This window comes from Micromys minutus (genome assembly GCF_963924665.1).
Source record: "Micromys minutus genome assembly, chromosome: 30".
Classification (NCBI taxonomy): domain Eukaryota; kingdom Metazoa; phylum Chordata; class Mammalia; order Rodentia; family Muridae; genus Micromys; species Micromys minutus.
In genome coordinates, this window is record NC_137965.1 from 16,398,358 (window position 1) to 16,542,536 (window position 144,179).

Sequence of the window (144,179 nt, forward strand, 5' to 3'; positions counted from 1 at the left end):
CCCCTTCTCTCTTTTCTTTTTAATGTTAAATTTTGTGAAATGCGAAAGCTCTCTGGAACAGCTTGCTGCTGTTTTACCTCAGATGGCAGCCTACTTTTCCTACAGACTCTCTGTTTATCCTCAAACATATCCTGGCTCTTGGTGAACCTACAAAACTCTTCCTTCGATCCTCTTGTCTGCATAGTCAAATGCTAGAAATTCTCTTATCTCGAAAATCTGCCATAGAAATTATTTTACGGTTTAGACTGATGTCACTTTTCTTATCTCTTGACTTCCAAACCTAATATAAAGCTAGTCTCTATTAATGATTTATCTTCTCTGGAATTAATTATCTGTTGGACACAGGTCATCATGGCTGTTGTGATAGACAATTCGGCACATAGAAGATCTGCACCATGATGGAATGCTTGATCTAATACAGTTTTTCTCTATGCAGTATCACAACTCACCTTGCAGAAATTTAAATAGGGCAAGATGGTTCTGGCAGCATCTTAGGAGTTGGATTCCAGATGGAGACTACTTCCTGTTTGCACAGTTCAGGTATTTTTCTTTGTTGAGATAAAAATAACATTGAAATGAATGAGAAGAGGTGTGGGTTTTCTGGAGCTGGTCTTCCAGTCTCTGTCAATAACATTTCTAGTCAGTACTAGACAATGACTATGTATTTGAAGCAATGGTAAGTCGAAGTGTTCTAATAAATCACCTTGCAGAAATTTATATATAGTTCAGCTCATTAATTTCATCCTATACAAGCACAGGGACCCGAGTTCAAGCCCTGGCACCCTCACAAAAAAACTGGACATGATAGTACCTGCTTACCCAGTGCTGGAGTAGCAGATTTAGGGGGCTTTCTGGAACTCGATAAAAGGGGACATAGAAAAGATACCCTTTGAGATGACATGATTCGTTCATGGAAAGCCAAGTCTTTTTGTGGTTTGAATGTCACTTTCTCCAAACTTCTTTCAACATATAGCTGGCACTATAATGACTTTAAAAGGTGAACATTTAGAAAACAAATTGGTCATGAAAGCCTTATCCTCCTGGAAGAGATTGGAGACATTCTAAGAGGAGTTTGTCGGCCTCTTGCTTTCTTGTCTTCTGCTGTGGGATGACATAGCAAGAAAGCCCTTGAGAGGGTTTAGTACCTGGTCTTGGAATTCCAAGCTTCTAGAACCAGGAGACCATGGATTTCTGTTATCATAAGTTAGCCAGTCTGTAACAGAATTTACAGTGGTGAGACTCAAGTTTAAGTCTTTGCATGTGTGCACTCATGTGTGTGTATGGGACAGATGTCTGTGCAGGAGGCCAGAGGACAGTTGAGGTGTCATTGTGCAGCTATCACTGACTTTGTTTTTAAAGGGAGTTTTCACTGGGATGGGGTTTACTGCGACTTGTAGGGAGCCCCTATCTTTGCACACCTCAGCACTGGGTAAGCAGGTACTACCAAATCCAGCTTTTTGGGAGGGTGTCGAGGCTTGAACTTGGGCCCCCATGCTTATTTAGCATTCAGTTAGTAAACTGAGTTATCTTTCCAGCCACTTAAGTCTTTAAATGATAATGGAAACTACTGTAAACTCCAGGACCTCAAGGGACAGAAAATTCCTACCCTGACTATGCAGAGAAAGATTCAGGGGGCACAGAAAAGGCGACCTCTTTAAGAAAGTATTTTTTTATTGGATATTTTATTTCATTTACATTTCAAATGTTATCCCCTTTTCTGGTTTCCCCTCTGCAACCCCCCCATTCCATCTCCCCTCCCCCTGCTTCTATAAGTGTGCTCTCCCCAACTCCTTCCTCACTGACCTGGCATTTCCCTACACTGGGCCATCGAGTCTTCACAGGACCAAGGGCTTCTCCTCCCATTGATGCCCAACAAGGCCATCCTCTGCTACATATGCAGCTGGAGCCATGGGTCCATCCATGTGTACTTTTTGGATGGTTGTTTAGTCCTTGAAAACTCTGGGGGGTGGGTCTAATTGGTTGATATTGTTGTTCTTTCTATGGGGTTGCAAACCCCTTTACCTTCTTCAGTCCTTTCTCTAACTCCTCCACTGGGGGTCCCCATGCTCAGATAACCATTTTTAAAAGAGGAGAATAGTGCTACGTCCCCAAATCAATGACCAATCAGCATATCTAGTAGTGTTGCTTTGAGCAATTCATCACTGAACATGATTGTTAATGGCTGTTTTATGAAGCCCACCACTGGTAGTTTCAGGTCTCGAATCCAAGATGGGTTGACTTGTGATTTTTCAAGATAATATCATGTAAGAGTTGTGACTGTGCCTGATGATTGCTTTCATTTGGGTCCTCATAGGCATGTTCACACATCTATTTTCATTGTCATTCATTCTTAAATTCACACTCGTTTTCTCTATGTCTCTGTCTCTCTCTCTCCTTTTCTAAAATAAAGTAAACTGATTATGCAGAACAAATAACACTTGAATTGAGATTCTATTAAGAGTCTGTGTTGATATCTCTTCTGAGATATATGGCTTAAAATTTGTGTTTTAATATTGAATAGTAAGTGTGGGATATGTGGAATATTTTTCTAGGCTTCCCGAGCTAGCATATTTTAAGGCAAGATTTATTTAGCTATTATTTTTAATATGTAAATGGGAGTGCATGATTTTATGTGTACTACATTTGTCTGGTCCTCATGGAGACCTGAAGATGCTATCAGAACTCCTGGAACTGGATTTAACAGGCAGTTGTGAGCTACCACATGAATACAAGAACCAGACTGATATCCTCTGAAAAAATAGTAAGTGCTTTTAGTCAATGATTCCTCTTTGAAGTCCCTAACGAGAGGCCCATCTCAGTCACATGTGGTGACTTGCTGTATTCCAGTGGTACTTTCTAAAGGCTTCTATGTTGACTGGCTTGTGAAGTTGGCTACTGATACTCCCTTTGTTCAGGGGCCTTGCCTTTAGACTCTTGATAGGTATTTTAACTCTTGAAATTTAGATATTTGATTCCATCGTCTTTTGGCATCTGCTTACATCAAGCTGTAAGAAGCTACAGAAGTAGGGTATACACACAATTTCATGTTTTATGCAAGATTGGAAATGTTCTGACATTGAGATTTTAATGTCAGTGAGAATATGCCATGCCTTGGTATATAATTTACCACAGTAACTGTTAAAGTGATAAAATCAAGTAGAAAGATGTAATCTTCTGAATGGGAAAGCCTGACATTTTGTTGCTGTTCCTAGGTTCCTTTATCAGGGAAAATCAACTCTTGGCAAGACAAATGCAACCAATGGGCAAAGATAGCAAGGAAGGCACTTAATACGATTGTCTTTAATCCTCCGAAGACAAATGCTGCGTGGCCCCATACATAGGAAGTGCCTGGAGCATTCAAATCTATAAATCAAAACCTGGGATGATGGTAACAGGAGGCCTGGCAGAAGAAGGAGTAGAGATTAATGTTTATTGGGAATGGGGTTTCCATTTTGGAAGATAAAATCTTCAGGAGGCGGAGTTGACAATGACTGTGCACATGTGGCTTCTCCGTTTGTGTCATTGAAACGTACCTTTAAAGCTATTGGATTAGTCAGTTTTAAGTTGTATGTAGTTTTGCACAATGTGCATGTTTTGTATAATGCTATAAACCACTAGAAAATGGTTAAAACTATAATTTTTTTCAATAAATATATAACCACATTAAAAACATATGCACTGATTGTCTTTTGTTGGCTTATGTGTAGGTTCAGAAACATACTTTTGCCCCATGTACTTAGCAATGTCTGTATACAGAAGATACATATTATGAAAGTTGAAATTGAGGCAAGGAAGCATTTACCATGGATGTGAGGTGGACTTTTTCCATATAGCATACAGAGGCAGTTCATATGTATATGTATATTTGTATGTGTATGTGTATGTGTATGTGTAAGTGTATGTGTGCATATGATGTATATTACTTTTCAACACGTGTGTGTGTGTGTGTGTGTGTGTGTGTTTAGTTGAGAAAATGAGAATGCCTAGGAGACCTGGTGGCAATTTTATCTTTCTTTTCTTGGAATGTTCTACCACTTGAATATTTCTTAACGGCAAGACTCATGTAAAATCCAATTCCAATTTATTGGACTTAAAAAAGAAAACTATATAGAATAGAAGTCACAAATTAATGTCCACCCCCAAAATTCAGGCCTGTCCAAGAGCATGGTTTTTACAGGACAGATCATGTGGCTGCTCTCTGAAAGACCTGGGGAAGTCTCACCACAGAAGCAAGGTTAGACACTTCTAATGTTGGGGTTCTGAGGAAATGGATATGTTATGTCTTTTTCTTTCCCCCTAAGTTGTAAACCAAAAGAAAAAGCACCACGGGAGAGATGAAAAATTATATTATTTTTATTATGATTTATTAGAATGTTGGTTTGGAGATGATAACATGGATTTCTACTCTAAATTTCAGAATCGGACAAATTGACCCACCAATTGTAGGTGCAACACAGGCTCTTGCCGCAGAGATAGAGCATTTCTTTAAAAAAAATCACTATAATGTTTTTACTTATTTACTTTACATCCTACTCACTGCCCTCTCCTCGGTCGTCCCATCCCATAATCCTTTCTTCATCGCCACTTCCCTTCTCTGAGCAGGTGGGTGGCCCCTGGGTATCCTCCCAACCTGGCATTTCAGGTCACTTCAGGCTAGGTGCTTTCTCTCCCATGGTGGCCAGACAAAGCAGCCCAGTTAGCAGAACATATCCCAGGTACAGGCAACAGCTTTATTATAGTTTATGGAAGCTAGAAGCAGAGTCTGAGCTGGCTGGCCTGGTATTTGCTCGAAGTCACCTATCTGGATCAAGTGGTCCCTCGGGATGTCAGTGGTCTCTTCCTACACCTCACTAGTCAGCACCTGAGCAACTGTGTTCTAAGACTAGCATAGCATTTGTCACTCTGGTCTAGATGCTATAGAAGAGTCTGGGTTCAGACCAAACAAACAAACAAACAAACAAATGCCAAACAACCGACCAAATAACATTAAAGAAAGATAGAAACCCATATTGTCAAGAGTATCAGATACAGAGACATAGCCTTGTCAGTTTAGAAGGAAATCTGAGGGGACGTTCCAGATCTACCTCTCTGGACTCTGGGTAGTAGCAGCCTGCGAAGCAATGCCAATAGGTAAGAGAGACAGTGACAGCAACTGAGAAATGACAAAACAAAAGTAATGATGGAACCCGACAGTAATAATCATTTACTGTACGCCAGAAAATTTGATGACAATTCACAGGCACATCTCATTCTCTAAGACTGTATTCTGGTTGGAAAGCAGTCTTCTAAGTCACATCTGCTGTTACCCATATTCTGTTATACCTGTTATTTTTGGTGGAAAAATTAGAGATCATGGCATGTATGTGAGCCATGATATTTTACCCTTATGTATTTCAATTTGCACCTCCTTGTGAGAAACAAGAGCACTTACTGCATAATCATGTCGTTTTGATCATTTTGGAAAAAAAAAATAACAGCTCTCTGATATCAGCTAAGACCCAGCTACATTCCAAAGTTCCAGTGTTTCCCTAAGGAACATCTCTCATAGCCCATTCGCTGTTCTTAAAGATTTGTTTATTTATTTTACGTATATGAGTACACTGTAGCTCTCTTCAGACACACCAGAAGAGAGCATCAGATCTCATCACAGATGGTTGTGAGCCACCATTGTGGTTTCTGGGAATTGAACTCAGGACCTCTGGAAGAGCAGTCAGTGCTCCTTACCACTGAGCCATCTCTCCAGCCCCATAGCTCATTTTCTTAAGCCAGGATCAAATTAAGTATCGTATTTGATTACAATACTCCTTCAATGTCTTTTAATATAGAAAAATATTCTCTTATAAAAGTTGTATTAAAAAAAACACTTGTGACATTGGCCTCCTTTAAGATGCAGAGTTGGGATTAATTAAGAGAGTTCTTTAGCATGGGTCTAAGCAGATGACTGGGGGAGCAGTCATTTGGAAAAGGAGGGCACACATTCAAGAGCCTGTGAGAGTCTCAGAACATTTCAGGATTACTCTGGGAACTAGGCTAACACTTAAGATCATATAATCCTAGGCTCAATATTCCACTTCTGGGCATATACCCCAGAGAAGCTCCAACATACAACAAAGACACATGCACCACAATGTTCAGAGCAGCCCTATTTATAATAGCCAGAAGCTGGAAAGAACCCAGATGTCCTTCAGTAGATGAATGGATACAAAAATTGTGGTATATTTATACAATGGAGTACCACTCAGCTATCAGAAACAATGACTTTATGCAATTCTTAAGAAAATGGATGCATCTAGAGAATATCATCCTGAGTGAGATAACCCAGTCACAAAAGAACAGACATAATGTGCAGTCACTGATAATGGGATACTAACCCCAGAAAGCTCTGAATACCCAAGAAACAACTCACAGACCATATGAAGTTCAAGAGAAAACAAAGGCCAAAAAAAAAAAAAAAAAAAGAAAGAAAATGAAAAACCATTATGCTTAATCTTTACACACCAAGAAAACTTCGACTATTTCCAGGTTCCATGTTGTTTTACATGTACTTTATGCTCATTGTAAGATCTTAACACATACTATCAAACCTTTAAAAAAAAAATCAAGTACTGACAAAAATGTGTTCGTATACTTTTATATAAAAATGCTAAAAATCTGTACATTTATCTTTGTTCTTTAAAATAAAGTTGTCAATTAAAAAAAAAAAGAATACCTCATTTGCTAGTTTAGCCTTCACGGAGGCAAAGCTCTGCATTATGAGAACACACACATGCTGTATGCTGTGTTTGCTCTATGCATGTCCTCCGTGTGTTTGTGTAAGTACCTGTATGAACCTAGAGAAAACTTTCCATATTGTCTTCATCTTACCTGAGACAGTCTCACTGAACCAGAAACCTGGGATCTTTGCTAGTCTGGCTGGCCAGTGAGCTCCCAGGGTCTGCTTGTTTCTTCACCTTCCACAGTGTTTGGTAGTCACAAGCGTGTGCAGCCGTAGCTGGCTTTTTGTGGGGGTGCCGGGGATTTGAACTCAGGTCCTCGCGATTGCACAGTAGCGACTCTTAGAGTCTCCTCCGTACCCTCTGTGTTTCCAATGGCCTGTCTTTGCCTGCCCATGTTGGTCTGGAAGCTCCTTGGAGACAGTGCTCCTGTTTCCTGCAACACTGTACTTCACACAGTGGTGAGGTCCTAAGTTTAGCTCAGGCCAGCAACACAACAGCGGTCCAGATCTTGAATGTTCGGAGGGCAGAGGTCTGGTCAGCATTTCACTGTTTCCACATCAGAAAAGCCAGCAGGGTTCTTCCGTGCTCTGTATTTTGGTCACATGTTACTATTCCTCACCTCCAAGCGTTTTTTTCCGCTAAAGGAGCTGACTGAGCAGGACCCATGAAGGTATTTTTCATTTCCGTTGATGGAGCCTAATGCTTTTGAATACAAACACAATAACACAGTCATTACATATGCACTTACATTATTGTAGCAACTGTGTGCTCAGCGACACTCCCCAGCCAGGCAGGAAGCCCACTAGTTCTCTTCCATTCTGCTCTAAATTATGTTCATAATAAAAGAGTTTTCAATCAAGGTAAATACAATTTCATCCTGGCATAACATCTATATCCCTGCGCTGGGTTTTTTTCTTTTCTTTTTTTTTTTTTAATTCTTTTTATTCTGGGTCACTCATGATACACGTGAGATTTTCCTCTGGTAGGGATAACGGCTTTGCTCCTCAATGAACTATAACAATGGCTCTGAACGCATGCCCTGTAACATACCTCTGTGATTTACAAAAGCAGGAATAAATCAAAGCTGGGAAGAGATGCCACGTTAAGCCAGAAGCTAAATGTTACATCGTGTCGCGAAAGGCTGGGGGAAAGAGAGGGGCCGCTTGGTCCTGGTAGCGCAATATCTTTGCGCTCGTTACCTTCGCCACAGCCCCATTAAAACAATCATTCTGAATCAGTGTGACATTGTCTCTTCCTTCCTTCCTGCTGTGGAGGCTGAAGACATTGCTCATGCCTTTCAGGGTTCTTAACGCGCAGGAAAAAAAAAAAAAAGCAGCTTAATTTATTTATTTATTTTTTTAAAGTGTCAGCTTACCCTCAGGCTCGGTGCGGGCACCAGGGGGAACAGTAAGATAAATGCTTCTAGGTGAACTGGCCCTGGCTGCAATTCTCCGCTCTCTCTGCTGTTGCGCTGTATGCATAGCATTAATCATGAGGATGGGGAGGCATTTCAAAAACTTCAAGCAGTCTAGAGACAAAGATGCACCGTTTTAAAAGCACAGCAACAGAGCTCTCTGTTTTGTGAGTCCAGGCCGGATGGATCTGGAGAACATGTTGCAGATGTGAACTTAAAAAAAAAAAAAAAAAACCAACCAACCAACCAACCAAACAAACAAACAAAAAAAAAAACCAAACCAAAAATCAATCAATCAATCAAAAAAAAAAAAAAAAAAAAAAAAAAAAAAAAAAAAAAAAAAACAAAAAAAAAAAAACAAAAAAAAACAAAAACAAAACAAAAACAAAAAAAAACCGATGCTCGAGGGTCTGTCTGGGACAGTTGGGAGAAGCAAGAGGAGATACACTGTTGCTACTGGTGTGCTTTCTCTGACCCTCAGTGACCTTCTTGAGATCACAGAGGAGCCTAGGCTGCCTTCACGGTCACTGAAAAGCTTACCTACCAGGCTCCTGGGAAGATTCCCTGTAAAAGATGGACAGGCCTTGATTTTTTTATTTTTTATTTTTTTATTTTTTATTTTTTTTTGCCATGGATTGAGGACGCCAGTCTCTCAGACCAGAGAGCCCAGCCACATGCTCTGCGCCTAAGAACTGACTCTTGGAGTTCTGTTCCCTTGCCATTCGGTTCAGAGAACCGTCCAGCCTTGTGGAAATGAACTGGCTCTTGTGCTGGCTGGTTTTCCTGATGAAGACTCTTGTCCCCTTTAACCCAGTGTACCACCTGCTGGGCAGGGCCTCTACATGGTGGGACGCGTCTGTCTCCTCTGGAAATCCTAAAGCTTACTCTGCAGACCTCAGCTCTACCGCCCCTGTGCTTGGATTGCGGTTCTCGAAGCTTGTGCACCCTCACTGGGCCTGCCTCCCAGGCTTGTCGGAGGAGGTCTGGGAGGTTGTCTTTCCTTTTTGTTTTTAGTGCTGTGAGTTTCTCCCATATCCTGACCTTCACTCCCAAGTCTGAAGGAAACGAACAGACATTGGGCAAAGGCTTAAGGGCTCTGCAGTGTGATGGTGGCGAAGGATACCCATCACTAGAAGAGGATGCGGGAGCATGGGGTACCTTGGAGTACGCTCTAAAATGCATGAGTCCTAAATGAGGGAGACGAGTGTATAGGGCGGTGGATCTTAACCCTTCTAACGCTGTGTGTGACCCTTTGAAGCAGTTTCTCCTGTTGTGGTGAACCTCAACCATACGATGATTTGATTGTGACTTCATAACTGTAGTTTTTGCTGTGGTTAAGAATCATAATGCAAATGTGTGATACCCAGGGTATCCGCTATGCGCTCTCAGGGGGTCGTGACCCACAGGTTGAGAACCACTGGTCTAGATGTTCAGAAAAGATCATTTTCAACTACAGTCTCTCGGCAAAGTTTTAAAGGGAGCCATCTTTGACAACAAACCACACTTCTTTTTCACGCATAGAACAGTGAACTGGACACAAATGTTTGGACATTTTCCTTTAAGTCGTAGGGTAGGAGCAGAATTTCAGCACGGATGAGCTTGGAAATAACATTTCTCCCTGTTCTAGTTTAGAGAATCATCCCATTCTTAAGAGAGTAAAAGTCAAACAATAATTATTTGCTTACATTTTCTTGGTGTTTTTAGAAAACATAACTTATTTTTAATCAACAAATGACAATATCCTATATCTTTATGGGTTATAACATGATGTTTTGAACAATGTATAAATATACATTCCTGAAATGTCAGTCAAGCTAATTATGAGAGCTAGCACCCTGCCAACTTTTCTATTTTTTTTTTTTTTGTGATGAGAATTTTCAAAATATATTTCTTATTAAGTTTGAGATATATAATAGATATTATAACTGTAATCACTGTGCAGTACCATAGATAACTAAAATATAGTTTTAGATAGATCGATGGTCATGCTATCTAACTAAAACTTGCTGCCCTTTGGATCAGCATTGTAACTTTTTCTCACAGCAGTAGCCTTGGTTACGAACATTTCTACTTCTGTAGTTGGAGTTTTTTTTTTTTTATATATTTTGTAAAGGTACTCCCGCAATATCGATTTTTCCGAGTTTAGCTTGTTTCACTTGGCATGATGCCTTTCTAGTACTTCCATGTTGTTTCAAATAAAAAAATGTCTTTCCTTTCTGTGTACTATGGAAGCTGTGCATGTGTGTACAGCACCGAGATCACACATGTGTCAGATCTTAGCACACTGCCACAATTCTTTATTATGGGTGCCTGGGATCTGAATTGAGGCATTCATTCTTGTACAATGAGCACATTATTTAGATATATTCCTACCTCCCAATCTCTTCTCTTTAAAGGCATGGTATTCCATTGTGTGTGTACATGTCTATCTGTCATCTGTCTCACTTTTCTGTAATCTTTAATAGGTTGACATACACTTAAGTTGCTTTCATATTTAGTGCCATAGTTAGCCTTAGCTGTCACCTGAGAGGAAAGCCTCTAATTCGGCAATGGAGTCGCCTAGATAAGATTAGTCTCTGAATGGACCTGTCTCTTGGGGACTGCCTTGCTTAGTAACTGATGCAGGAGCAGCTAGCCCACTGTGGGCAGCACCATTCTTAGGCAGGTGGAGCTGGGCTGTAGGAGAAAGCAAGTTAAGTGTGCACTTGTGGGTGAGCAAGTGAACAAGTCAGAACACAGGGTTTCTCCATGGTTTGTGCTTTGGAAGTATAAGCCAAGTAAACCCTTTCCTGCCCTAAGTTGCTATTGCACAAAAACAGCAGAAATCTAGAATACTTGTCGCCTGTGACTACTAAGGAGATGAATACATGGTTCGAACAATAGTTTAGCACACCAATTTCGATTAATTTTAATTTTTACCTGGGGATGGTGTTGCGGAACCAAACTGTAACTCTATTTTTAGTTCTTGAAGAATGCTAGTGGTGTTTTCTATAGTGATGATGCCACTGTAGATTGTGATCAGAAATGTACAAGCTTTTCGTTTCTCTACACACCCATCAACTGCTTCTCTGATTTTTCTGTAATAGCTTTCTCACAGGTGTGAGGTGATATTGCATTATTATCTGACTTCTGCTTTTCCGAAGATTAGAGGAGTTTATCATTTTTCAGGTATGTATTAGTCAACCATATTTTTTTTTTTCTTGTGAGAAATGCTTGCTCAGGTTCTTTGCCCATTTTAAAAGAAGGTTATTTTCTTTCAATTCTCTTGTCTCCGTTCCTTCTGGACTTTGATGTTGGTCTTTTATCGTACATAGGATTTTCAAATTGTTTCTCCCAATCCCTGGATTGCATCTCAGCTCTTATTTTGAGTGTGATACAATCTCCTTTGTCTGTTTTTGTTGTTGGTGTTGCCTGTGATAATGGAGTCTTGTCTAAAAAAATTTCTCAGGTCAGTTTGCGAGACTCAACATACAACTTTACCAATATTTTTTTCAGTATATCTTCCAGTTTCAGGCCTTGCATGTAAGTCATTTTTATCAACTTTGAGGTTTATTCTTGTACTGGAGGTAAGACAGGGTTGTGGAGACTGAACACACACAAGCACATGGAATATTCTATAGTAGAGTTCCATATATATATATTACATAATATATATAATATATATAATTTTTGGAACATACACACATATGCAAATATAATTTTTGGAACATCCTTGCCTGGTTTTTGTAATTCTGGTCTTGTAAAATGAATTTGGGAGTGTTCATTCATCTTTGTTATTTCGAGACGAACTTGAGAAGGATGAGAAAGATTAGTGTAATAGTCTTTATAGATGTTGGGTAGAATTTGACAGCATTTGACAGTTAGTTCATCTGGTCATTAAGTTGCTTTACTGAGATTATTTTTATTATCAATAATCCATTCTCAGATTTCCCACCCCCTCCTGATTTAGTAACTTCTATTTTTTTAGGAATCTGTCAAGTTCTTCATTTTCCCTAATTTGTTTATGTAGTTGTCCAAAGTAATTTCTCATGATCCTTGGTATCGATAGAGGAAATCATATTTCAACTACTCTTTTCCCACTTTTGTTTAAAGATCTGTTCATTTTTTAAAAACCTAATGTGTATATGTGAGTTTCTGCATGTGTGTTTTCTCTCTGTCTCTCTGCCTCTTTCTCCGTGTGTGTGTATGTGTGTGTGTGTGTGTGTGTGTGTGCCACATGCATGCCCTGTGCCAGAGGAGGCCAGAAGACAGCAGCATTGCTTCCCCTGGAACTGGAGTTTCGGGCAGTTGTGAGCCACCATGCGGGTACTGAGCACTGAACCTGGGTTTCCAGCAAGAGTATCAAGGGCTCTTAACTGGTAAGTCATGTCTCCAGCCCTTTGATTTTGTTTGTTTGAACATTCTGTTTCAGTGTCAATCTGGCTAAGGGTTTGATGATTTTGTTTATTTATTCCCCTCCTCCTTCAGAAACAAGTTTTAGTGTCCTTGACCTCTACTGGTATTTTCTACCTTCTCCTCCCCTTCATCCCCTCTCTTCCCCAACCCCATCTGTTCTGATGGTTTTTATTTCCTTCTTTCTCTACATCTTGGCATACAACCCCGAGAGAGTTGGTTATTTGAGAACATTCCCCCTCAGCTGCTTTGCTGGAGCTTATAACCTGAGTTTGCTGGGCTTCCACTTCTTTTATTTTCTTTCTTTCCTTCCTTTCTTTTCTTTTTCCTTTATTTTGCTTTCAAAGCATTTGAACTTTGTTTTCCTTTGTGCCACTTTCAACATTCTGAAACCTATTGTTTATTTTACACACATTTGAAAATTGCTCAGATATATTCTTTTGATATTTAACAAATATTTAAAAGATATTTAACAACATCTCAGTTTTCTTAAATCTATTAGACTTGCTCTGGGATCTAATGTCCTGAAGAATCCAAGACTATTGTAAAATTATAAAATAAAACATGTTTATATAAATGTATAACTCACGGAACACCAATTCTGATGTTAATTTGGGAAATAGGTATCACAGACACTATTAAAACCCTCCTTTTTATTTTCTTCGTTTCTATCCTCTCTTCTTACCAGAGCTCATTGACATTATGAAATCATGGCTTTTTATTTAACTTATGTATCATTCCTGTTATTCACAGTCTGCGTTTGGTTATGTGTGCACACATGCTTATATGTGGCATAGTTTTACTTGTCATGATCTAATTGGATGGTTCCTTTAGATATGAGCTTCTCTGCAATGCCTTCTTTTCTCTTTTCAGGATAGTGCAGGGAATCCATATTGTTCTCATTCTAGGACAGGCAAAGTATGGCCCGTGGGCTCAACCCATCTGCTGGCTATATATAGCCTTGAAGCTAAGGATGATTTACATTCTTTAAGAATGCAATAATAAACAAAATCAAAGTAGTGCATATGACAAAGACCATATGTGGCCAATACAGCTCAGAATATTTATAATACAACCTTCCATAGAAAACTTGAAGTCTCTCTTCTTGAGTTTTTTTTTTTTTTTTTTTTTTTTTTTTTAATTTGCTCATCTTATCTGTTTGTTTTATACAAAAAGTTAGCTTGTCACATTTTATGAAAAAACTTTTGGGGACTTGATTGGAATTTATAGGTGGCTTGAAAGAGAATTGATGTATTTATTATATCTTACTTTTGCTCTATAAGTTACTCACTGTTATTGTAATAAAATTTGTTTTTGTAAATTTTACTAGTACCTGGTCTTTTTCATTTGTTTTAGGTCAACATGAATGTCATTGGGCTAGATCAGCATCCTTTAGAGGAGAGCATATGGCTTTTCCTTTATGACTTCCAAAGGTTCCCCACATGCTTTATCCCCTTTTATCTCTATAATCAACCTCTATTTCTCCTTCTTGGACTCTGATCTATCTCTCTCTCTTGCCATTTGTAACAGTGCAGTGATAACATTGGGCCAGCTAGTTAATCAAGGTTAATCTCCAAACCCAGGGAACAATCTCAAAAAAGTCATAATTTTATCTAGAATCTTAATTCCATTTTGTAACATGACATCACCTATCATTGGTTCCAGGGATCAGGTTAAAGACATCTTTTAAAAGGACATCCTTCTTCCTAATCACCAATCTAGTGAATCTTTCAGTTGGTGTAAATTCTAACACTTGCATTTTTGGTCCTTTCTTTGATGAGACTGGTTTTCCTTGTTATTCAGTGACTTTAACTGCTGGTTGGATTATTTTAATGACAGTAGTTCTACAACTCTTTTTCTCCTATTTGTAACATGTCCCTGTTGACTTTCTTACCTGAGATGAGCTTCCTTACATCTTTAGATGCTAAAAATATTGGGTTCCCCCCATACATACTTTTGAGAACAGTATTGTGACACTGTTATTTAGACCGTCTAGTAGAGATGGCAGTTATTGGGTTTAGGTTAGGTTTACACAATCTGGCCCACTTGGGAGTTTCATGGCTTAAATGTCAACTTAGTTTCAAGGGTGTTGTAATGTCATTTTGATATGCCCCACTGTTTGCCACCAAGGGGCTGACCTAAAACCCAGGCAGTGATGCTAATTAGAGTTCAAGTCTAATGTTTGGTTGTGTTGTCTCTAACTGGTTTATCAGACTGCTCTCCTGGGAACACTCCCAAACCTCATAAATATACTGAAGATTCTTTTCTCTGTTTTCTTTCATTTTAAATACAAACTCAACCCCAAACAACTCAATCTTTAGCTTCTGCACACATCTCTTAAGTGCAGGGCAGAAATTATTGACAGAGTGGAAGTGGAGTTTGGGATAGTAACTGAGTAATGCCTCTCTATTCAAAGTAGCAAGGACAGACAGGGTGGGCTAATAGTTTCATCCTTTATGTCGTAAAGTTTAATATATTTTGATAATTATATATATCGATGTCTTACAGAGTTAGACTTGTTCTTACCCTTCTAAGTATTTTTTTAAAAGCAAATTTGACTCCCGAGTAAATTTGTTTGGAGATTTGAAAAGAATGTCAGAAAGTAATTATAAAGGATGCAGCAACACATGTTTCCGTAGTTGGCAGTTGGTGCAATTTAATGACTAATCTGATCCCTTGAGCTGATTATTGAGCTGATGCCTTGAAGACCAATAAGGAGTTTTTATAGTAATTTGAAAGTGTTTAAAACTGATTGGGGGGGCCCTCTTGAGAGAGTATCTTTTTTTTTTTTCTGGTTTGGGGAGAAGAAGGAGCCATTTTGTGGAGCTCTGGAGTTTCTCTTAAAAATCATTAGAACAACATTGTAAGAGTTGACAGGAAAGAGAAGGAGATAAAATGCTCATGCACTAATAGCTAGTAGATGTAAAAGAAAATATTTTAGATTATTTGGGAATGAGGTGGCTTAAACAGAAGAAAACATACTCAGCCACGACCTATCGATCTGAAGAAGAAGAAGTAGAAGAAGAAGAAGAAGATGATGATGAAGAAGATAATGAAGAAGAGGAAAAAAGGTTGGTCAGCTCGGAAACCAGGGCTTTGCACCAATACAGTGGGTGGATTTTACTTGTATATACTCTTTGCTCGGGGTTGGATGAGGAACATAAATAGTGTTCACGTAGAGGTTTGGATTATACATATTGCAGGCCATGCATGCCTAACCCTCTGCAATAGTTACTGGAAACAAGAAATAAATAACACGTTAAGATAATGACCTCAGACAAGGCTCAGAGTCAGAATTCAGGAATCAAGGGGAGACAAAGTGGACTTGGAAGTTTTTCATGTTTATTACTGATGGTGTCTGCAGGTGATGGTTGCTGTAACTAAAAAAATAAAACTTGGAGGAAGAGCAGAACTGTAAGTGTAAAAAAAAAGTTTGCATTTTCATATACAAACATGAGATGATCCTTCTTGTCAGTGAGGATGTCATGTTTTCTTGTCAGTTGGGATGTCATGGAGAATCAAGGGAAGTGTCTACATTGGAGTTTTAGTTTGGGGTCTCATCAGCAAACAGATGAACACCAGATGCATCCGAGGTGGACGAAAAGCATTGCTTATGCCACAGAAGCCAATAGAACTGTTTCTCAAAGTAACTTTGCCACTGGTTTCATCTGCTGATAAAAATAGAGTTGCATTTTATTTCTTGGGCGTAGGGCACCAGAGGCCTCGAAACTGGCCACAGTTGTGGAGATAATAAGCCAGTTAGTGTGCAATAAAGAAGATGCTGTGGGCATTCACCCTCCGAGTGTTGCACGCATTGGCCAATAAAGAAGAAGGATAAAGGACAAATGTGATCACATACGGCTTAAAAACTTGATTGATGCACAGTGGTTTGGATCTGAAATGTCACCCACAGGGAAGTGTTTCGAATTCTGTTTCCCAGCCTGGAGTGCTATTTTGTGGGTGTGGGGTATTTAGAATAGGAACTGGCTAGTAGACATAGCTCCAACGGGAGGGGCATCGGAGAGTATATCAGCTTCTGGTTTCATGATGCTCTTTCTGCTTTCTGCTCTGCTCATGGGAAGACTTGCTGCCAATAGCCCCCCTGTCCTGAAGAAGCTAGTTTTACCACTAAGCCTTCCCTGCTGTGATGGATGGAGAACCTGTGGAGCCATGAGCCAATGAAAATGTTGACTCTGTGTGGGGATTCTGTTGGGTATTTTGGTCACAGTGCAATGAAAATTTACTAATATAAGAACTGAGGTATAGGCATGAGGACATAAGTCTGAATCTCTAAATCCAGTATAAAAATCTATGGTGATGGAAACCCGTTAATCCAGTGCTGGGGAGATGGATCGAGGGGGATTCCTTGGAGCTGGTGGGCCAGGCAGTTTGATGGAACAGATGAACACCAGGGTCAAAACTTGTCTCAGAAAGGAAGGTAGAAAGCCATGAAGGAGGGGGACACCTTAAGCCAAGCTCCCACATGCTCAGGCACATGTGCATGAACCTATGAACACACACACACATGAACACACACATACACACACACACACACATGATCACACACACACACACACACACACACACACACACACACACACACACACCAAATGAAGGAGAGAGGACAGGGCCCCAGGAGCAACGTGGGAGCAGAAGTGTGACTTGGCTTCTATGCCCCCTTTCTTTCTTTCTTTCTTTCTTTCTTTCTTTCTTTCTTTCTTTCTTTCTTTCTTTCTTTTTCTTTCTTTTTCTTTTTTTTCTTTCTTTCTTTTTTTTTTGCTATTTTCTTGGTGAGCCAAAAACTCCTAGTGAGAAATTGTGTTGAAATTTTTACTTCTGGGAAGTAAACTTTCCCTTTTCTGCTGTGCAGATGTGGATGTGTGAGGAGAAGATGAAGAGAGTTGAGTTCCTTTTCTGGGGAAGGGAGCCCCTGAGAGCTCTCCACATGGAGATGCACTGTAGACACGCCGCCCCCCTGCACAGAGGCAGAAAAACTCACACTAGACTCCAGAGTGTAGAATGGGGCTAGAAAATCTGGTGCAGTCTAAGTCTTAGTAAAAAAGACAATGGAGGGAGGGAAGAGGAAAAGAAATAGATAAATGGATGGATAGATAGATGGATGAACCATTGGATGGATTGATTTGATAGATGACAGATTTGATAGATTGATAGATGATAGATGATTTGATAGACAGTTGGTAGATGATTTTATATATATATATATATATATATATATATATATATATATATATATATATGGTAACTGAATCTATAGAGAGGTAGATGTAGAGATACATAGATGAGTTATTTTACTTGGTGTTAGATACGGTAAGTGAGGAAAATAATCCACAGTCTATTTACAATATGGAAGAATCAATTAAGCATCTGTAACATGACCGGGTAGAAACTGTGACCAAAGTAATGTGTCGCCAGTCATGCTTTGCAGAGTTCAATGAGAGTGTCACCTGAATAAGAGAGAGAGAAAAATTAGAAAGAAACAAAATGAACACATCAGAATGAGCATGCATTGAATGTTGAGGCCCAAAGCTGAAAGCAACATCGCTACCCAGCTGACTTGGCCATCTGCAACCTGTACAGGCAGAGTAGACATCACTGAAACATCAACTATACCTCCAAGTCTGAAGTCCCCACATGTAAAAAACGAGGAAAACAGAGGTTGTGTTAGTTCATTTTAGTTTTGTGGCAAAATGTGTCCTGAACAGCAGGAAGAAGTTGATTTATAATTTTTGTTTATCCAAGTTAACCTGAGTCCTAAGATTTAAGGTTTACATTGAAAAAAAAAACCACCTTTGAATACTGCCCAGGTAATATTAGATAGTACATCATATATTTACTTCTTCTTTTTTTAATTTATTTTATGTATATGAGTGCTTTATCTGTATGTACACCTCCAAGCCAGAAGAGGGCATCAGATTCCATTACAGATGGTTGTGAGCCACCATGTGGTTGCTGGGATTTGAACTCAGGACCTCTGAAAGAGCAGCCAGTGCTCTTAACCACTGAGCCATCTCTCCAGCCCCGTACTTCTTCTTTTTTAAGAGTAGAAATTGGTTTGAATTCCAACAGGAATAATCTAGTCCAGTAAAAATGTAGAGAAATTAATGTAAATAAAATATACAAAGAGATTATAACCATTAGAATCATTAGGGCAGGAAAGGACCCATTATTAAAACAATTGGTGCCTCTAAAAGGGAGAAACAACATACAAATGCATCCAAACACCTAACATAAGAAAACGTCCTTGACGTGGAGGAAAGCCCCCAAGGCTTCGAATAGAAAAAAAAATTATGTGAAATGTTTGTCAAAATGTTCTGAGCCTGAAAGATAAAAGAACTATTTAACCATGTAAACCAAAAATTAAAAGAAAAGCAACTTATAAAGTAGAGAGAAAGGAGTTTGCTCCATACTTCCCCACAGTGGTAGAAATATCAGAAAATGCCAGAGTGTTGTCCACAGAGACCTGAAGGGCAAAGAATATAGTTCAAGAACAGTAGAGCCAGAGAAGATCGGCTGAATGGAAACAGAACAGGATAGCCTCAGACTAAAGCAGAAAAAACAGCTCACTGGAAATCTTCACAATTCTTGATCATCCCCCAAATTAGTTAACAGTTTAGGTTCAACCAAAACCCATGAATGGAGTCACCATTGCTAAAAGGAATGGTGTGCGCAATGGACCATAAGAAATCAACTTCATTTGTTTACTTATAGAACTTAACAACTCTGCACAGTAGTTCCTCTGTTTTGCCAAACAATATAAAAACTGCAGGATGCTGGATTCCAGTGTCCTGTTGATTTGTAGCATTTCACTTTTACATTCTAAAAATACTCTTTCAGGAGCTGGGGAGATGGTTCGGTCAGTAAAATGCTTGCTTCGAGCTGTTCCGGTGGCACCCATGTGAAAAAGCTGAGCTGTGTGCAATTGTAGTGCAATGCTAGAGAGGGAGAAAGAGTGGGGTCCTCAAAGAAAATTTGATGAGCAAGCAGCCAACCTAGCCACACTGTCAGGATCAGGGAAACATTCTTTCTCAAAAAACATGTGGTGAGTCTCCACACATCCCTACTCCTGCCCTACTCTGACACAATTATTCATAACCAATCTTTTATTGTTTTTTTTTTTTTTTTTTTTTTTTTTTTTGCAGTTGTTATTTAGAGATTCTGACAAATCAATTTTTTTTTAGCTTGTTCTTGGTTCATTGTTGATCATTGTGTTTTGGTAAACTGAGCTTCCTCCCTCCATGAGTAGGGATATCTTTTGGCAGTTACTCCAGAGACAAACGATGTGTCCCGTTTGGCTCTGCTTGGGCAGCCTGTACTTTGCTTTCATTTTTTGTAAAGTTAATTTAAGAAGGCCCAAGCAATTCCACCGATAGCCAGAGAGGTTGATGAGAAGTCTGTATTCACACTTACTGATGTTCACTAGCAGCTAATGCAGGCTTCCTCTTTGGTTGCTTTAGACAAGACAATTCCCTTTCAAGATGGTTTCTTCTACACACAGGAAGTTTCTCCTTCCTTCCTTCTGTCTCCTGTTCTTCCTTCTGTTTCTTTCCCCCCTCTCCTCCTTTCCACCTCCTCCCTCTATCTCATCCCTTCTCCTTTTCATTTCCTCTCTCTCTTTCTTCCCCTCATTAGTTTTTTTCTTTTTCCTAAAATCAAGAAAATTTTAATTTAATTGGGGTTTCACCTAGTGGAGACATTCAGAACAAATTGACTATCTTCAGAATGTTTAACATTCAAATTCAGTTAATACCACTTGTACCCATTTTCAAATGTCTTCCTGTTTATGTTTATTGATGTATCAAATTACCTTGAATAATTTTTGTGGAAGGCTTCTCTTTTGAATAAATTGCTTCCATTTTAATTTGTTTATTTTAACATTATGAAACTCAAATTTTTATATATTTTTTCTTGTTTGGATAGGCGAGAATCTCATAGCATATATATTTTAAAATGTTGCACAGTATATCCAGAAATAAAAAAAAATGTAGTTTTGATATTCTACCAGAAAAAGTTTTTTTTATTAGACAAAATTGCATGATCAAACAATACATTTTATTTTCACATAGTCAAAGAAAGAAAAGTATAACTGAATATGATTGAAAGGAACAAGTTAATGTATTTAATTTTCTGGCTAAAGGTTAGATTTGGCTATAGAAACTGCTAGCAATAATGATTAAATTAAGTTTAAATGGGAAAATAATTGAGTAGTATATCTGGATATCTTCCAATTGGAGTTTGAATGACTATCTCTATCTATTTATCTATGTATCTATTCTATGTACATATGTATGTATGTATCTGACTATCTATCATCTATCTATCTATCTATCTATCATCTATCTGATATTTTTATACACTGAGAAATTAATAAGCAGAACAGTAGAAATCATGCATGAGATATTATTGAATACACCCTGTAGACTATAAGAGTAAAATTCATACTTGAAATTAAAAAATAATCTAATGATAATAAAAAGTAAACAATCAATTTGTATTCTAGAAACACACGGAAAAGCTTAAGTAGCTGACTGATTTATAAAGTTAAAACCTATCAGATCAATTTACTTTTTTTATGATCGTCCACAATGATAAGAAGCATTTGTAAAGCACAGTTTATCTTAATTTTAGCAAATGCTTTTGTTCTATTATGTATGATGTATCATCTAGACACCCCAAAAATATGATGTGGTGTATAGTTCCCAATAATGGTCATTAGGCATTTTCAGCTGGACACTGATATTAACAGGCATAGGAATGTCAGAAGAATCCCCTGAAGTTAATCATTTGATATGAAGCCTAAATAAAAAATTGAAAAACCACTAATGACGTTCTGTCGACATTACCTAAAGAACCCACTTGTTGCTATCTGTGGCTCATTAATTTTCAAGTCGCTCTTGATCTATTTGATGAAATGATTTTAAAACATGAATGCTGGTGGAGAGAAGTGTAAGAAAAGACTAAATTGATGGAAATTTCCAAAATCATTTCAAGATGTCTTGAGGGACAGACTTTGGCTTGAGTTGCAACTGTTTGTTAAAAGAGAGGGAGAAGAGAATCAGGAATGAATGAATGGAGGAAGGAACAAAGGAAAGAAGGAAGCAGAAAGGAAGAAGGAAGGAAGAAAAGAAGGAAGGTAAATATGGAATTTAGTTTTTGTGTATATGTCATACAGGGTGGAAAGATGTCAGCATTCTAGGCATGTTCTAAGCATGTTCAAAGCATGCTTAACATTACCTACATATGCTTAACATTGTCCACATATGCTTAACATTGTCTACATATGATTAACATTGTCTACATATGCTTAACATTGTCTACATATGATTAACATTGTCTACATATGCTTAACATTGTCTTCATATGATTAACATTGTCTTCATATGATTAACATTGTCTACATATGATTAACATTGTCTACATATGATTAACATCGTCTACATATCACTGGCCCCATTTGGCTTATGGCCTAAGTTTATAATCTCATGATTTCTACATTTTAGTTAAGTGCCCAACCCTGGCTTTTACATATTTAAATTGTCAAAAAATATAAACTCCATGACATAAAAGACGATATGAGGTTCACCTTTAGTGCCCATAAGTAAATTCCTATGACAGCAGAACTTAGCTAGCCCATTCTGACGTGATCTCATTTACGGCTACTTAAGCTTCTTGGAATCATAGTGTGGAGTAGACGAGGCTACAGTTGCCCTCTGCATAAAGTCTAAAATGCTGCCTATTTGGTTCTTTGTAGGAAAAAAATCCTTACCCTTGGCCTATTCGATTTTAGCTTCTTCGACAGTGCATTAACGGTACCTCCAACATCTAGAAGTTTTCCTTGTTGTAATAAAAATGAACACCCCTAGGATCCGAGGATGAGTGCAAACGGCACATCTTTTGAAGAGTCTTTGACATGGCTTTGGGTCCACAGAAGAACACACCAATGCTGCTGCTGCAGGTGGGGTAAGAAAAGGAGAGAGTGTTATATGAAGCAGGCCAGCAGGAAGTGTTATATGTTCCTTTCCTACTGGCAAGGCCAGTAGGAAACCATGGCAGGCCTAGGAGATTAGAAAGCAGACACTGCGGTCAGGCTATTTATTTTATTATCTGTCCACTTCTTTTGTAAGAGTCCTTCCTGCTTGTAGTCAAACTTCCCAGAGCCCTGTGATTCCCAGAATTGCAGGAGCTAGAGACCCAAGGAGATAGAGGCTGGATGGGGGTCTTGATAATAGCACAGGGGGGTTGGGATACAGTAGGTTTCTAGTCAGGTGAAGTTGGTCAACATCTTCTTGGATCTGTGGCTAGAGCGTAAATCAGGACTTCCAACTCATCATCTTCTACCCCAGCACCATGGCTAGTGTCTCGCTTAAGAGACAAAGACCACAGGTTTGCTGAAGGAGCGAGTAAACAATAATGTTGATTGTTACCAGCATGATTTTGGGCCGGGCTGGAGGTCTTACATATGCAATCTAACAATGACATTGTGTATTCTACTGAAAGCAAAGTTAGACAGTTTATTCAAAAGGTATCATAAAAGGGTTGGTTATGACTAATAACTTGTTCAACCTTGCCATTCTTATAGATAATAAAGTGTATATTAAAGTCTGCGAAGGAGGCTTAAAGGAAGAGATGGAAGAGACAAGCATCTCTTCCAAACAGTGTGACCCTTGCTCCTTGTACTTCCAAAAATAGTGTGGAAGATGATGCTTTGCTTCACATCACAAGAGCACCCCAGACTCCTGTATAAGCAGAATATTGGTTTAAGGGTTCAAGGTATGCCAGCCCCTATTGAAAGCCTCCCCATTGTTTATGTCATTGTGCCCTGTGGTGTTTCCTTGTCCTAATTTCCAGCATAACCTAAAGTACTTACTCTAGCCTAGATCAAAAGTCCCCACATCACCGTGCATAAAATCATTAGACATCTTGTTATAATTGAGATTCTTTGGCTGGGATCCAAGGAAAAATATGTTTGGTATGAAGCCAGGTAATATTGAGGCAGATGGCCCTATGAGCCATACTGCCTCAGAGAATTTCTTCAGATCCAGAGCCAGCTTGCTCTACTGCCTGTCTTCCTTTTACCTGGTTTTTGTTAGTAAGTGTGTGTATTGCTTTGCTCTCTGGCTTATACGGATGGTAGCATGGTTCTCTGCCACACATCGGAGTCCTATTTTTAACAATGTGTTCTGGGACCATGATGCCCATGGTAGAAGGTGATGGTTTAAACAACCTTCAAAAGAATTCACCAAATGGCTTCCTCTGCAAATGAGACCATATTTAAATGTCTAAGTGTCACTTTCAAAGACATCTGGGATTGAGTTTGTGAAAGTATTCCCCCCCCCAAAAAATTTTTTTTATACTATATAATTTGACTTTAGGTATTTTCCAGGTGTTTATGGAAGTACAAATGGCAAAGGAGGCTGCTGTTTTTCCATCATTTGGCTGCCATGATCTTTGGCACATTAATTATCTTCTCAAAGTTTTATTGCTTCATGTAAAGCAGACCAGAAGCATTGGAGATCTTTTCTCTCAAGCTCTCCTCTGTGTTCCCAGCTTCTCTCTGAGGATGAAGGGAGGCATGGCCAGCCCTGCCCTGGCCCTGCTCTCAGTATACAGGAGCCACACCTTTGCTGTGGGTATGGTGCCCAGAGGCATCCCTGCACTCGGTCTCAAAGGTGCTCCTATGGGTGACGTTTTCCCATCAGTGAGCGTCACTGGCCTCCTCCCACAGATTGGCACTGGCCTTTCGTTTATAGCCAGTGTCGCTGTTGGAGAAGCAGATGGTGTTCTTTGATGCCCTGCCTTTAAGAGCCCCTCTCAAAGCATTCTGATTGTGGGCCGTCAGGTGTACCACTGCTATTTCCAGGGGCTCGCAGCTCCCCTGCTCCTCTGAGGCTGTGGCTTTTGCGCTGGCCAGCGAAGTCCAAACCTTTCCATACTCAGGGCCCCTAGCAGCCATGGTTATGCGGTCACCAGAAAGCCTCGCGAAGGCCATTTGATACCCGCTCAGTCATGACCCAGCGGTCATCGCTTACTCCATCTCTCGCCCCACAGTCTCCCTCAAGTAAGGCATCCTGTTGCTCGCCTTCTTTTACCAGCCTTGGCATTTACGGCGCCAATATAGGGTTTCCCGGTCATGAATGCATCCCATAAACTATGGCGCTGTGAGAATCTGCACAAAATGGTTAAGGCACAAATGTGACAGGTTTCTTCTTCTCTTCTTCTTCTTCTTCTTCTTCTTCTTCTTCTTCTTCTTCTTCTTCTTCTTCTTCTTCTTCTTCTTCTTCTTCTTCTTCTTCTTCTTCTTCTTCTTCTTCTTCTTCTTCTTCTTCTTCTTCTTCTTCTTCTTCTTCTTCTTCTTCTTCTCCTTCTCCTTCTCCTTCTCCTTCTCCTTCTCCTTCTCCTTCTCCTTCTCCTTCTCCTTCTCCTTCTCCTTCTCGTCCTCCTCCTCCTCCTCCTCCTCCTCCTCCTCCTCCTCCTCCTCCTCCTCCTCCTCCTCACCCCCCCCTCCTCCTCCTTCTTTTTCTTCTTTCTTCTTTTTCCTTTATGAGGCTATGGGCAACAGAGTCCTAACGGGATTGCTGAAGAAAAAAAAATTTCTTCCATAAAAATTTAATTATCCACAATTGCTTAGAGTGAAAAAAGAAGATTCTGTGCAAAAGATGTATAAACACACGAGACGCCATTTATCCCTCGGTTTAGAGCCTGCAAGCTGTAGAGCTTGCGCACGCGGGCAGAGCTGGATCACAGAACACAGGAATGAGTGGCTGACTTTGATGAGAAAAGGGCAGATTTCACAGAGGGTGAAAAAAAATGGTTAAAAACATCCACAGAGTGATTCTGAGCTCCGATAAACAGAAAAGAAGACTCGTTCTTTTCACCCCCCCCCATGTTTGTTAAATAACCGCTATGCTCTTCTCTGTGGGATTTGTTTATTTATTTTTCTCTCAAAAAAAAAAAAAAAAAAAAAAAAAAAAGGTTGAGCATCACCATGCATGAAAAGCATCCAAAATATCACCCACCAGGAGATTTCAGCCAAGCAGTTAGATAGGCATGGGGGTGTGCCTGGGAGTAATCTCAGCACCTTCAACCCCAGATTCCCAGACAGAGATGGGTGTGTGGATATGCCTGGGGGTAATCTCACCGCCCCCTCCCCACCAATTCCGCAAGCAAGAGTCCTTTTCTCTTTAAATTGTATGCTTGTTTTTATGTGTTGGCTTTTATGCTTGGTAAGTTATAACCCTGTTGGGGCAGACCCTAAACCCTGTTAAAAAAATCAAATTACTTTATACCCTGAGTGTGTTCTGCAAATAAAATCGATAACAGAAGCTTCCTGCGGATTTATGAAAGCTCAGGACGAAGGCACCGAGAGCTACAAACTTGGTTTCAGACAGTGGACACACAAGTTCTGGTTAATCTTTCCCAGTGAATGTTTTCCATTAGAAATGCCTCCACAATGATATATCACGTAATTACACTTTATACAACACCATCTTTTTCATAACCACAGCTGATAGCTGCGCTGGCCGGCCGGCTCTCTCTGTTGTAACCCATATCGCAGCGATGCCTGGCAGTCGGCGGTACTGGCTTTCTCAGAGTATATGGTGGTCAACCTTGACTGTCAACTTGATTTAGAATCACCTAGGAGACGAGCCTTAGGGGGAGGACTGAAGGCATTTTCAGAGAAAGCTAAGGAGGGAAGACTGACCACATGGGCTGGGGTCTCAGACTGAAAACAAAGGAGAAAGCTAGTTGAGCAGAGGCATCCGTCACTGCCTTCTGCGTCCCGACGGTGGATACACTATGAGTAAGCCTCTCTTGCTCCTTCAGCCATGCTTCTGCAAACCATGGGCCCAGATAAACCCGTCCTCTCTGAGCTGCTTCTTGTCAGGTATTTGGTAATGGCATCAAGGCAAGTAACTAAGGCAGTGTCCTCCTTACTGAGTTGTTCACCTGGGGCTGAAGATGTTACTAATAAAGCGCACGTGAGCCTCTTCTTTCCTCACTTTCCAGCAGGCCATCTCTTCTGACAGAGAAGACCGCCACTGCGCACTCAGGAGTCTCGTGTCTGTTCTCTCGGCGTCATCCCTTCACATGTTCATTCTGAGACGTCGATATGAGTGGGTAAAGCTGTTGCTCTTATGGAGTAGGGATGGGAAGGAAGTCGAGGATGAGGAGGAAGGGGAGGAGAAAGGAAGAGAAGGAGGCGGGGGAGGGGGAAGAAGAATGGGAGGAGGAGGAAGGGGAGGGAGAGGAAGAAGATGAGGAAGAGGAGGAGGAGAAAGAAGAGGAGGAAACTAGTAGATTCATACCATTGGATCTTAGAAATTCAGAATTCTACTAGTTCTTAGAAACTCAGAATTTCTCCATTACCAGAATTTCCCTTACCCTCATTCTACTAAGACATGTAAACATATCAACAACCAAAGGATTCTCTACAACTCCTAATTTCCTGGAATAATGCCATCAAAGTAAGTTAACAGAGTAATAACTCTACCCACTATTTACTTACTATCTTAGTCCCTCTATGACAAGCAAAGCTAGTAATTTTTGTGGAATTTTTACTCCACTGGAACCAGAGTGCTGGATGCTCTCTGGTAGAAAAGGTATCATTTAGCTACAGGGACAATATTTCCACCATCCAATATGGTGGTTCTACTTTTCTTTCAAAGCTATTATCGATCACATGTTAGTTTACATTTAAATCTATTTCTTTGAGTGTTCTGAGCATTTTAGTCATATAATGAATGTTTAGGATACCCTGTTAGATAAAGGGCCTGGTATGCTATAATCAGAATGCTAATTTCCTAAGAATATCACTTAACAACGTTTTTGCACATATGCACGTACAAATGAGAACTGAAGGGTGTGCACACAAGCAAATGTAACTCCAGATGGACACATTTACTCAATTTAGTAAGAAGGTATTTTTTTAAAACAATTTTGAAAACAATGGGGGTCTAAAATACATCCATGTCATACGAATTAGAGGCGCCTCCCACTTCTATAGTCGGTTGACACCATCTTCATGTCTGAGTTGGATGGTTCTGTACTGACAAATGCTGACATTCCTCTCTGTCTTTGCCCCTCATTATTAAGAATAGCTCTTACTGAAGTTATAAACACTGGGGGGAAAATCTCGAAAGTTTTTATGCTAATTAATTACATAAAGTTCACACCTACAAGGCACAGTGAAGATATCAGCAGATAAGTCAAGAGCAGAAAATTATAAATACTTTCCAAAGTGTAAGATCAAAGACTGAAGCCCTACAGACCAACCTCTTAGTCAATTAACTCACCAGAGCTGAGCCACAGGTCCACAGGCGTGAGTGGATGTACAATGTGTGTTTGTCAAAAAAAAAACATAGCTAGATATGACAAAGCTATATTTATTACTCTGCCTGTCATCTTGAAAATGATTTTCTGATTCTGAACACTTGTCTAAAGGTTGGCAGCATCACGAGAGTTTACAGAAAACGAGACAGAGCTTCCATTCTTGTATAAGACACATTCCTAGAGACTCATAAGTCCTAGGGGTCAATGCAAGAATTAATTAGGCGATTGGACTTTAATGGGAGGGTGGCTCGAATTCTGTGCACAGGATACTTGTCTGTGTTCGTATAACTGAAGTTACTGGCAATTGTCACATACAGGAGAGTTTGGGCAGAGCGAGAAATGACCTCTTTAAACATGTACTCATTTGCTATTTGCTGATTGTCTTTTAGTACCATACTCATGTTTCTGTACATCAGCTGATATAATTACCGAAATTAATTACAGATAAAAACAGCGGAACATACTTTCCTGTTTTCTGCTTCCAGTCTTTGATCTATTTTAAGATCATCTCTCCTGGTCCTCATTTGTATTCATTTTGATGCCAACAATTTGTTTCTCTATCACTGTTATTTTTGCAATTTTCTGGTTCCTTTAGAACTTGCTCAATCCGCTTTGATCTGCTTCCCTCCGAGCTTTATTTTTGGTGGTGTTTTTCATGTTCTATAAAATTTGTTTTTTTTTTTTTTTTTTTTTTGCACTCCTTTCTCCCCTGTTCTTTTGATTGAACTTTTTCTTAGGACAGGAACGAACTCTGGCTTTGAGTGAACAGGTAAATGTGATTACAGGACTTAGAGCTAAGAATGCCTAGCTTTGTGCCAATGGTGGAGAGCCTACTTCAAAGGCTTTGGGGAACAAAGGATCTTTTCTGAGGCCACTAACAAATCCAGCAATTCTTCCTGACCCACCTTTGCCAAAAGATACCAGCTAATGGCAGGAGAAGCCGGTCCTGTGAGAGAAGTCAAGTGGGCTTGGGAACAAACATCTTCTTGACATAATAAGGGGAGAACATACTGTTTATCTCTCTAATAACCGTCTTGAAGAAAATTAATGTTACTTTGTCCTTTGTGCGGAACGGTGATTGGATTGTGTTTCATTTCTATCTGGACAAAGGCCAGCATATTGCAATACTTCTCAATATTAGATTTTCTTGTTTAAAAATTAGATTTTATTGGCATTCTCCTTCTGTAATTTCTTCATTAAAAGCTTCATTAAGCATAAATCTCCTTTTACACAGAAGAAAAACAAAAAAAATTATTTTATGGAGGTCATTTTAAAAGTCTCCTAGTAGGGCGGTGCTAAGCTTGATGCTGGAGATTTGCAGGGTTCCAGGGACCTGGCATTCCAGGGATGATATAATGATTGATTTTGCATGGATTTATCTAATATTAATTATATTGATGCTTGAAGCAATTTAATAAGCCAGTGTGTTCTGGAGTCTCAAGCTTTTACAAATCTGATATTAATTTTTTTTTTTCAGGTAGGAAGTAGTCAGTAGTGTCTTGGTTCTGAAATGACTTAACTGCAGGATTCTTTTCTCCCCTGGATGACATGAGATTATGTACCAGAGGAAGAGTTTGCACAGCTACCATACTGAGAAACATAGCTAGCCATTTTGTGCAATTGTGTTCTCTGATGCAAATTCTAGTATGGGGTGACCATGTTTTACAGCTTAGATAAAACTGTCCTCGAGTCCTCGGTCACTACCAACATGGAACAGGCTTGCCTGAAATAGCACTTTTTTTTCTTTGAGCCAGGATTGCACAAGGCTGGTTTTGTCTTTGACTTCTTAACACCATGTGCTTCTGACTCATTGCCTCCAAGTGAAGAAAGATGGGTAAATGAAGTGGTTTGAAGGGCCTTCTGCATTGGGCCGTCAACTTTATATTATGATAAAGGCAAACGCGACACAATGTCAATGCAGGGACATTACTCTGAAGACTGAAGCTGTCCACATGAATTTAAAGCCTGCAGTTTGAGGCTGGGCTAGGGCGACATCTCATAGAGAAAACGCTTGCCTTGAAACAGCAGAGACCTAAGCTTGCTCCTCAGAGCTGATGGAAGTATCTACTCACTTCTCCCGCTCGGCTACATGATCAAGGAGGCTTGAGACCGTCACAAAACATTCTCGGAATGCAGGCTTTCCCACGGAAGCTGTACTTCCGGCTTGCGGGGGTGTGTCTCTCAGCACTTGGGGCAATGCAAGCCCAGTGACTACACATGGACCAAGGATACTGCAATTGGAGGCTTATGAACCTTGAATGCTACTCCGTCCCTCCTTCTTCCCTTCCTCACCCAACACGTCTGTCAAAAGAGCTGGTTCCGTGAACACAGACAGACACCCAGGCAGCTAAGAGAGATAGATAGTTCTAGCGGTAAGAAAATATAAGGAAAAATATGAAAAGGAGCTGAATTGATCAAAAGATGAATTATACTCACCATAAAAGAATTCTACAGAGCAGAAAAAGGTACCAGGGAACTACAGAGAGATTAATAAAGGAAGACCAATGAGAAAATACACAGGCAATCGTGGAGAATGGAGAAGTCATCCGAGACACAGTGGTAGATTTTAATTTAGTGATAGAGGGAACAGATAGAAAGCCAGAATGCCTCAAATGGCTTGATTGCTAAGGTAGATATGAGTAATGTCTATTAAACTTCGTAACACACACATAGAGATTATGGTTTCTTGCTTCCTGAACATATCTTGGAACTTTCGAGCACTTATCCTGGCGTTGCGCCTCCGCACACAGTTTACATGCAGATACCTTCAGCTGAGGTTCTCACCCAAATCCTGCTGCAGGCACCACCTGCTGGATGTATGAAGGCTTGGGAAGTATCTTAAGCTAAACATCAAAAATGAAACTGTCCATATCTTGTGTTTTCGATACAATTCTCAAGTTCATGTCCATGCTAATGAGTGGGAGTTCATCCCGGCTTGGGTCATGTCCCATTCCGTAACAACTCATGCCCGCTCAGCCTCTGGGACATGTTCGAAACTGCTCTTCACAACCTCCTCCTACCAAACTACTACCCCCACCTGTTCCTCATCGGCCTCTGACCTCTGATCCAGGCAGTCTGTTCGGAGATGTGGCCTTGTTGGAGTGGGTGTGGCCTTGCTGGAGTAGGTGTGGTCTTGTTGGAGTGGGTGGGGCCTTATTGGAGTATGTGTATCTCTGTGAATGTGGGCTTTAAGACCCTCACCCTAGCTGCCTGGAAGCCAGTCTTCTATTTGCCTTCGGAAGGAGAGGTAGAACTCTCAGCTCCTCTTGCATCACACTTGCCTGGATGCTGCCATGTTCCCACCTTGATGGTGCTGGATTGAACCGCTGAACCTGTAAGCCAGCCCCAATTAAATGTTGTCCTTATAAGAGTTGCCTTGGTCATGGTGTCTGTTCACTGCAGTAAAACCCTAACTGCCTCAGACACTTTAGATCTTTATTCTGAATCCTGGGAGGCAAGCAGTATTATTTACAGGCTTTAGAGGAGGAGGAGACTAGTTGACGAAGGTATATCCGTGGGAATGGCAGAGCCTGGAGAGATGCTTAAACACCCCAGCTCCAAATCTGGGTTCTTTAGCACCACGCCAAATCCCCCTCTGTCTGAGAACACTTTTTTCTCTTTGCTTTTTTGCTAGACGTGCTAGACACACTGTGGAGCTGGGTAGAATTGAATTCTCTAGTTGGGTAATTAGAGACTAACTCTGAGGAAAAGATTTTTTTTTTTGAAGGCATATGCTGTTTAAGAAATACCAACTTTAAATTGAGGTTAAGTGTGAAGATTTTCAACATAATCGATAATTGTCTGAATCTGTCAGCCAGTTAAACAGAGGTTTGTGGTTCCTGAAATATAAGACAGTCAAGGCTATATTTTCTAAGGTGGATAGTTTTTAAAATCTTGGACCAAAATTCTCAGTTCTGACTGCAGATTAACATCCTTCCCCCACCCCCAGTGACAGCTTGTCTGGACTTCAGGGAGGATCCTGGCAGGCAGAGGAAGAAAGCTTGCTTTGCTCACCTGGGGTGATTGTAGGCAATCTGCTTGAATTCATCATTCCAGTTGGGTCGCCCATAGAAGGTCTTCTGCTTTAAGCCTGTAATTACATCCAGACGTTCGTCCCGGTGCAAAGCTATGTGAATTGCCTAGGTTAGAAATTGTATTATCAGATGACATTAGAAAACCATGAGAACGATCTATAAATAAAAGATGAACTTGCTACCATCATTTATGGGTTTAAAATATTTTAAACATGGCTTGAGATGCTTTATTAACAGACACCTCCAATGCCGTGCTTTAGGACAAGTACAGATCTCATCTGTCTTTGTACTGATTCTTGTTGGGACAACACTTTCTTGTACATAGTATATATGCAAAGCTTGGAAAGCCTTTTTTTTTTTTGCAAGAATAATGCTAATACAGCAAATATGATTAAAGGAATACACTGAACAAGTTAGTTTTATTACTGCAAAACTTCTCAAAAAAACAATCTCTCCCTCCTGTCCCTATTCATTTAATCCAGGGGATTTGGAAAAACCATTTCCAGACTAAGTGCCATAAAGTACCTAGGAGGAAGCTGGGTCTTACAATCAGATCTGCTTATTGAGTTGACATGGTTTGATGAACAGTCATCCTCAAATATTAGGACTGGATACCCTTTCCCTGGATATCGAAGTCTTCAGAGGTTCAAACGTGTTTGTGTATTAGCTACTTACATCCTCTTATACACTTTAAACTGTCTCAGTGGTCTAGAAAACCTTAGTGCCAAATGACAACCAGGAAAAGAATTGTCCTGCATTGTTTAGGGAATAATGGAAAGAAAAAAGATGGGCACATGCCTTCAGCACAGATGTATTTTTCCCCCCAATATTTTCAGTACTCGGTTGAACACACAGATGTGGAACTCAACAATATAGAGAGCCAAGTGCATACAGCATTAGGTTTTAAGTGCTGGGGGCTACACTTGAAGGTGGTGATGTGCTACTGGGGAAAGAGAACATTACAGGTCTGGTTGGAGCTCTGCAAGTGTCTGGCTTCAAACCCAGTGAGTTCATCCAGTCACCATGCAATTAGAGGCTCATATATAAGAGCCTGGGGCGCAATTCTCATTATAAGCATATATGCAAGCTCTGCCATTGACTTCAGCTGCTGTGAGTTCTAGAAGCTACCTTAATTTTCCTGCCTCGGGTATGTGTGCTCCGCACTGTTCCTGAGAACCATCAGCTCTGGAAGCTCACACGTCAGTTTTTCTCCAGTCATCTAAGCCTTGCTAGTTTTGACAATTCGAATGTCAATCTTGCTGTGCTGCTTTGAATATGACTTGCCAGAATGGTTCTTTTCCTAGTCCAAGAAGGCATTCAGTGACGGAGGTTCACATCCAAGTTATGGTGGCTGTTCTAACAGACCAGTAGACAGGGGCAGACTGGCCTTCAGAATGTCAGGCTGCAGATACTGCTGTCAAGCAGGTCTGACCTTAGGTAATGGTGTTCATATTGCAAAAGAGTTTGGGACCAGCACTCCATGCTGAGCGAGGAGAGGAAAATGGACGAGAGTCTGGATTGCCATGTCAGAGAGTGGAAACGCCAGGAGCAAACGACTTGAAAGTCTGAATGCACATAGTAGGATGCATAAGCACCCATTTGTCAACAGCTCTGGGACTATGGGAAAGCAGTGAATGCACACAGTAGGATGCATAAGCATTTATTTGTCAAGAGCCCTAGGACCACAGGAAAGCAGTGAAGGTCCCTAAATGCTTGTTAAGACATTATGGTATTATCTCATGGGGGTGGGGCTGGAGGCCTTCCCTGCTTATGACCGTGAAACACCCAGTCTCTGGTGTTCCGACATTTGGAATTCTATCTGCTCCATATTTCTCAGCCCACTCTTCAATTAATCTCCAACTCTTTCGGAGTTGCCCTTCATGATCCCTCCCCCATCTGTCCCTTCTGTTCTTGTCAATTTGCCACTTTGAGGTTGTTGGATTCAGTTTAAGAATGGGCTATTTCTAACACAGCCCCTCCGTGCTCGAGTTAACTGACAGAAACACACCAACTCCTTCTTCTCCTTAAATGTTGAGATTAGCAAGTTCCTGCTTGAAATCTGGAAGTGTGAAGAATTTCTGACATGCCATGGGAAAACTTAAGAAGCTATCAACTTTAATTTGCTTTCATTTAAGGTGGGGGGGATATTTTATATCTCAGTCTCAAAAGGGACAAAGATAAGGCAGGGCAGAATTTTGCTGTCACAAAATCCACTTCAGAGTTCCAAGTCTCATAAATCCCAGGCGACAGGGATTGGCTAAGTGAACACTTGGGACCAATTTACTTCAGCGGTGGAGGAACAGGCGGGGACTCAGAAGCAAAGGACAAAAGCCACGTCTGTGCTTCCCCAAATGGACCATCAGTCAACAATCCCGCTTAGCTAGAGAAAATGTTTGTTTGGAACACGTAATTAACACCATATCATTCATTAAGATCCCAAGAAACCTGCAATTTCAAATTATCCCAGAGGGTTAAATATCTAAATAAGGACTGGAATTAAGACCATACAAATTCAAAACATATTTTGCAGAGTCTTGCTTACTTACAGAAGAAGAGAGCCGAGTTATAATAATGTGGGGAGGTAGACAGACTTGGGGGGGGGGAGAGGGAGGGAGGGAAGGGAGGGGACATTTGCAGAACTTGTAATAATCTATAAATTTGGTGAATAAGGCATAGCTCCTTGGTCTAAGCCTATTTTCCTTAAAAGTGTATATCAATGGTACCATCTAAGATCATCTTCAGAATCATGGTTTAAAACACACCATTCACAAGCTAGTGTAATGGCTTTGTGAACTTCAGTGTTTGGAGATTCCAATTGGATTCTGATGTCCTAGTCTTCCCTTATACCCCCAATCATGATAGCTTTATCAGGATTGAAGCTGTACAGTCAATGCACAGACACACTCCACTTCTGTCCAACTCAGTTTTCATACCTCATTACTACAGTGGCTTGCAGAATAGCTACCCAAGCTGGAGGTCATCTCAGCACTGACAAGCTACAGAGCGCATGTTTTCTGAGAACCCCTTAAGAGAAAGAACTCCCTATGCAAACCATGCATCCAGAGTAATCTTCCAATTCACATGCTTTTCAATATGAAAGGCTGCAGAGAAACAACATGGTATCTTTTCTGTTTCCCTCTGAGCCGCACAGAATCAGAAGCAATTAGGAATTCAGCAGATGACACAGCCAATTAATGATAAGACGCTGATTCGGCTCTTCAAATGACAAATTCGAACCTTAAGATTCCTCATATCTGGGTTGGCGTTCATTACCCAACAGTTAGAGATCGTTTTATTCCTACACCTTAAGTAGTTGTTTTCAGTCTGGCTTGATTCCCGTTCCTCTCTCCCCTTTAAGAACTTTAGGATAATTCTATTTTGCTGCCTGCTAAGCCCCCAGCTCATTATGGAAATGGGTTTCTTTTAAGAATGGAAGCAGTAACAGATTCCAGGGTTTACTGATACCTGATTTTCATCCCAGCCAGTGAGGTATATATGGTAACTCAGCAAATGAGCCTTCCCTTGCTCACTCATCTGTGTTTCCAGTGAAAATAACAGATCGGCAAACCATTCAAACGCTCCGGCATCCCGGCAGACCCAATAGAAGTACACCTGTCAGGAGAGAAGATGGGAGAGCATATCTTTCCCTTTTCATAATGTGCTGATAATCACAGGCTACTTTACAGCCATTAAATTATCTGAGTCCAAATGGGCACTTCTGCAAGATCATACGTTTTTCCCTATCAGTGAACAAACCGTCACACTGAGATTTCTTCTGGGGGGAAAAATCCCATTGTGTTTGAAAAGGCCCCGAGTGAATTCAAGGAGTCAGGGTTTCCGTGGACTGTGCCAACCTCTTTGGATGAGGATCAACTTTCCAGGCTTCTGGCCGAGCTTCTTCTGAACAAGATTAATAATCATAACTCGCTGTGCCTTTCATTGCTCCCCAAAGGGGCTAAGCTGCTATACCAGCCCCCTTCATCTTTACTTATGACCTAAGCTTTAGATTTCAACTCTCTTCTCTAGAGGACTCCCCTCCCCAAGGCTCTGGCACTAATCCACTTCATCCTCTTGAAAATGGAGATTATGGTGATTACAGAATGCAATCTCACAAGACAGGAAATTTCCTTTTAGTGAGATACATCAGTGTCCTCCAAAGCAGGTAGGTGGAGGTTGTGCCTATGTGTCAACTGATGTGTCAACTGATGCAGTGAAATGGGAAGGGGTTTCATTTTAGTTTTTTATTTAAATTTTTTTAAACACTCTCTCTGCACTGAGCAAATGGCAGGGGACAAGCAGCCTGGGTTCGCTCAAAGAAAGGCTTACCGTTGAGCTTTGAGTTTCAGATAGTTGTGTCTAAATAGACGAAACCATGGGAGGCAAAATCTGTTAATTCAATTGGTTTTCCCCTCTCACATTTCTTATCTATTCTGTCTACCCAAGGAACATCTGAGGCGCTCAGCAGTGTTTATTGGACCTGGTTTGCACTTCTGGTGCTGTCTGGTGAGTTACCACCTGAAACATGCCCTCTGATAGCCAGTGTTTGCCTTCTCTCTCTCTCTCTCTCTCTCTCTCTCTCTCTCTCTCTCTCTCTCTCTCTCTCTCTCTCTCACACACACACACACACACACATACACACACAGCTTGCAAGCTTACCATCACAGAATCAGATTTATAAATGAGATTTAATTAGTATCACAAGGAAAAGAAAATCACAGAATGTATTTCAAGGCTGAATATCTTGCTGAATATCTCTTCAGATTTATGCAGCGATTTGTAATGTTAGCAGTCAGGAAGAACAGGAGGTGAGAATCTAAGACCTTTATCTCAGAATTGGAGGTTATTTGCTGGACAGCTCCTGCTCAGATGAAAACTCAAAATATTAATCCAAGGAGAAGTCTCTTAAAACAGTGGCTCTAAACCTACAGGTCTGAATCCCTTTGTGTGTGTGTGTGTGTGTGTGTGTGTGTGTGTGTGACATATCACATAGCTTATATATCAAATATTTACACTATAATTCATAACAGTAGCACCATTACAGCTATAAAGTAGCAATGAAGACCATTTTGTGTTGGGGGTCACCACAACATGAGGAACTGTACGAAAGGGTTACAGCATTAGGAAGATCAAGAACCACTCTCGTGGACCTTAAGCTCAATTACTATCCCTACAAGATGTCTCCCATCTTCTCGGCTGTGTGTACATTCTCCTTGGAGTGTATAGCCCATAGTCCTTTCAGGTAGCTTCAAAGCAGAACAGAACCTAAAGCGCCTTATGTTGAATATCCCAAGAGTCCACACTACCAGAAGGCAGCACTACTGATCTACTCACTGGCAAATGCTTACGTGATGCTCACTGTGGGTAGATATCAAATTACACTCTGGAACAATGGTTGTGAACAAGAGAAACAGGCAGACAGATGGACGGACAGACAGACACAGAGACACAGACACAGACTCACAGATAGACAGACAGACAGACAGACAGACAGACAGACACGCACACACACATGCTGCCCATCCTTATGGAGTTTGTGTCTTGGAGAAGGAGATTGATGTATAAATGCATAAAGTATTGACTGCATTAGAGGGTAATTAGGGCAGTGACGAAATGAGACAGTCTGGGAAAGGTCACAGCAAAGGGAGACATCACTTAGATGAAGACACTTGAGCACAGCCATGGGGGAATGGTGGTGTTAGATGTTGTTCTAGTTTTATGCTGGTGCTGTATAAAACACTCAAATCAAAAGAAACATGGTAAAGGGAAGGTTGATCTGTCTTTCTGGATCACCACCCATCACTGAGGAACATCAAGGCAAGGACCCAAGAAGGATCTTGAAGGAGAAACCGGGAGACCCAGTGTTGGCTGGCTTGCTCTCTGGCTCACTCACTGGCTCATGCTGAACTCCCCGTTTTAAATGTAGTCCAGTACCATCTGCCCACAATAGACTGGGCAACTGTGTATCAATTAATAATCAAGGCAATTTCTCACAAACGTGCTCACAGACCAACCTGATCCAGGCAATTTTTCGATTAAGATTTCTCCTTTCAGGTGACTTCAGTCTGTGTCAAGTTGAAAATTAAGCCTAACCAAGACACTTCATCCCTTGTCAACACAAACATATTGTTGTTAAACCGTGATTCTTTCTTGTTCCCAAGATCTCATGTTCATAGTAAAGTCTACATCACAGTCTCCCTTTAAAAGCTCCACAGTCCTTAAAACTTCCAATGCTTTAAAAGTTTAACTTCTCTTTAAAAGCCTACAGTCTCCTAATGGTGGGCTTTTATAAAAACATAAACAAGTTTTATATGTTGTTATTGCAAAAGGGAAGAACTGGGTATAAAAGGATCAGGATATGGAGTAAGGGGGACACTCATTCATTGATTGTGGGGGTACAAATGTGTAAAACCACTATAGAAATCAGTGTGGAGGTTCTCCAGGAAGATGGGAATTGATCAACCTCAAGACGCAGCTATATAACTCTTAGGCATCCTTCATTATCACAAGAACTTGATCAACCATGTTCATTACTCTTCTGGCCATAATATCCAGAAACTGGAAACAAACGAGATGTCCCTCAACAGAAGAATGGATAAAGAAAATGTGGTACATTTACAACAATGGAGCATTACTCAGTCTTCTAAAAACGATGTCATGAAATTTGCAGGCAAATTGATGGAACTAGAAAAAATCCCAAGTGAGTTATTCCAGATCCAGAGAGGCAAATATGGCGTGGATTTGCTTATATGTGCACATTAACTGTTAAGTCAATTATAACCAAGCTAAAATCCATAGAACCAAAGCATAGAATAACATGCTGGTGGGTAAAGATAGAGCTCATTAGGAAAAGATAGCTAATTATGAATGGATGGGTAGGCTGGAAGGACCCAGTGGGGAAGGGGATGGAGGAGGAAGTTGAGGGAGAAAATACAGCAAGATCTAAAATTAAGAAAGCTAAAATTAATGGCCATATGAGGGGTATTGTTACAATAGAATACAGTAGAAAAGTCATAAAATATGTACAGATATGAAGGTTATCTGAATGAAACCACCAAATTTTGGGGGAAACAGAGTCCTAACTTTTGTTTTCAAGTAAACTTCCAATACTAGGATTGGGTAACAAGTAATTGAGTTGTTGGCCAAAGGGGTCTCATGGGAATCTCCAACAACTGAAGCTGTTTCCATGACAAAAGATTGCTCTCTGCTATCTAACAGCTAGGCCCGAGTGCTGAAGACAACATCTACGCAACTCACTGAACATGGAAACGTCACACTATCAAATGCATAGAACCTCCTCCCCTATGTTTCAGCATCTTTGATGCAGAAAGGTATGCTGCCCACTACTAAGAAAGGAGAACTATAAACACCAAGCCACCCAGACTTTCTTTGGCCTATAATGAGTGCGCTGCCTGAAAGATGTTCTAGGGCAATAGTGGCACAAAGCTTACGGTGGTAACCAACCAATAACAGGTTTGACTGAAGGCCCACTCCACAAGATGGAACACATATCAACACTGCTTGGATGACCAGGAATCAGAGTCTAGATCACTCAGGAACCAAACATTAGTGGTTTTAAAACAAAAAACAAAAATATAGTGATAAAACGACACGCTGCCATACTCGGAGATCAGTGACTTGCTCAGCCATCTTCAGAGAAACTTCTTCCTTCAGCTGATGATAACAAATTCAAAAAATCAACACCCCACACACACACATAAGAAGGAGAAAGAGAGAGAGAAAATGAGAGAGAGAGAATGAGAGAGAGAGAGAGAGAGAGAGAGAGAGAGAGAGAGAGAGAGAGAGAGAGACAGAGTGTGTGCAAAAGTCTAAAATCTTGGACTCACAAGCTTACAGGTTCTAGGGGGCTTGGGCAACTGCCATTTCTCTGTCCTCAGCACACAGAGCTTGGCTCAGTCTCAGTTCAGCCTCAGTGTTGGCATCTCCGATATCCTGGGGCCTCCTCTCCACTGCAAGCAAAGCTATAACTTCCCTAATGACCTCTCAGTGTGACTCTGGCAGACACTGCAGGTCTTAGCCAGTTTTCATGGATCCCCAGTCTTGCATCTCTTATGCCTTCAAAATGACTATTAGGTGGGTGACTCTTACCCAGTGCCAGGTTCAGTTATGGGTTTGAGATGCAGCTATGTCCCACAACTTCTGTGGGCTGACCTTGAGGGACCACCTCTAAGACATCACCCAAATGGTGCTCATCTGCTGATCTCTGATTCATTGCAGCTGACTCTGTAGCCCCAGATGGCCAGCATCCACTGCCTTTGTGAAATGTGTTTGGTTTCAGTTTTTGGAACCACAGCGTTTTGAGAATCATGGCTGTTTCTTCAGCTCCAGCCCGACCAGCACTCACAATTCTTAGCCAAAATATCACACCAATGACCCCCTCCGGTCGAGTTATTAATTACAGTCTTGCCATCTTCTAAAACCTCATGAGCAATGCGTCCACAATTCACATTTCCTTCAGCATCATCTTCTAAGCTCTGTGTGATTCATTAAGCTCGGAGCACTCAAGGACTTTTTTAGCCCAGTGTTCCAAAAATAATTAAAACAACAACAACAACAATAAAAACTCATATCAGGGCCTGTTCTGATCTTTGTTATCTGAAAAAATGCCCACATCTTAGCTTTCTACACACTCTAATTTTTTTTTTTCAGATAGAAATTATTCCTGTCCTTGCTTTCTCGGGGGCATAGATGTGTGCCAGTATCCTTAGAGTTTGTGAGGCCTTTCATGCCTTTGCTTCCTTGTTGTTGCCTTGTGAGCTTTCCCCTCCATAATTGACTTGTGGGGACACTGGCCTCTTTGGTGCAAGAGGCAATGGAGAGAAAATGCATTGGCCCCGGAGAAGTGCTTCAGGCAGACAAAGGAACGAGGAAACTTTGAACAGAAGAAAGGGCTATTTACTTGGACTCTCTTTCATGTTTCTGATGCTGGGGACACTCACTGTGAAGAGATATCAGAATTCCACCCCTGTATTTGGCCCAGGAGAAAGGACGCTGTCCCTGGGAGAACAAATGTCCCAAACAATGGGCCGAGGCACTGTGATCTTTGCCTTCTCCATCTTATTCTCCCAAAATAAAACAAACCTAAAATCAGCTCCTTGCACACAGCTTGGCTTTGAGAACTCTCGTCAGATACTAGAGGTCTGAAGTAACCAAGGTTAAAAGATTTTAGTAAGCAGAAAGTCAGTAAAATAAACGTTTGAACTTCCGTTGCAACAAGGGCTACCCCACATTTTTGGAGAGACAGTGTAGGCTCAGGTGTTGCAGGAATTCATTCTGAGGTCAGGCGGCTTTCTGTGCACGTGGCTTGGAATAGGTCTTCACTGTTCTACCCTTTGTGGGCACTTATGGTCTGATCCAACTCATATATATGTCTGTCATGGAAGGCTGGATCTGAGCTGCATAAATAATGGTGTACTCTGTCCTGTTTCAATTCCTTTCCATGTTCCATAACCCAGGCTCCTCTGTAAAGGTTCCTGAGTAAAACTTGAGTAACGATCAGAATGATCCAGAGTCAGTAGGAGATAGATCTTTGCAAAAAATATTTATAAACAAAAATAGAATAAGAAGGGAAAAGCTGCTAATTAATCCATTTGGCCTCATAAATTCCCCAGAGTATAATAATTTTACCATCTCAGAAGTCCACACAAGAGTGCAGCCAGATATAACAATATTTGATTTTTTAGGCCTCAAATTGGTTAACAAAGAATGAATGGGAAAACTATTTATTTACAGCCCACTGCAAAAAAGGGGGTGTCACAGAGAACACAGATGTAGAAATAAAAACAGGACACTGCCACTAAACACCATGGGGCCCTAGGTTTTGTGACCTGCTTCCATCCAGGCATACATGACTGTCTCTACCCTGGGCCTAAGACTCAGAACAAAAAGAAGCTCCATGCCAGTTATGGGATAGAGACTCTGCACAGTAACAGATGTGAAAAAGAACGTTTATCCCTGGAAAGACAGAGACTGCAATGCCATTTAGAAAATGTACTATTTCCCCAGTAAATTGCTGCTATTATATCCCAGGTTCTATCCCGCTGTTGCTACTGTCGGAGTAATCCTGAATGACTACAACAGAGACAAAAAAATTTAACCCCCCCCTTTTTTTAAAAGACCTTCCAACATGTAAAATGTAGCACTTTAAAGCAATAACATTATAAAATTATTTTTATGGTATGTTATAAATAAGACTGAGATCAGCTATTGTAAATCATTTTTCACCCATAAGATTCTTTTCTTCAAAGCCACCATTTCTCATGTTATTCCAGAACTTTATTACTAGTTTGTCATCTGACCCATGACTAGACATCTTTGTGACTGCTGTAATTATAGATTTAATTCTTACTGAAGCATTCACCAGTGATTATCCGGATGGTGGGCTAGTATTCCATGGAGTACTCAAAGCCACCAAACTAAAATGAGATGCAGCTGAGTGTGGTGGCACACACTTTTAGTACAATGGTACAGATGCCTCTCTCTCCTTGGTGTACACACACACACACACACACACACACACACACAGCCATTTCATCCATGTACAGATTCTGCACTTGGCAGGCAGAGGCAGGTAGATCCCTGTGGGTTTGAGGCCAATCTGGTTTACAGATTGAGGCCCTTTCTCAAAGCAAAAATAAAAACAGAAAGCAAAATGAAAGAGATTGTTAGATGGTGACACTTCAGAGCTTCAAGCCATGGTATAATGGAGGCCCAAACCAAATCAAACCACACCTTATGGCTTCCTCTTTCTTCTTGGTACACCTCTTCTTGGTATATCTATATCTATATCTATCTATCTACCTATCTATCTATCTATCTATCTATTTATCTATCTATCTATCTATCTATCATCTATCTATCTACACACACATATATATGTATGTATATGTATATGTGTGTGTGTTTCTCTCTGTGTGTATGCATCTGTGTGTGTGTTTGTGTGTGTGTATGTATCTGTGTCTGTGTGTTTGTGTGTGTGTATGCATCTGTGTGTGTGTGTTAAAAACAAACAAAACCCCCAGCTACTCCATCTACTATGTGAAGGTAATGAAAAACAATGGAGTCGAGACAAGCTTCACAAAGACTCCTTGGGGACTTACTGGGCTATGTTTAATTTGAGAACTGAGATCAATAAAGGGAGGTTTTAAAAGATATATTTAATTTAAATCTTTTCTCATACCAGGAGAATAATCACCAAAGCTTCTGCGCTTAATAAATCAAGGCACTGCAAGGGTTAGGGCTGCCACCTTCCCATAGGACAAGAGTAAGGCCTAGTGGGTCACTGGAGTCTTCTGAGGTCATCTAACGAAAGTGGGGTGCCTACTTATGCTTAGGAGAGGCAACCATGGCCTCATTTGATTGTTGATTTCCGTGGCTGGGCGAGGTGATCAACTCCAGGGGTGGCCAGAGCTCCAGTGTGACGGAGACTGCAAGTAGATAATTTCTCAAAGTAAACGGATGAAATTAAATGCATTTTTCATTCATTAGGAAAGGGAGCAGGCCCCTCTTTGTTTTATTAATATCTTTAAGCAGAGTATGGATTTTTGTCTTTCTTGGCCACCTTGCCTTGCTCCCACTGGCCTGTGCTGTCTTTTTATTTGAATTATCTGTTTATTATATTAGGTTAGGAACCCAAAGGCCATTTTGCACGGGACGCACTATAAATACCTATTATCCGTGTTATCTATGATTGAGCTGATGAAGAGAGACAATTATGAAGGAATTAGATTATCCCAGCTTTTCCATAATCTATTTTATTGTATCCTGAAGATTACATATGCAGTGGAGAAAATGAACCGAGACTCCCAGTTGGCACTTCCCTCGGAGCCGTCTACATGGCCGTGATATTAAGAGAACTAAAATGTGTAAGCCGATATATTTATGTCAGCAGAGCCCCCTCCCCCTCCCCATTCACACACACCTATTTCATTCATCATCTTGACAGTTTGCACAAGCAAACTGTCCTAACTTTTTTCAAGAGTTCTCCTCACAAATTGGGTGTGATGCAGAATTAATCACAGCCATTAGCCAGGCGTCGGAAGACTTTTCCCACCACAGAGCCTTTATACTCTGAGCACAAGGCATCCGCCACGGTGCACCAGAGTCTTCTCGCCGACTCTCATCTCTTCCCTCACCCCACAGGGCCACTGTCTTGTCTCTCTTCAACCCAGAAATGGTTACTCTTCTGTGCTGAAAATGGCTCTTCAAGGCAGAACAACTTTTATTTTTACTCTTTCCAAGCAATATGCCATTTATGCTTATGAGTAGTTTTTTCCTCCTTAGGTAATTTGTCCCTTTTTATTTACCCGCCATCTTTTTATTTTAAATTATCATCATTGCCTCTGCTGCCATCATCATCATGATCATCATCATCATGTGTGTGTGCATGTGCTGGGTGTATGAGTGAAGATGAATGGGTATGTATGTGGAGGTCAGAAATTGTAGCTCAGATTTTAACCTTCCACTTTGTTTACTATCAGGGTCTCTTGTTTGTCTCTCCATATTCCAGGTTAGCTGGCCCTTGAGCTTCCAAGGAATCTGCCCTTTCCACCTCCCATGTCACAGTAGGAACAATTACATACACGCATGACCGGGCTTGGATCTCTGGGGCTCTGGGAGCTCAAACTCAAGTCCTCATACCTGTGTGGCAAACACTTTGTCCCCTGAATCATCTCCATCTCCCCAACCCATTTTATATCTTGAAATACCAAGACGGAAACAAAGACGTAAAAAAAAAAAAAAAAAAAAAAAAAAAAAAAAAAAAAAAAACTGTTTCAAATAGACAATGCTTCTTTATATCAGCCAAAGACACAGCCTCTCTACCTTTTGATTGGGTTACTGCCTTTCCCTAGAAGAATTTTTAGAATTACATGGCAAAGGAGCTACAGTGTATCTGGACAGAGTGAGTTACACCTGGAAATCTTGGCACTTAAGAGGCAGAGGCAAGATGATTGCTAGGTGCTTGGGGCCAGCCTGGGCCATGTAGTGAATTCCAGGCCAGTTTGGACTACAGTGATAAGTCCTGTCTCAAAAAAATCAATTAAAGAAGTAAAAGGAGGAGGAGGAAGAGGAGAAAGAAGAGGAAGAGGAGAGAGAAGAGGATGAGGAAAAGGAGAAGGAAGAGGAGAAGGGGAAGAGGAAGAAAAGGAGGAGGGAGAGGAGGAAGAAGGGGAAGACCAGGAGCAGCAGGAGGAGAAGGTATTGTGTACAACAGTAACACTGGAAAAAAGCTGTAGCTACCTCTGTCTGCTGTGCAGTTACAACTTGAGGCTTGAACATAGAAATGTGTATGCCACCTTTTTTTTTTTTGTATCCAGGGGAGAAAAATCGTACTTAATTGCAGTTGACAATTTTACACTGAAAATTTCAGCTCTGAGTTTCTATGCTATGTTTCTCTCTCCCTGTAATGAACGAGAGCAATCTGGAAGCTGTGGCCTAGACCTAAAATTGTGAAGATGCTGTTAGATAAACACATACCACTTCACTCTGTTGCACTTTCAAAATTATATAGGTGCTGACAGCTCTGCTGAAGGAATAGTATTTATATCTCAAAAGCAGGTAGGCAGCCCTGACGAATATTGGTTGCATAAACCTAATGATAGCTGCACACACACACACACACACACACACACACACACACACACACACACACACACACTCACCCAAAGCTGCTTCAAAGAGCAGAAACATCTTAACCCTGCGACTAGGCAGGCCAACCCTTAGGAGTTAGTCTTAAGCATAATTTTTCAGCCTAATCTTTGACTGGTATGAGAATGCCACTCCTTTTAACAGAGAGTATTGAAGGGGAAAGCAGAATCGCACACTCTGGTGCTGACTCAGTGGTTCACCTGTGCAAACACACACTACTTATTGACTAGCGAAGGGGGTAGGATGGTTTTACGGAGCTCACAGTGCGTTCAGAGCAATAAGATGCTTTATAAATGCTAATTCAAGGAAGGAAGGAAGCTAATGCAAGCTAGAGAGTAGGACAGCACGAAGGAAGGGAGGTAAAAGGCAGACAAGCTATTTTAAACCAGTTGTGGGCTGGCTCCCTATGGCAGATGCTAGAGACTTACATATCAGCCCAAGAGGATCTGGCTCATCGTAGGCATGAGTGGGTAAGTGAAAGTGAGGTTCACATGTTTATACCATCTCTGTGTACAGCTGGATGTGACTCGAGGTTCATGGAAACTGGGAGGCAGCAAGCCCCTATAAAGGTGGATTTTGCTTGGTAGATTGCAAGATCACGATGAGTAAGGCCTCACTCTGAGATTCAAACCTACAGTATAGGGCCTATTCTGTTCCCTTTGCTAAACTGGTCATGATGGAAAGAAAGGCTTGGGGCCCATAGGGTGGTTCCCTGGGTGAAAGTACTTGTAGTGTGGGTCTGATGATCTGGGGTTGATCCTTGATGGATACAAATAACCAGCTCTCAACAGCTGTTTTCTGACTGCCACATGCATACTGTGGCACTACCCCCATCACGATACAGTAATAACAGATAACAATTAAAAGTGAGTGTCTTTGGAAGGACTTGGGTCCAAATTCAAGTTCTACGGTTCATCGGTTCTCTGTGGTTCGTGTCCTCCATTGGTAAAGTGAGGGTATTTGTTATTTTAATCAAGACATTTAATATGACAATCTTGTCATCCCTATTAGCTTTGGCATTGGCCTTTGTTTTGTCTTCTGTAAAATGGAAATAAAGAGCAATTACTTAAAAATTGTCTGATATAAAACAGGTACAATGCCCAGCTTTGTACTGTCTGAGTAGAAAATCCTCAGTAACTCTAGGTTGGTTCTCGTAGTAAGTACTAGGAATCTGTTTAGGTCTTTGGTGGTTGTGCACAGCAGTTCTGCATTTCAAAGTAATCTGCAAATGCTCCCTGTTTGGTATGGATTCTTACTTCCCCTTTGGATGGAATAGAAATTTCAGTCTAAAGAGGTGAATAGAGGCAATACAGATGATGTTCCTTTAGTGCTAACTGTCAGGCAGCATTCTGGGAGAACAGAATTCAGGTACAGATTCCCTGATCAGTAACAGTGGAGCAGAGGAGTTGCTTTAGCCAAGTGATTGTCTTGCAGGTATGAGGGTCTGAGGCCAGTTATCCAAAAAAAAAAAAAAAAAAGCCAGAATGAGAGTGTGCATCTGTAATCTCAGTAAGGCAGATGGATCACTAGAAGCTTATAGGTCAGTTAGCCTGCTAACGACAGATCCGGTCTCAAACAAAAAGTCTGAGGGCTGGTATGTGGGTCTTTACTCTGGCCCCGAGGCATGTGTTGTATACATAGGCACCTGAACTTGAAACTTGAATCTGTAGGTGCACTTACAAGAATGTGTGTATTCACACAAGCATGCATGTGTGCACAAATACACACACACACAGAGCAAGAGAAAAAGTGTGTGTGTGTATGAGAGAGAGAGAGAGAGAGAGAGAGAGAGAGAGGGAAGGAGGGAGGGAGGGAGGGAGGGAGGGACAGAGAGAGAGAGAGAGAGAGAGAGAGAGAGAGAGAGAGAGAGAGAGAGAGAGAGAGAGAGAGAGAGGACACAGCAATAAGCCTTAAGATTCTCCCCAACCCTTCTAGGAAGGTCCAGCACCCTCTTAAAACAGCTAAGGTCCAAGCATTCAAACACATGAGCCTGTGGGAAACATTTTACATTCACGCTGAAACACAGTTCCTGTTCTATGGGATGTTAGTTGTATGAAGTAATCTGCTAAAAAGAATTCTGTAGCCTTGCATACCTGGGTTTCAGAGGCATATAGTATCATTTCTACTCTGTGTTGATTCCATGACATATAAGGAACTACACAGACCTGGATCTGGACTCTGTCCATGTCTGTTTTTGACAGGTGATCCTCTACTCTTTCTAAAGATCAAGTTCTGTATCCAGGACAAAGAACTTTAATTCTTATACTGTGTTGTAGTCTTGAGTGTGAATTGTTGCTCCCAGGCTCTTGTGTCCTGACACCTGGTCCACAGCTATGAAGATCAGCTCCAAGACCAAAGGAAAAACAGATACCCAGCATCTGTCACTTTGGACCCGAGGAAGCAGTTAATTTTACTCTTCTTTCTTAGTGGGGAAGATAGCAATTTTGGCGTCTTTGGGTTACATTTTTCTCAGTGATTCACGGAACACAGTTCTTGAGTTGGGAGCTGATGAAGAAAGGTTTTGTGGCTAAATGGGGTTTGGAAGAATGGGTGGAGCAAGACTTCCTGAGGGTGTTTTTCTGCAGACCCTGTCTGCAAGGGTAGCAGATAACTCGAATCTTCTAGAATGTGATGTAGAAGGAGCATCTAGTGTTATGCTTTTCTTTTTAGCAGGTCACTTCATACAACTAACATCCCATAGAACAGAAACTGTGTTGCAGCGTGAATGTAAAATGTTTCCCACAGGCTCATGTGTCTGAATGCTTGGACCTTGACTGTTTTAAGAAGCTATGGGATCTTTGGGAGGTTGGACCTTCCTAGAAGAGTTGGGTTAGGGGAGGAGCTTATTGTTGGGTCCTACTTCTTGTGTAGCCTCTGCTACCTGGCCTGTTATATATGAGCGATCAGCTCTTGCATCCTTCCACTGCCCCAGGGCCATCCACTGCCACATTCCCTTACCATGATAAACTAAATCCCCAAATCATGATCCAAAATAAGTGTTCCTTCCCTTGTTCCTCGACAGTTACTTGATCGCAGCAATAAGAAAAAGTAATGACTGGACACCAGGATCCACTTACTGACTTCATCATCTTCGTTGCGGCCCAGTAGGAACCCATGACCAAGGGCCATACAGAGTAGATATGGGCAGACCAGGACTAGCTCTAAACTTGGCAAGTGCCCTCCTTCCTCCTGTGTTTTCATACTTTGTGTTCACGATAGTGCTGGCTAGTTTGTTTGTTTTTTTCCAACTTGATCCAAACTAGAGTTAATTTGGCAGAGGAAATCTCAATGGATAAATGGTCCCCCTGGCTTGTCCTATGGGCAAATTCATTGTATAGTTTCTCAATTTGTGATTGATGTGGGAGGGCCCAGAGTCGTTTCTGCTTTAATTCCTGACTCCAGGTTCCACAGACCTCTCCCTACCACCAAAAACTATTACATGGAACTCTAAGATGAAACAAATCTTTTCCTCCCCAAGCTGTTTGCGGTCATATTATTTCGTCACAGCAGTAACAATCTTAAGACACACAGCCTACCTTCCCCTGCTGTTGCTGTACCCCATGCTGGTCTTAAGAGGGTTTAGGTTTAGAGTCTGGCAGATCAGCATGGTGAGTGCTCAGAACCCAGGAGAACCATTCCTGACCGTCCTCAACTGCCCACTTTGTCACTTCTGATGGGAGGGAAGGGTCTTTCTGTGTAACTCTGCTGTTGACTTAGAGGCTGGATTTTTCCAACATACCAAGTTGGAAATTCTCTCATGGAGAATACAGAATTAACAGCATAGGCAGAACATGGGTGAGCTTTGTTCCAAGTATTTGTTCTTTAGGCTCATTCATCTCCCCTAAAAATACTTACTATAAAATTGCCCATAGGAGCCAAAAAAAAAAAAAAAAAAAAAAAAAAAAAAAAATGAAAAGCTATTGAAGCTTCACCCACCTCACTTCTGTTGGAGTGTTTTGGACTTTGTATGGTTCTTATCCACTTACACATCAATAAATTGGTGTATCTTTTCTTCTGTTAACGTGTCTGCTTTTGTTTGCCTTACAGAGCCAATTATCAAACTTTCAGGGGATAGAAAAGAAGGCTCTTTGCACCTTGACAGGGTCCAAGTATGAGATGGTGTCTCATACTGGAGAGGACAGAGGAATGGAGACGCCTAGTCCTGGAACATAGAAGAAATCACAAAGGGGGATTTGGTGCTATGTGGTAACACCGTTGTGAGAAGAATGACAAGGTCTACTTAGTGGGGGCCATGGAAAAGAGATGTGGAGTTGGGTAGCTGCAACCATTCAATGTGGCTAAAGAGGCTAGAGGGAAGCCTGCCTGTTAATATGACTAACTGCAGCCCAGTCAGTCACATGGCCATTTGTAGCCTGTCCACATTTTATCGAGACGAGCAATTACATGTCCTGCAATGGCAACGAAGCAATAAGATTTATGTCTTGTCATCTTTAACAAGATTAGACATAACCCTGCTCATAAATGGAACACTGAAATGGGGATTTTTAAGAACATAAGTATAGTTAAGGATCCTCGAGTTTATCCCTCATAGTTAATTAAAATCCTCCCCAAGAATCCGCAGAGGAGAGATATAAGGGTGTCAAACCTGCTGCTTCATGGAAGGGTGACCAAATGATTATTTTTTTCGTACCTTGCTCAGTCCAGGCAGACTCTGTGATTCACAACACTTATACCACACAGACTTCAGAAGAGAGGCAAAGGGGGTGACTCCGATTCCTGTCGCAATGCACACACTCACAGGGTAGTGGAACACATCTGCCAGAGAGCCTCCAAAGGGCCCATCCACGGCCAGCCTGCAATCACAGAATGACCTTCAGAGTGTCTTGATTTTGGACACAAAGACATCCCAAGTTGGTGGGTTTCACAGGGTGGGCTGAAGGTATTTAGAGATTCTCTCTTTGGGGAGGGGACTAGGATAAATTGGCTAGTTCAGTGCTTGCTACATATGCGGAAGGCAAAGTGTCGCTGACTGTGGCTTGCTCCTTTTAGAGTTTTGGGAGCTCTTGTTAACCGTGAGCACCGTGAAGCCTGCTCAGGAGCCTTGATGATGGGTCTTTCCCTCAGTTGCCAACTGAAGTCAAAGGGGCTACTCCAAGGGGGCTGAGAAAATTTGTCTTTTCTTTCCATGGTGACTCCCCCATTTCCATTTGTTTGTTGGCATATTTTTATATAGTTGTATCATTTTAGCCCAATGGAGGTGATTTGTTTGGAATAAATATAATTTTGAAATAATTTGACAGTCAAGTACAACTTATAAAACTCACTATTTTAGATTATATTTGCTAAAAAAATCTTTATGTTCATCATCCCAGGGGCAGTAAAAACGTTTTATTTTTCCTTAGCATTTTTTTATAATGATAAAACATACTCTGCATAAATAAAATGTTCTTATATAGACTGGCCACTGGGTTCTTCCCAATCCTTTTTTCCCAGTTCCCCATGTTGGCTTTTCTTGTACTACCTAAATATTACACACTATAGTCTTCTGACACACAACATCTTTTCTAGTAGAACACTTAGCTGCAATTTCTCCTCTCTCTTTACTTGCTTAAATGATACCTTTCTTCCTTCAGGTCCTGCCTTATTTCCCCAGGGAAGTCTCCCTGGACCTCTGTGACTGGGAGAAATTCCCTCATCTACCCTTCCTATGTGCTCATGATTTAGTCATGGTTACCGTGACCTCTAAGCTTCCAGGTCTAAGGATGTGGGAAACAGGTCTATTTTTGCTCATTGCTTATTTGGTGCCTTGCTTACAACCCAGTCAGAAGCTGTTCAATAACAATTTGTTGAATCAATTATAAAGGGAATATTTAGAGTATTTAAGTAGGCAGAATGTATTAAATAAGTCCTACTATTCCAAAAGTACACATTTACATACGAACAAAGGTATGCTAATGGAAAGGTTTCTAAGTCATTCATAACCAGTCTCTGAGGAGAACCTGTCACCTGCATGGTGGAGGTGGGGGTTAACTCATTTGGGCTTTAGTATGTGTTCATGAAAGTTCAAATGGATTTATTTAAAAATATTCTATATCCCAGACTTCCTAATAATTCAAATGAACTCTTCTTGAGTTAATCTTAATTAATAAGGCTTAATTACATATTGATATATGGAAATAGAAGAATAAAAATAAAAGGTCATTAACCAGAAAATGCTAGTATCTTAGCCCACTTAGATTATTTTATAAATAATTAGATAAGTAGACAAAGACTTTATCCATCAAGGCATCTTATTGTTGGTTATTTTTATAATTAACAATCACTGATTTAGTTGACACAAATTAAAAAAAATCAATTAAATTCAGAGGAGACCTATGTCTCAAACCCTACAGAAATACATATTACTTTCTGTTTTTGCTCCATTATTTTTTCAATAATTTACTTTCCTATTCACTTTACATCCTGATCACAGCCTCCTGCCTCTTCTCTTCCCAGTGCCACCCTTAAAATTCCTCCCCCAGAAGCTCTTTCTTCTTCGCTGAGGAGAAGAGGGAGCCTTCCCTGGGTACCACTCCACCCTGGGACATCTAGTCTCCCACTGAGGTCCAACTAGGCGGTCAAGGTGGGGAAAAGAGCATCCAATGGCAGAGGAAAAATCAGAAAATGGGAAGATCTCTCATGCTCGTGGGTTGGTAGAATTATAGTGAAAATGGTCATCTTACCAGAAGCAATCTATGAAATACCTATAACTGTCTAATTAGTTAGAACTGAGAGCTTCTTCATGCCCTGAGGCCTGCTCATACTCTGATGTCAACTCAAGGCACTTTGTTATACCAGGGGACAGGGTTCAGTTTGAGACAATTCTTCTTCATGACTTCCTGAAATCTGTGAGGATCTTATCTTCTGCCCTCTTTAGAATTTATTTTATATCTTTTTTTCTTTGCTATTTATCAAGCTTTGACACTTCATTATTTGATTTATTTTGGAGGGTGGGATACATTTCTCTCACCCTTACAGTTTGAATAGTTATTCTTTGGATTTTTTTCTTTCATTTTATAGTGCACGTGCTGTGACTATGTGCATGCATGTGAGTATGTGTGTTTGCATATGCGTTGGTATGTGTGCATGGGGATGCATACATATGTGTTTGTGCATGCCTGTAGGGGATAGCAGTTGATATCAGGTGGCTTTCTTGATCATTTTCCATCTTGTATATCCACGTAAGATCTTTAATTTGAACTAACGGCTCACAGATTTGGCTAGTCTGGCTAGCTACCTGGCGCCAGGGTTTCCCATCTTTACTCCAGGAGCACTGGGCTTATGAGTGAGCAGCTCCTGGGGGTGTGAATGTGGGTCTGCATACTTACATTGCAAGCTCTTTACCTGCAGAACCATCTCCCGGGCCACGGATAAATTTTAGCTGCTGAGTTTATTCACATGTCATCCCTTTGATTTGAACTCTAGGTTTTTAATATGAAGTAGGAGGTTATTGATCTTGCAGCAACCGAGCCTTCCTTGCTTCTTCATGCCTCATCACATGAGTTGAGGATCATTGCTAATACATCCATTGGTATCTTTGGGACACTTTACCATTCTTACTTTGCAACCAACTGTAGTAACTCTTTCTGGGCATTCACATATTATGCCAAGGCCATTGTGGAACATAATATCTAACCCTATGCAGAATATTAAGAGTTACTGTTATCTCCCATCTAAGTATAATCTAAAATGTTTTTCTCATGGAACTAAACAATAGAATGATGGTTATTTGGAGAGGGTTGAGATTGGGTAGATGTCATAAAGGAGATATAAGTACAGTCATATAGGAAGGACACTTTGAAGAGACCACATTGTATAGCAAGGTGACCATAATCAATAACTATGTACTATAATCTTAAAAAATGCAAAACAAGGAGACCTTAAGTATTCTCCTTGTGAAAGTGTTAACTGTAAAGTAATATATTCACTATATCTAACATACACAAACATAACTTACATATAAAACACAATGTGTGTATTTAAACACAATGTGTATACATACATAATGTACATGTACTTCAAAATCATATTCCATACAGTAAGCACATATAATTTTAATCTATCAGTTATAGAAAACTAGGAAGGCCAGGAGGGATGTATCAATAATGGACAAAGGGATGGAACAGATATACTCAAGGCCCTGGTGACCAGATCATGTAAGACCTCCCAATGACACTTCATAGACAAGAAGCAGCACACAGTACTTTCTGTGGGTTGATTGAGAGGTAGTTGGTTAGTCAAGGGAAGGGCGTTTGACAGACTAAGTAACTGGATACACACAGAGCAGAAGCAAGGATAAACAAGCTGAAGGTATGGAACTTAACAATGGCAGGGGACATTCAGGGATGAGAGAAAAAAGCAGATACTGTAATTCATTGTGTTGTTGTTGTTGTTGGTGTGTGTGTGTGTGAGAGAGAGAGAGAGAGAGAGAGAGAGAGAGAGAGAGAGAGAGAGAGAGATCTCCTTCCACATTTGTCCCTGATTTTAGGCATTTTCAGTTTTTTTTAACTCAACACCCAACACCGTTGCTTATCCTCCATTGCTTGTCTTTGATAGGAAGACATCATTTATTCGACCCATAGACAATGCTAGTGTGACATGCCTACAGTTCTGCTTTTTCCGGGGCGGGAGAAAGAGAGGCAATAAACTTATTTCATCTAATGTGTACTTCTTTGTGATCTCAAAGGAGTTGAAAAGAGCTAAAGGATGCAAATTGGGTGAAGGTGTTAACCTTTTTCTGTTATGTTATCTTTAAAACATCTGTGTCAGCCCTGGGGATACAGAGGCAAGATGGCAGCACCTCATCTGAAGGAACTTCCATGTTCATACGCACCACTCTGTTTCTAACTAAATAAACATGTGGTGGCCAATGTCCCCCAAGAATGGTACAAATAGACATAACTTTCCTTGTGATTCATTAAAATATTTTGTTTTTTTAACTCATCTTTTTTTCTGTTTTCTTTTTTTTTTGGGGGGGGGGTTCCTATTCATGGACTTCAAATACTATTGGATGGTCCTCTAGAAGAGGGAATTAACTTGCTTGTTCACTTAGAGGAGGCAAGGCATGATCATTCACAGTGACTTGGGTCAACCATGTGGGCTTTTCTGAATAGGGTAGTTGTATGGCCAGGATCATGCCTCTGATTCTTATAAAGAAGCCCTAACTCTGGGGCCTTATACTATGTATCTGGAAAGAGGGCTGCAGAGATGAGGAATATATATATATATATATATATATGTATATATATATATATATATATATATATATATATATGTATATATTCAATGTTTCCTATACATTACTATAGTCATAGAGGAATGGTGTGGATTAAGTCCACCATGAGCAGAATAGACTATCCTTCTAGAGGCAAACCTTTGCAAACTCAGTCTGAAACCTCAGTCTGCGATGGGAGAGAGCTTGCAGGGGGAGTTTTCTGTTTTCTGACTCATGACGGGATGCACATAATTAGACTGGAGCCTCTTTTGGATCTGGAAAGGAAACTCTTCCTTCTCCCTGGATCAATGCCTACTTTTGTTGAACATTTATTTATTTTTACAGAAATGTACTTGCTTCTCCTAAATTATACATTGGATGGAATCTCTCTCTTTTTTAAACGAACTCAAGTTTTCAGCTTAATATAAAGCTACTGCCAAATTGGATAGTTTGTTCATGCATTTAGATATTTTTCCTGTTTGAACCGGCACAGCTTAAATGTGACAGTGACCTGGGGGCTCACCTTGGCATGCTACAGAGCTCACGGGGAGCCTGTTCCTCTGCCCCAAAGGCCTTCAGTAATGCCTCTGTCCAGTCTCCAGAGGCTCGGATGTGTACACTGAAGAAGTCCTCCTGGGGAGCAGAAGTGAGAGTGAAGGGGTGCCACTCCAGCGGGGAGATGGATGGGCACTGGATAAAGATGTACTGTCCGGGCGCCATCTTGAAGTCGCGCTTTTTCATGTGAAGTTCCAGGACTGCAGACGGGTGACTCACCACCTACAGCAGAGAGAGATAGCCAAAGGGATTCTCACTCAGGTAAAATGACGAGAGCAAAATCTTTAATTGGCTTTTTTTTTTTTTTTTTTTTTTTTTTTGGATATATAATTTGCCACCACTTTCATGCCTAGGCTTGCAATTTGAGTGATAACAGAGTTCAGTGTGCAGGGTGCTGTGCTGACTTTTAATAACTAAACGAGGAATCGATGTGGCAGGCACATGACTCCATGCCCCACATGACCAAGCATCCTTGAGCCCAGCTAATCATTCCAAATTGAGTATAAATGGTCCTGGTTGGATATCCTATAATTTTACTTGAGTTTATTAAAAATAGTTACCCCATCATCTTCACTTAAAAGAAATCTAGCAATAATATGGGATTTTCTTCATGCTGAGGGAAAAAAATATTGATCTATAACCTCTTACCAAAATGTTTTACTTGTTCAGTTTTACTAAATATTGTCTTGGTGCTGAATTCTTGGTATAGAGAAACCCCGTGAAACATCTACAAGGACTTTATGCTGATGGCTAATGACTCATCTGAGGGAAGGAACATCTGTTCTCCATATATCTGCACACCTTCATGTCTTTTGTAGGAAATGCATCTAGAGCACAGTCCAGCCTGTGGACACTGGTATGATACTTTTCCATGGGCAGAGTCGCTCACAGCATTTTAATCTGTAGTTCCAGATGTCTGCTCTCCCTCCTGACACTGCCTATACAAAAACTACTAAACTGTCTTCCTACCGACAGATCTTGGTTCCCAAACTTGTTCCAGGCTGGACTGACCTCCTATGGTTATAAGCTTGAACTCGGAAACATAGAAACACATAAAAGCAGAAATACAAATGTCTGTCTATCTTCTTTCAAAGTGACCATGAACGCTGAATAGTACTCTGTTAAAACTACTAGCTAACACCCAGGAGTAGATAGCTTACGTCCTACTTTTGTTAACCTGCGGGGTATGCTTTTCCTGTCTGTTCCTATCTTCCTCCAGCTCGAAGTAAAAATCAAAGAGCAGCAAGGTTGAAGAGCAAGGCAGAGAAGTCCCTCCAAGGCTCACACCACTAAACAGAGTAGAGCAGCTTGTCATTCTATCATCGCCATCTTGAACCTTAGTGTCCCTTCAGACTCTGAGCCTGTGGCTGCATCCCAAGCCTGTGCTCAGTACCCAGGTAGGAATGTATACGCTTGAAGCTGTGTGGATGATGCTGGCATGCTTGGGAAATCCCACCTTTACGTGCTATGTGAAGTTACTATGGTCAGTGTCAAGCATTCTTATAGTTTCCTGTCTTTTCCTCACTGGAGAGAAACCACAATAAAAGAGAAATATGGCTAATTCCGATTCCATGCCGTAAGCCTTTATCAGAATTTTGAGTTCCAGCATGGAGCCTTGATCCCTGTCTCCAGTAAAATTGGTCACACTGAAAGATGCTCCCGATACAAGCAATTATTAGACCAGAAGATGAGCCTCTAAATTACAGGCAGTTCTGCAATAAAAATGGCAAATTAAAAACTTGGGCTAATAAAAAATTTTCATCTACACTCAGGCTTTTATTCAGACATAAAGCTACACATACCTTGGTAATGACAACTTCTTGGCGAGATCTCCAGAACCTAATTATTCTTTCACACGCATACAAGACCACAGGGCCCAAAGCCCATTTCCAGGCCTGCAGAGAGAGTTGGGGGAGAGAGAAAGGAGAGAGGAAGAGGGAGAGGGAGAGAGAGAGAGAGAGAGAGAGAGAGAGAGAGAGAGAGAGAGAGAGAGAGAGAGAGAGAGACAGAGACAGAGAGAGACAGAAACAGATAGAGGAAAGGGAGAGAGGGAAACAGAAACAGAGAGATGGAGGGAAGGAGGAGTCAGAGAGAGAAAGGGAGAAGGAAGGTGGGAGAAACATACAGAGAGACCGAAAGAAAGAAGGAGATAGTGAGAGAAATAAAGAGACAGAGACACAGAAAAGTTTGTTAAAATAGAGTCAAAATTTCTAATTTGAACTTATTAATATAGAGCATAACGGGACGAAGATATTTCCCTTAACACTGGCCCAGATGTCAACAACAAAGATATCTCCATGTACTAAATACAATAACATTTAATTATTCCTTAAAGTCTACAAGCTTATTTAAGAGATTAAATTCTCCTCTATTGGTTTTTATGCTTCCTTGATCAATGATGCCTTTATGTAATTAGAAATAATTGAATTCGCAAAGAAATAAGAAAGCAGATTGGTGTTTATGTTAGATTGATGTTTATGCTATGTATGATAGGGTCATAAATGCTTCTGAAATGCCAAAGTCAAAGGCTTTTAAAAAGATCATTTTCCAGCCGACATAAAGAGTTTCAAATAGCAATTTGAGGGGCCAATAATTCCTCACATCTAGGGAATCTGTCTGAATGCAGACTCTGCCATGTCCCCCCGGGTGTACCTCTACCTCCTATAATGCTCTGTGGACTGGAAAAAAATCAAGTTAGATTCTTTTTAGCACCTTGAGTCTCAGAGGATCAGAACAAAGATATCAACAATTGTTTGGAAAGATATGATTAGGAACATTTTCATGCTTAAAAAATGTTACTACTTTAACTTTTTTGAGTATAAACTTCATTGTAGATGATCAGTTTTTTTTTTTTTTATTTGTAGCCTACTCTTACCTCAGGTGTTGTTATAACACTATGGGGTCTTTCTCCCGTAGACGGGAAGGATAGATGGAAACTTAATCTTGTGTGTGTGTACGTGTGTGTGTGTGCACATGTGTGTGTGGTTTTTGTAGTTCAATGCCAAACTATCATGCAAGGCATATGATAGTCTATTTCAAAGAGAGAGAAACTGAGGCTCGGTCTGGTCAAATGACCCCTTGGACATGAGAAGGTATCTGGTGAAGATGTGGGCTTGGGCAGACTTGGTACACAGCCTCAGTTTTCACAGGGTCTCAGCTGCCTCTCCTGAGTATTTACCATACAGCAGAAACAGAGTCCCACTCCATACTGTCTAACACTAGGGTAGGTCCAGAGGCTTGCTTTGTAATACATTAATCTCCTGAGCTCATTGAATTTTAGAATGTCAAGTCTTTTTTAAATCTGGCTTTAATCTTGTAGAAAAACAAAACCAAAAACAAACTCTGGTTCTCTGAGAATCAGTTTGAGTTACCTTGGGAGGCTGGGCTGGATCTCAGAGAGCATTATTGGATCTCAAGGCTTGGAAAAGGTTCTTAAGATTTCCCTTTGCCATTCTAAATCTACTATAAGATTATTCTAGCTCTTCCATAAGATCATGGGAATAGGGAGGGCGCTTTCTTCTTTTGAGTTTGTGTATTCTTTAAACTATGGACACTCATTATTTTTTTACTGGCCGCTTGGCTTCATCTCCAAGCTCTTTGCCATAATGTTTTGTTTCTTTTGAGTTATCTTTCCCATTTTTAATTCCTTTCTGTTTCAGTCAGTCTCAGCTGTTTGCAGGACCTCTGCCTTCGCCCATAACTCTCTCTACTCCCTTCCTTGGGGTCTCTCGCTTGCTTGCTAAAGGTTAGTATTTATTTAGCCAACACAAAGCAATTTGACCCACTTACTCTCCTCTGCTTCAGTGGGATTCAGCAACATGTTCAGAATGGCAGGGGGAATAAAGCCTTTTGCCCACCGGGGCATGAGTAAGGCAGGGAAGATGGTCTGAGAAGGCAAAACAAAGGAAGTAGTAGGAGGATGGAACTGGACCAAGTAAACAAAGCCAGAGCTTCCTTATGCTTGAAAGTATTTTAAGAAGGGGTTTGGGTGTTTAGAGGAATGCCGGCACCAATTCTATGTGAGAGAAAGACTAGCGAAGATATTACATCGTCTTTGTGTATTTTCACAAATAATCTTCTGTATCCATTTGAAAACACACATTTTAGACATCACATAGCTCATTTTGATGGTGTCAAATCAGCCATGGCCTCTGATTTCTCCACATTGATGAAATGGAATGGGTTATTTTTCTTTCCATGGTTAGTCAGGAAGGAGAATGTAAGCCATTAATCCTCGGCTCTATCTCCATTCCACAGTATAAATTGCTCCAAGAGGAGATCACGGAGGCTTATTTATACTGTGATACTCCCAGAGTCCCTTGGAAGTTCAGGAGTGAGGGTGAGATATAGCCAATAAGTGATGTTAGGAAAGTGGTCCAGCTGTGGGGATCAACATCAGCATAGACAAGACTGAACAGATGGGGAAACCGTGCTCCCATCTTCTATCCTGTATAGTCAGGTACATAGGGAAGTGTGTGTGTGTGTGTGTGTGTGTGTGTGTGTGTGTGTGTGTGACAGTGCTCCCATCTTCTATCCTGTATAGTCAGGTACATAGGGAAGTGTGTGTGTGTGTGTGTGTGTGTGTGTGACAGTGCTCCCATCTTCTATCCTGTATAATCAGGTACATAGAGAAGTGTGTGTGTGTGTGTGTGTGTGTGTGACAGTGCTCCCATTTTCTATCCTGTATAATCAGGTACATAGAGAAGTGTGTGTGTGTGTGTGTGTGTGTGACAGTGCTCCCATTTTCTATCCTGTATAATCAGGTACATAGAGAAGTGTGTGTGTGTGATAGAGCTCCTATCTTCTATCCTGTATAGTCAGGTACATAGGGAAGTGTGTGTGTGTGTGTGTGTGTGTGTGTGTGTGTGTGTGTGACAGTGCTCCTATCTTCTATCCTGTATAGTCAGGTACATAGGGAAGTGTGTGTGTGTGTGTGTGTGTGTGTGTGTATACATGAATGTACATGCACGGTCAACTTTGGAGCCTTCTACTTTTTTTTTTTAAAGAGCATCTCTTACCTCCCAGTTTACTGATTGGCCAGTGAGCCGCCAAGGATCTGCTTGCCTCTACCTGCCAGTGTTCAGATTACATACATTCTCTACCATGGCAGGTTTTTAAATGGGTGCTGGGGACCAAATTTTAGTCCTCATACCTGCATGTGAAGCACTTTATTGGCCAAGCTGTCTCTCTGACCCACATCAAGGGCTTTAATATATATATATATATATATATATATATATATATATATGTATGTATATTTGAATTTTGTATTTTTCAAACTGGAAGATGATTGGAGAAAATTCTTATTGAAGTTCTTGCCAAGCTCCTAAATGTTTTAGGTTTATTCACAGGGATGAAAATGGTGCGGGGAGCACATACTTGCAGAGATCCATGGAGGACTGGCAAAGGAAGTCTTGGAAGAAGTTCAGGGAATCAGGAGAAATGCCATGGGATGGGAAGGAGTGTCACAGCTTGTTACAAAGTCAGGAGTTTTTTATTCATGGTGTGGCTTTGCTTGGAGTGCCCTCTGTATCAGGCAACTGTTTGAAACTCCCTCCACTTCACTCTCCACATCTCTTAGACAAAGGATCAGAATTGTTTAGTGTCAGTTTTTTTTTTTTTTTTTTTTTTTTTTTTTTTTTTTTTGACTGAAAATTCCTATGGCTTCTCAGTTCTCTTGTGCAGGTCTCCAAAAAATGTGCAGAACAACCATAGTCCAGCAAGTGCATTATAACAGAAATAAAATAATGTTGACTTAATAGTAGTAGCAATGAAATTCGATTCCTCCACTTTTATTCTTTCCAGAAATTAAGGGCGGGCTGGCTTTGATTTTATTTTATGTGTGGCTCTCCAGGGGCAGGGCCCATGTCCAAGTCCTGTATTTGTCTACTGATGAGCAAGGATCGCCACTTGATGAAGTTCACTGACTGACTCCACCCTCAGCCAAGCTTTCCCTCCTACTATTAATGCCATCCCATAGAAAGTGAAAAAATCAATACAAATAAATAACTAAAAAAAAGGAAACCCAGAGTTCTATGATTATTATCTACAGGGAAATGAGCTAATTTCTTAGCTAAGGAGGACCAAGAATTTTTTTGAGACTAGACTGACTGCATGAGCAACTCTCAGATCTTCACGTTGTGTGCCCATGAGGTTGGGGTAGAAACTAGGGCAGCACATTTCTCCAGCCAGCTTATACAAGGTGACAGAAAAGGATTCTCTGATCCAACATTGCATCAGCTGACGAATATTCTACAGATAAAATCTTCATTAAAAAGTGCCCCAGGAAAGAGAACCAAGGAAGACTACATGGAGTCTTGCTAAGATGACTTAGGTCTGGTGCAGTGGAGCATGGAACCCCTCCATGTCCTTGGAATGCCTTTCTGATTCAGAGGCAGTAAGACATTGGAGGGACTTTCGTACAGTCTAGCCAAGCAGTAATTACGCAGCCCACACATGCTTTGAATCAGGATCCATTAAAAATAATGGAAAAGAGTGACACTGTGAGTTTGGATGTGCAAGGAGTGTGTAGCAGGGGAGTTAGCAAGAGATGGCCAAGTTCCCCCTCTTAATCATAATTAATGCTAGCACACACTGCTGGGAGCCCTGGTCTGTATTCATGAAGTGTGGGAAGAGTATTGATTTTTTTTTAATGGAGATGCTGTGGCTGAAAATTTTAGAGAGGTATTCATTTTCTTCATTAATATGCAGGCCAGAGAGTGGCTACCGAGAGCTGAGTTTAAGACAGGGACAATCTATACTGGCCGTTAAAGGAACCACAGTCTAACGGGTATATCATTTTCACATCTCTCAGTTTTAAACACTTCTCCCAGTACTTTTAGCCTTAAAATGTGGCACCTAATTTAGCGTATTTGAAAATAAAAAAATGATTATGTATATTCTTTTGATGTCTTATATGCAACGATAGTCCATTATTCCTGTTTTGTATGATAACCCATTTTGGGTACTTTTCCCCTCCTACCTTTTTGTTTTCTATTTTTGTTTTGAGATAAGGCCTCCAGTCTTTAGGATGGTTAGATTCCCTTGGAACTCCCTATGTTGCTGATGATGACCTTGAATGTCTGACCTTCCTGCTTCCACCTTCTGCATGCTGGAATTACAGGCAGGGTTTTGGTGGTTCTGGTGATTGAACTCAGTGTTTTGTGTATGCTAGGCAAGTATTCTGCCACCTAAGCCACAGCCCAGCCTCTTCCTACTTTTAAGGCAGTCACTTCATTCATTATTTGTCATGTATCAATTACCAATTAAACCAAAGGTTTGTACTTCTCTAATCTATCAGCGTCTAGATGGGGGTGTTGTTCTTGTTCAACTATATCACCCAGCAAAGACTGCTGCACACCCAGAAAACACTGTGGACACTATTATTAAATTAATACTTAAGTTGATTAAATCTATTCTTGGCTAACATTGAGATTAATTATAATAACAGTAACTGGGCAACCCTAATTCTTTTGATTACCAAAAGTAGAAAGAGTAAAGGTAAGTCAAAGTAAAGGATTGGTCCTTCCAGTTACTCAGGAGACAGAAATAGCAAGGGTGTAGCGTGTGGTGAGCCATGAAGCTAACTCCTTCAGAGTCATTACTTTGCTGTTATGAAGTCTTGCAATATCAGACATCCATGCTTAAGCCTGCGCAGAAACATTTCAAAGCTGAACAAAGTGCTTTTGGCAGTAAATCTCTTTTAAAATTATCCATAACTCGATTTCTCCATTAGCCCACTTAATAAAGAGTTGGCTTCATCAAGTGGTGACATGGGTAGTTCTTTTTTTTTCAAGCCTATAAAAGCTCTCGTTATTTTAACTGTGGGGACAGTTATTTTTAAAAAACTCCTGGATTCACTCTTACCGAAGGTTCCTTGCCAGAAAATTGAGGTACAGGGCACAAGACAGCAGCCTGCCATTCGGTGTAGCGGTCTCTGCAGAAGGTGACATTGTGTAGCCGGAGACTCTCTGGAGTTTGGCCTCGAATGATGCGACTTAGAAACACACACACGAAGGGGGGGGGGGAGCACAAGAATGTCAAGCTAATTTTGTGAGATGTCTTTACACAGATTTATACTCTGTAGTAGGTTCCAAAACAACACTCCCCTCTCCTGAAACTTGGCCTGTCACTCACTTCCCCCAGCATCTTTAAAAATAGGTATTTAAAAAGCTTCGGGTAACTTTGAAGATCCCAGAAAAGAAGTGCCCCTCTGCGGTGTCCTGTGTCACATTGAAAGTGTCTATATTAGAGAATTCATAATGAAGGAAATGGTTTGAACACATCCTTTTGTAGACTGTTGAATTTAATTAGGTTTCATCTCATTCTGATTGCTGATTTGGGCTAATTGGCTAACTTTGTACGATTGGCTTCTTCTGCAGATTGATTTAACTTCTCCCCTTCTTAGCTTGTTTCTGAGCACTTAGAAGTCTGAAGTGAATAAGTCAAAAGAGGTGCACAGAATAATGGTATCCCCCCTCCCCCCAGTGACCACTAGCAGGCTTAGCATTTGACAAGGTCAAAACAGGTCACTTTGAAATGTGTCTTTGAGGCTGTACTGATAGATTTAAAAGTAGAAAGAGAAGTCTGAATGAGTGGAGCACCAGATAGAGTTCTGTAATCCTACTAGCTTGCATCTGTTGGCCTTTGCAAATTGCTTAGGCATCAACTCTCAGGATGACTTTACTGACTTGTACTCTCACAGCAAAGGACCAGACACCTTGGTAATAGAATCCAGGAGCTGCTCAGTTCCTAGATGCTTATGGATAAGAGGCACTTGTTTGCTTTGGGTAACTAGGTTTTCATAGACTGGGCAACATCAGCATCACAGAGATGCTGTGTTTGCCTGTGAAGTAGTGGTCTCCTTGGCATCATTACATTGCATGGGAGAAAGGTAAGAATAACGCTCTTGGAAACAGCCTAGTGTCAGCTGCAAATGATATGCTAGGCTTTGACTCTCTTCCGTGCGAGTCATTCAGTCTTGATGACACAATCTTGTATCAGAAAAGCAGGACAATCTGTGAATCTCCAGGCACAAATGATGCCCACCTCGGGTGGGTGAGTGATAAATGGGAGCCAGATTGCGATGTCATACATTTCATTACCTATATTCTTAGATGTTTGGTAACTTTCCCCCATGTTATCTACAAGAGATTCTGAGTCATTACATGGGTATGTTGTTAATAAGACTAAAAAGTTTAATTTTTTGCACCTATGGCATTGCATAATAGGCAGACTGGTGAGCTCTAATGCCTTCCAACAATCTCACATCTACTTGACATTTTGTACAGATTTTGCAAATAACTTTTGACATAAATAGAAGGTAAAGAATATGTCAAGCTGAGAAGATTAAATATGTTTTTATCTCCAAATAAGCCTTTTAGCAAGGTTGAAATTACTCAACCATTCTCCTTGTGAAATATTATTTGGGTATAAAAATCTGAACTTCAGCCAAGTTACGGGCCATTGGGATGGACTTGTGGTTCAATACCCAGGGTGTGAGTGCAGAAAATGTGGGTTTGGGGGATTACAGAAATACTTTCCATGTTAAAAGAAGATCACACTAAGATTTCTTAAGTCAACTTACAAAAATTAGTAGTCTTACTATATTCTAACAGCAAAGAAGCCGAGAACGAGATTATAAAAGCCCTATTAGCAATAGTATCAAAGATGTGTAGGAATAAACCAAACCAAGGAGGTAAACAACCTACGGCAAGAATTTTAAATCTCTGAAGAAAGAACCAGAAGAAGACACTAGAAAACACGAAGATCTCTTATGTTCACAGGTGGGTAGAATTAATGCTGTGAAGATGGCAACCGTAGTTTTTTAGGTTCAGCACAAATCTACTCAAACTTTTCATGACCCTATTCACAGAAGCAGGAAAAAAAAATCCTAAAATTCACATGGAAGCACAGAACAACAACAGTAATAACAACAAAAACTCTGGCTCATCAAAGCAATGCTGATCAAAAAGAACACTGCTGGGGTAAGGGGGTTGCCACAGCACATTTCAAACTATGTTACAGAGACATGGTAATAGAAGCGGTATGGCATGGGCATAAAAGCTGACACGTAGGTGGTAGAAGGGAATAGGAGGCTCAGACAAAACTGCACACAATCACAGCCACCTCACATCTGACAAAGATGCCACAATGCACAGTGGTGAACATTCGGTATCTTCAACAAAGGATGCTGGGAGAAGTGGGTGTCTACATGTAGAAGAATGAAATTGGGCCAGTATGTACTACCCCGCATGAATATCAACTTCAAGTGGATGAACAATCTCAGTGTGAAACTGAAAACATAGGCAGAATTCTACAAGATGTAATGGGAAGTGGGAAGAACTTTCTAAATGGCACTTCTTTTACTACAGAAGCAAGGCCAACCATTGACAAAATGGACTTAAACAAACAAAACCCAACCAACTAACCAAACAACCAAACAACCAAACAAACAAAAAAAAAAAGCAAAGCCCTAAGACCAAACTAAGATGCTCTGCCCAGCAAAGGAAAGAATATGGAGAAGATAAAATCTACAGAGAAGGAGAGAATGTTTACTATCTGTACATTTGATAGTGAATTAATGCCTACGTGATACAAAGGATTCAAAGGCCAGAGTAAATAAAACAAACAACCCAATTTAAAAAGGGGGGGCTATGTATCTGAACAGAGAAATCTCAAAATAAGAAATAAAAACAGATAAGGAATATCTCAAAGCCTTCGACATGTTTAATGGAGAGATGCAAATTAGAACCACCCTGATATTTCACCATATGCCTGTCAGAATGGGCTAAGACTGAGAAAACAACCAGCAAGAAATGTTGGTGAGGATTCAGGGAAAGGGATCCTTCCTTCACTGCTGGCGGGCTTGTAAGTGGTACAGCCATTGTGGAAATGAGTGTGAAAACTCCTCACAAAGATAAAAGCAGAGCAGCCATACCAGTTAGCTGTGCCACTCTCTGGCATGTCCTCAACAAACCTGATATTCTATTCTCCAAATGTTTGCCCCGCCATGTTCACAGATGCTATACTCACAATAGTTAGGGAATCTGTACACAGAGACCTGGATCTGAACACCCTAATTATAAAACAGGCTTACCCGCCTCCGTGGATGGCCAGACTGATGAAGAGGAAGATGAAGATGTGGTGTGTGTACCAGAATAGCTCATAAGAGGACCGTCTGATGAACTCAGTTGAGGAGGTCACAATCAAGATCAAAGCTAGAGACATCACCAGGCCAGTAATCCCTGAGACTGTCATTAATAGCTCAGTGGTTGTACCCTAGAAGACCACAGAGGACCGCCAAATTAATATTTTGGAGTTTTGCATTTTTAGGATAAGTATTAGAGGCTCCAAACAAAGAGTGATTTGGGATGTTTCGTGCCAACACACAGGACATCACCAAAGTCCAGATACACTTCAAGAAACTAGCTGTGGAAATTCTTCCTCCCTCCCCCTACCCATGTTTCACCATGAATATTTACTTTGTTCAAAATTTATAAAATGCCACGCGATGAAGCACAAGCTTTCATTTTGCATGAGTTAATTTTCTTGGAAAAGCTACAGTTTTGAACCGGTACTAGAGAGCACTGGAAGAACAATGCTGCAGAATAAACTCAGATAGGAGTTTTTACATTTTTTTAAGATTAAAAGTTGTGGCTCACCATGCTTAATTGCATCTTAACATTAATAAACACTTTTGGGGTGGGGAGGAGAGGTTCCTTAGGGGCACTCCTAATAAAGCAGCTGTATGCGCTTGTCCCTTTGGTGGCTATGCCTTGCTCTGGCTTTTTAATTGGAAGGACCATGACTTGCATTTCCTTCACATAACCTCAGGGGTCCTTGGAATAAGGCTTGGTAAAGCTTCTGTGATCAATAAGGGTACAGCTATACTTATCTGATTGGTGCTCTCTAATGAACGTGATTCCGACCCCTGAGTGCAAGGGACAGTTAAACAGCCTCTTAGAATATTAATTGCAGAGCATTTTGTTTTTATTGTGAGTTCCCATATCCTTGCCTACCCATTAGTATTCATACCCCGTGTTCCTATCTCTGAGCCAACTACCAGCTCAATAAACTCACACTATATCTTTTGTCAGTAAAACCTCATTAATTTAGGCTGCTTTGAGATCTGGAAGTAATTTGGACAGGGACTTCTTCCATTGTTTATTTTCTTCTCTTCACAGAAGAGAAGAGTGGAATAAAATTGAAAGAGGTTACACGTAGAACATTTAAAATATTTGCTTTATAAGTACAGTCAGGCACTTTAGAAGTCGATTTACAGCACAGGGTGTGTTAATTTCAAATCATTCTGTTTTGACTATTAAAGGCTATTTCTCCTCATTTCCCTGCAATGCATTTGCAGACTGGTCTGAGTTGCCAGGAGTTGTCTAAAGCAACCCCATTGCATTACTTATGAATTGCTTTAATGTATGCTTCAAGTTATTGGTAATCATCTCTCCAAATACCCAAATTAGAGGGGCTTCTGAGCTTAATTAGTACTAACACAGTATATTGCTTCTAAAATTTTTGAAACAACTGTGTTTGAAGTAGCTTAATTAGCTTGTTAAATTGCTTTAAAGGTTATTTATAATAAATACTATTTATTGCATAGTTTCTTCAAGATGTTGAAATTTATTCTTGGGTGTCTTGTGAGCAGTGAATTTTGTCAAGCTTTAGTTGGGGTGGGGGACAGAATGTAGATCTAAACAGGTGGCCAGATAAATCCCAAGATTCAACGAAATGGTATTAAGCACATCTCTGCATGCTTAGGGCATCTGCAGTTTTGATTTGTAGCTATGAAATCTGTGCTTCTAATTGATGTCAGTTAAGAAAAGGGAGTTCAGTTTATTAATGGCCAGATATTGTACGCCTTCATGAGGAAGTCAAGATTTTTGACTTGGAAGAATCTCCTCATAAATAGAATCTGAATTTTCCTTCTCTACGAAACACAAAATGAGCAGAACCATTACTTATAGGAAGGGCCTAGTTAATAACAGGCAGAGAATCAAAAGATTTCTTTTGATGGGGTGTGTGGCCTTGAGACTTTCCTTAGAAAATAGATTAAAAATATATAAGGTCTGTATTCCAATATGGTAGTCTATGGAAGATATTTAGATGAACCAATAAAAGAGGCACACGTGTGGCTCAAGGAAAGTCTTTACCTCTAAGGATTGAATGCTGTGGCTGATTGTACTTTTTTTCCCAGAGACATTGCTGCTCTGTGCACCTAGACGTCAGCATTGATGGTCTCACAAGCCATGTAGTTGTCTTTTTGAAATGATCTTCAGTCAGTGTATGGTTTGGCAAAACAGCTGTTCACATTTGTGCCAGAAAACTAGGCACAGAGAACAGACCCAGAAAACAATTTGCAGGTGGAAAACGAAGCCTCCAATCTATCATTTCTGGGTTTATGAATCTAACATCAGTGAAGGAAATCTGATCAGGTGTTGCTTTAAAAATCCATACTATTAAGGTGTGAACAGGTTTTTTACATTCCTAAAATATCACAGATAATTCACTATAAATTAATTAAGCAGAGCATGTTTTTCTCTTTGCTCAGATCCTTCCAGTCACACGAGTGGCTGGAAAACTAGCTGCCAGAACAGAAAGGTGAAATTGATATTAGCATTTGGCAGGAACCTCTTTTCTTCAGCTCTTTTATGTAAAACTTTTGAAATCTATTGCTCTTGATAGAGGGATGGGAAGAGAAGGGGTTCTGCAGAAGCGAGACTGGTTAACATGCAAGGACTAACTCACCGTATGCAAGGTGCGGACTGGATTAAGGTAGCTCTCATTTGGGGCACTGCCAAGTCTGGAAAGTGCAGCCAGCAGCCCTTCAGCATCCTTGGCCTGACCCAGGTGATAACGCTCCAGGTTGAACAAGTGTGCCACGATGTGAATAGCTGAGGATGAGGGGACAAGGGACATAGGCTGTTTCAGAGACATCTTTTCAGTTCATTGAAAACACTGTGCTGATACCTTAAGTTTCTCTGCTCTGGTTTTGGCAGTCTACAAGGAAAAGTAAGTGATTTATTTGAGCATCTTTCCCAGTGTCTTGAATGGAGTGGAGCATATGGTGTATGACTTACTATAATGTATTTTAATTATATTAACAAATAAAGTAATCACAATTCATGATTTAATTTTAAATTTCTAATCACTTTGGAAGTGATGTAAGACATGATATCAGGACATGGCTATTGTGCTGGCTAGTTTTATGTCAACTTGACACAAACTAGCATCATCAGAGAGGAGGGGCCTCATCTGAGAAAATGGCTCCATCAGGTCAGGCTGTAGGCCAGTCTGTAGGGTATTCTCTTAATTAGTGATCAACACAAGAGGGCCTGTCCCCATTGTGAGTGGAGCCGCTTCTGGGATGGCGGTCCTGGTTTCTGTATGAATGCAAGCTGGGTTCTGTAATGAGCAAGTTATGAGGAACAAGCCAGGGAGCAGCACCCCTCAGAGGCATCTGCATCAGCTCCTGCTTCCAGGCTCCTGCCCTGTTTGCGCTCCTGCCCTGGCTTCCTTCAGGGATGGAGACAAATAAACCCCTTCCTCCTCAACTTGCTTTTCTGGCCACAGTACTTCATCATAGCATTACTGTAATCTTAGACAATATACAATATAATATAGCGTGCTATAATATAGACAATATAACTCTTAAGGAAAGATGGTATATGACAAATATAGAATATGAAGCTTCCTAAAGAAGTCAGGAGGAATTATTCTAGAATACCATTCACCATACACAGCAATATATGTTTATTTGACACACAGGTTAATGCCAGGGATATATTTTCTTTACATTTTCCAGAAATGTTTTTTGTTTTTCTCTTCATATATTTTAACATATATATGTATGCATGCATGTATGTATATATATACATGTATATGGGCATATACATATATATACACTTATATGACTATACACACATTTACATAGTATGCATGCAAGTATATATATGTATATGGGTATATACATATATATGTATTTATATGACTATACACACATTTATATAGATGATTATTCCAGAATCATCCGGCACATTAAAATGAACCAGCATTTGTGGAACCAAGCATATTCTTTCTGTCCTCTTAAGGAAAGAGTGCTGTCTAAGTCTGAGAGTTAATATGTTTAAATTTTAGATAACAAGGACAAATTCAAGGACACCGTATGATCTGGCCCAGAGATTCTGCTTCGTTCTGCTCTTTCCTAGCTTGCAAACTCGGTTGGGAAGCCAGAAGTCATGTCATCTCCATGGATACCCAGATGGCTGGCCAGTTGACACACACCATTGGGATCGGACTGGAGTGTGAACAAAGGACTCGTTTCTCAGGATATAGTTATTTTCCCCGAAGTTCTTCTGCATCTGCAGTGGGAAGAAGTAGCTGTGTTGGCTACTATGTGTATACACACATGTACCGTGTACAGATGGCTAACATGTATGTAGGATAGACATGTTGTGGCTGTGTTACAGCATCCTCCATGGTTGTCCTCTGTGATCAGAGGTGTGGAAAAATGTAGGGCAGATATGGTCAAGCAGCCCCTGAGAAGGCTGAGGATGGAGAGACAGTTCAGTCGGTCAGGGCTTGCACTTAAGCAGAGAGACTTGAGTTCTGTCTCCAACACTTATCACCAGTAGTGCAGGTTTATAACCTCAGTCCTGGGTGAGGCAGAGGTGGAAAGGAAAGAGGCAGACACTTGGGAGTCACAGGCCAGTCAGTCCATCCTAAAACCATAGTGAGCTACAGGCTGAGCCGTTAGAAAACCACCGAGGCAGACAGCTGATGCCAACGCCTGGCCTCCGAGTGCACACGCATGCGTGGAGGTGTGCGCACACACAGAACCTTTGAGAATATTGCTGCCGATTTTTGTGACAGCGGTTATAGCTGCACATTGCCATCTATTATTTAGAAGCATTTTCTTTATTTCCTTTGTCCCTTTTTATTGATTCTTTCATATTTACACCCTGACTTTAGTTCCCCTCCCCCAAAGCCTCTCCCTGATCCTTCCCCAAGTCCTCAACTCTCTTCAGAGAGAAACAGTCCTTCCCAGAACCTCAACCAAACACGGCCTAATGAAGGTGTCCGCTCTCTTCACATCTAGTCCATATCGTACTCGAAGTTCCAGCCAGAGCAATAAGACAACTAAAGGAGGTCAAGGTGATTCAAATTGGAAAGAGAGAAGCCAAACTATTGCTATTCACGAATGATATGAAGGGTTACATATCCAACTCCCCAAATTCTACCAAGGAGCTCATGCAGCTGATAAAAACTCTCACCAAAGTGGCTGAATACAAGATGAACTAGAAATAAAATAGTAATAAAAAGATTCTCCCTCCATGAGACGGGGACAAGGGGCATTCCCATCTCACAGAATTAGAGACTAATTTTCATTTTCTATTATAGGACTGATTTACCAATGCACCATCTATACCTCACAGTGAGGCAGAAAACAATGAACAAATTCTCTTTGTCTTCGCCTGCTTTTATAACCCTCCTCTCCCTTGTGATGAGCTGCTGATCTCAATCTGATTCCGGCTTCCACATGAGGATCTGACGGAGCTCACCTGGATCACTGTGTGGAATTGAGGACTTGGGACTGAGAGCCACCTCCCCTCCTTCTGCACTGACAATGTCACTGGGGGAGGAAACCTAAGCTGCCCCTCCAGAGAACACCTCTGAGGGACTAAGCTAGAACTCTGTTACCTGTAGCTGCCTTGTGCTTTAAGGTTTATATAATAAATGTTTCTTCAGTCCTTTCCAGATTGCTCTTGCTTCACAGAGTATAGGTTAGATGTGTAATATCTTAGTTATCTCAGGGATGCTCAGGGCTATCGAAGAGCATTTTGGTTGGGTAGGCACTCTATTTTCCTCTTAGATTTGATCATGGCTAAAAATGAGAAATATAGATGCTGTTAAACCTAGGGCTGCTGGGACCTGGTAAATAACAGGAGAGGTATTGCTTTTGTTGCATTTCAGACATCATATTTTTTCTTTTTTATGTCTTATTCTTTTTAATACTAACCATCAAGCTTTTGTGCTATGGCCATAGCTATTTCTGAAATGGGTTTAAGATACTGCTGTGTTTGCATTCTCTCCTTCTCAGCCATTGAGATATTTTCATGGTGTTAGACTGGATGCTGGTATCTAGCAGGAGGAATAGCAAGGTGGATGCTCCTTAATCACCTAATTTTTTCTGACTCTATTTTCTCATCTTTAAAATGGGTAGATTCTGAAAAAAATATACTGAAAACACTTTTCATTCACAGGGGATCTGCAGATGTGAAATTCATAGTTTAATCTGTTCCCAAAACTCCACAGTAGATTAAATGGGTGGTCTTCAGTCTCTCAGTGAAACCAATGTCACTCACTGAGAACAAGCCCTTTGAGTGCCCCTGTGGACTTTGCATGCTATACACCACTTCATATTTGCACAAGTGCAAGCCACCTCTCCCCGGCAGTCTCCCCAATAATCCGAGCTGTAAGTGGGTCTTCCTTTCTATTTTCTCACCCAAGTACTTTTAAAGAGACCAGTTATGTTGGCAATGCCGCACATGTGCGTTTTACGGGTCTGCGGACTTCTGAGTTCAAATAAGGAACTTTTACTGAGAACCAGACAAGAAGAAAAAAAAAGGCTACAATTAGATCCAGTTGCCCAGAGAAAGTGCCTTTTATGTCTCTCTTTTGCTCTTAGTTTCCCTCCTGGAGATCAAAGAAGGTATAATTGAGGGGAATCTTGGGAGAGGACCAGTTTTGGTACCCTTCAGAGATGACAGTGGGTATGGAGTTAGACACCCCTTAATTAAGCAGTGCACGGAAACCAGGACCTAGGAGTTGATCTCCCCTGTGTCTGGTACAGAACCAGTCCATCTGGGATACTGTGAACCACGTGTCTGTCAGTTACATTTGAACCTATGAGGCAGGACTCCGGGTGGAGCCTTCAGAGGAACTGAGGAACCGGTTGGTAGCAACTTGTTAGACCTCAGATCATTTGCTGTCAGGACCCAAGGAATGTGTGCCTTTAGCACCATCTCTACCTTGGGACATCCACATTATTATTTTCTTAGGACCTTTATTCCATATCCTGTCTTCCCAACCTGCCCCTCTTCTGCTCATGGATGTTTGTGGACTGATTTTCACCACTCAGCGGGAGCTACACTCAGGGTAACCTCACACCTCTGAAATCCGGCAGGCACCAGTCAGTTGCAGAATTAGCAGAAAGAACTGTGTGGGTCATAGTTTACAACGCCCGTAGATGGAAACCAAGGCTCCGCATACCGCTTTTCAATTCCTGGGGTCTTCGAGGTCTGCCATGGACCAGGGAACCCGGAAAGGTCCACATTAATAAGAACCTAAAGGCTGCGAGACGACGATTTTTATACCAACGGAGTTACAGGTCTGTGAACACAATTTATTAGTGGTTGGAAGGGGCTCCTGCTTATCACACGCAGGCAAGCAGGAAGGCAGGAAGAAGGGCTCCTGGCACTGCATTTTCGGTGATGCCCTTGATTAGAGATACCACTGTTTTGCCTCCCCCCATCCCCCACTCCCTAGCCTACATCCACCAGTTTCTAATTACATCCTTTAATGATCCGACCAATTAGAGCCTGCAGTTCACCATCTAGGGGAACGGATGAGAAATTAGAGGCTGGCATGCAAACTTCTCCGCGCATGCATTTCTTCCAAGGTTACACACCTCTATTAAGCCGGTTGGCTATTTCAAAACGGGCATAATAGGCGAGGCTAATAAAATAAGCCCAGGGACACTGCAGCTGCTCCCCCGTGAATACAGCAGAAGGACAAAACGAGAGAAGCGAGGTGTAGCCATGAAGCCCAGGCTTAGCATTCCCCCCCACCTCTCTTGAAGAGCACAGTTGCCGGCCACATTTCTTAGTTAATGTGAAATGCAGTAATTGCTTTGTCAAGGATTGGACGAGGTAGAGAGTTTCCTTTCCACCTTCCTGCCTTTGTCAGGCTGGAAACCAACCCTGGGGCTGGTTGCCATGGAAGGACTGGGATGAGGCTACTTGGCTGGGAGATACAGCTCTGACCCTGCTGGGGTGAGCCCCAGGAGATGCTGAGGAGTAGCTAGCAGTTCAAGAGAAATGGGTTGGAAAGAATACTAATGCCCTTTGGAGATTTGTGAGGGGAAGATGAAGAAAGAACATCCTGGGTTTTTTTTTTTCCCCCTCTTCTTGCAGCAGAATGTGAATGTATAATCTTGAATGATTAGTATCATCCTGAATACATTCATCTCCCTAATTCTGTTTCCTCTGCACAACTCTTGGACATTTGTGTCTTGTTCCTTTCCAATTAATTCTTCTATCCTCTCATGCATGCACGTGCCTAGATGCCACTAGCCTTGGTTTGGCCAAATCCGTTACAGTCTTCTTGTGTTAGAGACACAGGTAACTAAAATGCAAGAGACATCCCATGCCTCTGAGCCTCTCAGAGACTGAGGGCCGCCACCCTTGAGCTATGGAGTATGGCATAAGCCTTGTAGGGGAAGGTCTGGCATCTAGGACAAGTGGTTAGACAGTGGCTTCTTGCTATAGTGGTGTCTTAACCACCCAGGAAGCACCATGAAGGAGAGGAAATTTCAGCAGAGGGGACATCTGAGCAAGGGCATAGCAGACTTTGGAGCAGTGGTTCTCAACCTTCCTGATGCTGCAACCCTTTAATATAGTTCCTTATAGTATGGTGACCCCCTGATCATAAAACGATTTCCACTGCTACCGGAAGAAGTGTAATTTTCCTATTGTTATGAATTGCAGTGTAAATATCTGATCTGCAGGATGTGTGATATTTAACATACAAAGGGGTGGCAACCCAGATTGAGAGCATTTGCTCTTGTCCCCCAAGGGGAGAAGCCAATGAGGATACAGAGAACAACTTGGCTAGAGCTGTGGGTCCACCCACCACCATGCTCTGGGGAATGAACTTGACCTTATTGGCCATGACAGCAAGCAAATGAATGGCCTTGTCCTCTGCCGATTGCCAAGGAGATTCACTGAGGTAGAGAAATCAAATGGCTTTGGATGCTTTGAAAATTCCACAGCCAGATGAAGACACCTGCTCTGAGCTCGCACACCCAACAATGGCAGGGATGTATAAGAAGCTGGTCATATGATCCTAGTCAAATACTGCTCACACTCGGTTTCACAGTTCCCTGAAACAGCACCGACCACAGGGCGTTCAAAAGATAATATAGGTCTTACTAGGGTGCCCTGCTCATGGGAGACATTCAATGTATATTACCTATACATTTACACTATTGGTATATGAGGACATAGAAAGAATGTGTACCCAGAGGTTTAAGAAGAAAGCCTTTCACAACCCCTGTTCCCATATATGCTCTGTGCTCCTTTCTGATTAATTCTGATGACCCCCCTTTTTCTTTATAGTGTTACAACTCTCTTTTAAAGTCTGGCTCTGCCTTTAAGCTATGCACAGTAAGGTCGTAAGATTCTTCTTGCCTCTTCACAGGGCTCAAGCTCTATTCTTAATTCGAAAATAAGAGATTGTGAAGAGTTTAAAGCAAGCCCAGGAATGTCCTAGAATTCCTTCTTAGACAAGTTTTTCAAGCAGCTTCTTGGCCTGTGCCTGGACGACACCTGCCACAGGGAGCTCAGAGCTCTTCGGGCAATGTAAGCCTGCTTTCTGATTCTTTCAAACTGTGGAAATGGCTTCCATTTGCAAGCTGAAGTCTACTTCCTGGTAGTGCCATTCGTTTTCAAAGGCTCTACATACACAGGTGTATTCTGCACGACTTCGGGCCCCTCGACATACACCTAGACCAGCCTTGTCCCTAACACCACCCCACCCCCATCACTAGCTGTTTCATTTAATTAGCATTTTTCTTTTAATGTTTCATCATTAGCATTTTTCTTTTAATGCTAATATATATATATATATTATGACATATATATGTCATATATATATATGACAAACCACAAAGACCCTCTGCAAAGTGTATTTTGGGTTGGTTTGCTCCGGTGTTTAAGACAATCAATGGGGAGAGTCTTTCCCACATGTCTCACTCCACACCCCGAGTTGTGTTAATTGGCACGTGGGCACCGTCTGTCATGTCTTGTTGCTTAATTAAATTCCCATTTGGTTCAAGTGTTCCTTTTACTCTGCAATTTTTTTTATGCATGAGAGGATAAAAAACAAATGAGGAAAATATTTTAGAGTGAAATTAGTTTGAGAGCGAGAGTCCCGAATCATAACTCTTTATCCTTCCGATAGCCTCTTATTTCAATGTCTTTGTTCCCCAGCAAAACCACAAGCCAGTTGATTGCTACCTCCCCTTTTGTTTGTTTTTTTCCTTCCTCCTGGGTGTCTAACCTTGCTTGGAGATACTGATTTCTCCTTAAATGGCAAATGTAGGTAGGGGTAACAGTAGCAGTCCCTATGACTATTGTACAATCTCTTTCAACACTCTTCTATGTCCACTAACGCAACCCAGGCCACATGACCAATCTTTTCTTTTGTTCCTTTTTATGACTCGTGTCAGGGCTTAGAGATAGTAAGTCATCCTTACCACACAAAGAACAATATTATTCCATAGGTAAGGACATTCATTGGATGCCGTAGCTGTTTTCCTATTAGTTGAGTGAGGTTTGGGCTATCAGTCGGTTTTTGTTCTGAATGATATGGATAGTAAGGTTATTTAAATAGATTCTTATCACTGCATTACAAAGAAGCCACTTATTCACAAAACAAAAGGAATTCTGACCAGCTTTCTTTGGATATCTGAGGGATTATTATGGGAAAATTCATTTGAGTAGAGATTAGGAATTGGGAAAAAATGTAAATACAAGGTTTAATGTTGGTTCAGATAGAGGGTGAAAGTTTCTCTTATCTAAAGGCCAGATTGAGAGGAAGTTTTTCAAAAGCTGTGAAATTAGACATTATCCAGTGCAAAAGACGTCGGACGATTTGTAAGCACTCACCTGAATGAACAGCTATCCCGTAGGCGACGAGTTTGTGGAACTTGAGGTTTTTGTCTAGTTGTCTTCTCCATGGTCCTTTACAGCACTGAAGTATCAAAACAGGTGAATGAATGAGTTAAGAAAATGGACACAGAGCTAACAATGCCATGAGACCTAAGAGGTCATGACTCAGGCTCAACTGACCTCTCTGTTGCTTTGAATGGGGACACTGAATTCGAATGGGGACACTTAAAGCTAGTGGCAGATGACTACAGCAAAACAAGAGATTTTTTTTTTTCTTTTTAGCTGTTTTGCTGGAATATCAACTCAATCCAAAGGTGGAAATTCTTAGGTCTCTGGTTCTAAGTCTAAGTTAAATAAACCTTATAGTCATGCCTTGGTCAGCGTATTGATAAAGAATAAAAAAGCAACAATCGCCACCAGCAACCATGCATTTTGAATGACTTGAACACAGAGTCTTTGCATCGATAACTAATATTTTCTTTTGTGATCATTCCACAATAAGAGATTTCTTCTGATAAAGGTCACTGACAATCTTATTTTTCTGCTCGCTGTTTTCGATAACACAGCAAGTGGTAATTAGCGCAGTGAAATAAATATGATTAGAAAGGGTGATACCACTGATCGGTGTTAAAATCACCAGGTTCAATCTGGACCTTGTGACTTTGATTATGGTAGGAATTGGGATGTTTCCAGAGTGACCTTCACCTCAATGGTTTATTTATCCTTCTTCAATCAGAAATGATTGTGATTCAAATAGTCATAACCCTTGCATCTCCATGTGGGAAAAAGTTGAGCCTAGATTCCTTTAGAAAGTCAGTGACAAAAAAAAAAAAAAAAAAAAAAAAAAAAAGGAAGTTAAATTAGATGTACTGGTCTCTAGTTTTAACTAGTGTAAGCACAGTTCCTGGGAGTCTCGTAGGAAAATACATGTTTCAATCACACTTTTAAAATGTGTATGTGTGTGTGTGTGTGTGTGTGCGTGTGCGTGTGCGTGTGTGTGTGTGTGTGTGTGTGTAAGCATTGGGGTATGCATATTTAGCGTATGTACATACGTATACATACAATCCAAGCCAGAGAATACCAGGTCTCCAGCTTTATCGCCTTCTGCTCTTTCCTTGAGATAAAGGCCAGCTCATCCCTGGTGATCCTCCTGCTTCTGACCTTTAACCATGCTGGTGTCACAGATACACACAAGTACATACTACTTTTTACATGGACTCTGGCAAATTTGAACTCAGACCCCAAGACTTGCAGGCAAACCTTCCTACCTGCTAGGCCGTCTTTCCAGTGTTCTGTTGCAGACTGACAAAAACTGAGCTGGCTTAAAATACTTTTGTTACTTACCATGCTTGTTCCTCTCACCAGGGAAATGAAGTTTCGACTGACAGGTAACAGAATTAGCATGCAGTTAAAATTCAGGCACACGGCAGATGCCCGGGCCCATGCCAATGCGGACTGTCCATAAGTTAGAAATAGAAAAAGGGAGAACGGTGAAGACATCAAAGCTTGGGAAACTAGAATGCATTTTCTTTTCTGAAACAATAACAGATTGTCATTAAATCTACTTACCCCAAGAATAACTCGTGTATAAAAGAAAGCCTCTTCTTCAGCATACCAGCAGAATGTGTCGATAAACAGATAGACGTTTACTGCCAGCCAGGAGAGCTAGGGTGGAGAGAAAAGGGATAAGAGCAGTGCTGCGGACCATCCCTTGACCACTCAGGATCATTCGGGGCTCAACTTCTTTTCAAATGAAATGCAGAGGCTGTCAGTATTCCTCAGAATCACTCCGTGCGTTTATTTCTTACAGATTAGATTTCAGCAGGGATTACAAAATAAGTTATTTTAAATAAATGCAGTCAACTTCAAAGTGTTTGCCGGCAAACACAGAATCTTCTTAGCCAACAGGAATTGACCATGGTGTGAAGAGGTGGGGCGTCGTTAAAGGGCCCCAGACAAATGACAGTTTCACGGGCTGATTCAAAGACTCCATTTGGAAGACAGGTACACTCATATACCGTGCAAAACAAACAGCTTGATCTTGAGAACACTTAAAAATGAACTGAATTGGAAAACAACTTTGCATGGTTCTGTAAGGGCAAGTTGAATATATCCAACGAATGTTTGCTAACAAGTTCTTTAGTCTCATATCTAAAGTAATAGCTCCAAACTTTAACCGTTGTAGACTTGTCATTCTAAGAATGGGGAACTCTTAAAGCCAAGTAAGAAGAGGGATATACTCACAGCAACCACAAAGGACACACCCTCGTTTAACACCCAGCACACCGGCATGACTCTTCTTCCGACGTTAATCCCTTCTGTTCATTTGCGCCTCTGGGGTGTGTGTTTAGGGAACAGTTCCCTTCGACTTGGGGCACCTGTTAGGAGCAGCTCTCAAGGAATTTCTAATCAAGGACTTGGTGCCAAGAGCACATCAACAAGCTGACACGCTTCATGGCCAAGGTAAATATGAGTCTCTGTCTGATGATTCCCTTCTTCAAAGAATTCAAAGGGGAAAAAAAAATCATTTCATTAAATGTCTTCATGCCCACGCCCCATTCACCCTCTACATGATTATGGTCAGAATGATAATAAGTCTGTGTGCAAATTTGAGAAATTACCTGATTTCTGATGGGTCCTGAGTAATTCAAAGAATTTTCACCTGATTTTTCTCACACTGCTTATTCTAAGTCTCTCAACAAAACAAAACAAAAACCAAACCAAACAAAAACAAACACAAAAACAAAGACAAAAATCCTCCCCAAAAGACTGAGAGCCAGAGCTAAGTACAGATAGACTGAACCAATTTTCAGAATATTGTGGGAAAAATTCTAAATTTCCCAGACAGGAAAACTCTCGTAAGCTTAAAAATATGTTGAAAGTATAAAATGTACTTCTGTGTGTATATATGTATGCACATGAATATGTGTATTGTGTGTGTGTGCATGGTGTGTGTGTATGTGTGTGTGTGTATGTGTGTGTGTGTGTGTGTGTATGTGTGTATACGTATGTGTATATGTGTGACTGTTGAGATGAGGATTCTTCCCCAACCTGGATCACACATACTTTGGAGATCCAAGTAAGGCTTGCCATTCTCTGATTTTTTTAATGTAACTCATGGTTATTAAATATGGCGACTGTGATTCTCAGACAAACCATTCTCAACTGAAACCATTTTCTGGCTAGTTCTGGCAGTTTATATTTTCATTAAGAATTTGATAGAGGGCTGGAAAGGTGGCCCAGCAGTTAAGAGCACTTGCTGCTCTTCCAGAGGACCCAGATCTAGTTCCCAGCAGCCACATGGTGGCTCACAGCAGTTTATAAGCCCATTCTCAGGGGATCAGACACCCTTTTCTGGCTTCTGAGGGCACCAGACACACGATGGCACATAGGCATACAGGCAGGTAAAAATCCATATACATAAATTAATTAAGGTAAAAGATTTTTGGATAACTAAAAGAGCTTTGAATCATTTGGAGAACTGCCCATGATGTATGTGTATTTGTAAGGCTGGTTTATTTAGTCATGATGAAGGAATTTTTAAAAAATTAAAAGCCTAATAAGTGTAATAACTGAACTTCTGTTTACTTGCATTTACCGAGGCATGCAGTTAAGAACTTTTGAATATTTATTGTCCAATTAACTTGCACGTTGACTTTACGACGGAGATGCCGTGAGTATTGTGCACATCTCTGGGGAGAAAGTCAAATGAAGCAATTGGTAAAGGAATGTTAGAGATTCGACGGTGGTTCTAACCTTAGCATTTATATTTTCAATCATCACTGTATTAAATATTAATACAGGATTTGTGTATCAGAACAAGTCTACAGAGATACAAATGGCATTCCTACCAACTGGACACATTGAAGTTATAGGAATTGGTTTATTTTAAAGTATCAGATACAAGTAAATAAATTGTTAGATGTGATTAGGAGTGCTGTTTTCTCAATAATTAAAAACTTCATAACTGATCATTACTCTTTATTTTATACATTTTGGGAAACTCTGACATACAATTCACTATGATTTTCATGGGTTCTCTGTACTTTCTGAGAGTTTGATTTTTGGTGACATGGGGTTGAGAGGCAGGGCCTGCACAAAGCAAGGGTCAGTGACAAGGTCAATGACAAGGTCAATTTATTCAATGACTGAATAAATGCAATAGGTCAGTGTCATGTTCCTAAAGGGACAAATTCAGCCCCACTTTATGTTTTCTCTCTGCCTTTCTACTGTGGGCTGACGAGGCAAGAAGCCCTTCCACAGATGTTGGTGCCTTGCCAACCCCCGGTTCATAAATACAGCCATCCCTGCCCTCAACCTCTCATATACCAAAACAACTTCTGTGGACTAAATCAGCCCTGAGCTAGGTATGCAGCCAGGACCATCGATGCCCAGGGCTCGGTGAAATTGTTCAAACCATTAGGCCGGCTTAGCTGCTCATGGGACCTTTCCCCGTGTGAAATCCTCAACGAAGGCCGTGGTCTACATTTCCTTCTCTGCTCCATTTGCCTTCTGAACATGTGCTCGCCACCTGTTCCCCACATGGCCCCGAGTATTTGGGGGTTGTAAATAAAATCCTCTTAATTCAAGGTCAGTGCCATCTTAGCACAACTGATCCAAGCCAGTTCCAGGCTTTAAAACGTCTATGTGTTTAAACATTCAGGACTTTGCTCATCCACTGGATGCTGGGAGGATTTTCTGCTTATCACCTAGCTGACCTGTGAGTTACTAGCAAGCCTCAGCGCCTATGTCCTTTAGAGAAGACTAAAACAGCGCCACCTATGGACTCAACCCTGCGTCTGCCTCATTCCCAGCTGTGTACACACACGAACTTAAAAAGGCGATATTTCTTTTGGATGAAGAAATCTTGGATGTGGCAGTAAATAATTCTCAAATTCACCTCTTCTTTGAAAAAGACACAAAATTTAAAATAAATTTTCTGTGTAGAGTTATATAGAGGTGTTGGTGTTTGGGCAGCTTTTACCTGAGATTAGCATGTAAGTTAGCATCTTTAACTGCTTATTCAAAAATGAGCAGTACTAAGATGTAGCGTCCTGAGGCTGGAAAGATGGCTCAGAGGCTAAGACCACTTGCTGCTCTTATAAAGGACTCAGGTTCAGATCCCAGCACCCACATGGTGACTCACAACCACCTACAATTTCGGTTTTATGGGATCTGAAATATTATTTGGTGTTGTTGAGTTCCTCCACAGACACTGCACAAGACATGCACGCACGCGCACGCGCACACATACACACACACACACACACACACACACACAGTCTCTCTCTCTGTGTATGTGTGTGTGAGTGGTACACACACACACACACACACACACACACACACACAGAGTCTCTCTCTGTGTATGTTTGTGTGAGTGGTACACACACACACACACACACAGAGTCTCTCTCTGTGTGTATGTCTGTGTGAGTGGTATATACACACACACACACAGTCTCTCTCTCTCTCTCTCTGTGTATGTGTGTGTGAGTGGTACACACACTCACACACACATGCACACAAGTTACTCTTTAAACTTAAAAGCTTATAAAATCTTCATATCATTTTAAGCCAATAATTTTCCATGATTAAATGATCTGATATTTCTGAAATGTCTAGAATTTACATATTTTAGATGCTTTATTCAGTTAGACTATGAATGTTAATTCAGAAGGAATCTCCACAGATTTTATATCATCCTCAGCTCAGATTCAGATTCAGCTAGAAGACTCTAACTGTGGTTAGAAGGTCTCTAGCCTTCTGAGCTCTTTATCCAATGTGACAATTAAGACTCAGGACAGCATGAATGGATAGACACGGCTGCCTTTCAAGAGACATATAATGCTTGTCATATATGGTTTGGATCTCAAATGTTCCCTAAAAGTCACGAATGAAAGTCTTGGCTGTCTGTGGTGCTGCTAGAGCAAGAGACAATCTTCAGGACATGGCTCTTAGGAGTCCAGTCCCTTGAAGGAGACAGGGAGACCTTGGCCTCTTCTTTGCCGAATGGCTGCTATGAGGTGAACCAACCACTTGTCTCCTGTGCTCCCACCATGATCAGCTACCTCAGCTCAGGCCCGGGACACAATATCAAATGGCCACTGACTGAAGCATCCGAAACTATGATCCCAGACAAATACATGCTTATGTGTAATGGAGGAGTGTTAAAATAGTTATTGTCCCTTACAGTGGACAAAAATGGTTAGTAGATATATCACGAAGGCCTTAACTCATGGTTTAACTTAAGGATTATTTTCATAATCCCTTTTTACTTTCGTAGAGCTTCTGATGATTTCAGTTCACTTATATAAAAGACTAAGCTAGATTCTGAATTATATTTAATTCTAAATTATATTCAAATTCATTCAGAACTCAACAACTTTGTGCAATTGATGGAAATACATATTCAAACTTTTCATGTTTAGGAATAAACCGATAAAACCACTGAATTAGAACAAACTCTAGATCAGGTATCATGTCTTATAGTACACTAAGAGTCCAAGTTGGTAAAACCTCAGTCTGTGAGGGCATCCACAGAAACACTTATGAATGAAGCACAAGGGGGTAGCCATTGTTTCTTAATTTACCTGCTGAGGACATGAGGATGCACACATACACACACACACACACACACACACACACACACACCAAACATGCCTTGGCTTATGATCCTTCACAGAAGGCATTTGCACGGGTCACAGTTTAAACCAAGACTTAGAATCATTTTCAAAGAACGTGGGACAAAGTTAACAGGACGTGAGTTTGCACCAGAATGTAGCCATAGGGCGCATATGCTTGGAACTGGATCTACTTAAAGCTGTTTCTATTGCTCATGGCGAGTGCCACCTTGTTTCACAGAAGCATCTCAGAGCAGAAGGTAGAATCGGGTCTACCTTCTGTCTGTCTAACTAGAGTGAGGTCGTTCTACTGTCTTCCTTATGAAGCATTCACCTTCACTGGCCTCTCTAGCCCACCACAAAAGATGAGGTAAAGTATTGGGGTATTGTTCTTTGGTGACACCAATAAACAGCTCATCCTTGATATTGAGGGTGTCATGTTACACAGGCAGGGTTCAAACTCCTGATCATCCTGCCTTCAACTCCCATGTACTGAGATGACCTGTTTGTGACAGCCATTATGCACAGTCTATGAAGGACTATGGTTCAAACCTTTCACATGCTAAGTGTCAACTGAGCTATATCTCCAGCCCTAATGATTCTTCTCAAATGGAACACACACACACACACACACACACACACACACACACACACACACACAAAACCAAAAACCAAAACAAACAAAAAACAAAACAAAAACAAAACAAAACAAAACCCAAAAACAATACAAAACAAAAAACAGGAAAAAGAACAATGTTTAGAAAGGTGGATTAATTGCTTTTCTGTCTGAATGAAACTCCATGTTAACCATGCTACAGGGCTGGGATTAATTTTATCCATTGTACTTTAGCTCTAAGAAGAAACACTTTGATCCTCAAGGGCGGCATTGATCACTTGGGGTACACTGTTTCCGGATGAAATTAGGGTTCCCTGCCGGTGCAGCATAAGAATAGCATTGTCAGATTATGTTCTAAGAGAAAAACATGTTCCAGCCTTTCTCTGAATGCTCACATCAGCATCTAAATATTCAGGTGAAAGAGACTGGAAAACTGGAAAGAAAAAAAAAAAAAAAGATAAACACAGCCTGTGTCCAGTTCTTATACAATTATTTAAAGATCATTTATGGTGACAATTATGTAACTATATTGCATAAATCTTGTATTGAATAAATCCCACTTTTAAAGGATGAGTGGAATAGAAAAAAAAAAATAGGATGCAGATCAACATATAACTGATTTTTAAGATAAAATGTAATCGGCCATCCCAATATCCCAACTTCTGCTGAATTGTGTATATTAATTACGTGTTTATTTCAGGAAACATGAAATTCTCTTCCTGTAACTCTTCAGTGACTTGTGTCAGCACTTTAGTTCAGAATTCTGAGTTCCAGGTTCCTCCCTTCACCTGTGTTATGATCCTTTCCTTAACCTCACAGTCACAGTTCCAGACGGAAGCTGTGCTGAGATCACCCCACATTTGTCTCACGCAGGTGTGTGGTCTGGCTTTCTTGAGATGCAGGGGGGGAGGCAGCGGGTGTGAGTGTGAAACCTGAAGTTTTAACTCGAGGGCACCCTGCGCTGTGTGCAGAAGGTCACACCTGAGACATGCAGCCTCTCTCTGTGCTCTGCCGGGCCCAGAGCATCTCAGCGTCACCATCACCGGTGTGCCTCTTTCTCTTCTCCCTACATTTGCAACCAGCATGTCTCTAAAACGATTCTTGAGGTTGCTGGGAGAGCCCTGATGCTAGGTTTCCTAAAGTTCCCAGCACAAGACTACAGAGTCACTAAGTTACCACTTCTAACTCTAAACGAAGTGGTCCTGTTTGAAATGCTTGGCTTAGAAACGCGGTTAAGGACAGGACTTGTGTCTTTAATCTTACAGGGTACCGCACACATCAGACTCCACTTAATGTTAAATAACAAATACAGAACCGCATTTGTTTCTCTGCTTCTTAGCACATGAGACAGTTCTGTACAGATAGATCCTCACGCAGACATGGGGACAGGAAGTTTCTGGCAGCCGCTGGCTTTCATTAAAGTTTCAGAAGGGAAGGAAAGCCTGCCTTTACAGGCAGTGGATTCTTTGACTTTTGAGTTCAGGAAAGAAAAAAAAAAAGGTAAAGTTGAAGAAGGCTAGTCTAGAAACCCCTCCCTTGCACACCCAAGCTGTTCTTCTTTCAAAAGTCAAAGTGGATGCCAGAATTCCATAGATTTCATTTTTCAAGATGAACATTCATATTTGAACATATTTCAAGCCAGATGGTTTACAGTTCATGTATTTGTTGGCGTTTTCCTGCCACAACAACTAAATATTGAAGACACATATTTGTGATGAGGAGAGCATTTCCAACTATCCAGCCCTGCTGCTCTTTCATGCTGAGGCGCTCACTCATCCCCCAGCCTCCCTCCACAGTGTGCTACCACCGGGGAAGCTCCTTCAGCTCCAACAATGAATTACACCCCTTTGATTTAATAGACAGGGAGAAGCGAGGTAACATCCCCTCCCCCGCCACCCAACAACCCCCCCCCCCCCACAAAGATGTATTCCTTATAGCAGCCATGAATTTTCTGGAAGCAAATAGGAAGGCAAATGAACATCTCTCGAAATATTCTGTTTTCGCCATCTATTTAGACAAGCCGGGAAGTTTGCTTTTAATCTTAGTGCTTTATAAGGGAGTTTGCCAAACTGTGAGGCTGTTTGATCAGGGTTTAGAAGACAACGGGGCGGGGGGGGGGTGGAATTCAAATAAAGGTTATTTTCTTTAAAAAGTCAAGTATGAAAATATCAGCTGAAGAAAGCAGTGTGTGTCTGTACTGCAGGATGGGGTTGTCACTCATCAGGTTGGCCAGGACCTGTCTTCCGAGATGAACGTGTTCATTTCTCCGTTGTCATCACACGCACAATTTGTTATTATTCTATCTGACTCAGTATTTGTGTTATTAGATTTTAAAGGCTCTGTGTTGGTGACAAAAACCATCAGAAGGCTGAATAAAAGTAATATTTAAAAAAATAGGGGAAAAAAAGCACACATCTATCATTACAATTGTCAATCCCCTGACAGAGGACATGCGTACAGAAAAATACACATTAACATTTTCTTTAGGGACGATGTACAGAGCATACAGTTTGAAAAGAAATTGCCCAGAACTGTGATTTGGAAGAACTGAGGGAAGCCTTAGGGCTTTTGTAGAATCAGGGAATTCAAGGCAGCCAGGTAGGGTTGGTGTCTTGCTGATTACAGGAGACACGGACTGGACTGACGCCTGCTCAGCATTCCATCCCCTGTGTTTTTCTGTTGTGTTACTCCCAACACCAGCTTTCATGTCTTTGCCATCTAGAGAGTACACAGATGGTACGATGGACAAAGAGCATACTCCTGGTCCAGGTGATGAAGCCCGAGAGGCATTCATAGGAAAGATGCGACTATTCCTCAATGTTCCGGAGAAGAGCTATTTCGGAAGGTCTCTGAGGTGCCAAATATCTCAGATCCGTAATAGTGAGAATAGGTCGTAGTTGAGTTTTGCGCCTATTGTGTCCAAGCCTTAGTCCCGGATGTCCCACCTGGTTGTTGACTTTTAAAGATAGCCATAAAGGAGTCTTATGACAAGTCCTGGATAACACCTCCTTTATCTACTGCTTTGGTTGGGATGCTGAAATTTTATGATGGCCTGGCTGATTAATTTAATCTAATAAAGAAAAGATGTATTCAGGATGATAGGACCATTAAGCTATATTTCAGTGTTCTGGAAAGACAGGGCCAGTCACGGGCTACACTGCTTTCCTTCTCTGGCAGCATAACTCCTTTGAGAGAATGTAAGTCTAATGTCAAACGTTGAAAAGTTCTATTTAAAATTTGAGTTTTCCCAACAGAGGAATAAGATTTTGTAGGGCAACTGACCAGAAGAAATGCCTTCTTCCTGATAGGTAATTTAAAACTAAATTGTATTCATACGACTTTAAAAAATAATTTTAAGGATTCTTCTGGCCAAGAGGAAGAAGTATTGCCATTGCACAAGACCAAGTTACAGTGCATCTTAGAAAATGAATGTTCAGTAAGGGCACTGGATTTCTATAATTATATGTACACTCACATGTGTTACAGTCCCTTCTGATGCCTGGTCTTATTTCTGCCTCCTTTCCCGGGTGGTCTCAACTGTGCCAGCAATTTAATTATTACTGGAACACAAGAGCTACAAAACCTACTGCTTATAACTGCAGCCCCTGCATTCTTCACTCTGGAGTCTCTTGTTCAGGAAGTGAGGCCCAGATAGAACCTCTTATGCATAATTTAATTCATTTACACTTATTGTAATTTCAAGAAATGTGGAAGTCATGGGACAGTCTAGAAAGTCAGATAAGAGAATTAACCTTCCCCAGAGATGAGTCTTCTTGTTGTTTGTCCAATACATACAGAGCAGATTGGTCAGCTTTGAAAAAAAAAAAATATATATATCACCAACAAAACTTCTTTCCACAAATTGTATTCATATTTATATGTATACACACACATATACACACACAGAGACATACACACAGATATACATAGTATATAACAATAATATTCAAAGAAAAGATATCAACTTGAGAGTGAGGAACCATGGCAAGGGTTTGAGGAAGAATAATGGGAAGGGTCAGAATGTAAAAATGGGAAGGGAGAAACTGATAAACTGATAAACAGAAATTCTATTCCAGTTAAAAAAGTATCCAAACAAATCCAAGCCCTTCCAGCCCTTTACTCTGAGGTATTGGCTATCTTTGTTGCTGAGGTATGTTTCTTGTATGCAGCCTATGTCTTTTTATTAGTGAATTGAGTCCATTGATGTTGAGAGATATTAATAACCAGTGATTGCTAGTTTCTGTTACTTTGATGATGGTGGTGCTGATGTTGGTGTGTGTGTATGTGTGTGTGTGTGTGTGTGATTCTCTTCTTTTGTTTTTTTTTCTATGAGATGATTAATTTCTTGTCACCACAACAAGAGGAACATCATTAAAGGGTCACTGCATTAGCAAAGTTGAGAACCAAAGGAAAACTGAGCTTTTCTGTAAGATTCCTGTCCTGAACCCACACTGAAAAGTGCTTAAAGGGTAGCCCAAAGGACAGCAGATCCACAAAGAGATACAGTGAAGGATAAGAGCCCCAGGATTTAACACTCATTTGAATTAAATCAGGGAGGAGAGATGTGAAAGAATCTCCCAAGCCTGGGGCAGCAGAAGCAGGAGGGGAGTGTTAGAAATGGAGTAATGTAGTCAAAGAGGAGTATGGGAGAAGATACTGGAGAAGAAGCTGGGGGGTCTGGTTATTGAGGTCTCTTTTGAGTTTTCTTGAGTTCTTTGAACAAGTTACCACAAAGGTGGCGGCTGTGTTTATCATTTTTTAAAATATTCTCTGCATTTACATTTCAAATGTTATCCCCTTTCTCCCCATTCACATCCCCCTTCCCCTTGCTTCCATGAAGATGCTCCTTATTCCAACCACCCATTCCTACATCAGCACCTTGGCATTCCGCTACACTGGGAAAAAGAGCCTTTGCTGGACCAAAGGCCTCTCCTCCCATTGATCCCAGACAATGCTATCCTCTGTTATTTAAACTGTTCTGGAGATCTGAAGTCCAACATGAAAGTTCAGCAGGATTGGTTCTGGGCTCTGATGGAGAATCTCTTTCCTGTGTCTCCGGGAGCTTTCATTGGTTGTCCACAACTTTTGCTGTTCTCTTGTGTGTTAGCTAGCTTTGTGTTGCTCTGACAAGATCTCCAATATAATCCATATATAAGGAGGAAAAGTTTATTTTAGTGTATGGTCATTTGGCCAGGCTACTTTGGGCTTGTGGTGGTGCACTACATTGTGTGGTAATAGGAACATGGGGTACAGAGTTTGATCACTTCATTGCTGCTGAGAAAGGTGGAGTGTAAAAGATGCACAGACCAACAGACGGACACAGACACAGATAGATAGAGACAAACAGACAGATGCGCACATGCTTGCACACACACACACACACACACACACACACACACACACACACTTGCACTCACTCACAAAGGTATGCACACGTGGACACAAGACCAACTAGGCTTCTATTATCCCTTCCAAGAACCCAGGTTCAGTGACCCAACTTCATTCTTTCAAGGATCCACCTTCTGAAGTCTCCACCACTCCCACGTGTGTCACAGGCCAGTGAAACTTCAGAATTCTGCAATTCAAGCCAAAACATTTTTTTTTCCCCTAAGTAAAGAAAATGACAGTAAGATACTATTTTAATTAAAACAGTACAACATTCAGGTAAGGTGAAGACATACAGTTTCTTCTCTGTAAGGCAGGCGTTTGTCCTGGTCTGGAAGTTCCTCTTGCCGTTTACAAATACTATTAATATGATGCAGCCCAGTGTCACAGAGCTAATACAGTTGTTAGCTATGATGTCACAACACCGATGCAGCTGCTCGCTATGATGTCACAGCACTGATTCAGCTGTTAGCTATGATGTCACAGCACCAATGCAGCTGTTAGCTATGATGTCACAGCACCAATGCAGCTGTTAGCTATGATGTCATGGCACTAATTCAGCTGTTACCTATGATGTCACAGCACTGATGCAGCTGTTCGCTATGATGTCATGGCACTGATTCAGCTGTTAGCTATGATGTCACAGCACCAATGCAGCTGTTAGCTATGATGTCATGGCACTAATTCGGCTGTTAGCTATGATGTCACAGCACTGATAAAACATTTGTTTTGCTACCTGTATCTTCATATGACCCACATTTTGTCTGTATTTCTGGGTCTTCTATTTTTTTTAAATGGGGTCTCTCATAACATTGAAAGTTTCCTTAATCCAGAATTATATCATACATTGATATGATATGTCTTCATTGTATCTGCATAGATCCTTTTCTCAAATACTATTATCTCTGGATATTCCCAGTGGACATATGTTTGGAAACCATAACCCACAAGAGTCTTGTAGGAAAACAAACAAACATTATATTTGTATCTGGATCTGTATTCAGGGATGACAGTCCAAGACTTCCAAATCCACCTCAGTCAGCTGGGAGGTCAAAGCTTCTGCTGCCTGAGGAGCAACTGTGCAATGAGCTTACCTGCAGGGCATGGCCTGCTTCGCTCTAGGAATGTGGACCAATTTTATGCTCACTTTTTAATTTTTAAAGGAAAAATTTAAATTTCTTGGGTGTGGATGTGTAGGTAAGTGGGTGTGTATAGGGTTGAGGGGTATATAAGCAGCGATGGCTGTGTATGTGGGTATGGATGGGTAGGTGTGTATAGGATAGATTGGTATGTAAGTAGGGGTGGGTGTGTAAGTGGGTATGGATTAATGGTGTGGGGTGTGGACATGGGGTAGAATTTGATATGTAATCAGTTCACTGTTCAGTTTTGGGGGAAAACATAAGATATGTGCAAGATACATGAGCCCAAGAAACAAATCTATTAACTGGATATGACTCATGGATCTTCCCTTTTGGACCACCACCACAGTAAGTCTGTAAGAACATGAAACATGGAGGTGCTGGCTGCAGAAGGAAACAGCTGAAGACTGGGGGCCATAGCGGAGGATAAAATGAGTGAGCTCAAAAGTTACAGAAACAGTAGAAAGTCTTCATCACTGACCAGGAAAAGAATCTATGAAAGTTAACTCTAAGAGTGGCAGTCACTAGTTCACTGCTGAGCCCATGCGGATGCTTACCTAATGAAAATATAAATTATGGGACATGTAACAAAGCATAAGATGAGATAACACAATTTATGTGTGCAAATGTTTTTCTTATGAAACTATTTGAAATATCAAAGACTTATTTTTCTCTTTCAAGAACCAGATCTAACGGCTACCACTCTGCATTCATTTTCAAATGAAAAATATAACCCTATACATAACTAATTAAATTAATATAGCTTATTATGACAAAAATAATTTCTTTTAACTTTGAGGACAGCACCACATTTTATATTAAGCTGTTAATACTCATAACCATATGATTTCAAAATCAGCCAAGCTTGAAAAATTATTGTCTCTGACATTCCCAATGATCAAAGCAACCTCAATTATAATATTATATTAACTAAGCTAAAAAATAGTATTAAAATTTCTAACCTTTCTGAACTGTAATTAGTCATCTAACTATGTATCCAAATTTATTTGATATATTTGCATAGTTAATTAATTATAATTTATTTAAAAATCTTCCATTTATAAAACTTTGCTCTCCTCAGCCTATGACTAAAATTGCCAAGGTATGAACTCAATTTTTAAATATCTTCTTTAAGTTTTGCTAAGATTTATATATGACAGAGAAAAATTGTTTTAAAATATAATTTTTCCTTTAAAATTTATGTCTTTTAAAAGGGATGAGAGCTAAGCTTTGGGAGCCAGGCAACTTAAACACAAAGGCAAGAATATTTGAAGCATCCTTCAGAACAAATGACCAAATAATAAACCAGGGAGGTCATGTTACTAAAGCTTTCATCTGGGTTGTTAGGGTGGCACAGCAGGTAACAGTGTTTGCCTGACAGTCTCTCTGACCTCTAGCATCCCACTTACACATCCACCCCATCACACCCACTTACATACCCACTCACTCACCCACACCCACTTATACACACACCCCATCACACCCACTTATATACCTACCCACCCACACCCACTTACACACACACCCCATCACACCCACTTACATATCTACCCACCCACACCCACTTATGCACACATATCCACTTGCATATCCACTTACACATCCACCTACCTACCTGCCCACATAAACACGCACACTCACATACATTTATACTCATACCCACTTACACACCCACCCATATATACCCAGTTACACACCCACTCACCCATTCACACCCACCAATCCACACATACCCCTAATTAAAATACCTAAAGCATGATTTCAGAGGAGTTTTTTCAAACCTATGGGATAAATATGTAAAAGCTTGCACAATGTATCACATAAAGTCATATGATCTGGACTTTCATAAAGCTTTGTCATTGGACAAATGCAAATGTTATGCTCAAAGTCAAAACATGACAGAGTAGAAATTACTCATCCTTTGCAATGGTTACCAGAAATTAAACTGGATAAGCCAAGTGGGTTAGAAAAAAACTCCATGAAGTCAAGCTTCTAGGTAACAAATGGGATCAGTTGTCCAGATGTTTGTAATTTGTAGAGAGAATCTCTTGTAAACATCACCTGTCAATTAAAAAGCCAATGGCCAATGAGCTGAGGCAGGAAATAGGAGATGGGACAATGGGAGGAAGAGAGAGGATTCTGGGAAATAATGACAGACTAAAAGAAGACACAGGAAGAGACAGGAAAGATGTTGGAGCAAGCTGCTGAGAGGGCCTCTGGAGAAGACATGAAGGAAAAAGCAAGTCAGATTGAAGAAGAGGCAACTGACCATGTGGACGATATAGTGTAGTTTAAATGGGTTAGAAATGTTAAGATCTAGTCAGGGAATGAGCCAGAGCTTACGGCTAGGTGTTTATCAATAAATAATTAGTCTTAGGGTTGTCATTCTGGGAGAAGTGGTTGGAAGGAAAAATGGCTTTAATAATTATACAGTAATTGTTACAATATCTGCATGGGGGAATCTTCCAGACTTCATTTTGTTCTGGGCAGTATGAACGCATCTGTGGAAGTCCACTTTCTGAAACCTCTTGTCATGACTGTGGTCTTAATAGAATCAGGGAGCCTCGCTATAACTTAAAATACATGGGAAAGCAAATTATATTCAAATGATGAGAAAGATATAGCCAAATCCACGAAAATGGAGAATTTCAATTGCCCAAAGGAAGAAGCTATAGAAAATAGCAATAGTGGGTAGGGCATTGGTAGTGGATTGGTACCCACAGCCTACATGGGATGCCGAGGCACACCCAAGAGATGGCAGCAGATTTCTTGCTTACGGTGGTATGTTTTTTGGTGCTGATGACACAGTTCTGCAGACTGTGTTAGGCTCAATGTAAACAAATGTGCTTTGAGTCGCCAAGGCTAAGATTATATATAATATGGTATATGAAATTATTTGATGAGAGACAAGGAACATGGTATGTGCGCCTGCATGCATGCCACTGTGTGTGTGTGTGTGTGTGTGTGTGTGTGTGTGTATACACTTGCATGAGTGTGCATTCCTGTGTGAGTGTGTTGTGTATTATTTCTTCTGTCTCTCTCCTTTCATATGAACTTCAAAGATTCAACCACAGGGCCTTCACCACAATGACTTTATACAATTTAATCATCTTCCAAAGGTTTCATTTCTACATGGTATACTCATATTGAATCACCATTCTTTTTTCTTTTTTATTCAAAGTAGATTTTTTTTCACATAATATATCCCAATTATTCTTTCTCCCCGCTCTGCTTCTCCCAGTTCCTTTACACCTCCCCTTCCATCCAGATCCACCCCCTTTTTGTTTCTCATAGGAAAAACCAGGCTTCTAAAGAAGAAGAATAAAGTAAAATATATTAAGTTTTCAAAGCTAACACACTTGAATAGGAGGAGAAAGTAAACAAACAGAGGGAAAAGAATCCAAGAAGCCGCACGAGAAATAGAAATAGATGCAGAGACCCACACATTTGCACACTCATGGATCCTACAAGAACACCAAACCGAAGGCCATACTATGTATACAAAGGACTGGTAGGGTAAAAAGGGAGAAAATATATGTAAGTAAAATAAAAATAAAGAGGTAAAAGAGAAATAAATGATGAAAAAGAACAAGAAAGGAAGAAAAGGAAAGACAGAAGGATTGGCAAATCACCCCTTAAATTATTAGGAATAGTGGAGCAATGACTGCACAGACAGAAGCTACTTATCCTGTTATTTTAATTTCTCCCCCTCCCTTCCTTTTGCCTCTCCCTCTCTCTCCAGTCTCAGTCTCTCCCTCTCTCTCTCCCTCCCTCCCTATCTCTCTCTGTCTCTGTTTCTTTCTGTGTGTATGTGCACGCATATGTGAGCATGCGTGTCTGTAACACAGCATTCTCATCGAGATCTAACAAAACCTTGCCAGACACACTTTTCTCCCTCTACCATACAGTTCTGGGGTCAACGCCAGTCACATTTGGCTTGGTGGCAGTGCCTTTTCCTGCTGTACCATATTCTAGTCCCCTGGAGCTTTTTGTTTATCAAGTAACTTATTTAGATTAGGTGTGTTTTTGCAGGGCAAAGAAGAAGTAAAACCTTCTTAGCAGCTTTATGACTCTAAGTGTTGCACATGCTAAGGACAGGGAGAGCAAGTATTTGTGTTAATGTCATTGAACACAAAGGTTTGCAGCGTAGGGAGAAAGGATAAAAGTCTGAGATTAATGAGGCTTAACAGAAACTCTGTAATTATGGATTTAATTAGAATTATTGTTATAAAGCATGACATACTTTATCTAAGAGGTTATTTTCTAGTTATGTTCATAGAAAAATTCTAAATTATATGACATCTGAGTATATATGGGTTGTGAACTTGCTTTGGCACACACACACACACACATACACACACCAACACACACACATACTTGTTATGAAACAGTCCCTGCCCCCACTCCCTGAAAATACCAAACGTAGCAGATTAATAGGAGAGAAAAATCAAGACAAGCCTGATTTCAGTTTTTCAATAAAAAAGCAAAAGTATACAATGCAACAGCTGTTCAACTTGTAACTCTCATAGGCCCCAAACAAAATAGACCCATATTTAAATTTCTCTAGCATGCAACCCAGTAGCAATGCCCAACTATAATCAACTAGTAACTGACATGAAGCTTACTGTAGTAAAGAAGTTATATGGCTCCCCTGCCCCCTTCTCTCTTACAGTTAGAGGCAGGGGTATTAGGAGATACAAAAGTCAAAGGATGAACTACAAAGAAAAACATTCCTAATGCCGTTGCGTTTGCAAAAGAAAGGGGGGCAGCATTTTACAAATGTTCAAACACTGGAAGGCATTAACGCAATTTAGTCACCAACACTCCTTCTTGAAAGGCTAGAGAAAAGCCAGCACCTCATCCTATGAAGCTGTACGTTCAGGTTCGCCGGAAACTGTGGCTTTATCAGCTTTATCAAAGAAAGCAGGTTTCAGTTCAGATCGTTGGATACTATACAACTAGCCTGAGTGGGTCAGTGTGTAGAACTGTTCTCTGTCACCTTGAACAGCTGGAAACTAAACAGTAGCATCTAACTCCTTAGGATGCTTAAGGATTGAAGACATGTTCACAGCTAGTTAGATCTCCCCTGCGTCACGTTCTCTAGAGCGCCCCCTGTCTTCTGACCTGCTATTACCACCGTCGTAGACTGTTTCTATGGTGACTGTATTGATAACTGATTGAGAGGACATTTTCATTTTAGGAGTGGTGTGTTCAAACTTGAGCTTCAAAGCAACGAAGGAAACTAAGATAGTTCCTCACATCTAAATCCAACCCTCATATCAAACCGCTAAATATAAGTGATTTATCACCACGAGCTTCTAACATTATACAAAACTCTAACTAGACAGTACATATACTTTTGTGCTACTTAGCATTACAGAATTTGTTTTACCTAAACAAAATGTAAAGACTTCATTTGATCAGGTTTATGTATCTAGCCTGTAATTTTCAGGAATCATTTGTACTTTCATGGGAAAGGGGGGTTGTGTATGTTGGGGAAAAGGGTATGCATATGGAATTAATGAGATTAGTCAGAAAATTTAAAATTATGGATTTAAATTAGAATTGTCAATAGAAAGACACAAAACATTTAACCTAAGGGATTATTATTATTTTTTAATTATGTTACATAGTACACTTGGACTGAGTGATTCTCTGAAAAACCACCTACTCAATTCAAACAATAAAGAAAAGCTGGAGAACAGTGATAAATGAAGAGAGAATAGGGATGATTTAGACAGCTACAGTATCGGACCGTCATCAAAGCTCAAAATATAAAGCTTGGAAACATTTTTGAGATACTAAGGAAAACTCAGCACTAAATAGATGTGGTTATATTAAGAGTTTATATTTTCAGAGATGACAATGTATATGTGACTCTATTTTTAAGATAATTTATCTTCTAGAGACATATACCATAGGACATATGGGCGCAGTAAACAATATCTAATTTTACTGAAAAATAATGATTGGCCTGGGGCTCATTATGTTTGAAACTGGGAGGGTTACGCAGAGCTCACAGTACTACTGTCCTTGATAAGATGTTCCTCAATCAAAAGTTATAAAAGTAAGCAGTAGTCAGAGTTGTGAGGCAAAGGTCGTCCACAAATAGAAGCAGGAAATGTCACAAAGTAGAGAAAAATGAGAAAAATGAAGCCAAAGTAACCGACCTAAATGGTAGATATTTAAGCATTAAGGCACACTGTCAACAAGCATTTTGAAATTATGGAAAAAAAAATCTGACACCAACGATATAATAATGCGATTCTCAAGAAAAACAGGACAGGTTGTATTGTACTTGAGGAAAACGAGAAGAGAAATGTTGCAGTAAATATTTTAAAAAATGGATATGGCTTATCTCTTGAAGGGCCCCGAGGTCTCACTCCTCAGATGCTGCTCTAGCGTGGAGCCCGCTCACACGGTCTCTGTCACTCGGCCCACGAGCTACAGTCTCCACGGGATTCCCTTCCCAGGCGGTTCACTCTGCCCGCCCTGCTGCTTCTGCCCCCGAGTGTTCCTTTACCCCACTGCCCAGCACAAACATGACTCTAAGGCCCGATAGCTTTTCCTACAGTCTTATATATCAAACTCCCAATCCACAAACCCTCTAAACAGTAAGATTACATCCAATAGACAAAGATACTAATTGCTCTTCTATAAGAGATAAAAAGATCTATACAATCCCTTAAAATATTCATATCTACCTATTGCCAATTATTGCCACCAGGATCCAGGTCTGCTTTCTCCAGCTCCATCTTGATCTCCTCTCAATCTCTGTTCCTCTTCCGTTTTCCTGCCTTTTCTCTGCCTACCTCCCCACTGTCCAATGAGAACCCTAATGATTAAAGAAATGAGTTCATAGGCAAGACCGCCTTGTGCCTTCCAAATCCACTGCCCACAAGACAGTGGGTGCATAATTTGTAGGAAAGGAGTATGTGTGTGTGGAGAATGTAGAACACGTCTTACAAATGCTACCCCACGCTCGTGTAATCAGGAGGACCAAGCAGGTAAAACACAGTAAGCAACGAGAATCACAGATGGTTTCATTTAAAAACCTTTTGTAAAAAAAAAAAAAAATTAAGAAAAATGTTAGCTAAATGTAGGCTGTGTAGAAAATTGTGTTAGGGGTTCATAGTGTTCACTGAAAAAATGCAAAGGTTTTCTTTTAATATGAGAAAAATCTCTTTGTGTTGTTTACGTGAATATCACAAAAGCTCTACGATTATGTCAATAGATAAGAAAAGTCATTGACTACAGAATTCATTGACGACAAGAAAGTTGAGTCTTTGAGCTAGAGAGCATCACCCCCCAAAGCTAGATTGAATGTTATGTGTGTTAAGGAAATTTAAAACTCTTTCTCTACTCCATCAGGCAAAGTGACCACTGTAGTCACCCAACCTTGTTTTTAGGTGCCTAACCAGAAAATAAGAGAAGACTTAGAACCGTGGTGTATAGTTTTAGCATAAAATACAGACCGCAAATTGTGATCTACATACATGGTCCAAAAGAGTCAACCGACAACAAAACTATTATAACCACTAAATGATTTTAGGAACATTTCTATATAAAAACTAATAGGCATGAATAGATAGAATTCCCTTTTCTAAAATATAATTAGTAAATAAATCCCATTCATGGCACCAAAATTTAGCCAAAAACTTGTGAGATGATCATATGGAAGTTTGGAAAATTAGTTGAAGAACACTAATGTAGACATATAGCAATCAAGAACTATATTTTCATGACTGGGAAGACCCAGAATTATAATTTTTTTCTTGTAAAGCAATCTTTAAATTCGATGTAAGTACTGAATTGCCAAAGAGTAAATTAGGCTGGATGAGTGTGTAGTATCATAGACAGAAGCTAAAATATGGCTTTTAGTGTGGGGGAAAAAGTATAATTATATATGTACCTCACATGACATCAGAATTAATTCTGTGGAGATTAAATGCTGGAAGAAAAAGAAAAGCACACATGTGCACATGGGCATACACACACACACACACACACACACACACTATCAAATGATTTGTTGAAAATACAAGAGAGATCTTATTGTTTCAGGATGAAAAAGGATGTCATGAGTCTAAAGATTTGTATGTAGGTCAGGTTGAAAATTTACTCCTAATGCACTTATAATAGCCACAGAATGCCATTAAAATGAAACGTGAAAGCTAAGAGGCAGTATTTCTTCCCATTAATTTATTTATTCACTTTACATCCTGATTGCTGCCCCCTGGTCCTCCCTCACAGAGTCCCTCCCCCATCCCTCCTTTCCTTCCCAGCTGAGAGGATGGAGTCCCCACCCCCACTGACATGGCAGCTCAGTTAGGGGAACAGGATTTTCAGCAGGCAACAGGTTCAAGGAGCTGTTGTTCAGGACCTGCATGAAGACCAAGCTGCACATCTGCTACAGATGTGCAGGGAGCCTAGGTCCAGCCTGTGCTCTCTTTGGTTGGTGATTCAGTCCCATGGGTACAGGTTAGTTGACTCTGTTGGTCTTCCTGTGGAGTTTCCTTCTACTTCAGAATCCCCAATCCTTTCCCCCTGCTCTTCCATAACAGTCTATGAGTGCTATCCACTGTTTGGCTGTGGGTGTCTGCGTCTTTCTGAGCCAGCTGCTGAATAGAGCCTCTAAGAGGACAGCTACCTACAAGCACAACAGAGCATCAATAATAGTGTCAGGGACTGGTGGTTGCCCATGGGATAGGTCTCGAGTTAGGTCAGTTATTGGTTGTATATTAAGAGAGAATGTTTTAACATGCATAAAGTATACAGGACAAATATATGTAATAAGGGAAATATATAATTAATATATTATTTCATATATAGTGATATATTTATAATTTCCCAAGTAACATATAAGGAATATTATGTTCATATGTAACTACATGTGAAATATATATATATAATACTCAAAACTACATGTAGTTAAAGTAATATAAAAATGAAAAAAGTATATGAGGCATAGATTAGATATTTTTCACTGTCTAAGACATTTTTTAAATTAAAAAATATTTTAAAAATTATATATGTGTATGTGTGTTTGTGTATGTGCATATACACACATAAATACAGGAACCACAGAGCCCAGAAGAGGGGATCAGACTTCCTGAGACTATAGTTAAAGGCACTAAAGTGGGTTCTGGAAGCCATATTCAAGGGTTCTGCACGAGCAGTGTGAACTCCTAATTACTGGGCCATTTTTCCATCCCCGGGAATTGTTATTAAAGCAAGCGTTTTATAATCCAAATTACATTTTCTTGTTTAGTAATCAGTTTTGTTGTCCAATTATTAATTATGTTACTTAAAATAGACCTCACATACTAAGCTCTTCCACACTAAATAAAGTTTTGCTGTTTAAAATTTATTTACCAGCGTCTATAATATATTTTCTTTTTGTTTGCTAATTTTTTTTTAAACAAGTAATCTAAAACTAACATTGCTGCCAGACCTGGCATTTTCTCAGTACACCAGTTTTCCCTCTATATTTTTCGATTTACTCATAATATTTAAACTTTCGATGATTAGATTTTCTTTTTCTTCAGTGATGCACCAGTTTCTTTTCACGGTCCCTGGTCAATTTTAAGCAGATGGAACATTAGTGACACTATTAATTGCTTTCTGGGCAGCTCTTCAGCTCTGTTGGGCTTGTAGTATAGCTTGCAGGTTTATAGGCTAAGCATCTTCTATAGCAGGTGGAGAGAAGAAAATTCTAGAAAGACACAAAGAGCACTTTAGAAAACTAGAGAAGTGAACCGAAAACAATTCTAAGAAGAAGAAACCATATCATGCAGGGCTCAAAAGAAATTAACTGAATTAATGAGAAAAATTCAAGTTGGAGTGGGGGGGTAGTACCCCCTTCCCTTTCATTTTATTTTATTGTCAGACTCAAAATGTGAACTCCATAGGAACTCACAACTTTCTGGGGATTGTCATTTACTACTTCCCTTTGGAAGTCTATTCAGTGGTGTGTTGTGTGTTGGGATCACAGATACATGCTAAAGACTAGCAGTTCCGATGGGTACCTACCCTAAAGGAACTGCTGAACATACATCCACCAGACTATGTACAAGTGTGTTGCTTAGGAGCATACATAAAATAGTCCTTCACTTGGAGCTCTGTTCTCTTTCCATTCTTCATAGCTTGCTCTGACTCCTTTACAAATTCCTCTCTTGCCCTCTGTTCTGCTGTTGGTGTGATGGGTGTGTTCTCCCAGCAGCTTCAGAGACTATTAATTCTCATTCATGGTTTTAGAGTTTTGGGACATGGTCACATCTTGTTCCATTATTTCTGAGCCAGTGGGGGAGACGGAAGAACATCACCCTGGGGAGCGGAAGAGAGATAGAGGTAAAGATAGAAACACACACACACACACACACACACACACACACACACACACACACACATTTCTATTTCCACACCTCCCAACAGTCTATTAAGTTAGTGGATTTATGAGATTACTAGGCCAGAGCCCTCAAGATCCGACTATTCTTCTAAACCCGCTCTCACCACAGCTGTTCTGAGGACCAAACTTTGAAAACAGGAGCTTTGATGGCAGACTTGTGATCTAAACTCTAAGGGATATGTTATTATGGTTGCTCAAACAGGAGAGAAAGAAATTAGGACTTCAAAGGAAGAGAGCCTTTCTTTCTGACCATAACTTATCATAGTAATCCCAAATCCGCAGAAGGAAGAGAAGTGTAGGGTGTGTGGGACATATGAAAGGATGCTTGACTCAGAGATGTGTGAGGTGCGCCCGTGTCTCTCCAGCTCAAAGCAGTAATGGGGAAACTTCAGCGTACCTAGATGGGCTTAGCAATCAGAGGTAGTAGCCTTGGAATCCCCAACTCCCTGCTTTTAGTTTTTTTATTTCAAACAAAAGAACAATGGGGAAAATATTTTTTGAACGCACTAACTATTAAACTCTTAATAAAACACACATTTCTCTTTAGAAAGAGCTCCGTTGTCTGCTCTTGGGTATAAATGCAATGAGACCCTTTTCGTCTTTCATGGTTACCTCCTAATTAAGAATTCTGATGACATTACATTGTGATTATATCTTTCCTTGCTTCAGTCTTTCCAGAGTGGGGTTTTAGATGATCCTAAAGTAGTCTTTCATAAATGATTGCTTAATAAAAGAAGTCTAACCAATTATGATTAAGTGTTTGAGAGCTAACTTTATTTTTTTTATTCTAAAATAAATTCTGGGTTTTTTTTTTTGCATAGCCGTGTATTCCAAAAGCCAATAAATAAATAAATAAATAAATAAATAAATAAATAAATAAATAAGCAAGCCAGCCTTCAGCAAACTGAAAAAGTGACATCGTTAAATAAATGAGGTGCAAAATTTGATTTACCTTAATATTGTTACAGTCTGGTGGGGAAAACCCACAATATTCTTCATCTTGTCACTTAGAAATTTAAAAAAGTATTCATTTGTTTATTTCCATCCTCTCCTGCTGTGACCATCAGGGGACCCTCCAAGGGCATGGTGGAGCTCACGCTATGGTATCAGGGAGCGTTTGTTATGTGCCTGCACATAACATGGTGACATATTTGTGCCTAACTCCTTAAGCCTTAAGGACAAGCATTTTGGTGTGCATGTGCATGCGTGTGTGTGTGTGTGTGTGTGTGTGTGTGTGCATGTGCTTACACTTGCACGAATACTAGGGGGCATATAGTACTTGCAAGTGTCCATATATAACTGAATTTGAGTGAGAATGAGTTATAGTTCGATGCACCTGATGCTATTCCATAGCTCACCTGTCTTGAATAATTACTAAACTTTCACATATCTGCAAATTAAAAACTCTTTATTATGCGGCTAATTTAGGAGAGATATGTAAACTTTTTGTAATTGCCCCACTAAATCATTATTTGGGCTTCTGTCATCGTATCTACTCAGTTTGGGGTCATTTAGGAAGGGAGGATGGAAGTGCCATTCAGGTTCAGGGTTAGCTTAAGCAAAATTAATTATCTGTCAAATGCTTTCTCTGAATTATGCTGACTCTGGGAATTAAAACTTTTCAGTGTTTAGTTAACCAAATCAATGTTGTACAAGCAAGTTAGGAAGGTCACAGCATGGTGCCCAGGATTAGCCTCCTTCAGAGTACAATATAGTTTCTCATTTACTTTCATTCAGTGTCTTGGGATCTCAGTGTGTAACCCAGTCTTACTTTGAACTTCTGCTTTGGCCTCCCTGGTGTTGGGACTCTAGGCTCGCTCTACGGTGCACAGTCATTACTTACTACTAACATTTCTCTTATGTTTTTCTCTTTTGTTTACAGAACCCTGGGGATCATTTGGCATTTCCAGTCACGATACTTCTGTGGGTGGGTGGGTAGGAGAGTGTGTGGGATATGATTGGTCATTTAAAAGCAGAAGGCAGCCAAGTTAGGTACACAGTCAAAACAGCCAATAGATTAAGTTCTTGGGAATATTTGCTCTATCCTTACCTGGTAGATAACTCCAGCTAACCTTAGTTTTACCCTGACTAAAGCATTCACCTTGTAAAGGTTCCCAGAGCCTTATAAGAAGTTAGGTCTAATACTTATTAGGTTGACCACATAAAATCATTTGTATCAATTCGAGGGCAAAGTGAAACTCCTGTACTAAAAACATGTCATTATTTATAAAATCCCTGAATTGTAACTCTGTCCCCTTCCAAGAGTGCCGATGACCAGTCAAGGAGACTGTTTTAGCTTCTTTTATTCTTTTTTCTTTTCATTTTTTTTCTATTTTAATTTCTAACTTGAAGATGGTACCAGAGAAATATACATAACAAACTCCCTGTCTAGCTTTGGCACTAGTTTCTTTCCTCCTTATCTATGTTTTTGTCCACAATTTTCTATTCTTTGAATCTCAAACCACTTTTCTCTGGTTAATTATCCCACTGTGTTTTAATCAGGGTTTCTATTCCTGCACATGCATCGTGACCAAGAAGCAAGTTGGGGAGGAAAGGGTTTATTCAGCTTACACTTCCACATTGTTCATCACCAAAGGAAGTCAGGACTGGAATTCAAACAGGTCAGGAAGCAGGAACTTCTGCAGAGGACATGGAGGAATGTTACTTACTGACTTGCTCCTCCTGGCTTGTTCAGCCTGCTTTCTTATAGAACCCAGGTCTACCAGCCCAGGGATGGCACCACCCACAATGGGCTGGGCCCTCCCCCCTTGATTACTAGTTGAGAAAACTTCTTACAGCTGAATCTCATGGAGGCATTTTCTCAACTGAGGCTCCTTTTTTTTTTTTTTTTTTTGAGTTGTTTTTTCTATTTCTTTTTTAAAAACCTGTGTGTGTGTGTGTGTGTGTGTGTGTGTGTGTGTATTCACTAACATAAATCCATTCACAGACAGACATGTGAAGGTTAGAGGACCACTTGGGCATCAATACTGTTTACTTTGGGAGCAAGGCTCTTTTTGTTGTTTCTGCATATTGTACACAAATGGGCTCTTGAGCTTGTGGAGTCTCTCCTGTTCCTGCCTCCCATCTTCTCAGAGAAGCATTAGCATCGCAGACAGGAGCTACTTCTCAAGAGCTGTATGTGGATTTCTTGGGATTTGAACTTAAGTCCTTACACTTTCATTGCAAGCACTTTACCCACTTTTGCATTGTTCTTTGTTGAAAATGTTTTCTAAGCCAGAGTATAAAGCTGTGCTTTTGAGTTGCTTATTCTCTGAGTTTCCCCCAGTTAGGTATGCAATTTACATGTTAATAAGAGTTGTCTGTTTCTCTCTTGTTAATCTCTCTTTGTCAGAGGATTACAGCTGAGAGCTTTTTCCTTGTCCTGGTGTTGATTGTGAATCTATAGTTCATCTATGAGACAGGCAGAAGGACTTCTTACTCTCCTTCTACAACAGCCGACAGACCCTTAAACCTGGTGCAAGTCTGAATGATGTTGGAAAAAAGAAAATAACAACAACAACAAAAGAAAACAACAGCAAAATTAGATCAGCATTTTTTCCCTATTTTCTCTAGCCATCAATACTCATCAAACATATTGACTCTAAAAGTAGTCATGGTTGAAAAATCTTAAGCAAAGAAAGCTTTTATTTAAAAAAAAATCCATCTCTTTTCTTCATGGAACCTTTGACCTACCGAAAATATCTAAAGAGTAGCCTGAGATTTCATCCGCCATCTTCTTTTTAAGCTCCGGCCATCGGGTTTCTATCCCTGCTACAGCACGCATCACTAAAGGCACTGGGGTCACCACTGTGGATCCTTTGACTAAGCCTTTGCTTCTTTGTTTTTGATTGAATCATAGCATCCTTTTGTGTTCATTTAACTTCTGCTGATTGTTCTCTCCTGGCTCCTTCATGCACTCTTTGCTTTTCCTATTCCTTAAATGCCAGGGCCACGAGTATCTGGAATCCTTTCTCCTCTAATATTTATGTTGTCCGCTGGCATTCTCAGCCATGCCTATGGGTTCCTGGACATGTTGGGGTCTCCAGTACTCTATCTGGTTCTAAAACTTCATTGTGCACTCTAGATTTTGAGGTTTTGATTTTTGTTGTGGCCAGCAAATAATCTAGATTATTTCCAGACACATAGAAGGAATCATTCTATTTTTCAAATGGAATGATTGCATTAATAGGCAAATGAGGTGAATGTACTAATGGGCGAAAACAGGATGGTCAGACAAGGTTGTCTGGATCTCATTCTGCAGGCAAAGAGATGGCTGAGGAAAATTTGAATGGGCAGACCTAATGGTCACTGTCTATATTTTAGAAATGAACCTTAGCCACAGGACAGAATATGGATAATATAGGAGACAGATCATAAATGAATAGATAAGACGAAAGAAAAGCAAATATTCAGTGTGAAGCAGGCTAGATTCTGTCTCCAGATTTACTGTGTTGGCACCAGTAAATCTGTACAATATCAGTTTAATTCACAGAGCCCAGACACTTAACCTAAGAAGACAGGAATGAAAAACTCTTCTCCTGCAAGTCTATCTTACTTACTAGGCACCGAGTTAGCTATTTCACATGCACAGTGCCATTTATGCTCACAGTAGCCTGTGAGAACTATTTTATTACCATGGCTGAAACCTACCATGTTTTATTTTGTTGTCTAGGAGAACTGGATGTTTAGAGTGAGATAGACAATAGGCATATGGATTTGTATGAGGTTACAAGCAAGTTGGTCTTAGAGCACCAACCCCAGGGAGCAATTATAAAGCCTTACATTGAGGTTTGAATGGTAGTGATGGGTAGATGGAAACCAACTCAAATTCCAAAGTAAATGGAACTTAAAATATCATAAAGTAAGTGGGGGTAGAAGTGGAAGGAGTGAGCATCGTATGTTATGAGATATAGGTTGCAGTTCTGGTACTACCCATCAGCACCCACAGATTTATTGACCAGAGGTTTCAGTTTTATTAAATTAACTGATTCCAGGAAGAGCTCACCCTTTTATAGAATGTTTCACCCATATTTTTAAAGAAGCCTCTGCCTCCACTTTTCATCTACTGAAATCATGAAAATCAGATCAACATCCCAACATCTAGATTGCTCTCCCTTTTATGAAATTTCTCTTGTAATTTCAGGTAACATGGAGTCCATGTTTTTTGAGGATGTATTACATACCTCTAGATATTTAGGCAGGTAACCCAAAATAGTAGAACACAGGTTTAAGTGCAAAGATTTGAGGGCTATGGAGATCGTTTGCTGGAGGCACAAGCTGTTGATTTAAATGTTTTGGTCTGAATGGTTAGGCCCTGATCTGGAATTCCTATGTTGAAACCCTACCTCTACCCCCAAGTAATAGTATTAAAGGGTAGGACCTTTGAGAATTGATCAGCTCAAGAAAGTAGAGAGACCTTATAGGAGACCCTATAGAGCTCTCTTCTAATTTCGTGTGAAATTAGAAGACAATCCATTCAAAGAAGCTCTCATAAATGAGGACTCTATTGGAGCTTTGGTTTTGGATCCCAGACTCCAGAGCAGTTAGAGAGACATCACTACTGCCCATAAACTATTCTAGTAGTGTAAATAAATGAAGACAGGGAGCTAATGAACTGTTTTGAACCAAGCTTTTCTTAGCTGTAACATAGTGACCTCAGTAAGTATAAAAGTTTAGTGAACATTAAATAAAACAATGCATATATGTATGTGTATATGTATGTATATGCATATGTGTGTGTATATATATATTGCTGGGCAACATTCCCTTGATTACAAAATGTCTCCACATATCTCCTGTTCTCACTCTGTTTTCCATACTTGCATGCTTTGGCTTGGCAGAAACAATGCCATTAACTCAAGGGCAGAGCAAGCACTTGGCACAGCTGGCAAATTACTAAATTTCCCCCATAAATGCTGAGTGAATGGATGGTTGTGAGCCTTTGGCCTTTCTCTTGCAGTGCATTATCAGATCTACATCAGGCCCTTCATAAGCATTCCTTCGGTGCTTTGAAATTGTTTTAAAAAATGATGTGAATGGTCTCATGCTTGGTTAACTTAATTGAATGGAACTCCAAATATACTGTAAGCAGCCAGACTTTCTGTAAATTTCATAGCAGTGGGATGCTGTGCTGGCACCTTTTCTTGCTACCATCACTACATGAGAGAACATAGGCGTTTGATGTTGCCATTTCCTTCATAGGAACACCCCTACTAGTGCTGCAGGGATAAATGGCCTAGTTTGTCAAAAAGTGGAGGGGGATTCAGAGAAACGTCAGTGCTTAAGACTGTGTACTGCTCTGAATTCTGTTTCCAGAACCCATACTAAGAAGTTTGTAGCTACTCACCTCTCAAGTTCCATGGGCATCTGATTTTCTCTCTTGGATTCTGCGTGTACTGTGCTCATATAGCAGGGATTCTCAGTCTGTGAGTTGCAATCTCTCTAGCCAGGATGTCAAATGACCTTCTTCTGGGAGTTGTCCAAGACCATTGGAAAACACAGATATTTACAATACAATTTGTAACAGTAGCAAAAATTACAGTTATGAAGTAGCAATGAAAATAAGTTTATGGTTGGGGGTCATTATGACATAAGAATTGTATTAAAGTGTTGCAGCATTAGGAAGGATAAGAACTACCCTACACAGATACACATAATTAAAATGATTAAAATAAATAGTTAAAAATTTAGAAAAGGTTACAGAGAAAAATTCCTTCTTCCTTCCTCCCTTCCTCTCTCTCTCTCTCTCTCTCTCTCTCTCTCTCTCTCTCTCTCTCTCCTTCTTCCTTTTTTTCCCTTGCATGTAGAAATTATGGTCTGGTTCTTCCTCCCAGCCCTATGCACCCAGAAATAAGACTCAGACAGAAGATAGATTTATAAATACCTTGGCCATATAGCTAAGCTTTACTATGACTAGCTTGTAACTTATTTAATCCACTCAAACCATTCTGTGTCTTGCACATGGTTAGTTACATCTCTTTCAGTCCTAGACCGCTTCTTCCTTCACATCTTTCTCAGCATCTCTTCCCCAATCTCTTCCTGTGTCTCCTTTTAGTCTCTGATTCCCAGAATTCTCTCTCTTCCTGCCAGTGTCCCACCTCCTATTTCCTGCTTCAGCTCATTGGCCATTGGCTTTTTTATTGGCAGGTGAAGCTTTAAGACATTCTCTCTACACTTCTACCTTACACCTGTCCTTCTAACCCAACCCTAAATCACGTGTGAAATCACGCACTTATTATTGACAAGGCACATGTGCACTTGGAAATCTAAGTGGGAGCATGAAAGAATTATAAGAAATAAGTCACCATCACTGTCTCATGCTGCTCATTACAGAGGAGGGTGCAGGCCAATAAATTGACAATTGCAGAGAAACTTGATAGGAGAAAACACATGGTGTTGGAGGGCTAACATGAGGACCACTAGCCAGATTTATTACCGAGTTCTGTCATTCAACATGCATCCAAGATATAATTCTTTGAGTGTACTGTGAATGTGCAGTACACATCATGGTGACCTTCAGTCTAGAAGATGTAGGGCAAATAGAGCAGGGGCATCTTTCTTTCTTCTGACATTATATATCCGATTTCACTGAAATATAGTACACAATTACTTCAAATGAGTGCCTATAAAAGTCCATAAAACCAAGTGACCTTTGAAGATATAGCAAAGGTAAAAGGTTACTGTCATCGCTCTCTATGAATCGCCTCATTATCAATACTTCAGGTTCTGACGTGAAGCATTAGAAACTTAAAGCAACGGCCATTGCATAATTAAGCTGCTCTTTGGCACGTCGCACTATCCCATAGATAGAACTCTACATTTCCAGATGCACACATGCCAATCAATTTTTGGATTTGCCTATCTTACTTTTATACCAAGAGATTTCTTCTACAGGTAGAGGAGTGACCTGCTTCACAATGTAGACTGTGGTGTCATGTGTCACTCTGACAAAATTGGGTCACAAATGCATGATGACAGAGGCAGCAGGACAAAAATTGCAGATCTTCTAAGGACATTTCACTTATCAGGATATAGTATTTCACTGTCGGCCATATTGACTTCTCGCTTAATGTCTGCTATTATAAGTAAACAATCCTGAGCATTAATAAGTACTGTTATTACTGGAGAATGCCCATTACTACATATGACTTATTAAAAGCGAACAGCTATCTATGTACTTCTGCTGCCACCGTATGATGAACTGCATGCTTCGTGTCATTACAGTAGCCGTTTATGGGAAGTGGGATAATTATAATACTGCTTTAAATTACAAGTAGAGTTCTCCTTGGGACCATAGACTGTTAATAAGGGTTGCATTCATTAAGGATTTATCAGGTTTTCCTCTCTGCTGTGAGCTGGCATTTAGATATCTGTAGGTTCATTTACATAAGATGTTGAAATCAATTGATTCAGGGTATTCGAACAAGACCTTTCAAATCTTCGGTCGTTATATGCATAATAGAAGACAGAACAGCTCTAAATCAAATTTAGCAAAGCATTCACAGTTTTCACCTTTAAGTGAAAACAGAAGAAGACAAGCATTCAAAAACAGCACCCTCAAAAGTACAGTGTGTGAGGAAAGAGGAGCTCTACAAGTTAGTCCCATGAACAATCTGTTAAAAAGAAAGAAAGAAAGTAAGAAAGAAAGGAAAGGAAAGAAAAAAAAAAAAAGAAAATGACTAATGTTTTTCATCACAAGAAGGCAATTTGAATTTTAGTTGGTTTCATTAAAAAATATTCAAGATGGATTTTCTTATGATGATCATGGGAATCGTCAAGTTGTCATTGAGAGGTGTAAAATAATTCCACATACAACTGTCTCCCTCCTTCCAATGGCTTTGATTTCTGAGGTTTCAATTATCGATAACCAACCAAAGCCCAAAAAATCCTAAATAAAAATTTCAAAAAAATAAACAATTTATAAGTAACTATATGCTGTCTTACTTTGTCCCACCCAGTATGTAAATAAGTCTTTTGGCCAGCGTATCCACTCTGTATATGCTATCCTTGACCAGTGTTTCCACTCCGAATATTCTATCGGTCTGGCGAATGCTTACCACTTTGACTGTTTAGTTCAGTGACCCATGTTCAAGTGACCCATGGTTCATGTAATAATGGTCCAATGTACAAATGTTGTAATGTAAAGGGGATGCCAGATGGTAAGACATGGAAGAAGAGGTTAAATCAGGAAAACAAGTATATTGTATATACAAGATTGGTACTGTGTGTGGTTTTGAGCTAACCAAAGCCTCTTGGAATGCACCTACAGATGCAGGTGGCTACTGTGTATGATACTTCTTTGGTTTCCTTGACCATACAGATATGATGCAGTCTGGGAGAAAAGAATATCACAGTAGAAAACAAAAATGTTGCCTCCTCCCTTAGTCTTCCCTCATTTATGCATTCAGATTGTCCTATGTAAGATAAAGGGGATGGGCTACATTACTTTTTCAGGGCCCCTCCATCTTCCATATTCTGCTAGGATAGCAACATAGAGATTTGAAAAGGCGAAGCCCCAGACCTCTTGTTTGCTGAATCTCTCCATGGTGTAATGGTTTCTGGCACTGACTAGTTTTTATTTATACACTGGCAGTGTGGCTTTTTGAAGAGAAATTAAGAACTGTCTTACTAGGAAGATGCAAAACTATAGTCTATTTAAAACAATTAAATAATAAGTCTGTGTTGTGCTATTGTGTTTGCATTTAGAATAAAATAGCTATTTAATCTGCGTAACAATTGGAAGCTAATGATGGTTAAATTACCTAATACTGCCTGATACCCATGCATATTAATCTGAAATTTAACTCCATTTATAGGAAGCTTGGTGTCTCTAGGCACTTGCATTAGATCTCTTCTAGAAAATGATTTAAAACATTCTGACATCAAATTCTTCTTGACTTTGGAGACTGAGTTTCAAAGTGCAAGAAAATTTCATATTAGATCATAAATCTTCTCCATGGGAACTTCTGTTTCTTAGATTCTAGAGTTTGGTTTATGCTTCCCCAAAACAATTATACTAATAAAAATGTCTAAGCAGAAGATAAGCAGAAGGAGAAAGTACATTATATGCCAAAGCAAGACTTTTTTTTTCAGCATAGAGAAATAGATACCTATTTGGCATTCACCATTGTAAAACACAAGATTAATGCAGTTCTCAATAAGAAGGGTAAGTGCATAAAATAAAAGCACACAACCATTATCCATCTCAATGGATATGCCTCCAACCTGCAAATTCCAACAATCCATAAAAAATACATGATGTTATTAGGTGGTGGAAGCTAGCAATATATTGTCCATAACTTATTTATATAAACTGCCCTGAGAAGCAGTGTTTAACTGCTGGCTCTGCAGACAGGAGATGGGGCTTGAGTGGTTGTTTACTGAGTCTGGGGGTAATCTACAGACAAGTGCCAGTACCTCCCCCAAAGATAAGAAACTTGCAGACCCTAATTGTTCTGTCATTAACTGTTGAACTAGTTCTTAATCCACCCCCACCCCTGCGTCCCACTGTTTATGCTGATCTCAGCAAACAAAGAACTCTTGGTATTTGTTGGTCTAGCTTCTTAACTTGATTGTTTATCTCACTGGTGGATCTAGTAAGTTACTATGGTGGCTTAAATGGGAATGCCTCCCTCCCCATAGGATCATATATTTGAATACTTGGTCCCAGTTGGTGAAACTGTTTGGGAAGGATTAGAAGGTGTGGCTTTGTTGAAAATGTGTCACTGGGACTTTTCTTTGTTTTCTTGCTTTCTTTTCTTTTTATTTCTAGGACTATTCTCATATTTAGCCCTATACAGCTTATGTTTTATTATGTAATCTGTATATCATTTAAAAAAGATGGAGTTGTCAAATACTAATGACTGCATTATGTTTCCATTGAATTCTTTCTACTATAGTGACTGTAGTTATATTAGTACTTACAGTAGTGTATTAATATTTGTAGTATTATATTAGTATTTGTAGTAAGTATATTACTGTTTTTACCTTCTATTTGCTGGCTTTGTAAATAGAAAAGTAATCTAGACTTGTTCTATTAAATGTAGCTGAATCTGTCTTCTTTTCCAAATATCTATAGGTCTAGAATCACACAGAGGGGGAATAAAGTATATTTTTTGTTGTTGTTATTGGGTTTTTTGTTGTTTTGTTTTTCTCTGAGATTTTCAAGCCCCACCCACCCTCAGTTTTCTCTGTCCCGTGTTTGTGTTTTAAGATGTGATCTCTCAGCTACTGTTCTATAGCAATGACTGTGTGCATGCAGCACGGCCCCTGCCATGACGGTCATCTAACCATCTGGAACCATAGTCCCAAATTAAGTGCATTCTTTTATAAACTGCCTTGATAATTAAGACAGCGAATGTCACCCAAACTGGGAACTGATGGTTATAGTCGATCAACAAGTGATTTGAAAAAAGTTGTTGATGTTTTGTTACCTGATGTAGTAGAGTCACTGTGGAGTTTGGTAGAGTAGGTATGCTTGGGATGTAGCCTCTAGAGAGGAGAGCTGCAGGTTATCTAGGCATGTACATTGGCATTGATAAAAAATAGGGAAGCCAACTTCAGTCACTGGGTCTTGAATCTTGATGCTCAGTATTTCTGGGTTTCCAACAGAGAAAGCACATGAGTACTAAAAGGCAGATTCATTGGTCACATGTGACATTAATTACCCATAGATATACCTTAAAGACATTTATTTATTTATTTATTTATTTATTTAGTTAGTTAGTTAGTTATGCTAACTCCACAGTCTTATTTACTGTATAAATTACGTTCACTTTTACAGAAAATGGAAGTATGCTGATTTAAAAAAAATAAAGATTACCATTTAATAATTACTCCAATTTTTACTCAAGTAGTCAAAACAAAAAGCAAGAGCAAAGTAAAGCTTATAAAAATTACTCAATATTTGTGCAACAATTTGTTTCTTATTATTCATCTCTTCAACTGCTTTTTAAAATAGAGATTTAAAGTCTACCATTAAGATATAATAGGCTGTCATTGAACTTTGAATGGGAAATGTTCTCCAATGTATCTGATAGGAATAACACACATAGTTTTCAAATCATCAATTTATAGGGAAGTTAGATCATCTTTTTCTCCCTAGAATCCCATGCAATTGATTTTGCAAAGGTCACCAATGAACTCCTTCAAGTGAATTGAATTTAAAATTTACTTGAGCCTGAAAGGGCATTAGGGTTCAGTGGTCTAAATCAGGAATTAACAATTAAAGTTCTCAACTCTAAATTTTTTTTTCTGCCAGATAGTGGCATGAAAGAGTATACGGACATCCAGTGTTGGCAAGAGCTACAAACTTCTGCTTCTGTTCAGACTGAAGTATATTTTCCTTGTATTTGGCACAGAATATTTCTGTTTCTTAATTATTTGAATATGCCTTGAGGATTTTAAAGTTATCACTTTATACTTTAGGCTTCAATCTTGAAAGCTATTTAGGGCACTTTCCTTGCCAAATCCAGTTGCAAAAGGAAGTCAGTAATTTAAAATTTTAATGATTAGTATTGTATTATTTCACATATGTACACCTTGCATACTGAACCTACTCACCTACTATCTTGTTACTGTTTCAATCCACCATCCCCTCTTACCATACGTCTCTCTCACATTCATAATCACCTCTAGTTTTGTTTTGTATTTACTGAAATTAACCAAGACCATCTATATGACCACCAGGTTTGGAGTTACTTGTTGGAACCTGTTGGGCTCAGAACAGAGTACACAACCAAAGGCAACAATTGCCCCTCTCTCCCAGAAACCAGCAGAAGAGGACAGGTGATCTTATCCAACAATACAACACTTATCAGATTAATCTGCCTGTGAATCCAGAGGGGCAGACTCTAGTCAGGTATACTCTGACTTGAAAGGTCAGGGCAAAGACCTCACAAGTTGTATTTTGCAAAAGAAAGCAGACAAAAGCAACACATATACATCTATCTATGTATATGTGTGTGTTTTCATACATGTCTAATAGTATGTTTTTACTTAAGTGCATACCATGGGAATTTTAAAGCAGCGAGGCACATGAGCTTATTTCTCTGAAGGCTACACTGACTGTAATTCAAAGAAGAGTCTGTCTAAGAGCTGATCCTTTTCTTCTCTGGGCTTTACTTTTTTAAAAAAAATCTTCTAAACATGGATGAAAGTCTAACTTTTAAGGTTGTTGTAAGGATTAAACATATTAACATAGGCAAAGATGTCAGTGATGGGTCTGGAAGGTAACAGCCATTATAGAGGAGGTTGAATGATTACCAATGTTATTATTTTGAACACAACCCAACAGCACCCCTGAGACATAGTAAAGAGTTGCATTCAGACTCTCTGGTATTTGCAGATCTTGATGACTACATGAGGAGCAGATAATCTTTTGAGACCTTTGTATGAGGTATTGTCTTAGTCAGGGTTATTGTCTTAGTATTAGTCAGGGTTTCTATTCCTGTACAAACATCATGACCAAGAAGCAAGTTGGGGAGGAAAGGGTTTATTCAGCTTATACTTCCACATTGCTGTTCATCACCAAAGGAAGTCAGAACTGGAACTCAAGCAGGTCTAGAAGCAGGAGCTGATGCAGAGGCCATGGAGGGATGTCACTTACTGGCTTTTTCCCCCTGACTTGCTCAGACTGCTTTCTTATAGAACCCAGGTCTACCAGCCTAGGGATGGCACCACCCACAATGGGCTGGGCCCTTCCCCCTTGATCACTAGTTGAGAAAATGCCTTACAGCTGGATCTCATGGAGGCATTTCCTCAACTGAGGCTCCTTTCTCTGCGATAACTCCAGCTTGTGTCGAGTTGACATGAAACCATCCAGTACAGGTATCATTTTACAACTTCAGTGGAGAGGAGAGTGAATCCTCAGTTCAGTTAGAAAAGTCCCCTAGAAAGAGAGAAAAGTTAAGAATTCTGACTTCACTTGGTCATGGGGGTATGCGACTTTGAGCAAATCATATACATATTTTGGGACACAGGTTCTCCACATATAAAGTGAAGACGTAGAAAAAAGTCATCTCCAAAACTTCAATAGCTTCACTGATTTGGTACTGTGGGTAATACTCACAATACTGTTTCTCCAGTGTGCAAGCCCCATGGGGGCTTGATGTCCTCCTCAGAATGAAGTCACATTATCCAGAGTGATGGGAAGGGAAGATTGAGTAGCAGACTTTTTATTTTTTAATTGATCATCTGACATCTGTACTGAAAGCCTCTTTAGGAATCTGACCAAGGCATTTGAACCTCAGAAACAATTTTAGATAGATTTAAACATATTATTTAGCATTTATGGTAGCTGAATAAAAATGGTCCTCATAGACTCATTGGGAGTGGCATTGTTAGGAAGTGTAGCCTTGTTGGAGAAGGTGTGGCCTTGTTAGAGGAAGTGTGTCACAGGGAGTAGGTAGGCAAGCTATGCCCAGTGCCATTCTCTCTTCCGGTTACCTGCCTATCCTGATACAGAACTCTCAGGCACCTCTCCATCATCATATCTGCCTGTGTGCCACCATGCTTCCTGCCATTGATGATAATGGACTGAACCTCAGAACTGTAAGCCAACCCCAATGAAAAATGTCCTTCTAAGAATTGCCATGGTCATGTTTATTAACAGCATCAGAAAACCTAACTAAGATAGTGTGTCACTGTGTGTCTATTTCTGTCCCAACATGATAATACTCTTATGGAATCTGTTAAGTTTTCACCTACTCAATATAGGAAAAATTTAAAACTCAAGGAATATAGCTGCTATGCACACCTGCCCTACCAGCACCCAGAAGCCAGGGCAAGAGGATTTGAGGTTCAAGATAACCTGAGCACCCACAAACAAAATACCTCTCCACTTCCAATCACATCTTCTTCCCTGAAACGATTATACCAGCAATAAAAAGCACAAAGTGAAAGCTGTAGGACAGAGAGCCTTGTACCTGGTGTATACTAAGGGACCATATATGGGTAGTCTAAGTCTTTCTGGGAAAAGATGGAGTTAAAGATGTCATGGGGATAAAAGGACTGATTGTGCTACGTCTTAGGTGGATCTTTTCCATGTTGATGAGTAAGACAGAATGCACTGGAGTAGGATGATTAGATGCATTTTCCTTATGCTTTTGATAACATTAGCCTTTATTGTATGTTTGGGAAAGAGTTAGGGATGCTGGAAGCTAGAAGGATGTACCCATGGAATCTTCTTGTCCTGTTCTCTACTTTCCAGTAGGAGGCTTGCACTCACAGAGGTTCTGAGGGACATTTAGTGTCCTTGTGCTCAGAGACGTCCGAAACAGAATCAGCTCTTTCATGCTCGGGTATAGATTTTTAAAATGCCAAGTTCTGTTTAATTATACAGGGAAACCAAGCCACATTTCTTAATCAGAAATGTTGTGTGTGTGTGTGTGTGTGTGTGTGTGTGTGTGTGTGTCTCTGTGTGTAGGAGGGTAAGGAATTATAAGTAGTAGCAAGTTTTAATACGAGACTCATGGAGTGGTGCACCAGGCCAAGCAATCTCTAAACCTCTGGAGGGTAACAAGACAGGAAACTTGACATTGTACAGTATCTGACATACTGTGGTATTTGACATCCCGCGAATCATTATTTACATTTTATCCAAAAACATTTACCTGAGAAAAGGTCATGACGTTAAATTTGGAGACATTTACAGCAATTGCCAAATGTTTACTATCTACATGAATGTCATGCTTCTCAGTCAAAAGCAGGTTGACGTGCTAAATGTCAATTACTTCAACTTGTTTGATGGTAGCACAGATTGCCAAGCAACATAAAAAGAGGTTTAATAAATATCATATACACTGGTAACCATTAATCTTAGCTAGTGAAGGCTCAAGTTTTACATATAGAGGATTTGTGGCAAGCAGCAGCTCAGGACATTAAAACTCAATTATTGGCATCCTGGATGGAGGCACTGTAATTAGCCCCTGGAAGCTCACCTTTCTTCTGCTGTGGCTGTCACCCTTGTGGAGCCATTGAAGGGATGGGATTATTTCAGAAAATAGCACTTTGATGTTTCTTTGCATTTTTCCTCCTGGTCCTTATATAGAATTAGCAAGCAAAGGAGGGTTACCAGAGTTATCTTTGCTGGAAATTGAATTGTTCCATTTTTCTCACCAGTTATAAAGCATAATGACATTTTTGCAGCTCTTCCAAGTTGTTAAGAGAACAGGATAGAAATACAAGAGGAATGCGATGCCACCAATGGAGGGGGAGGAGGAGAGGAGGGAGGAGGTTGAGGAGGAGGAATGCAATGCTACCAATCGAGGGGGAGGCGGAGGGAAGAGGGAAGAAAAGGAGAAATACAATGTCATTAATGGAGGAGGAGGGGGGACAGGAGGGAGAAAAGGAGGAAGGGAGAGTGAGGAGGGGGAATGCAATGCCACTATTTGAGGAGGCCATCTGTGAAACAGTGTCTGACATGGCTAATCAGCTTGGAAGCTCAATTACAGCAAGTTTTTTCCTTTCCCTTCTAATAGCAAAATGTGTGTATGTGTGATGAAGGGTTCAGTCATATCACCATGGAAATTTTTGGATCAAACATACAAAGCCAATATTCTAAAAAGCTTATATGTGTATGTATGTATATATACACATGTACATACATATATAATGTAAAAATGTATATATAGTATATATATGCATGTATACACATGTGTATATATTACATAATGCTATATAGTGTATATATAACAATATTATATGTATATTTAGTGTATATATGTATGTGAACATATACACATATATAATATACATGTATTTGTTGATAGATGATAGATATCAATATAGATAGATAGATAGATAGATAGATAGATAGATAGATAGATAGATAGATGTGATTATCCACATAATGACATTGGTCACCTTTCTCTTGGAACTTATATTTCTGCATAACCTTCCATTACTGACTGTGTTTGGTTTTATTTGATAAACATTTATTAAGGATTACATGATTCAAGACCTGGAGCTAATAGTCTCTTGTGTAGGTGATTAGTATAATGAGAAGATCACAGGACAATAGGGCCATGCAAATACTTAAGGAAACGCAACAAAAACAAAACCCATTTCCCTGAGGGTTTAGAAGATACCGTGAATGTTGGGCGGAGCCTGGGAGAGAAACCTTGGGAGGGGCCTGGAGAAGAGCCTTGGGAGGAGCCATGGGGAGGGGCCTTGGGCAGAGCTTTGGGGAGGATCCTGTGCAGACTGGGGAACTGACTCATTTGAGACAATCCTTGTTGAGAGGACAGCAGTGACTATGAATGTCTGTCTGCACTGGATCAGGTGCAATAGTTTATCTCTTTCTGTGTTGTAGGGTTTTATTGCTGTGAAGAGATACCATGACAAGGCAACTCTTTATAAAAGAAAACATTTAATTGGGGCTGGCTTACAGTTTCAGAGGTTTAGTCCATTATCACCATGGTGGGAAACATGGCATCTTGCAGGCAGACTTGGTGCCGAGGGAGACTGGTGTTTTATATTTTTATCTGAAGACATCCAGGAGACTTTCTTTTGCAGGCAGCCAGGGGGAGGCACAAATTCCATTCTGGGTGGAGCTTGAGCATAGCAGACTTCAAAACCCATCCCCACAGTGAGACACTTTCTCCAACAAGGCCACACCTTCTAACGGTGACACTCCCCATGGGCCAAGCACTCAAATACATAAGTGTATGGTGGGCCAAACTTATTAAACTTCCACAGCCTGAGTTAGAAGATCTGTGAAGAGCCATGGGAGACCAATGGAAACAGGTAGACTTAAGATGCCTCAAGATGAGTCATAAAGAATTTGGCTTACTACGAGAGAGTTTAAGTTTTATTCTGAATTTAAAGGCACCTGTTGGAACTCTTTGAGTGGTCAAGAGCTAGCATGCAAAGGATTAATCTGGCAGGAAGGTGAATATTTGGTAAGGTTTGAGAGTAAACTGTTTCTCATGGCCTCGGGTGTTTGAATGCTTGCTATCCAGACATCGGCACAGGTTTGAGCAGTTGCAGAAGCATTTGTTGATGAGTAATGGCTGGCAGAAATGGACTGCTGGGGTGTGGGGCCAGGGCTGTCTCGGAACCCAGCCTCTCTGCTTCTTGGTTGTCATGTAATAAACACTGGACACATGTTCCTGTCATTATAGACTGAGACCTCTGTCACACTTTCTCTACCATGATGGGCTCCCATGCTTGAACAACTAGTTAAAATAAATCTTTGCTCCTTGACTGTGGCAGGTGTTTGGTCATGGTAAAGGAAGGTAAACTACTACATCCATATCAGAAGAATAGGGAAATAGAGAGACATTTGGTGGTTGGAATCAGGGCAAGAAGGGCAGAGAGATAAATACAGTAATTTAATTAAGCTTTTATTTTTAAAATTTTTTTCAATGTTTAGAATGAACCAAACCCATGGCTTTGTACCTACTAAGCAAACACTCCACCACAGAACTACATTCCCAGTCTATGGGTCTCAATGTCCTTTCCTTTCTGAGAGACTTCTAACTTAACTGCAGGTAAGAAGCAGGAATGGTCCTTTCTCTCACGACAGTCGTCTGATGGGGTCCTTCATCATCCTCATGATAAACAAGTACAAAGAATTAGCTAAGAGTTTTCTGTCCTTGAGCATGGGAGGACTGACAGGGCAGTGTTTATAGCAGGCTTTTCCTTCCCAGAGGCAAATGCAGTTTTATGCAGTTGATCCCAGTGTCAGGCAAAGATGTGGAGTCATCCTCCACAAGCAAACAACAGAAGTAATTCTTGAAATGTAGGTTTATTTTTATTTTAGAACTGTAGGCATATTGCTGTTACTCTCAGTGTTAGACACAGCGAGTGCTCTATCTACAGACTTAACAAATTTAGTTGATAGTAATGATATGTATTTATGGAGTTCAGTATGACATTTCAATACATGTGTACAGATAGGCCAGGTTAATTGGTATATCCATTTCCTCAAGAATTTATTGGTTCTTTATGTTGGGAACATTCACATCCTCATAACTAGCCATTTTGAATTTTATAATCAATATTGTCAACAATGATTACCTTACTATGCTATAGAATATTGAGAGTTGCTCTTCTTGCCACACTGGCCTCCTGTGTCTTATAATCACCCTTTCTCTAGCCCCCCCCCCCCCGCTGCCCCAACACTGTTTCCAGTCACTTACACCCTATGCTTCACAAATGCTTTTGCTTCCTGACATCAGCTGGGTTCTAGAAATCTTCAGTGACTTTACTAGCTGTGCTCGATATTTGATTGGAAGTATATGTGATGAGGCAGACTTTTTGTTTGACCTTCAGAGCATAAAAAATATAGGAAGTCGTATTTTTTTCTTCATAGAAGCATAAATAAACAAGCACCCCAAATAATGAAAACAAAGTAGAGTTTGCCCCTCAAATGAAAAGGGGTTGTCTTGCAAGGGGTTGGGTATCTTGAATGCCGAGGGGTCCTTTGGAACTTTCTGTGCGTCTCTTGGGTAAGCTTAGATTTGAATATCACTTGTGTGACTAAGGATTAAAGTGACTTTTAGAACCTGCCTCCTAACTTTGAGATCTTTACCCAGAAGAATGCTGCTGACAATGAAGAGATCTGTTAAAGACTTGAGCCTGAAGAAAGAGGCTGAAATTGCTCAATATGCTTTATATGTCTTAGCTAAATGATGAATTGGAGAGATACGATAACTCTTGACGGCCATCCGAAGGGTAAGAGAAAGGGGAGGGAGATATATTTTGCCAAGAGGACATATAATGAGAAGCAATGCCATGGAATTTAGTCAAGGAAACTGTGGGCTGTGAATTAGAAACATTTTTTCAATTCAGAGCTTCAGAACCTAATGTGTTTTGGCATTCTCTCCCAAGGGCAGCTGGAGAAGGGCCTTTGAAGAGCTTTTTGCACAGCCTTGGTTGGAATGATTTAAGCAACATGCCCTTTAGAAAATAAAAAAAGACTTTCTAGAGGACAGCAGGGGAAAGATTGAACAATATCTTCTCAAGACAAAATATTTTGATGAAAGGATTTTTCTCCCCTAAGCTTTATCCCTGACAGAGTATTGTGTCTGTAAGCTGGCTGCAGGCAGATCAAGCTTACTTTGTGCCTGTCACACATAGACGGTGTTATTAAGGAAAGTCTACTGCGCATGTCCAAAATGGCTCTCCAAGCCTGCTTCTTCAGGAATGAATGACTCTGGCCATGTCTTAGGATCATCTCTGGTCAGCGTTCCTTTTGGAAACTTTTTTCGGGGAGGTGTGGGCACTTCTGAATTGTTCCTGCCACCTCTTTCTATAAGTGGGTACTTTGGACTTCCTGTCTGGTGTCATCACACCATTAGAGCTAAAAGGAGGCGGAGGAAACCTAGCTTTTCTCAGCTTGATTGGAATTTAGCTCTTCCTGAGTACTTCCTGAGTACTTCCTGAGTACTTCCTGAGTACTTCCTGAGTACTTCCTGAGTACTTCCTGAGTACTTCCTGAGTACTCAGGGCCTTATCTCCTCTCCCTTATCCTGGGGCTTAGACTTGTTTTTCCTACCGTGCAGAAGTCACATTTACATATGGAAAATGTTTTTGCCTGGTTTCCTGGGTTAAAATGAACTTCTAGTTTCTAGATGATAGTGGAGTTATTTTTTCCAAGGTTGGGGCAAGCTTTGGAAGTGGGACCGGGGTGGAGGAGAGTTGGTTGGGTTGTCTTAGAAAGTGGTATCTGAGCCCCAGTTTCTCCCCCAGCCTGTGGTTCTGACTCTAGGAGGTAGCCATCTTCTCCTTCCCACACAGTCTTCTGATATGCAGCTTTATACCCGGCCCAAGGTTATGAGAGCCAGAGCCATCCTCCTGAAACATTTGAAACCATGAACTAAAAGGATATTTAGAACATCTTTTGTTCAAAACAGGAAGGCAGTGGCTAGAACTCTCTGAACAATACCTGGGGGCAACCGTGCTCTAGTTATCCAGAGCACTGGCTATTACTAGTTAGGAATTCCAGCTGTACATAGATCTTTCTGGAGCTCAGATTCTTCATGTTTAATTTAAAGATTTCCTGCTTCTCTCACCTGAACCCAGGAGCAGAACAATAGTATACCAAAACTGTATGTATACATGTGTATATAAAATAGACAAATCTTTCTTTGGTTCATTGTCTACGAAGTCCCTTCTCTGAGAGGAACTATGTCTTTCTCCACAAAACCTAGGTTCTGAAAGCAGAAAGGAGTTTTTTGGTTTTTTTTTTTTAACCTGCTATCTTTTAAACCTGTAAATGCCATGCTTTCTGGAATAGAGGAACTCAGGAAAAGCTCGGAGGCAGCTTGATGGGAATGGTGTGGGAAGCAAAGCTTATGGGCAGGCGTGTACTCTCTCGCAAATATGCTCATCAAAGTTCCACCATATGCAGTGTCATTTGAAAACAGTTTTTAAAGACACAGTTAAAGTCAGGTGAACTCTAACCCAGTGTTCCTGATGTCCTTCATTTTAAGAACAGGAAACAGACTCAGAGAAGGATAGAGGAAATTCCCTGTGAAGACACAGGAAGAAGAGCTTGCATACAAGTCTGGAAGAGAGGGATTGCTAATATTTGAATATTCTACCTGTAGATCACCTAACCATAAGAAAATAAATTCTTGTTTGAACCTCTTGGCTGGCGATGGATTGGTATAGCACAGTGGTTCTCAACCTATGGGAGGTGACCCCTTTGGGGAAATCACATATCAGATATTTACTTTATAATTCACAACAGTAACAAAATTACAGTCATGAAGTATCGATGAATAATTCAGTGGCTGGGGGTCACCACAGTGTGAGGGACTATATTAAAGGGTCACAGCCTTAGGAAAGGTTGAAAACTACTTCCCTAATAAATGGAACAGACTAGTGCAGAATTCTTGGGTTGTGGTGGCTGTTGTCTCTTGCTGCAAAAATCCTACTCCTCTCCTGTGACTCTCTCTTCAAAAGCAAGTTCTTTCCAGATAACTGAAAGGTCCCATCAATTTTGATATTAGCTGAATGTCTGGAGTTGTGCTCCTGAGACCCATGGTTGTAATATTAGGGGAGGTTAGTATTAAACACATCCTGTCCACATTGCTTATGTCTATACTTCTATGAGGGCAGCATTGTGTCCTAGGTACAGTGTACTGTAGTAGGACAGAGGTTGCTGACTGCTGTAGGTGATCTCGTTGCACACCTAATTCAGAAGCAAATCTTTAGAGACCTAATATCTTGTTTTTTTTTTTTTTGTTGTTGTTATTGTTTTGTTCTTTTTTTAAAATATTGACCTATATCTCAAACTGCATGGTACTTACAGATCTAAAAGATAGAAAAAAAACAAACAAGATGTTATGTCTTTAAAAACTTTGAGGACTAGAACATACACATTATAGGTTGATGCTGGGTACTAGTCAGTTCTATGTTACTGTGGTAGGGTTGAGTAGCTAAAATAGAGAACATATGCATGATAAAGTGTTTGATACTCTATGCCAGCTCTTCTCCATAGGATGAACTTACTAGTCCCTGTTTTCAAGTAAAATGGATTCTTTGGCCTAAGTCCTTGACCATCATGGGTGAATGATTTTAGAAGGGGATAAAGAAATTCATAAACTATAGAGTCAGCTAGCTAGTCAAAAGCCATTTATAAGTTACAGACTATGTATTCTATCTTTGCCAAGTTACCCTGGAGTGGCTAACCTCATAATCTCTTAGAATGTAGCCTACATTTTGAAGACTCACCGTCAAGCACTCCACAACTGACAATAAATAAGCTCTCAGCAAAAATTACCCATTCAAAATTTATCAGTTTATTTACCACAAAATACCGTACAATTGATGTATGCATTGTGGAAGGATGCAGTCAACAGAAAAAATGAGTTGTTATGTCTTTAAGAGATTTTTATAGCTACTAATTCAGAATCCATGGTCAAGTAGGAACAGTGGCCAAAAATCATGGTACTGACCATTTAAATGATTATTACATGAAATGATCATACTCTGTTTATTAGTTTTTGGCAGTAACTTACAAGGTAACCTTAAGATTCATATCAATAATTTAAGAAGAGCTGAAATTATCTTGAAAAAGAACAATGATGAGGACATACATGTCCCAGTTTAAAGTTTTACTGAAAAGTTGAAATATTCATGACAAGGTTAGGTATTAATAAAAAGATGCATGTATTGTCCAGAGCAACAGGATTTTATATATCAGCTTATACATTTAACTGACTCTGTAAAACATTGCCGAAATCATTCAGTGTGGAAAGAACAGTTTTTAATAAGTTGTGCTGAGAAAAGTGGACATCCATATTGTAATGAAGTAAGCTAGGCTTTTTTCCCCTTAATATATAAACTCAAAATACACTTGGAAATAAAAGATAAAGCATGGTTTAGGCTAGACCATTTCCTAGTTAATACATTACCAACTCAAATAAAAAGAAAAGACAAATAGACTTCACCCAAAACTTATATTACCACAAATCATTATCAAGAAAACAAAATTATAATGCATAGAATGGGGGGGGATACTGTACAACTATGTATATAATGTGGCATTTGTATTTAGCATGTAGGGCCATGGTAACTTAAAAAGCAAACTCTACCAACAGTGGAGGAGTGTTTCTCTTTCTCCACATTTTTGCCAGCATCTGCTGTCACCTGAGTTTTTGAACTTAGCCATTCTGACTGGTGTGAGGTGGAATCTTAGGGTGGTTTTGATTTGCATTTCCCTGATGACTAGGGACATTGAACATTTCTTTAGGTGCTTCTCAGCCATTTTATATTTCTCAGTTGAGAATTCTTTGCTTAGCTCTGTACCCCATTTTTAAACAGAATTGCTTGATTCTTTAGAGTCTAACTTCTTGAGTTCTTTGTATATATTGGATATTAGCCCTTTATTGGATGTGGGATTGGTAAAGATCTTTTCCCAATCTGTTGTTTGCTGTTTTGTCCTTTTGACAGTGTCCTTTGCCTTACAGAAGCTTTGCAATTTCATGAGGTCCCATCTGTTGATTTTTGATCTTAAAGCATAAGCCATTGGTGTTCTGTTCAGAAAAATTTCCCCCGTGCCTATGTGTTCTAAGTTTTTCCCCACTTTCTGTTCTTTTAGTTTCAGTGTGCCTGGAGCTGAAAGGGTCTGCAACCCCATGGGAAGAACAAAATTATCAACTAACCAAACCCACCATAGCTCCCAGGAACTAAAACACCAACCAATAAGTTCTCAGGGAGATACCCATGGCTCCAGGTGCATATGCAGCAGAGGATAACATTCTCTGGCATCAATGGGAGGAGAGACCTTTGGTTCAGCAAAGGCTCATTTTCCCAGTGCAGAGAAATGCCAGTATACTGAGGTGGGAGATGGTGATTGGGAGAGGGAGCACCTTCATGGAGGCAATGGGAGAGGGAGGGGGAATGGGATTGGATTGGAGAAAGGGGATAACATCTGAAATAGAAATGCAGAGAATATACAATAAATAATAAAGGAAAAAAAGCAAAAGCAAAAAAATAAATAAATAAAAAGGTTTGGTGGCTACAGGTCCCTGCACGTTCTCACTCCACAAATATCTGTGGGACCCTCATGCTCTGAATGTCTCTCTGCCATTTGCTTTCACACACTGTCCCTTTGGCGGGTTGTTACCACACCTGACACACACATCTTTCTGCTGGCCCAGGAGTTCTAACTCCTCAAGGGCCACAGAGCTGAATCTAAGCGCTTCTCTGAGATATTGCTCCAATTAGGATAGCTACAATTATAACACAGTGAGGGGAGAAGGAGGGGACAGAGAATCCAAACCATGGATAGGCCTCTTATAATCCCAAGCTACTTTTGAAGCTGAGGCAGGAGGATTGCAAGTTCAAGGCCTGCCTGAGCTGCCAAGTGAGTTTAAGGCCATCCTGGGCAGTTTAGTGAGATACTTTCTCAAAGCAAAACAAACAAAGAATTGGGGGTATAGCTCAGTGACAGAATGCTTGCCAAGTAGTCACAAGGTTTCATCTTCAGTAGTGACTCCCAAAGGAAATAAATAAAGAAAACAGAAAATCAAGTACTGGTGAGCATATGTATTCTAAGGCACTGCTGGTGGGAAGGCGTACTGTGCAGCCACTTTAGAGCGTGTTTGGGAACCCTTCAAGATGTTAACAAGTCTGTATCCCTTGTCCTTCATCACACTGCTAACTATGATATGTAATCAAGAGAAATGAGAACCTGCATCCACACAGAAATGATTACAGAAGCATTATTGACAAAAGCCAGAAGGTGAAAACAATTCAAATGCCTGTAAATTGATGAACAGACAAATAAAATATGGTGCATCCATACATGAAATTCAGGTGTGTCCTGCATTATGAATGGGCCTCAGAAACATTTTACTGAGGGAACACATTGATAACAAAAGATGGTACCTTAGATTTGCACACACACACACACACACACACACACACACACACACACACACACGACTAAACTTTAACCTATAGAGAATTAGGATCTGCAATCAGGGATCAGGGAAAACCAGTCCCTTCATGTGTAGCAGGCTGTGTGCTGATGACCATGCTCCAACCAGGTTGGGCATTATCACTGTACCACTTGAGCACATACCAAAGCCATTTAACTGTGCACTGTAAATAGATTTCTTTTACCTCCCCGACCGATATTTTCATCATACATTTTAATTCTCCTGAGAGGATTAAACTAATTCCTACCATTCCATAAAAGTATCACATGCTGTCCTGGAACAAGCTAGAACATGCCCACAGGTCCCAAGGCAAAGTAATGGCAAGTGGAATAGACTGAAGGGTGGGAAGTTCTTGGCTTTCTTATCTGCCATTCTTCACAGAGGACAGAGTCCCCAGCTACTGCTCTTCTTATCCCCTCAACCCCTATTTAAAATAAAAAACCAACACACACACACACACACACACACACACACACACACACACACACACACTCCCCAATAAATAAATAAGCAAACAAACAAATAAAAAAAACTCCAGTTAGAGGGTGTGGTAGGATGGATGTGCAGGTCACAGATGGAAAGGGAGGGGCGCATCCTTCCTGTGTCTGCCTTGTCTACCTCAACTGCTGACAGTTGCCCATGGCAACCCCTGAGCCTGGGTCCAGCAGTTCTTCACTGACAGCACATGAACGTGCTTCTTGGGGTCTGGGATGCTGATATCATCAGCATGTTTGACACCAAGGTGTTGGAATATCCAATGGAAGGCAAAGATGCTCGGGTCTGTCTTGAGTTCTACAATGATGCTCTTGCCCACAGATGACTTGACGACAGAGGAGTCCATGGTGCTTGGTGTGACTCACCATAGGCTGTGTCTGGAAGGAAAAGGCATTGGCAGTTTGGGCAAGCACGGTGAGGATGCTTAGCTTCCAGGGAGAAAGTAGGATAGAGTCTGGAGAACACCGTGAGGCCCACAGTGTGAGGTTTTGCGGTGTGATTCTGTGGCAAACGTTTGTGGCTCTGTGTTGCTTTCATTTGGAAGTTGGGCACACTGTCACACTAGACACATATCCTCGCTGGCTCATCCTCCATGTGGTCCATGCAGGTACCTGCCTATGTACCTGCTTCCTACTGCCAGTTCCTTCATGTGTAGCCGGATGCGGCCCCGATGACTGGGCTGCCAGGTCTCCACACCACAGAGGGCTGTGCACGTACGGCTCAGTGATCACTCTGCAGTCACTCAGTGACCTGGAATTTTGCCTGCTGGCTTTAAAATGCCCTCAAAATTGCTTGTAATAAGCCTATTAGATCCAGTGAAACTATTGGTCTAAGGGCTCCTCCTTCTCTCCATCCATGTGACTGTTTGGCCCCCAGGCATGCTATATATCCCAGAACCTATGAGTAACACAATCTTTGTTTTTATCTTGTGCTTCTTCTAACCATCAAAGGGGAGCTTCCCGTCTTAAGGATCCTATTATAGCAGGGAATCTTACCCAAATCAAGCTATTAACAAAATAAAACCATCGCGGATACTAAATGAATATTTATCAACAGAAAAAAAAATATGTGTATAAAGAAATATTCTGAAAACAGGCATCACTGTGGCTTCATGAGAATTGTGCAATTCCCTTTTCTTGGGGTCATTTTCAAGTACGAAGTGTGTTGTTTTGTTTTTTTTTATCTGTTTGAGGTGAACTTGCTGTTGTCCTTCTTGCAAATAGGAAGAAAGGCTACATGACATTTAGCCTTAAAGCCCCATTCTGAGCTTGCCCTTTACTGATTGCTGGGTGCAATTTTAAAAATAATTGCCAACTCAGTAAGAAAAAAAAAAACCCCAAAACTTCTGTTTTTCTGAAATTTTCCTGGTCTCCCTTTATTGGCATCCATAGGTTGTATCTCTGGGGTAGCACTATTTGTTTAATTTTAGACCTTGTATTTTTTCATCTATTATAATTTTGTGTGCCACAGTGGGTGTGTGAAGGCCAGAGAGGAACTACATAATGTTTGCCCTCTCCTTCTACCTCTGAGTGAGTTCCCAGGATCCAGTTGATTGTCGGATCTGCATGCAAGTGCCTTTCCCCATCAAGCCATTTTGCCCACCCCAGACAAGTTTTTAAGATGGTTGCCAGCACATTTTGTTTTTCTATCTTGATTTTGCTGTTGTTGCCAATGATAACCAGGCTGCAAAAAATGGTCAATGCAAAGAATTTTTTGGTTTTGAGATAGGGATATTTGGGATAGTGCACTTTGTAATCTGTAACTAGGCACTGTACAGTCACATTAACTGAGAAAGGTCGTAAGCTGTGTGGAGAGCTATTCTCTGATAACGCCCTGGGCATGAATATCGTCTTTTAGAGTGTTAGCTCAGAGTTGTATAGTATGGTCTACACCACTCCCTCTGCCCCACTCGGTCTCTTCTTCTCTGTGCTTCTCTATCCACATTCTTAGAGTTTGTTCAAATTCTCTCCATGAGTTATGGAAAGGTCGTTTATATTATTATATTGCCAGTTCCACAAAGCATGATCACAATCCTCAAGTTTGAAGTTGAGACTTGTCAAAGAGTTTTATTCTCAAAGAGAAGTTAACTTCAGTCACTCTAAGTAACAAGGAAGATCCTTTCAAAGGGATTAGGTCATTTGCTGCGTAAAATGCAAATATTAACCTATCTGCTCCACTAACCCACAGTGGCCTCCTGTTCGGTGACTGAAAATTAATCCAAAGGAGGTCCTCTCATCTTGTGATAGCCTTGACATCGTGGTCATAGTATAAGAGTTAAGTAAATTCACAATATTTATTTAAACTCAGTGGCAATAAGAGGGATCCTATTATCTTTTGTCCTTGAATAATTGAAAAGGTATCAGATAGCAAAGTTTCAATTATTTGTCAAGTTACTTTGTTTACTCTGCTAATTGTCTGTAGGCAAATAACACACCTGGATTAAAAACTGGCAACATCCTCATAGTTTGATTGTTGGTCCTTCTCTGCTGAAACCCTCAAGATGAAAAAGTCATACAATTACCCACCTGTGTTCAGAGAGGGAATACAGGGTCTGTGTTCATTTTTTTCTTATATAACAAACAGCCTTGCAGTTAACATTCAGAACAATGCCAGTATTTAGAATCTTGTAGCTCTGTGGGTCATGAGTCCAGGGAGACTTGAAGATGTGTTGAATACTCTGTTTAGAGTTTCCTGGGCTAATCCTTTCTGGACACCTTAGAGATGAACTTTTCTCCCTAGGTCACACATATTATTTTATGTAGCTATACAACTAGGGTCTCCCTTTCTTTGCTGACAGCAACCTGGGAGCTAGTCTCCCTCTCATGCTATAAATCTTTCTGCCTTGTCTTCTGACTCATCTCTGTCTTATTTTAAGGGATCTAGAATTTAGATGAGTTTCACCAGATAATCCAGGATAAACACCCCATTTTAAGGTTTGTAAATCTTAGTTAAATCTGCAAGCTCTCTCTCTCTCTCTCTCTCTCTCTCTCTCTCTCTCTCTCTCTCTCTCTCTTTCTCTCTCTCTCTCTCTCATCTTGTCACCATGTTTTCATCATATTTCAGATACTGACAATAAGAACATGGCCATCTTATGGGCCTATTATTCTACCTGTAACAATACCAAATAACAAGGCAGAATATTTATTTTGTTGTTGTTCCATGTTTAAAGAATAAAATGACAGCATGCAATTTGATGAGACTTTAATTCTTCAGAACTTTGTGCTTTGCAATTGTTCCTTTTGAGTGCCTTCCAATCCTCTGTTCTAGTCTCGAATTGCATGTATGTTATAGATATTTTGATTATTTCAGGGTTTCTAAAATGAAGATGCAGTAAAATTTACACACAGAGCTACTTAACTTCTACACACTGTTCCTCCCTCCTTCCTTCCATCTCCTTCTTTTCTCTTTCTTTGTTCTTTGTTTGTTCAGGCAAGCCTGGAGTACATACTCACTGTGAGTCTCGCCGTTACTTCCTCCCAACCTCTTTAAAAACCTGTGATTATTGGTGCTCACAGCATGACTAGGAAGTCAAAATACCGTTCTGAAACCCTACCTCTCTCGCATCCTTTTGACATTTCTCTTGTACCTTACATGGGAAGCCCTTGGGAACCCATACCAAGTGTTTGGTTATGTGAGCGAGGGCTGAGTCTCTTTACAATCTCCGTTTTGTGTCACCCAGTCCTCTGCTGACATCTTCAATCCTTTCTTGCTACATGGGAAGATATTTACCTGAAAATGTCATCTCAGTGTAAATGTTACAGCTGTCAAGGAATTATGAGGGGCCTGAGGTTTTATTCTGTTTGCAAGCGAATAAAAATGCGTGTTAGAGTTTCTGGAATGCCTTGAAAAAGATACAAGACTCCTGGGTCATAGACAAAGGACAACATTACTCATAGTCTACCAGAAAGCATAAACGCCATGTATACAATGTTCTGTCATCACCCTGAGAAGAAAGAATGTGACATGCACCAGTATCACTTGCCATATACAGTAGGGTTATAGTTTGAATCAGAAATGTTCTATACTGGCTTCTTTTGTGTGTGTTCCCAAGCTGGTAGCTTTGTTCTAGGAGGCTGTAGAGTAGGCCTTCGAAGGTGTTACTGGGTCTCTGATTCTTCTTTATGCTCTGATCTTCCATGATGTGAATAAGTTCTTCCATGTGCTGCAGCCACTAAGAAATGACCAGCTTGACCATATTTTTCCCACTGTGGTGGACTGAAACCCTCTGAAAACATGAGCCAAAATAAATGTTTCCTCCTTTAACTTTTTCTAGTTGGATAATTGTGTTCAGAATGATACCAAATTAATTAATGTAAGTGGGTTAAGATATCCTTGATAGTTTGAGATTTGTTCTATGTTAATTATGATTACATGTGTATGAGTATGTGCATATGTATGTAGATGCCTGTAGAAGCCAGAGACATCAGATCTATGTAGAGCTGAGTTATGGGTCATTTGGGGTGGGAGGTGCCTGATTTGGGCACTAGGAACTGAACTCAGGTCCTCAAGAAAAATATGTGCTCATAACATCTGAGACAACTCTCCAGCCCAACATCAATGTTTTAAAGTATCCAGGAATCATCTTTTATGTGGGGCTGCTAGCAAAGCAGCTTGACCTTCACCCCAACCCCCACTTAAAAAGTCAGTATATTTTTACCTTGTATTACAAGGAAATAAACTCTGTTGTGGAGAAGAAAATACTGTGCTTTCTAAGACTGTCACTGCCCAAAACATCCTTCAAAAGCATACCAAGAGAAGTTGGGTCTATTTTTTTTTTTTAATCTTAAGACATATAGATGTCAGAGAACCATGGACAATTTTTTCTCACATTTTAAAAAATAAGCCTTTATTGCTAATGTCACTTTTAAAAAAAATTCCTGGGGACCTCCCTCATCCTAGCCCTCCAGGACTTCTTAGGGAATCCCCTGACCTCTGGCCCTCTGGGACTCTCTCCTGCTTCTCCCCATGCCTGACCTCTCCTGCCCATTCCTGTAAACCACACAGGTCTCTCCCTTCCTCCCTCTGCCTCCCATGACTAATCCCTCCTTCTAAGTGGGATTTAAATATCTTCACTTGGGCCTTACTTCCTGTATAAATTCTTGGGGACTGTGGGGTGTATCATAGGTATTCTGTACTTCTTGGCTAATTTCTACTTATAAGTGAGTACATACCATGCATGTCTGTTTGGGTCTGGGTTACCTCATGGTATTTTCTTGTTCCATTCATTTGCCTGGAAAAATCATGATGTCCTTGTTTTTAATAGCCGAATAGTATTCTATTGTGTAAATGTACCACATTTTCTCTATTCATCTTTCAGTTGAGAGACTTCTAGGTTGTTTCTAGTTTCTGAATTTTACAAATAAAGCCGCTATAAACATAGTGGAGCACATATCCTTGTGGTATGGTGGAACATCTTTTGGGTAGAGTTGGGTCTCAATTCTTCCAGCAATGGAGGAGTGTTCCTCTTTCTCCACATCCCTGCCTGCATGTGTGTTGCTTGAGTTTTAATTTAATTTAATTTAATTTATTTTTATTTTTATCTTAGCCATTCCAGTTTGTATAAGGTGGAATCTCAAGGTCATTTGGGTTTGCATTTCCCTGATGACTAAAACTGTTGAATGTTTCTTTAAGTTCTTCTTAGCCATTTGAGATTCCTCTGTTGAGAATTCTTTCATTTTTGTACACCACTTTTTAAATTTATTTATTTGGTTTTTTGGAGTCTAACTACTTGAGTTATTTATATAGTTTGATGATTAGCCTTCTGTTGGATGAAAGATTAGTAAAGATCTTTTCCCAATCATAGGCTGCCATTTTTTTTTCTGTTGACAGTGTTTTTACCTTACAGAAACTTTTTGGTTTCATGAGGTCCAACTTATTAATTCTTCACCTTAGTGCTTGAGCCATTGGGTACCTTAGCAGAAATGCCCAACAGTTTAGATATGGAACCTGAAGAGACTACTTCTTGTGGCTAGACAGGACCCCTGGTGGAGTGATGGGAACACCAACTCACCTACAAAACTTTTGACCTAAAATTTGTCCTGTATAAAAGAAATGAAGAGACAAAGATGGAGCTCAGACTGGGTAGGCATCAATTCCATGGGTAGGCACCAATCCCTAACACTACTAATGATGCTATATTGTGCTTGTGGACAGGAGCCTAGCTGCTCTTGGAGGCTCCACCCAGCAGCTGACTGAGATAGATGCAGGTACCCAAGGACAACATTGGACAGAGGTAGGGGACCCCTGTGGAATAGTTAAGGGAGGAATGAAGGCTCTTAAGGAGATGGCAAACCCACAGGAAGGCCAACAGTATCAAGTAACCTGGACCACTGGGAACTCCCAGAGACTGAACCACTAACCAAGCACAGACTTGTGTGAGGCTCTGGCACATATGTAGCAGAAGGCTGTCATGTCTGGCCTCATTGGAAGAAGATACACCTAATAATGCAGTGACTTGATGCCCCAGGGTGGGGGGATATTAGGGGGTGAGGACTGCCCTCTCAGAGTTGAAAGGAAGGTGGGGAATGGAGAGGAACTCTGCAAGGGAGGACCAGGAGCAGGGAGCAACATATGGGATGTAAATAAATAAATAAACAAACAAAGAAATAATTTTTTAAAACAGACCTTTTCTATATTAACTCCCGTACTGGCTGGTTTTGGGTCAACTTGACACAAGCTGGAATTAGTCACAGAGAAAGGAGCCTCAGTTGAGGAAATGCCTCCATGAGATCCAGCTGTAAGGCATTTTCTCAACTAGTGATCAAGGGGGGAGGGCCCAGCTCATTGTGGGTGGTGCCATCCCTGGGCTGGTAGACCTGGGTTATATAAGAAAGCAGGCTGAGCAAGGCTGGGGAAGTAAGTCAGTAAGTGACATCCCTCCATGGCCTCTGCATCAGCTCCTGCTTCCTGATCTGCTTGAGTTCCAGTCCTGTCTTCCTTTGGTGATGAACAGCGATATGGAAGTATAAGCTGAATAAACCCTTTCCTCCCCAACTTGCTTCTTGGTCATGATGTTTTGTGCAGGAAGAGAAAGAAACCCTGACTAAGACAACTCCTATCATCCCATCTTTCTTAGTGGCTCAGCTAACATTGTGGAAGAGGGGCCAACAACAACCTAAGAGCTGGAAGGAGGAACGCTGTAAAATGCTGTCTCCAGGATACAACATAGCTAGCATACAATAGTTCCATTGCAGCTATGGCTCCCTGGTCAAGATCAAGGCAACAAGGAGAGTCCACATTGAGCAGGCAACATTAATTAGACTTAACAAGGAGGGAATTTGTGAAAAGACTTGAAGTAAAGAGGGGTCTTGCCATGCTGTGTGTGTGTATTTCTGCTGGCATGTCTGAGCACCACCAGTATACTAGAGTGGCACTGGCTTGCTGCTCAGGGAAGGTAGAACACGGTCCAAAATGGGGTCTCAGCCTGTGTTTCCCAGATATTTGTGCTCATCTGGGACAGATGTTGTAACTCTCAATCTCCTGCGCACCCAAATCATTCTGGGAGTTGTTGAGAATGGTGGTCCACAAGTCTTCCCTTTCTTACCAGCTGGGTAGGAAGTGGATGGCTGAGCTTGGTACAGGGCAGTATCTGGTCTGGTTCTGAGTGAGAAGGCACCCCTCACCCCTGCTTGTCTAAATTGTTTTATTTATGGTGAATGTGAAAGTATATGTCTTACTCAGGGTGAACCATGGATCAAATACCTTTTCTAGGGAGGGATGCCCATGAAGGGAAGCTCAACGGCTGAATGGTCACTCACTTAGGGCCTATCTAGATGTCTCAATAGCATGGAGAACTCCAGATTTTTATGCTATGTGACAGGTTGTTATAGTGTTCTCAGTGAGGTGTCATGGTTACATGTTCCAGGACAGGTAGATCCTGGTCAGGAGCTGTTTCCAATGCCTGCCTTTCTCTATCATGAGATTTACCAGTGTTTTTGAACCTCCTTCAACCTTTACCAGTTCTTCTGTCTGGTGGCATGGTCTACTTGCCCCACAGGGACTGTGTTGGGTGGATATCTGGGGATCTGAAGGGGAAATTTAAGGCATGTGTAATATGATACCGTGCATCTTGTTCATTTTTTATATATTCATTTGATTTCACGGTAGGGATAAATTGTCTTGCATGTGAGTCTGTTTGCCATGTGTGTTCCTGGTCCCTGTAGAGGTCAGAAGAAGGTATCAGATCTCCCAAAAGAAGAGTTAGAGGTGGCAGCGAGTCAATGTGTAGGCGATGGGAATCAAATCTAGTTTCCAGTGCTTTTATCCGTTCTCCAGCCCTGAGGAAACATCATTTATCTGTGTGAAACTGTGAAATAATAAAATAAAAGTATAAAAAAATTTCCCAGTTAAATGGGGATGTCTGTCTGATGTAAGCTGTACTAACATTGCTAGGTTTATAGAATACCATTTAATCATTTAAGATCAATTATATGTGTATTTTTATTATTTATGGAAAACAAATTACGTATGTGTGCAACTGAAGGAAGGTAAAGTTGCTGGGAATGTGTCCTTGCAGGAGTGTTTGTTTTCTATGCTGCCCACTTCCTGTTTTTCATGCCCACTTCCTGTTTTTTTCATGCCCACTTTCTGACCTACTCCATGAATTAGTACTTTCCAAGATACTAATAGAAAACAGGCCACAAAATAATCACTTTCAATATATACTAATCAGAACAAAAGAAAGGAGATCCCCATTACAAGGTTGAAACATGACTTTGAGAGCTGTGCTTGCAGATTTAAGTGTAAGATCCTCAAGTAAGGAACCCCACGCGCCGTCCCAGGAAAGGCGACACCCCACATCACTCACGAGAAGTGGTCTTGATGCAAATTGCCAGAGAATTTTTATTCCAAGTGCGCTAGGGCCCATAGTTATACACCACACAGGGGCAGAAGACTGCGAACCCCAAGTGCAGGATTGGGACAGCTTTTATAGGGTTCGTAATAAAGCCTGTGAATCACAAACCAATCATGTTACACTATCTAAGCCCGCACTTTCTAGGTCAATCATTGTAAATCAGCTAAGCTCTTGCTCCGGACCAATCGTGTTAAACTATCTAAGCCTGTGCTCCATGGACCAATCAGTTCTCTATAGTCTCAGAGGTCTGTATTTGCGCAGATCTGGGTGGGGGTGACAATGGCAGTCAGGATAAGTCACTAGGGTGGGAGGAGGTTCTATAGTACAAACAGTTTGCAGAAGCCAGATAAGCGGTTAAGTCAGCTTACCTCCTGTTAACTTACTAGGCCTGGATCACATATCCAAGGGCCTGTCCTACACTCTTTCACACAGTTTCATACAGAAAGCAGGACAGCAAGGACTGTGACCTTATATCTACTTATTGGCAGAGAGCAGGGTCTGGAATTTGAGTTATTTAGGGCTTCTTAGGCGCAGGGTTAAGGCTCCCTTAGAGTGAGGTAGCTTGGGGTTCTTGGAGGGGTCAGGCTATATTTTTTATCCTTTAATAAGAAAAGGATTCTGAGAGAAAAATGTATTATACATCATGTAATCTAGGGTTTGTTTTTTTATATATGACTGCTGGTTGCTGCTCTGTGGTAAAATATTTCACTGACTAATAAGTTGGGGATATTGCAGTTAACATGAACCTCTCTGGTTAGAATCACTGTTTAAAGACTCTTAGATGTCCTGACAGGTGTAGCCATTTTATTTGGTTTAATTTAATGCTGTCCTAATTGATTTGATAATGAAATTGTGTGTGTGTGCTCACTCTCGTCCTCGAGTCTATATATCTTTATGTCCCATATTTAAATCTCCTGCACAATACTCATAGTAAAGAGGCCACTTCAAGGTGATTGATATCTGGACTTATGGTGTCCTTCTTGTTTGGCACAGGTCTTTACAGCCTTGTAATGGACCTTTCACGTTGATTCATTCTGAACACCACACATTTAAATACTACATACTTACTAGGCTTGATTACCTGAAAATGTCATTAACTTGTTTCCAGCATCCTTACACTTTTCTGGTCTATTTATAGGTCATTCCCTGAAGTTTAATTTTTATATTGACAAAGAAATGTGTTCAGATAGATTACAATGTGTTTGAAAGCAAGGCCGAGAAAAGTCTATTCCAATCAATGGATTTGTTTTTCAAATTTTGACAAAAACGGTTTAGAAGGGAAACATCAAAGGGGTGGATATCATATTATCCCAATGTTGTTTTCATTGTAATTTGTAGGAAATGAATGACACTGATTAAAAAAAATTTGAGTGATATAAATGAAATTATAATTCAGATAAAGTAATAAACCCTGTCATTTCAATGTGCATACCCAACTACTAATTCACAGTGGAGTTGGAGTTAACAATTGGCTAGAAACTTATCAGTTACTACATAGTTATGTTTAGTGGTGCATGCATGTTGTAATCTCATCACCAGGGAAGCTGATCATGGAAGACTGGGAGTTCTAGGTTACCCTCAGCTCCACACTGAGCTTGTTAATTGGCAAGACTTACAGTATGGTACATGGGGCTAGGAAACAAGAGACATTTCTTTTTGTTGCTCATACTTTAATAAATAATGATGGTCTCATTTAATTATATTTATTTGATGTTTCTTTAAAAAAAAAATAAATTTCCAGGGGGTTGAGAGATGGCTCAGCAGTTACTGTTCTTGCAGAAGAACCAAGTTTGGTTTCCAGGGAGCATATTGACTCCTGCAGCTCATAACGCCAGCTATGGGGGACTCCAATGCTCTCTTCTGGCCTCTGTGGGTATTTTCACTCACATATCCACACCCCCCATAGGTGTATACTATATGCACGTAGTTTTTTTAAATGTAATCTTTAAATAAACAAATAAATAAATAACCTCATTGAGGCTTATTATGCATACAGGAGGCATATAAGATTACTGGGAATAGATTTTTTTCCAGGAAGGGGGTGGTCTCATATCCATGCAGTGCGTGGATAATGGCTTTTCTAGATACAGCAAAATGAGGCCATTTGAGTCTTTAATTTGGCTGATGTTTGACAACATTTTTAATGGTGTGCAAGCATCTTCACAAACCCAATACAAAATGCTTTTTATTAACCCCAAAGGCTTCCCCATGCTCTCTGGGTGTGAAGGGGTGTCTCCTTGTCTTAGACTCTTGTAACTATCAATATATTTGTTTTCTATTGTCTTTATTGCCTGTGGTTGTAATGCTGTGTGTCTGTTTTCTTTCATATGTGATAGTCACCAACATTCCCTTACACTCTTGGGGTGTTTTGTGTCCACATCACATTTCTTCCAATGTCAAGACATATGACTTGACCTCATTGCTATGATAAAAATCCAAGAGAAACAAGAAGGAACACTTTGTTTTGGCTCATGGCTTGAGTGGGGCAGCTCATCATGCTGATGAAGGTCAGGAGGGAGGGAACATGTTGTGTCTGGTGCCATATGAGCTTTGGGAAGCTCGTGACTTTACACTAGCAGCCAGGAAATAAATGGGCTTGGTCCAAAGTATGCTGGGCTATTTTCTTTATACTTGTGATTTTTTAGAAAGAAAATCTCTGCCTAGCTTGAGATCCCAAAAGTTTTCTCTTGTGAACTCTTCCAAAAAATACACGTATTTGTGTGCTTTAATTTTGAGTTGATATTTTTGTGCAAATTCAGAGGTTTTATTAAAAGTCTTCTACTTTTGAATATGGATCTCTAGTTATCCTAACACCATTTATTGGTGTTTGTCTGGCAAGTCAGTCTACTATACATGAGCTGTACATTTGTATTCAATTTATTCCCTGGCTCTATGTGTCTGACAAACAACTCATTTAATGATGACTATAGCTTTTTTTTTTAAGTTTTAAAAATAGAGATTGTTTATTTGAATACTAGAGATTGAACCAAAGGCCTAATGTCAACCAGGCAGTCTACCACAGAACAATGTCTCTGTCCTGAAATTAATTAGTAAGCTTTTTTAAAATTAGTTTCTAGTTTTTTTTTTTTCTAAAAATACATTTGAATTATCTGACGTTTTCAGTTCCAGAGAGTCAATGTGTCATTCTAACATAAAAAGCCCATTGAGATTTTAATGTTTTGTTTTGTGTTTTCAGTCAAAGAAGACAATTTTATTAGAGTATAAAAGAAAAAATTCCAGGCTAGGCAAGCTGTAATCTCAACAACTGTTCTGTGGAGGAAGAGGAAGAGGAGGAGGAGGGTGGAAGGGGAATGGGGAGCAAAAGAAAGAAGGGGGAGATGGAGGGGAAGGGAAGGAGAGGGAGGTAGAGAGAATGAGAACTATGAGGTAATAAGTACTACTGAAGGTCAGTCACATGGTGGACAGGCAGCCACAGGGTAGGAAAAGGAGCTTTGTGGAAAGAAGAAGGAAGCCCAGGGCACCAGAGAAAGCACACTCAGGCTCCAGCCAGCATCAGAAAGCAACAGACAGAAGACATAAGAAATAGTTACACCTTTCTGCGTCAGCATTGAAAAAGGTGAGCACACACAGCTCAACTTTATGGAGTGTCTAAGGGTTTCCATTGCTGGGATGAAACACCATATGAACAAAGCAACTGTGTGTGTATGTGTGTGTGTGTGTGTGTGTGTGTGTGTGTGTGTGTATGTGTGTGTATGTGTGTGTATGTGTGTGTGTGTATGTGTGTGTATGTGTGTGTATGTGTGTGTATGTGTGTGTGTTTGTGTGTATATGTGTGTGTGTGTGTGTGTGTGTGTGTGTGTGTGTGTGTGTGTGTGTACACAGGTTTATTTTCTTGGTTTTGTGGACTTTTATAGTTGTATTAAGTTTGTGTTTGCTTCTTGAGAAAGAACTTAGAGTTGGGTGAATCAAGATAGAGAGAGGGGATCTAGAAAAATTTTCAGGAGGGGAAGGATATGATTAAAATATATTTAAATTTAAAATTGTGTTGAGTAATAAAAATATAGTGAAAACACATAACGTCTCTCAGATTGATGTTTGTTGGAATGAACATGTAGTTTGGCTTTATTTTTAATAGTTCTGTCTATTTCTGTTTCCTTATTAGAGCTCAGCCACGTCCAAGCCTTTGACATTGAGACACAGCTTTGTCATCTACAATGTTCACACCAGAGAACTCTGCAAAAGAGATTAAGAATATAGCAACATATATCACAATGCCTTGAGTAAGTTTAGGATTTCATGTTAAGTCTTGTTTTCAGCTATACTGGTTCCCACATGGCTCCACAAGCTGTGGGTTGGATACAGCTGCCGCATACAACGTTTATATTAATTTCTGCGATCCACATGCTTTGGTTTAAGTATACACATCTTGTTACCTGTCACATGTTTGTATCGTTCCTGCCCCCACTTGTATTGTCTTAATTAAGTTTGCACCGCTCCGCTTTCTGTCTTTGTCTGAACATTATGGAGTATTTCCTGTCCCATGTGTCCAGCATTATTCAGGCAGTGATTTGCGTGGCTACCTCTGTAGGTGTCAAGGTGTTTCTATGAACAGCATCCCAGCTCTGTTATCCTGTTTTGTAGAATCTGGGCTACTGATCTTCCCAAACATCATCTCCTTCCTTGTGCATCACATGGAAATCTCCAGCCTCTTTACCTTTCTATTTTTTTTTCATTTTTATGTATTTTTATCTGTTCTTATTGGATATATTTTATTTACATTTCAAATGTTATCCCCTTTCTCAAATTCCCCTCCATATCTCCTATCCCATCACCCCTCCCCCTGCTTCTATAAGGGTGTTCACCCCCCACCCCCAACCTTTCCATCCTGATATTCCCCTATACTGCAGCATCAAGCCTTGTCAGGACCAAGGGCTTCTCCTCCCACTGATGCCAAACAAGGACATCCTCTGCTACCTGTGCATCTGGAGCCATGGGCTTGTCCTTGTGTACTCACTCTTTGGATAGTGGTTTAATATCTGGGAGCTCTGGTTGGTTGGTATTGTTGTTCTTATGGGATTGTAAACCCCTTTAACCCCACCAATTCTTCCTCTAATTCCTCCAGTAAAGACCCCATTCTCAGTTTTATGGTTGTCTGTGAGCATCTGCCTCTGAATTTGTTATGTTCTGGAAGAGCCTCTCAGGAGACAGCTATATCAGGCTCCTGTCAGAATGCACTTCTGAGCATCAGCAATATTGTCTGGGTTTGCTGGTTGAATATGGACTAGATCCCGAGGTGTGGCAGTTTCTGGATACCCTTTCCTTCAGTCTCTGCTTTAAGCTTTGTCTTCATATTTCCTCCTGAGAATATTTTTGTTCCCCATTCTAAGAAGGACTGACCACACTTTGGTCATCCTTCTTGAGCCACATGTGGTTTGTGATTTGTATCTTAGGTATTCTGAACTTTTGATCTAATATCCACTTATCAGTGAGTGCATACCATGGGTGTATTTTTGTGATTGGATTACCTCACTCAGGATTATAGCTTCAAGTTCCGTCCATTTGCCTAGAATTTTATAAACTTATTATTTTTAATAGCCAAGTAGTACTCCATTGTGTAAATGTACTACATTTTCGGTACCTATTCCTCTTTTGAAGGACATCTGGGTTCTTTTCAGCTCCTGGCTATTATAAATAAGATCATAGTGGAGCATGTGCACTTATTATATGTTGGGTCATCTTTGGAGTATATGCCCAGGAGTGGAATAGCTGGATCTTTAGGTAGGACTATGTCCAGTTTTCCGAGGAACCTCCAGACTGATTTCCAGAGCAGTTGTACCAGCTTACAATCCCACCAACAATGGAGGAGTGTTTCTCTTTGTCACGTGAGTTTTTGATCTTACCCATTCTGATTGTGTGAGGTGGAATTTCAGGGTTGTTTTGATTTGCATTTCCCTGATGACTAAGAATGTTGAATATTTCTTTAGGTGCTCTCAGCCATTTGATATTTCTCAGTTGAGAATTCTTTATTTTGCTCTGTACCATGCCTTTTAATTAGATTATTTGATTCTCTGGAGTCTAACTTCTTGAGTTCTTTGTAAATATTGGATATGAGCCCTCTCTCGGATGAAGGATTGGTAAAGATCTTTTCCAAATCTGTTGGTTGATGTTTTGCTCTAATGACAGTGTTTCTTTGCCTTATAGAAGCTTGGAAATTTTATGAGGCCCCATTTGGGGATTCTTGATCTTAGAGCATAAGTCATTGATGTTCTGTTGAGGAAATGTTCCTCAGTGCTTATGTGTTCAAGGCTCTTCCCCACTTTCTCTTCTATTAGTTTCAGTTTATCTGGTTTTATGTGGAGACCCTTGATCCATTTGGACTTGAGCTTTGTACAGGGAGATAAGTATGGATTGATCTGCATTTTTCTACATGCTGACTGCCAGTTGGACCAGCACAATTTGTTGAAAATGCTGTCTTTTTTCCACTGTATGGTTTTAGCTCCTTTGTCAAAGATCACGTGACTATAGGTATGTGGGTTCATTTCTGGATCTTCTATTCTATTTCACTGATCTACCTGCCTGTCTCTGTACCAATACCATATAGTTTTTATGACTATTGCTCTGTAATACAGGTTGAGGTCAGGGATGGTGATTACCCCAGAAGTTCTTTTTATTGTTCTTTTTATTGTTGAGAATAGTTTTCTCTAGCCTGGTTTTATTTTTTATTTATTTTTTATTCCAAATGAATCTGCAAATTGCACTTTCTAGTTCTATGAAGAATTAAGTTGCAATTTTGATGGGATTGCATTGAATTTGCAGATTGCTTCTGGCAAGATGGCCATTTTTAGTAACTTAATCCTGCCAATCTATGAGCATGGAAGATCTTTCCATCTTCTGAGACCTTCTTCAATTTCTTTCTTCAGAGTCTTGAAGTTCTTGTCATACCGATCTTTCACTTGCTTGGTTAGAGTCACACCAATGTATTTTATTTTATTTGGGACTATTGTGAAGGGCATCTTTTCCCTTATTTCTTTCTCAGCCTGTTTATCCTTTGAGTAGAGAAAGGCTTCTGATTTTTTTGAATTAATTTTATATCTAGCCACTTTACTGAAGTTGTTTATTAGCTCTAGGAGTTCTTTGGTAGAATTTTTGGGGTCACTTAAGTATACTATCATATCATCTGCAAATAGTGATATTTTGACTTTTTCCTCTTCAATTTGTATTCCTTTGACCACCTTTTGTTGTTTAATTGCTCTGGCTAGGACTTCCAGTACTGGACTTTTTTGGTTGGGAGACTTTTAATGACTGTTTCTATTTTATTAGGTGTTATAGGACTGTTTAAAAGATGGTTTATCTGATTCTGATTTAACTTTGGTACCTGGTATCTGTCTAGAAAATTGTCCATTTCATTCAGATTTTCCAGTTTTGTTGAGTATAGGTTTTTGATGATTTTTTGAATTTTCTCAGTTTTTGTTTATTTTATTTTTTGATTTTGTTAATTTAAATACTTTCTTTGTGCCTCTGGTTAGTCTGGCTAAGGGTTTATGTATTTTGTTTATTTTATCAAAGAACCAACTCCTGGTTTTATTGATTCTTTGTATAGTTCCTTTTCTTTTTACTTGTTTGATTTCAGCCCCGAGTTTGATTATTTCCTGTTGTCTACTCCTCTTGGATGCATTTGCTTCTTTTTGTTCTACAGCTTTTAGGTGAGCTGTCAAACTGCTAGTGTATGCTCTCTCTAGTTTCTTTTTGGAGGCACTCAGAGCTATGAGTTTTCCTCTTAGTACTGCTTTCATTGTGTCCCATAAGTTTGGGTATGTTGTGCCTTCATTTTCATTAAATTCTAAAAAGTCTTTAATTTCATCATTTATTTCTTCCTTGACCAAGTTACCACTGAGTAAAAGTTCAGCTTCCATGTGTATGTGGGCTTTTTGTTGTTTTTGTTGTTATTGAAGACCAGCCTTAGTCCATGGTGATCTGATGGGATGGATGGGATTATTTCAGTTT

General features: G+C 40.3%; 1 protein-coding gene across 1 annotated transcript; it reads right to left on the bottom strand.

Moving 5' to 3' along the window:
* Window positions 1–22,362: 22,362 nt before the first annotated feature.
* On the bottom strand, window positions 22,363–79,592 carry NOX3 (NADPH oxidase 3; the record flags this gene model as incomplete). Its single annotated transcript, XM_080941636.1, has 13 exons — window positions 22,363–22,489; window positions 31,885–32,009; window positions 35,370–35,516; window positions 50,221–50,383; window positions 55,307–55,560; window positions 57,141–57,233; window positions 63,205–63,334; window positions 66,437–66,618; window positions 69,097–69,242; window positions 77,298–77,382; window positions 78,645–78,755; window positions 78,870–78,965; window positions 79,545–79,592. The coding sequence occupies 13 exons, from the start codon at window positions 79,590–79,592 to the stop codon at window positions 22,363–22,365; spliced, it is 1,707 nt and encodes a 568-aa protein (XP_080797762.1).
* Between the last annotated feature and the right edge of the window lie 64,587 nt (window positions 79,593–144,179).